At 38.3% G+C, this 144,179-nt stretch overlaps 1 long non-coding RNA gene and 1 pseudogene across 2 annotated transcripts; one reads left to right on the forward strand and one right to left on the reverse strand.

Moving 5' to 3' along the window:
• Positions 1-2,915: 2,915 nt before the first annotated feature.
• Positions 2,916-14,602, reverse strand: LOC126950800 (60S ribosomal protein L29-like; annotated as a pseudogene).
• Positions 14,603-14,787: 185 nt separating this feature from the next.
• Positions 14,788-104,731, forward strand: LOC126950821 (uncharacterized). Of its 2 annotated transcripts, XR_007724298.1 has the most exons (5): positions 14,788-14,965; positions 32,240-32,288; positions 38,033-38,152; positions 95,733-96,287; positions 100,438-104,731. It is a non-coding gene; the product is annotated as an uncharacterized LOC126950821 (long non-coding RNA). The 2 variants fall into 2 exon arrangements; XR_007724297.1 differs by lacking the exons at positions 14,788-14,965; positions 32,240-32,288; positions 38,033-38,152 and adding an exon at positions 38,222-41,552.
• The last annotated feature ends 39,448 nt before the right edge of the window (positions 104,732-144,179 follow it).

The raw sequence follows: 144,179 nt of genomic DNA on the forward strand, positions 1-144,179 counted from the left end.
GTACACCATCTTTAAGAGCATAGCATGGAGCACTGTGGGAAGTGGGAGTCACTGTCTTTGTTCCAGGTCACCATTCATTCACCCTGGATTCCTTGAGGAGAAGACAGGCTGAGGTCAGCCTAGGTCCTTCTGATTCCTTCTGTTCCCATTAGTTGAACAAGCTCTTTACCTCGGTAAGTGATTGTTTTTACTGCTATCAACTCTCCTTTACTTTGCCTTTTTGCAGACGTAAAGAGATGGAAACAGGAAAAACATGCACTGTAGATCAGGGAGAGGGCAACCAAGGCAAAATTACTAAAAGAAAGAGACAAACTTCAGTGTAGACAGACCTAGGTTCCAGTCCCAAATCTGCCACAGTCACTGTGGAATGCTAAGTAATTTACATAACTGCATCTAAGATCCAGTTTCCTAATCTGTAGAACTGCAATAATAATAGCTACCTCATGTGGTAGGTGCTAATTTATGTAAAACACCTAGTTCATAGTAGGTGCTCAAAAACTTGCTCTTATTACATGGTGCTTTGGAGAAACTGGCCAAAAGAAAAGGAAAATGTTTAAAAAAAGGGCAATGTGGACTGTGAATATACTGATGGAAAACATTCCATAGATGATTAACTAAATTACTTTAAAAAATTACTAAATTAAAGTTTTTAATTGTGAAAAAACACATTTAAGTGGGAGCGGAAAGTTACCCAATCCAGAGCATGGATGAAGAAGTACTCAGAGAACTAGAGAAACACAACTTAATTGGAGAGGCAGTGAGGCAACAAGAAGGGGGATTGACAAATGCATGTGAGGTTGTAGAGGGGATGGCAAAGCATTGAGGGCATTTCCACTTCATGGCTTCAATTTTCTCGATTAAGTAAAAGGCATTCTATTTTCTCCATTAAGAATAAGGAGGGACCAAGGTGAGGAAGATTATTTGATAGGCCAGAGAAGTTAAATAATAATTGATACAGGTTAATTCAGTGTTAGGCTATTTACCAAGTGAGAACATTGAAAAGACAGTGAGACAAGGTAGTAAAATTTTGGCAAGAAAATAATTCAAGTGTGGAGATACGGACTCTAAGTTGAACGAGGAAAGATATGAAGACAAGAATGGTCTCTGAAGGGAAAAAGGAACAGGAGGGCTTGTGGATCAGGAGCAGGTGAAGGAGTAACTGAATGAGACAGCAAGAAGGACAGGATCCTGGGATTGAATAGTAGTGTGTGGGAACTGAACATTTCAAGCGCAGAGTTGTAACAAGTGTCTAGGAGGTTCAGGATGCGGCTGTGGGAGTGGATGACCAAAGTTGGGGTACTGAAGGTTCCTAGAGATGGCAAAACCAAGAAACTGATCTGGAAGAGTTGACTATGGAAATGCAAAAGTCATTCTGAACAATGGAAGTGCTTAGCGTGATAAAAAGAAAGTTAACTAAGTATCAAATCTTAAATAAATATTGGGTGTGGTGAACACAAGAGATAGTAGCAGATGAAACAGTAAAGACTACTCACAAAGGTCAAGAGTCAGTGGGAGTCAGGCAGTATCTCAGGTCTATAATCTCAGCACTGTGGGAGACGAAAGTGGGGGAAATCTCTTGAGGCCAGGAGTTCGAGACCAGCCTGGCCAACAAGGCAAAACTCCATCTCTACTAAAAGTACAAAAATTAGCCGGGTATGGTGGCAGGTGACTGTAATCGCAGCTACTTGGGAGGCTGAGGCAGGAGAATTGTTTGAGCCTGTGAGGCAGAGGTTGCAGTGAGCCAAGATGGCACCACTGCACTCCAACTTGGGAGAGAGTTAGGCTCCATTAAAAAAAAAAAAAAAAGGTCAACTGAATTTTTTGTAAATTTTTAATTTTTTAAAACAAAATTATTATTAATTTTTTTTTGCCTTAGCAATGAGGACTCATTCTGTCCAGGATGGTCTCAAAGTCCTGGGCTCAAGTGATCCTTTGCCTCAGCCTCTCTAGTAGCTGGGACTACAAGCATCTGTCACTGTGCCCAGCTCAACAGGATTTTTAACAGAACAAAATCTGGGTGTTTTCAGTGACACTATTCCCTACCTGCCTCTGCAAACAATAAAGTCCTTACATTGTTAAATTGACTTTAGGATCTTGGTTACAGCCTGCCATCACTCTGTGTCTGGGTTCTGTTATGAGAATAGAAGTTTCTCCTCATCCCAGATTCTAGTTAGTAAATTGGTAAAATTTCCTTCCTGGCTATTGTCCCTCAATCTATAGCTTGTTGGTTTCTGATTTTTTTTTTTTTTGGTCCTTTATGTCTGATAACATATTTAACTCTATTGTCCACTTGTAGCTCAGGCTTGACTGATTTGTATTTGTGTAATTCTAGTAAACAAAATAGCCCCCAAAAACACTTTTGTGAAAAGTATGGTAGGTCACAGCCTTCAACAAATTTTCATCTTGCAGTGCCGAGGAAAGGCGCACCAATATTTACTGGAGTCAGAAAACACTCCCCAGCAGGTGCATAATTACTTTTATGAAGGATTCCTGTGACTCATTCCTGCCCTGCCTACACAGGACTGCCTCTCCTCATTAGCTTGTGATATTGTCTGTCTTTGTATGAAGGTCATTTTGAATCTAACAGTCAGGATAATCACATGGAAAAATTACTGGAAGAACCTCCACTCATGTAATTGCTAACATAATACAGTTTCAAATTAGATATCAAACAGCACTTCAGTGTTTTGTTTCTTAAAATCATATTATTTGCCTTGTGGGAATCTGCGTGTATATTTTCTTAAGGTGACATGGTCTCACCTTGAATATCTCTTTTTATAAGTGACTGACCTTAAAGATAGAAAGAAATGCTAGGGCTTTGGATAGAACACCTTCATGATGACTCAAATAATGTGTTAATGGTTTTGAGAGCACTCAGGAAACTTATGCCCATTGAGTGCTACAATAATAGACTAACTGATTTATGAGTAGTCTGTACACTCCTAAGAGCTGTACTTCTAGGAGTCTGTAGCCCACAAGAGAATTAACTTCACCCTAACTGTAGAGTCCCATGCATTGATCTGAAGTACTCATTCTTAGTCTCTTACCAGGGAGGCATATAAGTGTTTTGGAGGCAGCATGTAAAAATTTGAAAAAGTATAATCACTATTGAAACTTAAGTTTTTAATTGAGGAAAAAACATATTATTATTTTCCTGCCTCAGGTTTATTTGTACAAATTACACAGGAAGACACCAGCCCCATGCTGACAGCAGCCCAGGGTGGGTCACACCAGTCCTTCTGTCTTCATGTTGGCAGACAGAGATCTATACTCTGAAGTCTTTGTAGGGGCCTGGGCATCTTTGGGAGCCTGAGCTGGAACTGAAGCTGGAGCTGCAGCCTGGGCCTTGGTTTGATCCTTGGCTTTGGCCTTTGGCCCACACAACCTGAGCCCCTTGGCAATGAGGGCCCAAGCATGCTTCCCAAGCTTGGCGTGGGTAATGTAGGCAAGTTGATTGAGCTTGTGGCTGACACCCTTTGGCATCTTGGGCTTAAACTCCTTTGGCTTAATGAGGGCCTTGATAGGCTCAGCAAGTGCACTCATGGCCTTGGCATTGTTAGCCTGCATCTTCTTTAGGCCCTTCTTGTTGCATTTCTTGGAAAAGTCCATGTTCCTCAGGAACTTGGGGTCTACCCCCTTAAGAGATTCATATTTTTGCGATCAGGGTTTCTTGATGCCATTTCTGTGCCATTTTCAGGAATGTTTGTATGTGGTGTGGTTCTTGGACTTGGCCATGTCTGCACTTTAACACCCAGCTCCCAAAGCACCTGGAACACGAAGGGACCATATTATTTTTATAATGTAAGCTTCTGAGGGAAAAACCCAATGAAATCATTTTGGCTGGCAAGACTACACTAACACAAGACTGCATTATTTACGTGTCAGTGATTTTCATGGACAACCAGAAATAAGTGGCAACTTATCCATGATTTCTATTACTGACTATCTATTCCATTTTCCTTTGCATCTAGCCAGACCCACAGTTGGGTGGGGATTTTATCTGGTGAGGAGACCCTAACCTTTATTCCCTTGTGATACTGTCTTTATATGATTATTGTAATTTTCTATTAACATTCAGTGGGTCCACATTGGTGCTGGCAAAAGTTTGGTAGGCAGGGAAAACAAATCTAAATAGATAACAACTCTATGCTAGTGAGGATAAATTTTTTCCCTATCCATGCAGAATGGTATTAAATGTAATCAACTTGCTACCAGCTAGCGGAGTGGTCCTTGTTGTGTGAGACCATATTGGGTATTGGGGTTAAACATAGTAATTGGCAAAAACTTCATGACCAAGAACCCAAAAGCAAATGCAACAAAAACAAAGATAAATAGGTAGGACTTAATTAAGCTAAGTAACTTCTGCATGGCAAAAGGAACAGTCAGCAGAGTAAACAGACAACCCACAGAGTGGGAGAAAATCTTCACAATGTATACATCTGACAAAGGACTAATATCCAGAATCTACAAGGAACTCAAGCAAATTAGCAAGAAAAAACAAACAATCCCATCAAAAAGTGGGCTAAGGAACATGAATAGGCAATTCTCAAAAGAAGACATACTAATGGCCAACAAACATGAAAAATGCTCAACATCAATAATGATCAGAGAAATGCAAATCAAAACCACAATGCAATACTACCTTACTCTTGCAAGAATGGCCATAATAAAACAATAAAAAATGATGGATGTTGGCATGGATGTGGTGAAAAGGGAACACTTCTACCCTGCTGGTGGGGGTGTAAGCTAGTACAATCACTGTAGAAAACAGTGTGAAGATTCCTTAAGGAACTAAAAGTAGAACTACTAATTGAAACAGCAATCCCACTACTGGGTATCTACCTAGAGGAAAATAAGTCATTATACAAAAAAGACACTTGCACACATATGCTTATAGCAGCACAATTCACAATTGCAAAGATATGGAACCAGCATACATCAATCAATGAGTGGATAAAGAAACTGTGGTTTATATACATACCATGGAATACTACTCAGCCACAAAAATGAATGAATTAATGGCATTCACACCAACCTGGATGGAATTGCATACTATTATTCTAAGTGAAATAACTCAGGAATGGAAAATCAAACTTCGTTATGTTCTCACTCTTAAGTGGGAGCTAAGCAATGAAGATGCAAAGGCATAAGAATGAAACAATGGACTTTGGGGAAGCATGGGAAAGGGTGGGAGGTGGGTGAGGGATAAAAGACTACAAATTGCATTCAGTGTATACTGCTCTGATAATGAATGCACCAAAATCCCACAAATCACCACTAAAGAACTTACTCATGAAACCAAATACCACCAGTTCCTGCAAAACCTATGGAAATTTAAAAGTTAAAAAAAAAAAAAAAAGACTTGAACCAGGCACAATGGCACACATTAGCCTCTACTATGGTGCTTTGCAACACTGCAAAGTGAAAAAATGTTCATTCCAGCCCAATCTTGTATGTGAGGAAACTTTAAAACTTTAAAACAAAATTGAATGCTATCTTATGGGCATTGTTATGAGGGAGAAATGAGTACATTGGGTAAATTAACTGTATTATGATGTTTGTGGTCTGCATGCAGGTGCAATTTGATTGTGTGAGGAGACAAAAGAGGGTTCCTCAGGATGACTAATACATCTTTTTAAACATACATTAAAGAGAAGTGCACAGAGTGCGCATATCACATTTGAAATGTTCTATTGTTCTGTCCATTTTTCATTACTCTGAAATGATTACTGCGAAAATTCCTAAATTGGATGCTTTTCAGAGAGAAGATTAAAGACCGTAAGCACAGTCTTCCAGCTATGAAAAAAGAGTGTGCTTCTGCAGATGAATGGAGAGCCTTAGCAACTTCACTGTGGGCTCTGCACAGCATGTGGAGAAACCCGAGGCCCATTGGGAAGTGTCAGCCTTGCTCCATCCATGAGCTTGGAGGGACCTCAGTTGGCTTTTTGTAGCATATCTGCCTTGAGCTGATCACCATCCGCTTGGCATTATTTAATTATTTAAAACCTCTTAAATGCACTTCGTTAGGGCCTGAGTCTCCATAATGCCAGGACAAGGAGGCAGAGATCTTCTGAAGAAACCCAGACAGAAACCTTGCACAGTTGCAAAGGAGGAAGAAAAGTCAAATACAGGCGTTACCAAATACTGAGCCGTCTTACTTCCAAGACTACCTGGGAATTTATAGTTCTTTGATTAAAGGTCAGTACTAATTTGAAACAAAACAACAACAACAACAACAACAAATGGATCATCTTACTTGATTTTGAAGAATATTCTCCATGGAGGAGAATTTTGTTTGAGTACTTACATCACATGAGACACAAATATACTCTGCGACCATTGCCAGAAGTTCATATACATAGCTCTTCTCTAAGACCCTTTGTCATCAATTTTCCTGTTTTGCTTCTTTAAGAACCTGCTAGTAGATGTAGATGTTTACCTAAGAACATTTCTCCTTTCATCCTGATCACAAATTAAAGCATTTCACATTTGTCCCATTGGAAGAATTTTAGTTTTCACTGTCTTTCAGAGCCACCACTGTTGCATTGTAAAAGTGCTTTTCTATCTATGTCATGATAAGCCTCCTGTAAATAAGACTCAAAATATGGTCCTAGACAACTTTTTATAAGGCTATGGATGTGGGAGAAGGTAGAATGTCACTATGTGGCTGGAGTAGACATGTTAGGAGTGTGAGCTACTTGCTTGTCCACCCTGGGAACTGCAACAGCCAGATCTTGAATATGTTTACTTCCACTAGATGATGGAGTGCCTGTGGGTATGCTCAACTTAATGATAGGTGGGTTAGAAACATCCAGTTCATTATGAATATATCAATTTCTGTAGCCACTTGGTCTACTGCAGTCATGCATTAAGCATCTTATAACCTCTTCCAACCCTAGTAATTTTACAGTTATGCATTCAGTTTCTTGTCTTTTTGTGTTTCTCTTAAAATTCTAATATGCAAACTTTCTTTAACAAAGTGTATAATTAATCACTCTCTCTTCCCTCCATTGGAAAAATACAGGAGCCCTGAAACACTGGAACTCTAATCACCATCATTCTGTCTTAAATGTCAACCTTACATATTTTAGTTTGAACTTGTTTTTGTACTTCTTAAGTTAATAGCTATTGTGATTATATTATAACATTTGGCAGTTTGCTTGGAATTACTGATTTTTTTTTCAGTCCCTTTGCTCACACTTCCTTCTTTATAGATTGAGATTCTTTCTTACTAAGGCAGATACTTCCAAGTTCTCTAGTAAGTGTCTGTTAATGGTAAACTCATACAATATGGATCTGAAAACATTTAATTCATTATCATTCTTAAATGGTAGTTTAACTGGACATGGAATTCTCTCAACAGCAAATTGAGAGTTACTTTAGCTCTGCACTGAGTATATTGTTCCATTATTTTTTTATTTCTATTGTTACCATTGAATATATTGAGACCAGACCCAGACTATACATTATTTCTTTGTAGATAATGTGCTGCTTCTCTCCAGATGTCTTTAATATTTTCTTTATATCTCTACTGTTCTACCATTTTACTATGTTGTCTAGGTGTGAGCTTATTTTTTTATCCTACTTAGGACTGTTTGGTTTTGAAATTTCACAATTCTTTTATCAAGGCTAAAAATTTCAGATATTATCTCTTCCAATAACTTATCTCCTTCAGAAAACCTTTTCAGATATGTGTTAAGTCTTCTCATTTTATCCTCCATGTCTCTTTATTTCTCATTCGTATTTTCCATCTATTTACCTGTCAATATAGCATTCTCGGTAATTTTTTAAAGATATGTATTCCAGTTAATTAATTTTCCTTATGCTTTTATCTACATTCCAACTTAACACATCTACTGTTGTAATTTCAATGGATGTAGTTTTCATTTCAGGTATTTCCCCTCCAAAACTTCCTGCTCTATATTTATACATACACATATGTATGTATATATATACACATATATATATTTAGTTTTTCTTTCTGTAGTCATTTTAAACATTTTTATTTGGTAGCCTCTGTCTTATTGTTCAATTATAAACTGGTGGGGGGTATAATCCTAATATTTTTATGTCCGCTTTCTCTGGCTCATGGTGAAATTCCCCATCTGTTTTGTAACTTTGGATTGTAAGCTCCTATTCAGTGGGGCTTCAGTTGTGAGAATTTTGTAGATCCTGATTTGAAGGTATGTCTCCTTGGAGAATTTTTGAGTTTGCTTTTGTCAGGTACTTTTGGAGTATTGTCAGTCTTGACCAAGGCTGAAGTTAATTATGCCTAAAAGATTCCTGGACAAGACCTAGTTACAGAACAAATGATGTTTTTAAAAGCAAAATAATTACCTGTTTTAGAAAGTGAAGAGGGATCAGCTTTACTTCAAAACTCTAGATATCTTTAGTGTGATTCTCCTATTATGATTTCCCTCAGGATACATACAATATTCCAATCTACTGCAGGTGTTGTGATTCCCATAAGGTTTTTTTCGTTTTTTTTTTTTTTTTTTTTTTTGTCATATAAGGGCAGAGTGATAGATCTATTTATACAATATCCTAGACCAGCCAAAGAGTTGTCTCTTGACCTGTGTCTCATTTAACACTGGGTCGCAGACACAAGTGTAAATGTGGTATATATTGCCTCCAAAATTCAAGGGCTCAACAAGTACCAAGTCTAGCCCCTATTTACTAGACCTAGAAGTTTCTTTTAATGTAATAAAATCAAGTTGTTTTGAGAAGTGTCTGTTTATGTCCTTTGCCCGTGTTTTAATGTTTTTTTTTTTTTTTTTTTCTTGTGAATTTGTTTAAGTTCCCTGTAGATTCTGGATATTAGACTTTTGTCAGATGGATAGATTGCAAAATTTTTCTCCCATTCTGTAGGTTGTCTGTTTACTCTGATGACCATTTCTTTTGCTGTGCAGAAGCTCTTTAGTTTAATTAGATTCCTTTGGTCAATTTTTGCTTTTGCTCTCATTGCTTTTGACATTTTCATCATGAAATATTTGTCCATGCCTATGTCCTGAATGATATTGCCTAGATTTTCTTCTAGGATTTTTATAGTTTTGGCTTTTACATTTAAGTCTTTAATACATCTTGAGTTAATTTTTGTGTAAGGTATAAGGAAGAGGTCCAGTTTCTACTTTCTTCGTATGGCTAACCAGTTCTCCCAGCACCATTTATTAAATAGGAAATCCTTTCCCCATTGCTTTTGTCAGGTTTGTCAAAGATCAGATGTTTGTTGCGGATGTGTGGTCTTATTGCTGAGACCTCTATTCTGTTCCATTGGTCTATGCGTCTGTTTTTGTACCATTACTATGCTGTTTTGGTTACTGTAGCCTTGTAGTATAGTTTGAAGTGGGGTATTCTGATGCCTCCAGCTTTGTTATTTTTGCTTAGGAGTGTCTTGGCTCTGTGGACTCTTTTTTGGTTCCACTTGCATTTTAAAGTAGATTTTTCTAGTTCTGTGAAGAATGTCAATGGTAGTTTAATGGGAATAGCATTGAATCTGCTGGGCAATAGGGCAATTTCACAATATTGATTCTTCCTACCCATGAGGTTGAAATGTTTTTCCATTTGTTTGTGTCCTCTCTGATTTCCTTGAGCAGTGGTTTGTAGTTCTCCTTGAAGAGGTCCTTCCCTTTCCTTGTTAGCTTTATTCCTAGGTATTTTATTCTCTTTGTAGCAATAGTGAATGGGAGTTCATTCATGATTTGGCTCTCTGTTTATCTGTTGTTGGTGTATAGAAATGATTGTGATTTCTGCATATTGATTTTGTATCCTGAGACTTTGCTGAAGTTGCTTAGCAGTTTAAGAAGCTTTTGGGCTGAGTCAATGGGGTTTTCTAGATATAGGATCATGTCATCTGCAAACAGAGACAGTTTGACTTCCTCTGTTCCTATTTGAATATCCTTTATTTCTTTCTCTTGCCTTATTTCCCTGGCCAGAACTTCCAAAACTATGTTGAAATGGAGTCGTGAGAAAGGGCATCCTTGTCTTGTGTCTGTTTTCAAGGGGAATGCTTCCAGCTTTTGCCCATTCAGTATGATATTGGCTATGGGCCTGTCATAAGTGGCTCTTATTATTTTGAGGTATGCTCCATCAATACTTAGTTTACAGAGAGTTTCTTTTTAACATGAAGGGATGTTAAATTTTATCAAAGGCCTTTTCTTCATCTATTGAGATGATCATGTGATTTTTGTCTTTAGTTCTGTTTATGTGATGAATCACATTTATTGATTTGCATATGTTGGACCAACCTTGCATCCAGGGGATGAAGCCAACTTGACCGTGGTGGATAAGCTTTTTGATGCACTGCTGGATTTGGTTTGCCAGTATTTTATTGAGAACTTTTGCATCAGTGTTCATCAGGGATATTGGTCTGAAGTTTTATTTTTTGTTGTTGTATTTCTGCCAGGTTTTGATATCAAGATGATGCTGGCCTCATAAAATGAGTTAGGAAGGAATCTTTCCTTTTCAATTATTTGGAATAGTTTCAGAAGAAATGATATCAGCTCTTCTTTGTACCTCTTGTAGAATACAGCTGTAAATCTGTCTATTCCTGGGCTTTTTTTTTGGTTTCAGAATCTGTTATTTGTCTATCCAGGGATTCAACTTCTTCCTGGTTCAATCTTGGAAGAGTATATGTGTCCAGAATTTATGTGTTCATTTCTTCTAGATTTTCTAGTTTATTTGCTTAGAGGTGTTTATTGCGTCCTCTAATGGTTGTTTGTACTTCTGTGGGGTCAGTGGTGATATTCCCTTTATTGTTTTTTATTGTGTCTACTATGTAGCCAACAAACATATGAAAAAAAGCTCAACATCACTGATCGTTAGAGAAATGAGCATCAAAACTACATTGAGATACCATCTCACTCCAGTCAGTATGGTGATTATTAAAAAGTCAAGACACAAAAGATGCTGGTGAAGCTATGGAGAAACAGGAACACTTTTACACTGTTTGTGGGAATGTAAATTAGTTCAACCATTGTGGAAGACAGTGTGGCAATTTATCAAAGACCCAGATCCAGAAATACCATTTGACCCAGGAGTCCCATTACTGGGTATATACCCAAAGGAATGTAAATCATTCTATTATAAAGATACAGGTACATGTATGTTCATTGCAACACTATTTAAAATAGCAAAGACATGGAATCAACCCAAATCCCCATCAATGATAGACTGAATAAAGAAAATGTAGCACATATACACCATGGAATACTATACAACCATAAAAAGGAAAGAAATCGTGTCCTTTGCAGGGACATGAATAGAACTGGAAGCCATTATCCTCAGCAAACTAACACAGGAACAGAAAACCAAACACCACATGTTTTCACTTATAAGTGGGAGCTGAAAAATGAGAACACATAGACCCAGAAAGGGGAGCAACACACACTGGGGTCTGTTGGAGAGGGGAGGGGTGGGTAAAGGTAGGGAGAGTATCAGAATAAATATCTAATGTGTGCAGAGCTTAATGTGTGCAGGTGTTGTGTTGATCTGTGCAGCAAACCACCATGGCACATGTTTACCTATGTAACAGACTTGCAAGTCCTGAACATGTATTCCAGAACTTAAAATAAAATAAAATAAAAAAGAAAATAAAGTTGTTTGGTCTTAGTAACAGTAATGAAGAGCTCTGTAGACAGAGATTTCTAAACTTTCTCAGTCTTAGTGTCCATAGTGTCTCAGTAATTTTTTTGGTGCCTCTGGGTCAAATTAAGTAACTAAAAGTTCCATTTATTAAGTAGTTGGGCTAAAACAACTTCATACATATTTATGTCCTAATAACTTGTTGATTATATAAAAGAAATATGCATAAAATGGACAAAAAATATTTTCGTTTTATTCTTAAATAACTTCAACTACTTATCAATGGGATGTGTACATGAAGAACATAGAACACACAAATTGAAGGAAAAGAGTACATTTTTGTTTTATCTTTAAATAATTTTAATTTCTTACTTGTGGAATATATATACCTGTTAGGCACTACTTAACTTTTTAAATCTGGGAATCACATTAAAAACTACCACCCTCATTTTCTATTCAACATTAATTTTCATGTCAGTATCTGCTTTTTACCACAGCAGCCACCAAAACCCTGTTTTTCAAAGATATGATGTTACTGAAAGGAATGCAGCATGGTCTAAAGTGGAAATTGTAAACTATCTTGAGCTAGTGGTACATGTAGTATATTTCACTGTGTTTTCCTTGAACATTTACAAGATATTGGGCCACTTCTGTGACTTTGCTGCAGAGCTTTGGGCATCTTAGTTTATGGTTTGCGAACTGCAGCTTTTGAGTGAGATCATTCTAATTACCATACTGACCCAAGCAACCTATTTTGGTAATAATGTACACCTTATACTTGGTGGTGAAGTTCCACCTTGAGTCTTTCAATCCATGTTGAAATCACCAAGCTCATTTCAACCTCAGCATCTCTCACCTACAGAGAACAACTTGGACACTTTATAAAGATGCTGGGATTCCCTTCACCAATATATTTTTGAAGGCTTTAGTAATGGGAGTATTTTGAGGACCCTTTCAGAGGTCATAGTTGGGTATGAGGGTCAGTGGATGATAAAATTCACTTCAACAGTCTTTCAATGTCTCTGGATAACTTTCTTAATAACATTCCAAGAAATTTATGAAATGTCAACTTTATTTCCTGTGGCCAATGTTGAATGTAGAAGTAAGTCAGTTAGGAAAGAAACCAACCCAAATGTCCATCAATGATAGACTGGATAAAGAAAATGTGGCACATGTACACCATGGAACACTATGCAGCCATCAAAAAGAATGAGGTCATGTCCTTTGTAGGGACATGGATGAAGCTAGAAGCCATCATTCTCAGCAAACTAACACAAGAACAGAAAACCAAACACTGCATGTTCTCACTCATAAGTGGGAGTTGAACAATGAGAACACATGGAGGGGAACATCACACACTGAGGCCTGTTGGGGGGTGGAGGGCAAGGGTAGGGAGAGCATTAGGACAAATACCTAATGTATATGGGTCTTAAAACCTAGATGATGGGTTGATAGGTGCAGTAAACCACCATTGCACATATATATCCATGTAACAAACCTGCACATTTTGCACATGTATCCCAGAACTTAAAGAAAATAATAATAATAATAAAAGGAAACAATAAGATCCAGCAGCTTGAACTAGTGTATTAACTTTTAAAAAATGTGTTCATTGTACCTATATTAATAAATTCAGTTGATTAAATTGCAGTGCCTTTCTTAGTTGAACACTCTCAGAATCCAGAAATTAGCACATATATAAACCATGTCTTTCCTAATATAACTTATACAATTTTTGCAATTATTGTAACATAGATTTTATCTTCTCGGATTTGGGGCACACTGGAAATCTGATTCTAGTTAGGATTCTGGAGAAAGTGAAGGGTGGGGTAACGGGGCATGAAGAGAAATGGATTCCAATTGTAAATTACCTTCTACAGATTAGAGAGTTGCAGGGTCCTCAGGAAAGGCAGGAATAATTATTTGAGACAAGGGAGAAGCTACTTCCATTGAGAGAGGAAACTAAATGGAAGCTGTAGGTTCTTGATTTTCCAAGTCCTCCAAAACCCTCAGTTAGTGCTCCATTCCAATTTTGGGCATTCCATGTGTTCTCTGTCAGTGTCCACATTTTCAGAAAAAGGTCTGGGAAATCTGTGAACTCAATGGATGTAATTCAACAATGCGCATGATAGAACTTAGTGCTTATTATTCATTTATTTTAGCTAAGTAGCTATAAGAGATTAGAGGCAATTTTACAAAATTATATTAATCCCTATAATTAAATTCATAATTTTAACTAATAATTTAGGGTTATAATATTGTCATTGGACCTCATCCTTCAATTTTTTAGACACTTTTTATTGTTCTATGGCAATGGATACTTGTTTCCCCTCCTTCCAAGTGGTTTGTGATCTTCTCAGGTAATTGCAAGTAATAATTTTTAGAATCTTTATTTTAAGCATTTTCAGCCACATAAAAACTAGAGAAAATAGCATAAATAAAATACATATATACATCATGTTTAATGTTTACAAATATATTGCCAAGTTTACTTATAGACAAAATGGCTTTTCATTGCAAATATGGAAATATGCATATTTAAAGAAATAATATTTTCTTCCATAAACACAATACCATGACTATACCTAACACATTGAACACAAATTCCCTAATATCATCACATCATAGGTCACAATTTCGTTAGTCATGCCATCAATCTGTGCCAAGAGCATCTGTGTTCCCCATCCTTTAACACTAGCTATATTTTTACTGCCTTTGTCAGCAAATAAGCTACATAATAAATTCCATGTATTGTTTTATCCATTCCTCTTTCATTATCCTATAGCTCTGTAAATTGCAATAACTTCTACTAGGATTTTTGTGCTAGTCAAGATTCTATTAGTGAATAAAACAGAAATTAATCTGGTTAACTTAAGTAGAATATAAATTTATAGGAATAATATCCCATACCTCCATTTGTAGGATAATAGACCAGGCGTAGATGGAAACCAGAGGAAGTGAAGCATAGTCAAAGATATGCCATGGGAGTTACCCTCTCTGATCACTGCTGGTTGGCATTGTCACCATGCGTCCTTTGTGGCCACACGACTGGGGTCTCAACTCTGTAAATCTGACCCTGAACCTGTAGGTCATTCCTTCAAATATCAGAGGCATGAGCTCACACTCTAGCTGACAGGAAGTAAAGGGTGATAATGTCTATTCTTGGAAGTAAAGTCTTATCTCTCACTCATGTTGGAATTCCCCCAATTATGAAAAAATATCTGGATGTTCATTTCAGGTCAGATTCTCCACATAGCAGGTTTTGAGATAAAGATTTGCTTAACTGGATTTTAATGCACACGGACCAAACATTGCGGGAGGAAACGTTCAAATTTGAAGTGTCTTTCAGCACACCCAGATGTCTAGAATTACTTAGAAATATCTGGTATGTTTCTTATCTGGTTTCGTTTGTTTGTTTGTTTGTTTGTTTGTTGTTTTGGATATTTCTTATTTGTAACCATAATAACAAATGAACTATGACTTGTACCAAGAAAAAAGCCAGAATGCCTCTACATATTTTCCTAGAAACTAAAAAATAAGTATAAATGTGGGAAATATATTATCTAGCATGAAAACTGTTAACTAGGTGAACAAAGTTAGGCAACAGACTGAGCAGCTGTTTGACTTGACTTTTAGTTGCCATGGCGACTTTTAGTCAGGACACAATCCTGAACCATTTAAGCTGGGTGACCAATTGAGGTCACTGTATTCTAATTAAGCATTCCTCTTTGAAACAGATGACAGATGCTTTATGAATATTTTTCCTACATATCCTTAATACGCAAAGTTGATGTGCTTTCTTAATTTTGCAATTCAGTTATTTAAATCATATGCTTTCTTTTGTTGATTAATAGCCCTTGTTTGTGCATTGGAAATGCCATTATCCAAATGTTAACAATGTGAGTTATATCTAATATTTTTAAAGTTTGAAATATGTAACTAAAAAGTACGATGATTGACAAAAGATGACATAGCAGGTTATGTGTATGTGTATCTCTGTATGTGTATACTTGAAATTCAGTGCTTTAAAATAGTTGCTATTTTTGAAATAGATAAACTATAAAGAATCATGAACTTATTGATCACCATCAAGATTGTTATAATATCCTTGCAGTTGTACCTTAAATTCTGTGTCATCCAGTCTCTGTTAAGCAAGTTGGTCTTTATGGAATCATTGACAGGTCATTCTTAGCTTAGCAGATTCTGTTTTCCCTATGCATTGTACTTTAGCAAATCATACTGTACTCATTATATTAGTATAAATTTGGAATTAAGTAATCATAAAAATAATCCAGTTAGGACCATTGTTTTTGTTGGATTCTTTTGGTGCCTTCACTCTCAGATAAATAATGATCTACTGAGAACATTATTCAAATTCAAATGAGACTTCTTGTGTCTGTTTTTCCTTTATGTCGTTAATATGTCTGTGTTATCTGTCAATCATATGTAAGCTGCTTGATGGCAGGAGCCCGGATTTTTATACCTGCATAGCCCATGCAAGATCTAAGTCAAGTTCACATTTGGTCAGGTCTGTGGTGGCATGGGGCGATCAACCCTGCGGTGTGCAAACATTAACAAGAGACTGTCCTGGGCCCCCTGGCTCAAAGAAATGAAAAGGAAGAATGAGCTAGTCAGGAAACAAAACTAGAGGCAGGAAGAACAGTGGTCCTGAACTACATTGAGTCAGTGGTGGATTTAGGAAACCTACTGAGGAGAAGTGAAAAGGACAGACACTGGAAGCCAAAGTGGGCTCAATTGAGAAGGGACAGCGGAGGAAATGCTGGGCCTGGACAGAGCCAGAGAGTACATGAGAACCACTCTGGACTAGATAGAAGATGATGACAGGCATGAGGGTCAGGACCAAAGTTCATTAAAGTGGTTGTGGTGGAAGGCTGGGATTCTAAAGAAGGAGGACCAAATCTGGAGTGAAGGAGCGAGGAGAGAAAGAGAAGTGGGAATGAGGAGTGAAAGAGAAGTGGGAGTGAATGTGACGAGGGGCCAGAAGAAAGACATCTGGGTTCTGTTCCAGCTGCACTTATTCCTGGTCATCCCGTGAGTCTGGCCTGCTTCTGACAGATGCACATAATCAAATATGGTTTATGTAGCTGTCTCTGGACTTTGTTTGCCCTCACTTGCTCTCTTTTTTTCTCTCTAGCTCTCTCACTTTTGCTCTTGCTCTCTCTCGTACCATGAGACCACAAAATGCAATTAATAGGCAATTCAAGTTATTACTATCATAGATATTAAAACCAAGAAAATGACACTTCTAAGTTCAGCAAACTACATGAAAAACAGTAGCACGAATAAAGGATACCCGGCATGGTCCAGGATGGTAACCAAGAAAAATGGAGAAGTGGTGAGGGCAATTTGGAGATGGCCAGTGAAATGACAGCTGAACTTATTACAAGCCAGACAGCAGTCTGGAGTCTCTCTTCACGGTAGTTCTAATTTTGAAACAGTGATAGAAGGCAGATATTATTATTTTGCTTTTAAAATAAGGAAACTGAGGCTCAGAAAAGTGAAGTAACTTGCCCAACGTCACACAGCTCAGTGACAAAACCAGTATTCATATCTGGGTCCCTTTGACTCAAATCTGGGCCTCTTTCTGCTTCTTTCTGAGGAAATTCTCTATTTTGAGAAGATCTAGTGGCTTCTGGATTCCTCAGAGCCATGTCTTTCCTGGTGACCTTTTTCCTGATATTGATGAAAGGAACAGTTATCAGTGGAGTCTTACAGATTTACTCATGGGCATTCTGTGCTATCCCCCAGAGCCTTTGTTTCTTGACACATTCCCATCTCCCACTTACCTTGATGTTACAAATGGAATAGCACAAATGAATAAAACAGTTTTGATAGAAAATAATGTGATTCAAACCACTTATGTAACTGGTCTTGAATGCATGGTCTGCTGCTTCCTCACTGGAGCTAGATTTAATTCTTAATTCAGCCACAGAAGGCAAACTTGAGTACATCACTATTCTCTGTGCCTCTGGCCACTGCTTTCTGCAGGAAGGACATTTATAGAAACTAGAGGGATGAGGAAACTGCATCTAAACTCCCTGTGTTGGCGGGATCAGCAGTTGTAAGCCGCTAGGAAATTGCCAAGTACTGTTGAAATTTCCGTGCCTGATCCAAGATGTTGTTTACGCACGAGGCCCAAAACTTTCCGGTCTCAGGAAATACCAATGATCCTTGGCTGAAGTCAATATACCAAAAAACCTTAAGAAGTTATTCAGAAATTAATTCTGAAAGCCTCCCCTGGTCATACAAGGCAAGTCAAATACTGACATTGTATGTGGAAGATAAGAGTGCAATTAAACATTCATGATGGATCCAAATTTTATCTGGTCTACTTCCGGATGGTGCTGTCTGGGAGTGTGTGCTTCCCTATGAAAGGAGCTCAGTCAGAAGTTGCTTGGGATTCTGTGACTTTCTGCTGGCCTTTGAAGGCTTGGTATCATTAGTCATCATGGGATGATTTGTTTACCTTTTAGTCATATCTGATTAGGATACATTCATTCATTCATTGAACAAATATTAGCTGAGCCTCTACTATGTGCCAGATTCAGTGTAGGAACTGAGGACACAATGCTAAGCAGAAACAAGCACACTTCTTATATTCAAGGAGCTTATAGTCTAATAAAGGAGAAAGATAAATAAAATCACAGAAATACATAACTTCTAACTGTGAGTAATTTGGAGAAAATGATAGCCAGGTTTTGAGAATGCATAGCATGGATTGAATCTAGTCTGCAGTGTTAGGGTAAATGTCCTTGAGAATTGATGTTTGAACTGAGATTTGGAAAGCATGGACCACGGCTTGAACCTTGGGGACTGACGATGAATTAAGACTAGGATTTGACAAGTCCCTGGAAGTGTGCAGACACTAACATCTGAGTAGTCAGCAGAAAGCTTGCTTGGTTTTAGCTCTTAAGATGGTGCCATATTTCAGCAAAGGAGGAGCCCATGCTTGTGCAGACACAGCCTCATCCAAGTGTGATCCATATCCTCTCTCCAGATCATCCTTGATACCTGGTTTGGTTTGCCTTAGCCGTAACCCATTTCTCCTATATGTTTTACAACATCAGAGTCAATTGATCAGCTCCCTCTTGAAAGTCTTGTGGTCCATTACTAACTACTGAGCTGATTCTACCATTTGCTTTCTTCCTTTCCTGCTTTCTTACCCTCTATCCACCATTCTGTCCCCATTCATTACTGCATTTCTTCCAATTTTCTCTCTTTCTTTGATTGTTATATATACATTATAACTTCTGTTATAACTTATACATAAGTTGTATATACATTATAAATTATACACAAGTTCCAAGACTTCTAGACTGTAACTGTGACCACTGGAAATAGAGACAAATGCAATTCCTGTGTCATGCGCTCCTAGGTACAGTGAACAATGCACACAGGCATCTTTCTATGTGATCTTCCCCCACCATATAGCGAAACCTAGGTGGAGTTGAATCACCTTTATGATGAAATTTGCCCAAATCTATCCTCCTGTGGATTATCTTTACCTGGGAAATGCGTGCGCTAAGAGCTTTTAATAAAGGAACTGTAGTTCTCTTCCTTTATTGTGTTTCACCGAGGCTGCAAGAGGTGTGACACATAAGCTGAAAGTAAATTTAATAGGAAACTGAGGTTTTGTTTCCCTAGCAACGTTAATTCAGCCTTCTTACAAATGGAAACAACACTGGAGGCCTTTGTTTCTGCATTCCCAGCTCTACAGGGCAATGTGACATGCTGAGCACTCTGGAAACAGTGTGGTATAATAGAATTCTGCAGCATTTACTTTAGAATTTTCTCCCACTGAATTTCATACAACCTTGTGGGCATTCTGCTGGAGCTGATATTCATCCTGTTTGCTGAAAAAAAAATGAGGACAGAGGAATATTCAGTGTTGTGACTTAGTACATCAGGACATGCATTGTCAGCAGGGCAGGGCACATTATGCAAGGGCAGGAGGAGGAGTTTGGGGATTCAGGACCAATCATGGCTAGAAGGATCTCCCTGCTGTTCAAGGTCAAAGTGGACAATGATCCAGTAGCTCAGATATTCAGAGCTGGAGCACTGGTGTGTAGGAAGAGTAAACATACCACACATATGGCCACTTGTTCTTACCTTTCATATGTATCTTGAATATTTTATACACAGTAGAACAAGTTTTAATAAAAGTCTTAAAGATAGAGTAATCCACATTTATCCAATTGAATAATTTGCATTAAAAAGGCGTTGGTGAAATTTGGTCCATTTTCAGCATCTAGGAGATTTCATGGGCATATTTCTGGGAGTCTGGGAGGCTTTATATTATCATGGTAGATGTCCAGGGTTCTAGTGACAGACTGCCAAGATTTAAATGTTGGCTCCACCACTTACTAGCTGTGAGCTCTGGGGAAGCCCCTAACTTTTCTGGACCTCCGTTTTCTCATCCATAAAATGGTCACAATAGTACTGTAGGGTTGTAGAGCTGGTTAAATGGAGACATCTATTTAAAGCACTAACAATGCCTAGAGCCTTGTAGTAAGTGCTTAGTATGAGGTAGACATGGAACTGCCACACACTCCCACCTATTTGCGGCAGGAAGGGAGCACTTGCCAGATCTTCTTGAGCCCTTTGGGGAAAATTTCCCTAGAACAGACAAATGTAAAGTTTTTCCCTCACTAATTTCATGATAATTTGTCCCTATTTTGTAGCTGCTTCTCTAACCATGTGGTGGGGCAGGGGCTTGGGTTCATGGAGGATAAGCAAGGGCAGGAAGAGGTGGAGGAGGAAGAAGAAGAGGAGGAGCTGAGAAATCCAGTGGCTTCAGAGCTGCAAACTGGTTGCAACCCGCATGCCTTCTTCCTCTTTTTCAGTGAGGTTTGCCCATTCCCAGTAACTGGAGACGCTGTGAGGGACTATGAGTTGCTTTTATCCCAGATCCCTAAGAGCCAGCTCTGAAACCTAACTCCTCAATGTGAAGTTACTCCCCAGCTATTATGTAGCTCTGCATCCTGCAATAAGAAAACGTGATTAATACAGCAGCCCTGCTCATCCTATGAATCCAGAGATCTGCGTGGGTGTGATGTGAAGGCAGACTCTTTTTCACTCTTAAGGTTAAGCTCAGAAAAAAATAAAAAAAGGACTAACTCTCTGTTTTTCATCTTTCTTAAACATTTACCTTGCAGTTTCAGAAAATTAGAGGGCGTAGTATTCACTTAAGACAATGTTAAGACTTCAGACCAAAATCAACTGAAAGAGCAAATGCCACATTTTCTCTTCTTGTTTGTAACTGAGGGTACATGTCACTTTATTGAAGCCCTAATTGTGGGGCATTCCTCCTCCTCCTCCTCCTCCTCCTCTTTCTCCTCCCCACTCATATTCTCATGTTCCTGAGAGGTATTAGAGCACATGAGACATTCTGGCCAAATGCATTCTTGGGGAGAAATTGTGTCCTAGATACAGACACTAGGAAGGGCACCCTTTGTTACTTGTGATCTGGCCTGCAGACATCTCCCTGCATTTCCCCTCCACATATCTTTCCCACCTCACTCTTCAAGGGTACTAACCCTTGCAGGATTGCCTCTTATCTCCAGCCCTGGGCTTATGCTGGTGCTTCCACCTGGAGGACTTGTCCTCTTCCTGTACTCTCACCTCAACTTGTATTTTTGCAAACTCATGCTCCTTTAGACCAAAATATGATCTTCCTTGAGACACCTTCCTGACAACCCCCAATACCCTTAAGGCATTCTTTCCTCTGGAATCACTTAGACATTGTTCACATCTCACATTTAGCACTTGTCACATGAAACTCCATTGTATAAAAGTGGTGTGTGTGTGTGTTACTGGTTTCCCCTATACATAATGTTAACCTTAAGGATGGGGGCCAGGTCTTGTTCATCTTTACTTCCCCAATTTCTGGAATAGTTTTTACACAGAGATAGTTAATAAAAGTCCCTTTTATGTATGAAAGAATGAGCAGTGTCCAGCCTCCTCTGCCACCTTCCTGCCAGCTACTGGGCACCCTGGGAGGACACCTCCCTCAAAGCTCTCCTTGTTTCTCCTTTGACCTTCCAATCTTCCCTACTTTCTCACTTTTGGCTCTGCCCCGGTTCTCACAGGGGCTTCCTGAGACTCAAAGCAGATTTCCAAACCCAAAAGAGAGCAGCAGACAGTGCAGGAAGCCCATAGGCCAAGCTAACCATCATCAGCCCTATCATCGACAAAGGTAACTGACTAAAAGATTGGAGGGTCCAAGCATTTTCTTTTTTTAATCCTACCTTCAGTGGAGTCTGGTAGGAGCTGAAGAGAGGAGTGATTCTACAGTGCCAGCTCAGTCCAGTATCAGGTATTATTTTACCTCCTTTAAATCTTTTCTGTGCTGGTTTCATATTTTGTGGGAAGGTCCTGTCAATATTTTCTCATGTATCCTCTTCCACTGCATGTCATTAGTATCCCACAGTCTTGATCAAGCTTGACTTCTTCACATCAAAGGTCAGTTATGTGAAATTCAAATGCCAATATGAATATTTATGGTCAGTAGTAGCTCGTGATTAGGTCCCAGGCTATTAGGTAGGAAGATAGTGGTATTATTTGACTGGTGCCTAACTGAAGCTAACTAATTAATTCCCTTGCTCTCTGTTTTTCTCTGGTACTTGTGACATCTTTGTGGAATGAATGTGCTACAGGAAACATGGTTTCTTGATTTCTGGGTTTATAGAAATCTGTGAACTTCAAGGAAATTGTCAATCAACATGTATTTTTTATTATCTGTTTTGACTTTTATGGACACTTTAGATGTCATGAGAGAAGGAAAAGATGGTCATGTAGCTTTTCCCCTTCTTTTTCTCACTTTTCTCTAAGTAGATAGTGTTATATGACTGGGTCTGAAAGCTACACTCCTCAATGGGCTTGATATGGGCTATAAATATTGGAGGCTGTGTGAAGAGCAAAAGGGTTACATGGATTAAGTGCTAATGTGAGGAGATCTCTCGGTGTCTATTGGCCAAGATGAGGATGATGGCAACAGCTAACACTGACACTTATTATTCTCAGGGTTTCCCAGGTATAGTCTCATCGAATCTAAATTATAAACTATTAGGTCTAGATGATTATTATACCCATTTTACAGATGAAAAAGATGTTGCCGAAGTCAGTTATCCAATTTTATGCAGCTTGTGCATGTCAGAGACAGGACTCAACCCTGAGTCTGTAAGATCCCGAGAGCCAGACTCTTCCCAAAGATACTATCCTGAGTTCTGGCTCACGTTGATTCCCTCTCCATTCTCAGGGTTCCTGAGTTCCTCAGGGATAGTTGTGAGCAGTTAGGAGCAGATGTGATTCTAGAAGACCCATATTTACATGAAAGATAAAATAAGGGATAATCATTTCCACAAAAAGGTTCACCATAGTGTCACTTTAAGGAAGAAACTCCCCAGCAACAGACAAAATACCAGTTGTTGTATGTAGATGCACACCACACATCTTTTCTTCAAGCATATAAAACAAAGCAGGATTGGATTTTAGTATTGGCCTGAGACACAGTTTTTTGGTGTTTGGACCCTGAAGTCATGTTGAAATGACTGCTGGGTATATTAGATGTTTTGATTTTCTGAGATAACTCAGTTAAATCATTCTGGAATTCTTACAGGTTTTCCTTTTATACTCTATATACAAGGGAAGCTTGGACTTTCCAGAACATTTACCTGGGTCTTATTATATTATATATGTAGAGAGAGAGTATTGTATGTATTATTTCTCTTTTTAAAACCAATATATGCCTTGTGATCTTTTCAATAGTGGGACATCAAGTTTTACCTAGTCAAGGAGTTTATTTTTTCTGCATGTCACATTGTGACTTAGTGGCCTAGATTTCGTCTCTTTTATCCCTGTAAGTGGGCGACCAGATTCAGGTTCAAAAGATGATTGTGGAGCCCTACTATGTGCTGGGCACGTCTCCTTATGTTTTCTTATGTTATCCTCACAACAACATCATCTTACGGCTGGGATTCTCAGATGGGAACTCTGAGGCTCAGAGGGTTTTTCGCTACTAACACGAAGTGAGATCAGCAGCTGGGATTTTGACTCAAGTTTCAAACCTTACAATAAGAATGGGGCTTGTATGATATCGAAGCTCTGTTCTCTATTTTCTGATGAATTATGTCTCTCCTCCCTAATAAGTCAGTGAATGGTTTATGGTGTCATTTAAAACACAAGTACATGAATAAAAATCAGATTTTACCTTTTTATGCTATTGATGTCTTCAGCATTTATACCTAATGTGATTGACATTGGGTTTCTCATGCCCATTAGTTGAGTTTGGCAATTATGAGCCAGTTGCTTAGTTTCCAGCAGAGACAGAATTTGGAGGTGGAAGGCTGAGCTCCTCAATGCCTTCTATCCCTGTCATTATCCCTCTGAGTGATTGCTTTGTGTCCTTTGGAGGTAGAAAACAATAACCAAATTGCTGCAAGCTATTTGTGAAAAAGATGGTGGGAGTTTTTAAAGGTTCATTTTTAACATTTATGTTTTGAAAAGAGCACATGTAATAAGATCATCTAAAACTGGGGTCCATGTTAAACTGAAATGAAAATCTGTCCAACCGGATCATAGTGTTTTTAGAATCATGTCAAAACTCTTCCTATCTCTCTTCTTTTGAGAGCCCCCAGGATTTACAGTGCTGTTGGCAACTGCCCCAGCAGTGGGTGCTGAGGGAGGGGCCAGGATCAGGAATGTCAGAGCAGGCTCCTTCCAGGGCTGCCTCCTGGGCCACCAGCATTCCAGGCAAGGCCTCCTTTCAACATCAGGGGCAATCTGATATGATGTTTGGAAAACAATATAATAAAATGAGCAAATGAACAGCACTTCTCTTTTGTAAGAGTTGCAGGGTGACTTTGCCTTTCGCCCATAAACTCGATTTGCCCATAAACTTGAATGCAGTTTTGATGAGTTTGTTTGATTAATTAATGAGGCATATTAATGAAGCCAGATTCATGCATTTGATTCCTATATGGACCACTTAGCTTTTTTTCCCCCACTATGTTGACTGATTGCACTTTTAAATCTTGCTAATCCACGGTCTTGATCACAGGCTGGCCAGTTGCCAGGCTCCTGGAAGGTACTTGCTGTTCCCTCTCTCTCACTGGTAAAGTGACACAGTGGGGGTGGGACTCTCTCTGAATATGAAGAGTGTGTATCTTCAGAAGCAGTTTCAATGGTACTCTAAATCCCTGTAAAATAGACTGAAATTGTCATCCTAGCTGAAACGTAGGAAGTGTGTGATGTTCTATGCCTATACCCCCATCAGTAATTGCACACATAATCTTGAGATTGCATGGACTGCACAGACTGCCTCTATTTTTTATGGAACCCTACCGCTTGTGGGGGGAGTCTTGAGGTAGGGGGGCATTGGACTTTAAGAGCACAGGCACTGTTTGGCAATGAAGTGTCTTGGTTTGAATTTTGGCTGCACCTCTTCGTTAGCTATTAAAACTTGAGCATCTCTTAACTCGTTTAATACCTCATATTCTTCATCTAGAAGATGGGCACAGGCCAGGTGTGGTGGCTCACACCTGTAATCCCAGCACTTTGGGAGGCCGAGGTGGGTGGATCACCTGAGGTCAGGAGTTTGAGACCAGCCTGGCCAACATAGTGAAAATATAAAATTTAGCAGGGCATGGTGGCGGGTGCCTGTAATACCAGCTACTCGGGAGGCTGAGGCACGAGAATTGCTTGAACCCAGGAGACGGAGGTTGTGGTGAACCGAGATCATGCTATTGCACTCCAGCCTGGGCAGCAGAGTGAGACTCTGTCTAAAAAAAAGAAGATGGGCATAATAAATTTTCAGCCTCATGAGGTTGTTTTAAGGACAAAATAGGATAATCCATGTAAAAGCACTTAGTACAGTGCTTTTAAATAATAAATCCTCAAAAAATGTTAGCAGTGATTAGTATGCTAATTTCCATCTTGTGGAAGGAAAATAAGGATGTAGTAGATGAAATAATTTATAAAATCATCTTCTGGTGCTAGGTCTGGCTTGATAAAATATTAAAATACATTCTGTATAAAGGTTAACTTTCTGCAGTTGAGAGGCAATTGAGATAATTGGTTAAATATCATATTTAATGTATGAGGAACAAACGGAAAAGTCAGATGTGTTAAATTTTCATTTTTATTTTAAATTTTTTGGCAAGAACCTTCACACCAACCGATCTTCGTAGTTTTCTTTGGTAACAGAGCAAATCCAAAGAGGCTTTGGTTCGTAAAGGTCCATTGACCAATGAGAGGCATGTGGTGAGTCACTTATTCTGAACCAAAGATTTCCCATTGTACAAAAGGGATAAGAAATCTTAGTTCACTGGGTTCTCATGAGGCTTGAGTAGGATAGTTCATATAAAAGGACTTCCTAATCCACAAAATGCTTCAGAAAGTAAAGTATATTATGATTATTAATATATTAGGTGGTTGAAGAGTTAAGGGACAAAGAAGCTCCTTAATTCCTTGAAAACAGTGCAAGGAGGTAATGCTGAAGGCCAATGTAGACCCAGCTCTCCTCTTTTAGATCTGTGTTATTGAGCAACCACTGGACAGATGGCATTGTATTAAGTGAGCTTGCTCTGAATCTTACTGATGACACTTTTCTATTTTGCTCTTTGCCCTCGCTGGTCACATAAGACAGAACTACTCAACTTTTGTCATCCCTTTGGACATCTTGGTCTTTTTATAGGAAAGAAGACTTTCTACTTAAGGAACTGGAATGCATTTATTGATATAGAAATTATGTATCTTGTTGGAAAAAAATCTGTTCTCAGAGAATGTCTCACAAAGAAAACACTGAATCAGATGGTACTATTCCTGCAGATTCATTCATGAAAAACAGTTACCCCTCTAATAGGCAGTGAGGATGAGGGTCCTCAGGGTATTCATTTGTGGTTGTAGGGAAGTTAATGTCACTTAACTTAAGCTGGAAGGTATTTTATGTCCACAGTTAACATCTTTCTTGTTTTTTTTTTTTTTTTTTTTTTTTTTTTTTTTTTTTTTGAGATGGAGTCTCACTCTGCCGCCCAGGCTAGAGTGCAGTGGCACAATCGTGGCTCACTGCAACCTCTACCTCACAGGTTCAAGAAATTCTCTTGCCTCAGCATCCCAGGTAACTAGGATTACAGGCACACACCACCACACCTGGCTAATTTTTGTATTTTTAATAGAGATGGAGTTTCAACATGTTGGCCAGGCTAGTCTCAAACTCCTGACCAAGTGATCCACCTGCCTTGACCTCCCAACTTTTCTTGTTTTGAAAATGAGAAAACTGAGGCCTGAAGCATGTTAAATCTCCCACCATAAAAACATATCCAGTTTTATCTCTTGCCATATTTCAGGTTTTATTTCATGTTTAGCCATACAACATTGTTTTCCTTTTAGTCTTTGTAGTGTTCTTTGTACATTTTTATGTCTGATCCTTTGCGCATGTTATCCCCTATTTTAAACAGTCTATCTCCCCTACCATTCATGTGACTGCACCCTGCTCTATACTGATTGATATTAATAGTACTTCAAATTTTTCCATCTCTCTGTGTCTCATTCACCAGATTGTAAATCTAAAGGGAAGAACAATTTTTACCATTGTATATTATTGCATTCCTTATGCCCTGCCAAGCACCTGGCTCATTTGACATGTTGAATAAGTATTTATAGAATGAAAAAATAAATAAAACTATGCCACTATTTTTATCTTTAAGATTTTAATTTCCTAGTGACATTTTTATAGTCTGCAAGGGCCTAAGATCCATAAGCCTTTGGTGTCAAGATAAAACAATGAAGATTCCCTATTTCAATCTAAGCAAAGACCCAGTCATGGGTAAAACTGCTTTTCTTGTTCAGCTAAGTAACACCTCAAAGATATAATAAAAAATGGAAGAGATTATGGAAAAATGTTGGATTCCTATGGAGAGCCGGTTGTTTATGAGAAGACTTGTCTTTGGGAATAGATCTAGCTACATGAAGGAAATTGAAACCCTCACAGTGGAATATTTATTGGTAAGAATGACTCTCTATGTGTGGAGTAATTATCAGTTGAGGAAGAGGAACTGAAGAAGAAAATTCTTACCTTGAGGGTTTTGGGCACAGGGCTGGGCATTGGTTCAGTTCACCTTGGAAGCCTTCTTTTTATTTGAGGGCACAGCCCTAGGTAGCAGGCAGCCACATATAATTGTTTTTAATACTTCTGTTCCCCTGACTTGAATTGGAATACTCCCAAGGGCAAGGACTTGTCTCAGTCATCTCTTGACCCTTCAGAACTTGCACAGAGCCTGGCATAGAACAGACTTTCAGTAACTGCTTTTGAATGAATTATTGAATAAATGAGAGGTAGACACACTAAATAGTTCAGATGTTTTGGTGTTTGCATGTCCACATGTATACTCTGATGACTCAACACTATAGACAGAATGGCTGGCTACTTGCAAATGGCAGCCTGGGGAGTGAGTCCTTTGTCTAGTGTTCAACAGTGGGGAGGCAATCCACGGTGTCTAGTAAGGTGCTCTAATAAGGCCTGAGCCCCAGTGTTACTTATTAACTGTGTGACCTAAGGCAAGTTGTCTAGCAAACTTGGCCGCTAGTATCTCCATCATTTGAAAGAGCCTATAATATTATTTACGTCTTCGAGTGGTTGTAAGAAATAACTGAATTTACACATGTAAAATGCTTAGCACTGTACTAGTGCATAGTAAGAACACAGGAAATGTTGGTGCAAAAGTAATTACTGTTTTGGACCATGAATTTTAAATCATTATAACGAGGCTCAAGCACATCTTTATTAATCAAAATAGGAACCATTACAATCAACACATTTTTGCCTACAAGAAATAAGTTTGTTTATTCCTGTAGCCTAAAAATTCAAGCCTACAGATTCGGCAAACTCTTGGAAAGCATTTTCTGTATCCTGCTGGTTGTGGAAGTGTTTTTGCTGCAAAAAGTTGTCAAGATGCTTGAAGAAGTGGTAGTTGGTTGGCGAGAGGTCAGGTGAATATGGGAGGTGAGGCAAAACCGCATAGCCCAATTTGTTCAACTTTTGAGGCATTGGTTGTGTAACATGTAGTTGGGCATTGTTGAGGAAAAGAATTGGCCCCTTTTGGTTGAACAATGCTGGTTGCAGGCATTGAAGTTTTTAATGTATCTCATCGATTTGCTGAGCATACTTCTCAGATGTAATGGTTTTGCTGGGATTCAGAAAGCTGTAGTGTATCAGACTGGCAGCAGACCACGAAACAGCGACCAAGACCATTTTTTTGGTGTGAGTTTGGCTTTGGGAAGTGCTTTGGAACTTCCTCTCAGTCCAACAAATGAGCTGGTTGTCACCATTGTCATATAAAATTCACTTTTCATCGCACATCACAATCTGATTGAGAATGGTCCATTGTTGTTACATAGAATAAGAAAAGATGACACTTCAAAGCGATTTTTTTTTTATTTTCACTCAGCTCATGAGTCACCCACTTATCAAGCTCTTTCATCTTTCCAATTTGCTTCAAATGCCGAATGACTATAGAATGGTCGGCATTGTGTTCTTCAGCAACTTCTCCTGTAGTTTTAAGAGGACCAACTTCAATAAATACTCTCAATTGGTCATTGTCAACTTTTGATGGTTGGCCACTCCGCTCCTTATCCTCAAAGCTCTCCTCTCCTTTGCAAAACTTCTTGAACTATCACTCCACTGTACATTCCTTAGCAATTCCTGGGGCAAATGCGTTGTTGATATTGCAAATTGTTTCCACTGCTTTACGACTCATTTTGAACTCAAATAAGAAAATCACTCAAATTTGCTTTTGGTCTAACATCATTTTGATAGTCTAAAATAAATATAAAATAAACAGCAAGTAATATGTCATTAGCAAAAAAAAAAAAAAACCATAAAGCAAGAAATGTGCATTAAAATGATGTATAACACAACCATATTTATTTAAGAATGTATTCCAATATCAAATGGCAAATTCCAACAATGTAGAAAGCACAATTATGTTTGCACCAACCTGATAGCAACAAATGTTAACAACATCCAACAATTTTTGAGCACTACTATATCTGCGTGTTAATGTATGTAAGTATGGATGTATATGTATGTATGTATGTATGCATGTGTGTGTTCTCATATCCTCAAAGCAGCCCTGAAAGAAAGGTATTACTAATATTCATGTTTATAGATGAAGAAAGTAACACAGAAATGTTCAATTACCTGTCCAAGTTCATACAAACCGTAAGTGACAGAGCAAAGATCTGAACCTCTGAGTTAGCCATTGTGATCTCTTTGCTTTCTATTGCTTGTTTGCTAGTGTTACTGTTTTAAAAAGGAGTGGAAAGTCTATGGTCAGAAGTACTAATTGCATTAGGTTCTGTATAAGGCAGTTTAGTAACCTAGCCATATCGCCACACAACAGTTTTCCCACTCTAGTGTGACATTTAGCATCTATCTTTATATAATCTAGATAGCCGAGAAGTTTTCTGTTTAATTATTACAGCTATTTCAGCAAGCCACTGAGTTGAAAGTGAATAAAGCCACTAAAAGATATAAAGCTGTCTTTGGCTCAGATTTACCTCACTGGTTACAATCTCAGGGTGACCATAGGTGATGTCATGCTGCTATGTTTATGCTGCTCACTTTGGGTAAATTTTATCAAAATGTACTTCTTTTAGTGGAAACCAATCTATATGCAGGAATACCTTTTGAATCAGGAAAAGTTTGCATTAATGAAATATTGAGAAAGAGAAAGGAAAAAAGAAATGGTTGGGGAAGTTGTATTTCACTGAGGGAAAACACATGTTTATTTTTAACACACCCAATATTAGCATTGATTAGTGCTGTGGGATCCATCTATTTCTGTTTCTTCTGAAAGTGACCTCCCATTGGAGTCAGTCACTTTATCCCTAGACACAAAGCTTCTCACTTGGAAGCAAGAGTTATCAGCAGAGAAATGGAAGCAAGAGTTATCAGCAGAGAACTCAAATGGAAGCAAGAGTTATCAGCAGAGAACATTTACCATGTGTGTGAAGTGGGTAAACAGCTGGTCAGTCTCCATCTAGGGCTTTTATTTCTCTTTTGGAGCTGAAATCATTGGAAGAGGCCAATATGGACTTCTCTACTACTTTATTTCCCCCGAGCCTGGTCAGCTTCTTCCAAGGATATTACTGGGAGGAAGCTTCTAGGATTTCTGGGTATGTGAAGTTGGGGACTGAATGGGGAGGGAGGAAAGGAACAAAGGGCAGAGAAGTTCAAAAGGTGACAATGCGAGTACCTTTGAGGATAGCTATTCTTAACGCAAGTGTCCACATCAGGCAGTATAGATTCAAGGACCGTGGCTGGGCAGAAACCGTGGGCTTGGTAAAGGATGCACAGGAGGAGTGTGAGGCTAATACTGACTACAGTATTGATCAGATTGAACTTAAAGAATTTAGCTAGTTATACATCAACACATCTGCCAGATGCAGCCTCACAGCCCCTGCAAGTGGGGTCCTTATACATCAAAGCTCTTAACAGAGATATAGATGATTACTTCCTCTAAGACAACTCTGAGAAAACTGTGACAAGGGAAGGAGGCAATAGCAGAGAAAATGCTAAATATCTTTCTGCAGGCAACCAGTAGGAACTCTGGAGCTCTTGAGCTGTTCAATGAAAGCTCTAATGTGGCACTTCTGCCCAGAGGCCTCAGCACTCGTGGGTCATCACAGCCTTGAGAATAGATGTAACCGTGCCACAGGAGAATAAAAAAAGCTAAATTCAAAAGCACGTCATCAAACCAGTTTGATGAATAATGTTTGCCTACTGCTTGTATGCTTTTGAAAGAAACATAAAATCAAAGGCCAAATTGTTAGGACAGTACACAAAGCAGGTAGCTGGTTAGCGTGGCTTTACAAATTCCAAATCTAAGCTCCTATGTAAAAAGAGCAAGCCGGCTATTGAAAGGACTTTCGCAATTTATTTAGAAAGGATCTCATGTTCTAAGGCAACGACCACATTTTCCTTATTAGAGGTGAGCAAATACCTAAGTTCATGGCCATGAGATCAAATGTAATTAATAGAATGTTAACCCATTTCTGACATTAAATCCCCCAGATACTGAGTGTGAGAAGGAAGTAAAAAAGCCACTTCAGTGAGAGGCTGTGGCTTATAAAACCAAGAAGAAAAACCACCAGCATTGTTGCTTTTTGCTTTACATTTCTATAACAATGAATAGTATAATATAATTTTTATGGAAGCTGACAGTTTTGAGTATCACAAAGTTAAAAAGAATGGGTATTAGTATGTTCATTTGTAGGTGAAAAAATTGGGACTCAGGCTCAAATTCTCAGAATGAGTGCTACATCTCCTTTTATCCCCTCATATCAAGGCACATCCTATCATGTTATGATTGCTTCAAATTCTGCTTAATGTGGGAAGAAGCAGACAGGATCTGCCTAAGTTACATCCAAGCTGTCTCCTGGTAGGCTCCCAGATCGTTTGGGGTTATCCTAAAAAGGAGAGGCATGGGTAGTCATAATTCTGGTTTGATGACATGCAGAGGATTGATGATTATACAATAACTAAGAAATGAGCAATGAATGGCACCGTGTTAAGAACTTTCTGTGTATTACCTTCATAATAATCCATGAAATCAGCATTATCATAACACCTATTTTATAGATGGGGGCACTGAGGCACAGATGTGAAGTAACTTGCTGAAGGTCACACGGTAAGTTCAAACCCATCCAGGTCCATACTGGTGGGCCTTAATAGTTAATACTTTGTCATTAACTTTGTTGTCAATGCCATTCCTATGCATTTGAATGCATTTAGAGGAACAATTCATATAGTAGATTGGAGCACCGACTCGGAACCAGGAGGCCTGGGTTTTAGGCCCAATTCTGCTACTGATTAGTATGGTATCCAGATCTCATGCTCCTCATCTGCAAAAATAAGCCTTTATGCTACATAATTTCTATACTTTCTTGAAAATCTAATGGGGTATGTTAGATTAAAGTTTCTGCCTAGTTAGGTACTCAAGGGTCTTCATTTTCTAACTAAGGTTTAAAGATATTCTTCTGGCTTCTGCAATTCTGCAAGACTGTTTTAGTTGCCTTTGAAAAACTAAATTTCTAAGAATGATTTTGTAGAGTGCTTGAGCTTTTCAGAGCTCCTAAAAAGGTTCATAACTCATCTTCTCACATTGCTGCTTGTGTTGACCTTGGTATCCACCATCCACAAGCTCTTCAAGGCCATCCTGAAAGGTGGGTAGGAGGCAGCAGATCATTGTAGCAGGCACTGAGAGAGCGACTACCAAACATCTTCCCTTGGATTGCTTTCAGCAGCTTAAAAATCACTTTCACAGATTGTAGGGATTCATTTATTCCTCACAACACCATTTGAGGTAGGCACTAGCATTCTCATTTTGTAGATAAAGAAATTAAAGCCCAGACAACCATATATTTTGTCTAAACTCTAAACATTTATAAATAAAGACCTGAGTTCTAGCCTACATCTCCTGACTCTAAAGCTAAATATATTACCATTGCCTCTTTTAAGGAAGGCTGCGTAGGTAATTGGTAGGGCCCTATAGTGGCAGGTTTGACGACTCCGCTCTTTATCATCCGTGTGATTTGGGTAAGCCAACTATTTTCTGTGTCTCTTCTCTGAAATAGATTAATAATACTTACCTTGAAAAATTATTGCAAGGCTCAATGACACATCCAGAATTACCTAGCCGAGTACCAAGCACAAAATAGATGCTCAAAGTCATCATTATTTTCACTTCTCTATGTTTTAAACACTTTCACTTCTAAGGAGTTTATGGTTTTATTGTTGTAGTCTAATTACTACACAAATGAAGAATCTTAAAGATCTCCTATAGAAATAATTTTCTTATCAGTAAAGAGTAAAGAAGAGGACACATTAGAAAAGTGAAAAATTTGTCAGTCAATACATCAGAATAATCTGGGGCCGCAGAGTTTAGGCTTTCTTGCTATTTTTATGCCTCTTTATTCTTTTAGTTTCTATACTTATTTCCCTTTGTTAAACTCAGATTTAAAAAGTTAACTCACAAATGATATGATGTATTAGTCAGGCTGTTCCATTAGGCATGATGCACAGAAAACTAAACTCGAATGGAAAGTCAAGCAATGCAAAATCTCTATTCAGCATATACAACTGTGTCCATGGTGAAACATTCTCCACTTACACTGTAATAACAAAAAGACTGGTATGCTAAAAGAATAAATAAGTCTCCAAGCTAGAATTTTCAATTTTTCATGTTTTTACTAATCTGCATTTATTTTAAAACAGAAAATTTTATTTTGACCACCATCATCATTTTTCAGTTCCAGATGTTGGATGCCCTGCTGGTTTCCCCATCTGATTATTGAAATTGATTTTTGGAGTTGAGGAAAAGAAGGCAAATTATCACATATCAACCTATTATGCATGTTACGCTGTTTGCATTATCACATCTAGTCCATTTGACACTGCAAAGGAGCAGGTAGTGTTATCTGACTCAAGTCTGTCCTCCAATTCATCTCACCACCTCCAGGATTCCTTTATGCTCTTTGTCAAGAACTCTGGTAGAGCAAAGAAAATGGTGATGTTTGTCATGTTCAAAATCTTATTGACCAAGACAGTCCTCTCTCTGTCTCTCTCTCTCTCTCTCTCTTTTTTCTTTTTTCTTTTTTTTTTTTTGAGACAGAATCTCACTCTGTCACCAGGCTGGAGTGCAGTGGTGTAATCTCAGCTCACTGCAACCTCCACCTCCTGGGTTCAAGTGATTCTCCTGCCTCAGCCTTCCAAGTAGCTGGGATTATAGGTGCATGCCACCATGCCCAGCTAATTTTTGTGTTTTTAGTAGAGACAGGGTTTTACCATGTTGGCCAGGATGGTCTTGATCTCTTGATCTCGTGATCTGCCCGCCTCGGCCTCCCAAAATGCTGGGATTACAGGCATGAGCCACCATGCCCAGACGACAATCCTCTCTTAAGGAGAAGAAGGGGTATATATTTACCTAGGGGATTCCCTAGAGGAGGAGAGGCAGAAAGGCATAAGAGGAGTATAGTAAACTGAAATCTTGACATCTAAATCTAAGACCTGGCTCTGTCACTGTACCCCTTTGGAACTTTAGGTAAATTCTTAACTCTTTCTGGGTCTCAATTTTCTCTTTTAATAAGACAAAGATTTGGAATAATAAAACTCTAAATTCATTTCCAGCCCTAGGACCTTATGGTCTAAAATGAGACTTCTTACATGATTCTAGTTAGGGTAAAACAATTCAGGATTAATAATAGTTATGTTAAGTACACTAGGTTTTTAAGAGCTCAATTTTGCTTATGTATAATAATGAGTTTGACAAAAAAAGTGGATTAAAGATGAATGGTTGAAACCCTCATTTAGCTTCTCCCTAGACAGGGGGATGGATAGTTTGCAAGGGAAAGTTTATTTTCTAGCATTGTGCCAGAAGAAAACAGGATAGGTCTAATAATAGCCTAAAAGATGCAAGCACTTTGAGATTCTTGCTTCCATACCATAGTCAGATTCTCAGGGTCTCAGTGGACATAGTCTTGGAGCTGGGCAGGGCATCTTAAAGCAGTGATCATCACCTAGGTTTACGTTGAGATTCTTACTTTACAACGTGCCTTCTGCCCAGTGACTCATGAGTGACACAGACAGTTATGGGTATTGGGAGGAGGGAGTAATCACTTAAAGGTGACAATGTTGGAGAAAAGTATAAGGAGGTGACTGGAAGACTGGATCTTCTTTGAAGGTTGGGTATGATCTAGAGAAATAGAGAATAGTTGGGGTCTAAGAGCACAGAAAGAGATGGAATATATAGTGTAGTTGAGGAAAAATAAGTGGGCCAGCTTAACATAAGCAACTCTGACATAGATTCAGTCTTCTGAATCAAAACCAGAATTTTGAGGCACTCAAGAAAGAGGGGTATTAACTACATCGGTTATAAACTTTTTAAAAAAGTGACTTTACAGAGACTAGTCTGGAGTGGGTAGTTTCGATATCTTCATAAGGATGACCTTGCCTTGACTCATTCTTTAGCATTATTATAAAATAAGTAATGCTATTAAAAATTTCATGTGTACATTGAGTCTTGAATTTCTTTTGGCACCTCCTGTGTCCATTGATTCAAAGCAAGGAAGCTGTATTCTCTTTCTTGAACTTTATGAGTTTGAAGTACAGTCCATACTATTGAGTGAGTTCTATGGGGCCATTGTCAAATCTAAAAGTGCTTTACAATGCTCCTGAGTAGATGGCATCCCACTGGGGTCATATCATTCACTAATTGTAGGTAATGTTCTTGGATGATAGCAAAAACCATATATAGCTCTAATAGCTGTTCTACAGATAGGTCCAAGTGCTATACCAACCCAACCCCAGTCTGGTTTATGTAAACCAACTATAAAATAATTTGCATGCAAAATATTATTTTACAAACTCCAATATCACAGGAGTAAACTATCTATTGAGAAGGCTTTGAATACTTGCATAAATGTTATATAAATGTTACATAAACATGATGGGCTTTAGTTTGGAGTCTTTGTTAATATAAACATTTTTAGAATTATCATAACCTAATTTATTTTTAGCTCTAGACTAATTAATATTTATTCATAACCTATGTCTTTGCTAACTTGCCTAACTAAAAAGAGCCTCTGATGTTTCTTTCCCCTGGTATAATTAAAAATTAAAATTTGCCATCAGTAACTTATAGAAAACGTTTTTTCATGCTTATTTTTATCTCTTATACATTAGTATCTTTGAAGTCAAAATTGCTCTTTGGAGTAAAAACTCTCTGTCTAGTTGTTTAAAGAATCTATAAAATCTTTCCTTCCTTCCTCCCTCCCTCCCTTCCTCCTCCCCCCTTCTTTCTTTCTCTTTCTTTCTTTCTTTCTTTCTTTCTTTCTTTCTTTCTTTCTTTCTTTCTTTCTTTCTTTCTTTCTTTCTTTCTTTCTTTCTTTCTTTCTTTCTTTCTTTCTTTCTTTCTTTCTTTCTTTCTTTCTTTCCTTCCTTCCTTCCTTCCTTCCTTCCCTTCCTCCCTTCCTTCCTTCCCTTCCTCCCTTCCTTCCTTCCCTTCCTCCCTCCCTCCCTCCCTTCCTTTTTTCTTCCTTTTTTCCTTCCTTCCTTCCTTCCTTCCTTCCTTCCTTCCTTCCTTCCTTCCTTCCTTCCTTCTAGCAACGACGATAACATTTAGCACATATATACATTTTAGGAAGCAAAGCATGGGGAATCAGAGGCAAATTATCCCCAAATCTCTGCCTTCTAGGAATACACAACCTAAGAGAATTAGATCTAAATAAAAACTGTAAGCTACATGTAGACTGAGTTGTCCTGCTTATTGAGATTAAAATGAGATTTATTTCAACCCTAACGTGTAAGCTGTAGTAGCCTTGAATCCCTCCCAATCTTTCCAAAAGTACTTTTGAGAGGGAGGTTGGAGGGAGGGAATAAGTGGTGATTGGTATGATAGTCACATGCCCCTTAACATTTCTTGCTGCATATGCTGTTCTTCAAATGCTGTTTCTGCACTATATTGCCCAAGATGTGAAACACAGTCTCATTACCCCTGACAATTTCACTCACACAAGACATTTGCTTGTGTGGTAGACTTTGCTGAAAGCTTGAGATGATGGAGGGGTTTCACACAGCCCATTATTTGCCCCCCTCCCTTGATACACATCCTTTTCTCCATCATCCAGGTCTCCACCCTATTAACACAGAAGAGAGAACCTTAAGAGGATTTTTGGAAAGTAAGGAATGGGATAAAGCATGAAAGATGACCAGGTGCTAGCCAAGTTGTCGGACACTTTGCTGAAGAGAGGGAGCCCTGCCCTCGTGTGATAGGCAGAATCTTCATCTTTCTTCTTCTTGCTTTCCTGTCCATGGACTCTTTCGTGTCTGCTTAGTATAAGCCACCAACTCCCATCTCACATTTCAGTGACACCAAAGAATAGCAGAGACTTTGAAATTTTCTTTCTCTTCTTTTGCTTCTCTGGCATAAAGGAAAGTAAGCACTATACAGATTCATTGATATTGAATTAGGCCCTTTATATTAGAAGAAAAGAGTGACTTTTAAATGTTATTTTTTCTCTCTTTACAATTACAACACATTTCTATCTAGTCCCATCCTACAGTTGAGTGTTAATATCTCATTCAGTGGATGATGGATTCTTTATTTTTCATCTTAAAATTAAATAGCTATGTTCTATACCAGAGAAGTGCTCACTGGCTACTAGAGAATTCACTCCCAAATGAAAAATAAATGACATTAAATACATAATTCTGTCACTGCTAGAGCACTGTATTGTTTTCTTGTCATGGTCAATAGATACTTGTTCACCTTTTGGCAGCAGTGAAGGTAATTTTAAATTTTAGAAAGGAAAAACTTCCAGTTATACAGGAATTACTATTCTAAAAGAAATGTGTTTTCTGAATTTAATCTTTTAGATCAAAATGATAGAATTGTAAAGTCAAAAGGAGAAAAATTGAGGATTGCCTGGTTTGTATTATCATGAGTTCTCAAATGTTTATAAAGGCCATCTAAGAGTGAAAAGACAATGGAAACACGTAAGTCATTTCCTAATCTTATTTTAACCTTCAGGTTCAAACTTTTTATAGAATAGATGAAATGATAGGTACTTCATTGATTATCTTTTCACATAATCCTGTTTATCCCATAAGTGGAAATACTTCTCAAGAGTGAAATAGCCAAATGGAGGAAAAGGTCTTGGATAATAGCACACATTAGTCTTATTTAAAATTGTCATTCCAAATTATGATAATTTGTTTCCAAAGATGGCCGCCATAAATTTCTTCTTTCTCTGCACCTATGCACAATTCCCACATCAAGAGGTGAAGTCTAATTTCCCTCCCCTGTTATCTGGACTGACCTTCAGTTTTTGTTTCACCAATACAATCAGGTAGAAATGATATTGTAGCACTCCCAAGGCTAGGTCGTAAGAAACTTTGCACCTTTCCCCTGGGCCACATGGAACATTCCTCTTGGGATGCTCTTGAAACGCATCAGTCATACTGTGAGAAATTCAAGTCACATCCAAAAACCACATATAGAAGCTTCAGTAGACAGTCTCAGCAGAACTGCCAATCAACAACTGGCCATATGGTACAGCTATCTTGACCATAAAACCCAATTGGGCCTTCAAATGATTCCAACCCAGCCACCATCTGTTAGCACCTACTTGGGAGACTCTGAGCAAGAACCATTCAGCTCAGTCCAGTTAACCTAACAGAACTTTAAGAGATCATAATAAATTGCTATTTTGAGCCACTAAATTTTAGGATGGTTTATAGCAGAGCAATAAATAACTGAAACAAATACAAATATTTTGAATAATCCACCTGTTTCTTCTTTTTTCAACTCTTTGCATAGTCTTTTTTAACCAGGTACTATGCTAGGTGCTGGTGATAGATTCAAAGATGAAAGAGATATAAGATGTAAAGCCTGATGTATTTTCATAAGGAACATTTACTTGGTGAGACAGACAAATGTGTAGAAGAATATTATGCCATATGATAAGTGATACAAAAATGCATATGATTCCTGAGAGATCACATAGCTTTGGGAAAATGAATTGACTTTTTTTGGGAAGGTTATTAATAAATAAAACTGAAAACTAAGCAGAAGACACAGAGAATCACCTGAGCACTAGCATGGGGCAAAGATGGCATGTGGAACTTTCTTGGAATTGCAAATAGTTCAGTCTGGCTGGGGCATAGAATATGAAGACTAAGTGGAGAGATATAATTGGGAAAGTTGACAGAGAGCTCAAAAACGTCCTTGTATACTGTCAAACGAGTTTGGATTTTATTATGCAATGTTAAATTCTAGTCATTTTCATCCATTCATCTTTTATTTTACCTTACTATCCTTCAACAACTAAAAAATATTCATACTCCTCCAATGGCTAAGTTAAAGGATCTTGAGGACAGGAAGAGAGTCACATTGTCTGATTTATGATTCAGGATGATGGAATCTTTTGACCAGATTTCTTTTTTTTAGATCTTAAAATGCATTCTCTTCAGTGAAGCCATCTTTGGGGTTAGTCATTACTCTCACCTTATCTGTCATCTTGACTCCAATATGCTATTCCTCTTCTTTTGGTCTAGACTCTCCAATTTTAAAGCTATTTTCAAGTTAAGGAAAGGTCATTTTTCCACAGTTCAGTTCTCTGAAAAACTTACATCCCCCAGTGAAAGTCACAGTCCAGGAGTGAAGCAATCACGTGCTAGAACTTTAAGGCCAATTGGAAAGTCTTTACAAACACTTGCCTTGGTCAATCTTATTTCTTGCTACAAGCCTGAAAATGCACAGTCCTAAAAAATATGTTGTCTCTGTGCACACATGTAATTTTTAAAAAGGAGAGGGCAATACGAAGGGAACTGAGGCTTGATCACCAAAAATCAGCACAATGAAAACAAATGATAATGAATAATGAGCACTAGAATTCAAATTACCAGATGTTTTAAAGAGATGGAGTGCCAGTTTTCAATTCCATTTTGAGTACCACATTACAAAAGAACTATTTTAAAAATAAAAAACTGATTGAGGGAAAAGAAAAACAAATAAAAGAATACCTAAACTACTGAATGATCTCATTTGCTCCTGATAAACTTCAATCACATCTTCTTACTCCATTCCCAGTTCTTTTATAGTATGAGTAGCAGCAGTTCTCTGATCTTCAAAGACAAATCTGAGTGAATTCATTGGAACTCCCTGTCTTTGACAGTATGATTCTTTGAGTTTCTTCAGATGTGTTGTCATTTTCACTTTGAAGTGAATCTCACCACTATCCTGTCCTGTGACTTTGAGTTTAACATATTCTCATTCCTTCTTATTCCCCAAGTCATTGGTTGAAGGTTTTGCCTCTTGCATAGCAGTGACCTCAGGTAGGCAAAACTTCATCTGGGGGTTTATAAATTGGTCTCCCTTCCGCACAGTACAATACTGTGGCTGCAGGGACTCTGTTCTTGTCTTTTAAAAGGTGGTATAGGTATGCGCTTGCTTCTATACAAAGGAAGAAAATGCATTAGAGAAGAAGAGACAGAATACATGGATGAAAGGAACGAAGAAGGGGAACTCAGAGCACAGGCAGAGAAAAGGCATTGGAGGACACTTTTCCCCACTGAGGAAGGTGGGAATAAGTTAAAGATGCATAAGTTTCTAAAGGCGTGACGGAAGGGGGCAGGGCGCAGTCAAGAAGCCTCTATGCAGTAGGTGAGAGCTGTGGCATCCAAGAATAATGGAGAGGATGGTAGGTAGGTGGCTTCTAAAAAAATGGCAAGGATCTGTAAAAGCTACTGTAGAGTAGTAAGATTGGACTGACTTGAGTCTCAGAGAAGGACTGCTGCATAGCTACACGGCCAAGCTAAGGTTTAAAAGAATGACTTTATATTGTCAGTAATCTGCATGGGTATGTTATCTTTTTTTCCTAGCACTCAGCAATTCAAGTATGACAGTGAGAAGGTGAGTGGCTGGATTGATCCAAGGTTATAACTTTTCTGGGCAGATGCAGTGAACTCAAAAACTGGATGACAGTTAAGAATACTGACAAAAGGGTAGTGAGAAAGATAGGACACAGGGTCTAAGCAAGGACTTGGACAGCTCATTCAGGTGAAAAAATGGGTTTAAAAGTAAGAAAGCTGAAATGATCAGGGGCTGTGGTTAGAGAGGTGTTGTGCAGATTGGAGACTGAGTGGGCTTTCCTTATGGGCACGAGAGACACAGGGTGATGTAACACTTCTAGAGAAGGGATTGTGAGCTATCCATGATGGTGATGACATCACTGGTCATCACCATCAATTCAGTAGGAGGTCAGTAAACTCCATCTATGTCAAGAGTGAAGAATGCTAGAGCTATAGTACAAGAGCCAACAGGAGCCTCAAAATAAGAGAGAAATACAGAAAGGATGATAAGGAACAGGCTGATTAACTCTGAAGCATTGAGCAGGTAATGTCTGAGTTTAGCTTTTAAGGATCAATAGGAGTTCTTCAAGCAGATGAAAAAGGTGATAGAGGAGATTTCAGATAAAGTCAGTATCACCTGCCAAAGTTTAGAGGCATTTAAATTATTTTCTAGCACAACATCCTCAGGAGGTATAAACCATAAATACATGTCCCCATGACCATTCTTGAAATGAACTTTCCCATAGAATTAAAATAATCCCATTTCTGGATACTTGAGTAAGTTTGACTTAACTCTTTTCTCAGTTTGCCAGTTGTATAGTCTGAACAATCCTGCTACCTGTGGATCTTAAGGAAGAGAGGTCATAGGTAAAGTTGGTGCAAAAGTCATTGCGGTTTTTACCATTACTTTCAATGTACAAAAATTGATATCCTAGAATCCATGATTTCTTCATGGTCCATTTTCTTTCTGTATCCTTTTTTGGAAGCAGGGTGATTTTAGAAAGCGTATGTATGGCATTCAAGGCTAAACAGAGCTGGTGTTGAATTGTGCTAACAACACCTACAAGCTGTGTAACATTTGGCAATTCACTTGGCCTTTCTGAATTTCCATTTTTGTGAAATACAGATAACATGTCTATCTCCTAGAATTATGAGAATGAAATGCAATCATGTCAATAAGGGATGGTACATAATAGATGCTCAATGTTTCCTCTTTGTGGTTCTCTCTGAATCTCCCTTGCTTCTCCCAACTCTGTTTTCCTAAGCTAATTTCTTTCAAGCTTATGGCTGCTGACCTTTTATTATTCTTAATCCATTGATCCCTCTATATTGTGTATCTACCCCCTGCCACAGCCTCACATAAATACATCACAATTCCCTGAAAGTGTCCTGCTTTCTTAGAACTTGACTTCCAGCAGACTAACTCAGAAAGATCCAAGACAAAAAGATGAGGAAAAGGGAATCTCTTTTATACTAGATAGTTTTAATAATGGAATCCTAGAGACAAAGTCAGAAAGTGATCATGGGAACAGAAAACAAAGAGAAAAAATACAAGAACATTGAGGAGACACCCTAACAATAAGATTAAGAGCAGGAGAGTGTCCTCCCATGCTTTGCTGAAGTTGAGTGATATCTGGTTAGTTTCCCTGGGCTCTTACTACCTTTCTGAAACTAAATGTTGTTTGAATAGGAGGAGCTAAATTTTTCATAAATAAATCTCTCTGATGGTTTGTTACATGTCCTTTATTTTGTTCTGCATTAAAGTGTAATCCATATTTTACAGTTTTCCCACTTGCCGACTTATTTTACATTTTATCTCATATAGAGGTCTGCAACCAAGGAAAACTGAGATTCTCCAACTGATTCTCTATGTATACTTTCAGAATAGAGTAGCACACTGTATTTAGGTGAATGACAATCCCTGGGGTTGTGCAACTATGCTTGCCCCGAGAATGACAGAGCCTGGGTTTTCAGGGACCCAGGACACTGAAATCCCTGGAACTGCCAAGCCTCAGTAGTTTCTTCACCTTTTCCTGTTAATGATCACACCACTTTATTCAAGTTTCTATGAAACTATACAGCAATGATAGAAAGATAAGTTTGCAATATAGACAAGACCATCAAAAAAAGTAATTTACAAAAAAAGAAGTATAAATGGTCAATGAGCATGTGAGAGGATGCTCTGCCTCTCTAGTAGTGAGAGCAATGCCACTTAAAACAGCAGGGATAAGCCATTTAGAGTGATTTGACATTGATAGCATAAAATAATAACCATTGTTGGTGTGAATGTGAGAGAAGCCTGGAAGAGATTATTCCTATTTTCATTTTCCAAATTTAATATATGATTATGATGTGAGTATGTCTATTGCAGTAAGGGGCTAATAGAAAGTTGTCCAGAGAAGTATAAAGAAGAAAGAAATCATCCATAGTCACCTTGCTCAGTGATAACCACCACTGCCATTTACAATTGATTTATTTGAATCAGGATCCAGTTGAGATCTAATCATTGCATTTGGGATGTCTTTTAAGTCTCTTTTAATTTAGAACAGATCTCCCCCCTGCACTCTGCCTTTTTTTTTCTGGTGCTTGACTTCTGGAAGAAACTGGGTTAGCTGTCCTACAAATTGGTTCAAAATCTGGATTTGTCTATTTGTCCTCTAACTGCTCTGCAAACTAAAAGTTAGACCTAGGTCTTGATTCAACTCAAGTTTAACGTTTTTTGGCAAGAAAAGTTTGCAAGTGATGCTGTGTATTTTTAATTGCATTACATCATGCAGCACATAATGTCTGGTTGTCTCATTTTGCAACTGCTTACATTGATCAATGGCTTCAGATGGGACAGGCTGATTCTTCCGTTGTAAAGGTCCCTATCATCTCTTCTCTTAATGGTTTTAGCATCTGTTAATGTTCGTTGCCTGAATCAATCATTTCATTAGTGTTGTTAAATGGGAATTTTCTAATTTCACTAGTTCTTCTACATTTGATAACTATAATTCTTCTCTAAGGAAAAAAATGTTCCTCATCAACCAGAGATTTTTTTATTTTGAAATGTATTAAAACAGTGCAACCAAAATGAGTATTCCCTAATTTTGTCCACTCAAATTCCTAGAAATAATGACAAACCAGTGGCAAGAAATATCCATACATGTTCAGATTATGGTTTCTAAGTAACATTAACGACCAGAGATTCGTGCAGAAGGGCTGAGTCCAAGTCCAGGGTGAAATAAGTAAGATGAACCTGATAAACAATGTGGTGGCAATAAAGAATCTCTCAAAGATAACGGCTGTGTCAAAAAGATCTCCCAGGAACTAGTTTGAAAGAACTTCTGCCAGTGCAAGATGGGGCAATCTTAACATCAAAAACAATAGTGACTGAAATTGATTATCTCATATTAAATATATTTTTAAGCCTATTAGTTCATAATAACACAGACAAAAAATGAAAACTGATAGAGAACCACAAAAGCACCAGCCCAAACAAAAACACAACAAATATCATTTCAGAAAAGTAGGGCACCAACCCCTTACTCTGAAAACTGGTAAATTACAGGGAAAAGATGATTTTTGTTTCTAAATGGTCATCATGGCTGCTGTGTGAGGAGTATGTTGTAGGAAAACAAGAGTAGAAACAGGGAGGCTTCGACCAGACTCCAGGGACTGTGTAAGTTGCCAGGGATACATAGATGATGAGCTAGCCCCTGACCTCCTGGAGCTCCCATCTCCAGTGGGGAAGGCTACCTTGTCACCAGGCAGTTGGAATCAAGCGGCAAGTATATAATAACAGTGGCAAGCAGACGGTGCCACTGCAGCACACGAGAATGGCATCAAGCCATCCTGGGAGCTCTAATACAGAGGAGTACATACCCAAGCTGAGGCTTATAGGTTGAGTCAGAAATAAAAGACTATCATATCCAAGACCAACTCCAGAACCAGTTAGAGCCTGCTGGAACTAAGACAGCTGTAGTCAGTACTGACTCAGGACCTGGATAGGATTAAGCTGGCAGGAGGAAGGGAACATTAAGTCCAGCAGAGAAGGGACTGGGGAAGATGGGCTGAAAATTGATCCAACTTAGCTACGGAGAGGATAGGGCTCAGATTTCTTTTGTACTACCATCATCTCTCTGTTTATCTGATCATTGCTTGTAACGGTGAAACACGCTAATTGGTGGTGATGAGAGGAGAGCTATGAGGAAAAGTGGGGAGGCAGACATCAACGAAGCACAAATCACAGCAGTTTTACATGGAAGGTGAATTATGCTATGTTGCTGAGCTGCATCATAGGAAAAGAGGTGCTGTGTCTATGCTGTGTTAAAATTTTAATCACTAGGGATGTTATAAACACTGAGGATTCAAAAACACACTGAGAGATCACTGGCCAGACAGAAGTAACACATGGAGACAGACTCAGGCTGTGGAATAACATAAGATGATGTCAGAGTAGACCCTCACATGACCCAGTGGATCTGCAAATATCCCAGATCCTTGGGATATTTGGATGGATGAAGTGGACGCTACCCAAAGGAGGGTGAGTAATATGGACTGCCTATGCACAGAAATACAGAGAAGAGTTACAAACCGATGCTGAGCTGAAGTGTAAAGTTTCAGAAGAGGGTTTAAACAAATATTTAAAACAATTAATGATAACATTCAGTTGTGGCAGGAGTGCAGTAAAACTGCTGTTTTGATGTACTACTAGTGAGAGCTGAATCAGTACAATCTTCCTGGAAAACAAATAACGGTATGTTTAAATATCCCAAAATGTTCTTATACTTTTTCCTAATGATTTTACCTTTGAAAATATAAGGAAAAAATCCCCAAAATATACAAGAATATATGTATATACACAAAGTATATCAGAGTATTAGTTTAGAGGAAAATAGAAAACAATCTAAATTCCTACCAGTAAGGAATGATTTATTAGGGGTGGCATATGTATAATTGGAATATTATGCAGGAATTAAATGGTTACTTTTAATTAAATTATTTGAGATTAAGTTAGAAAGTAGAAAATAAAGTGTATAAATTTTTTAGTTTTTAAAACCTTAGAAAAACTATATCTAAAGTAGAAGCACAGCAAAATTATCTGTAATCAAATTATGTTATTTTTAGAAGATTTATTGGGAGATAATTGACATACAACAAAATTCACTAATTTAAATGTCTAATTTGATGACTTTTGATAACTATTTATACCTGTGTAACTGCCACCACAATTAAAGAATATTTTGATAACCCCCAAAATTTCTGTGTTTTTTTTATATTCCCTTCTATCAGGACTCCCTGACACCTGATAACCACTCTCTGCTTTCTGGTGCTATAGTTTTGCCTTTTCTAACATTTCATGTAAACAGATTCTTATAGTGTGTAGGTTTCTATGCTAGTGTCTAGCATAATGGTTTTGAGATTCGTCCATGTTGTTGGATGTATCAATAGTTTGTTCCTCTGTGTTGCTGAATAGTATTCTATTGTATAGGTATACTACAATTTGCTTTTCCATTCACTAGTTGTTGGGCATTTGGGTTGTTTCAATTTGCTTACTATGATAAATAAAGCTTCTATGATCATTAGTGTACAAGTCTTTGTGTGCTCATATTTTCATTTATCTTGGGTAAATACGTAGGAATGGAATTATTAGATTATTTGGTAAGGGTTAACTTTATAAGAAACTGCCAAAATTTTTTTCAAAGTAAAATAGATGTACCTGTTATAATGTGTGAGACAGTTGCAGTTATTCCACATTATAATTTTGAGGATTCCTTTGAGATTTGATTTCTAGTCTTATTCTGCTGTGGTCTGAGAAGATACTTGATATGATTTCAATTTTTTAAAATGTGTTGAGACTTGCTTTGTGGCCTATTATATGTTTTATCTTGGAGAATGTTCCATGTGCTTATGAGTAGAGTGTATATTCTGCAGTTCTTGGGTAGAATGTTCTGTAAATATCTGTTAAGTCCAATTGTTCTAGAATGCCATTTAAGTCCATAGTCTCTTTCTTGACTTTCTTTTTCAAAGATCTGTCTAGTACTGTCAGCGGTGTATTGAAGTCTCCCACTACTATTGTGTTGCTGTCTGTCTCATTTCTGAGGTCTAGTCGTAATTGTTTTATGAATCTGGGATCTACAGCATTAGGAATATATAAATTTAGGAATGTAATATCTTCTGTTGGATTGATCCTTTTATCATTATATAGTGACCATCTTTGTCTTTTTTTTTTTCTGTTAACCTTTTGAAGTCTGTTTTTTTCTCCTAATATAAGAATAGCTATTCCTGCTCACTTTTGGTTTCCATTTGCATGGAATATCTTTTTACACCCTTTTACCTAGAGTTTGTATGAATCCTTACATGATAGGTGAGCCTGTTGAAGACAGAAAATACTTGGTTTGTGATTTTTAAAAATCCATTCTGCCATTCTGTGTCTTTTAAGTGTAGCATTTAGGCCATTTACATTCAATGATAATATTGAGATGTGAGATACTGTTCTCTTTATCATGTTGTTACCTAAGTTTGATTTTTTTCATTGTGTTGTTATTTATAGCCCTTGTGAATTTTAAGCTTTCAAGAGGTTCTATTTTGGTGCATATTTGGCTTTTATTTCAAGGTTTAAAACTCCTTCTAGCGTTTATTGTAGGACTGGTCTGGTGGTGGCAAATTCCCTCAGCATTTGTTTGTCTGAAAATGGCTTTTTTTAACCTTCATTTATGAAACAGTTTTGCTGGATACAAAGTTCTTGGCTAACAGTTGTTCTGTTTAAAGGGGTTGAAGATAGAACCCCAATCCTCTCTGGCCTATAAGGTTTCTGCTGAGAAGTCTGCTGTTAGTCTGAAAGGTTTTCCTTTGTAGGTTACCTGATACTTTTGTTTTAGTGCGCTTAAAATTCTTTTTCTCATGTTGACTTTAGATAGCCTGATGACTACATGCCTTGCTGACGATCTTTTTGCAATGAGTTTCCCAGGAGTTCTTTGATCTTCTTGGATTTGGATATCTAGATCTCTAGCCAGACCAGGGAATTTTTCTTCAATTATTCCCTTAAATAAGTTTCCCAGACTTATTGTGCTCTCTTCTTCCTTAGGAACAACAATTATTCTTAGGTTTGACCATTTTACATAATCCCATATTTCTTGAAGACTTTGTTCCTTTCTTTTGATTCTCTTTTCTTTATTTTTGTCTGATTAGATTAATTCAAAAGCCTTGTCTTTGAGCTCTGAAATTCTTTCTTCTACTTGTTGTAGTCTATTGTTAAAACTTTCCACAGTATTGTGTAATTTCCTAAGTGTGTCTTTCATTTCCAGAAGTTCTGATTGGTTTTTCTTTATAAGATCTGTCTTTCTAGAAAATTTTTCATTCATATCCTGAAATGCTTTCAAATTTCTTTATGATGGTTTTCACCTTTCCCTGATATCCCCTTGAGTAGCTTAATAATTGACTGTCTGAATTCCTTATCTCGTATTTCAAAGATTTCATCTTGGTTTGGATCTATTGCCAAAGAGCTAGTGTAATCTTTTGAGAGTGTTCTAGAACCCTGTTTTGTCATATTACCAGAGTTACTTTTCTGGGTCCTTCTCATTGGGGTAGACTATTTCTTCTAATTATTCTTGAATTTATGTTTTATTTAACTGTGTTTCTTCATTTATTTGTTAATTTCTTTTTTCCCCTTAAGGATGTGACTTTAATGCTTATAGTTGATTATAGCCTAATTAGGTTCTTGATGCTTTCAGGGGTGGAGACTTGGTAAGAGTTCCTTGGTAATACAGAGTCTTTGTACAGTGGCTTTCTCATATGCTGGTTGTAGTAGCAATGTGCTCAGTGTGTGAGCAAGTTCACTGTCTCCTATGGGGTTGGAATGGTAGAGGTCTCTTGAAGCTTATCATATAACCATGTGGTGTGTACATTTTTATTTATTTATTTATTTATTTTTCCCCAGTATTTTGCTTACTGGTTTGATGGTTCAGGCTTCAGGCCAGTAGGGGAGGTGTCTCTGGGTAGGAACCAGTTGTGGCTAAAGCAGGTAGGTAAATGCAATACCCAATGGTAGGCAGAGGTCCCAGCCTTGACAGAGGGGTCTGGAGGAGCTCTCAGTGTGTCACACTGAGGTCTTAACAGGGGGAAGGGTTGGAGCCACCTCAGGTCCCCTGCCAGGTTAGCAGGAGAGTTATCCAACTCTTAGACACATCCCCGTCCCAGTGCTATTGCTATTCAGATCACACACGTGCCTCTTTTCATCCGTAGGAGTGTTGATGTTCCAACTAGAGAGGAATTGTGACTCTCGTAATCCTGAACCTGGAGGGTGTTCCTTCTGCAGGAATACAGTCGCCCTGACGTGTTCCAGAAAGGCTGTCTATAGTTGCACCCATGTCAAGCTCCCATGGCAGAAGCCCCAACTGTGTCTGCAGTAGTGGACAAGGCGGGAAAGATGTCCCCTTCTCCGGTACCCTTCACGCACACCAGGGCTGTCTGACTGTTGGGTTAGAACTGAAGTTGCTCCCTGCTGAGCCTAGCACTGCAACTCTGCCTCTGCTGAAAGAAACTTCCCACCAATGGAAAGATCTGGTGCTCAAGGCCTGCCATCCAGATTACTTTGTCTCACAGGGTATTCCCTTGCTGTGGTACACTACCACTTCCCCTAGGAGTGGGAGTCCCTGGGAGACAGACTGCTTTGAGTGTTGTTGCTCCTCTGGGTCTAGCCACCCAGTGAAGTTGCCATACTCCAGGCAGGAGCTGGAAAGCATATGCAAGGGATCTGTCCTCAAGTCTTCCAGCAGTGGATAGCAGCACCAGCTCTAATGGGGGTTGCAGGGGAGTGATGTATATTCTGTGAGATTCCTTGGTTATCGTTAACATTAGTGCATTGGCTTTCTTGAATGCCAGTTAAAGTAGTAATGAAATAGTCACCTGGACAGACTCAGGACCTCCTGGTTAGCCAGAGTGGTGCAGGCAGAGGTGATAGCTGAGATCATGAAGCTGTTTCCTCCTTCCTGGGTGCAGTGTTATTCTATCAGGAGATGCTGTAATGGACTGCGTTGGTTGGTCTCCAACTAGGAAGTGGTGCTTGCAAAAGAGCATCAGTTGCAGTGGTAGCAGTGGGATTTTTGTTTGCCTTATTTTGCCTGGGGAGAAGGGGATACTCCGGTTTCTCAGGCAATGAGAGGAGCCATATAGCTCCCAAAAGATTCTGTCTTTTGCGTTAAGCTACCAGGGCAGGTGGTGGGGCAAAGCTAAGTTGGGGCTGAGACAGGCAGGTTTGTACAGTGAGTCTCATGCAGGGTAAGCAGCAGCCCCTGTGGGTATCAGAAGACAGGAGCAGTTCTCAGGCCACTGGGTTGATATTCCAGAGTGTAGTATTGCTGCCTCTGTTGCACAGAAGAGTTAGCACAGGGAGTGGGGAGTAATGGTAAGCCCCACACAGATCCCACACACTTGGCAAGGCATATCCACTCCTGCAGTGTTCCACTGGCAGCAGTGAGCTCAGTTCCAGGTGGCCTGCATTCAGAACTCACAACTGCTCCAAAGCGTATGCTTTCCCTCTGGAGATGGCAACTGTGGCTTTCAGGCCATGCCCCTTCCTATCCACTGCGAAGCTGGGCACCCAACTTCTGCACTTGTGGTTCCTGCACTAGCAGCTGGAGTACACTTTTCACTCACCCGCCCCAGCCCTGGCTAAGGGAGTTCATCCTTACCCAAGATTATATCATGAAACCCAGTTAGGGACTTCTTTCAACCTGAGACACTGCCTGAACTATTTAGCTGTGCTCTGCAGGGTCCCCTGTGAGGAACAGTGAAAAGTGCCTTCCCTCTATCTGCACTGGAAACTGGGAGTGCATGCAAGGGTCTTCCTGCTGCTGCTACAAGTTTTTATATTCCATGTACCTCACCAGGTTGGTTCCTGTACTGGGTAGGGTTAAAGCCTTCCCCTGGGGCCTAGACTTCCAGGGTCCCTGGAGGGGCTGTATGTCCCAGGGGTAGTCTCTCCCCTCACTCTAGGGACTCATAGCCCTTCACCTGACTCACTGTGTGGGCTGCAGCCTCTTGTTTCCTTCAAAGGGTCTGTACATCCCTTTGGTTTCCCTGTTTAGTTTCTGTATCGCTTCTTGAAAAAAGTTCACAGTGTGAATCTCTACACACTATTTTGTCCTTCCAAGTGGGAGAGGTATGCTAGCAATGCCTCTAATCCACCATCTTGGACAAAATAAAAAAAAAAAAAGAATTGACATTATTTTTTCAATAAACATTTGAAAGAATTCAACTGTGAAATCACCTGGGCCTGGGGTTTTGTGTGGAGAAGAATTTGTTTTAATTATAAGTTCAATTTCCTTCAAACATAGACAAAAAACTATTCAGGTTATCGTTTAGTTTTTGAACTACTTGGGTAGTTTGCTTCTTTCAAAAATTTTTTTTCATTTTACCTAAATTATTGAATTTATTGGCAAAAAGCTGTTGATTACATTTCCTTATTTTCCTTTTAATGTCCCTAGGAACTCTAGTGATGTTTCCTCTTTCGTTGTTGATATTGTCAAGTTGTGTCTTTTCTCTTTTGCCTGATCAGCTTGGTTAGAGGTTTATTAGTTTTATTGATTTTATTGTTTTCTTAAAACATTTTTTTTCTATTTTATTGTTTTCTAATGTTTGTTATTCCATTCCTTCTATTTACTTTGGATTCCATTTGCATTATTGTAATCAGAAAACAGTCAATAAATAAAATCAAATATGACAGCCTAGATACACTAAAATTATCTTTTCTTGAGTTATTAAAGTAAAACATTTCAGTTTGAATAGAAGACTAGAGACTCACCCAATCTTCAAGGACTACAAGCAGTTCAGCAAAATCAAATAAGATATTACTTGCTTTTCTGTAGAAACAAATGCTAGAGAAGGATTTTCATTGGCACAGGGGGGCTAAGAAAGAATTATACTTTTTTAATGTCAGTTTTTATCCTGAATCTTCTCAATATATTTCATAAAATCACCGTACTATGCTTTTCTAAATTTAGAACAAAAGAATGTCAGGGAATGATCTTCATCATTCACCTCCTGAGCATATCTTGACAAAATCTGATGAATAATTGTGAAGTGCCCTATAAAAACAGCTGTGGAGTATAATTGCCAAAAAGCTAATTAAAATTTATAAAGTGTCAACATATTGACATTGAGAGTCTCCAATTTACCTAAAAATTATTAGAATTCATAATTGAAATGATGTCACTGCCATCCAAAGCAAGAAATGTTTGTAGAATGTCAGCTTGTATATGGTACTGGGCTAGCAAAGAGGACCCTGCTCTCAAAGAGTTAATATTTTCATTGTGGATCCAAGACGTACATAAAGAGATAAGTGCTACAGGTTGTCCAAAGCTAAGTGCCAAATGAGTAGTGCAGAACTCTAGAAATTCAGAAGCTTATGACATATGAGGGCTATAATCATGGATCAGGGATGTAGAAGAACATTTTATAGGGAAGTTGAAATGTATCTGGATCTTAAAAGAAAAAATCCGACTGAAACAAGAAGGAAAGACACAAATCCACTCAGAGGAATCAGGGTAAGTAAATGTGCAAAGAAAATAATGCTTATAATGTGCTTTTGAAACAAGCCAAATGGTTGTACTTAAGTGGGTTTGTGAAATGCAGTAGAAGTAAATAGTTGGGAGAAACCAACAACCCCCTAAAGTGTGTTTTATGTGAAATGGTTTGGATGTGCTTTGTACTTTATTGTTGGACCCATGATGTCTTTGTTGGAGTGCAGGGATTATAATTCTAATTTTACGGCAGAGGAAGCTGAGGCTCAGTGAGCTAAAATGACTTGCCCAAATTCAGTCAGGAAAATCTGGCAGACATGGGCTGATTGGGGAGGGAAAATAACGTTTAAATTTGGGTAAGTTGAGTTCGAGGAGTAGTGTGGCATCCAGATAGAGATAACTAGCAGGGTATAGGAACCCAATATAGTGCTGAAATTTACAAATAACCATTAAGGGAATGTACAAGTAGGGATCAAGGTTAAGAATCTTCTTAGAACGCTTTTCTATAGCTGGTCCTTTCTGGAAGATTGATTCTGTCTTTAAATTCTCCATAATTAAAGAGAAATCAAGTATGATGCTTTGAAAAAGTGATGAAAAGCTTTGGCAAATCAGTCTCATGAAGAAAGATTTTATAATAGCTGTGCCAGCAGCCAAGATGGATGAAATATTTTACTAAGAAGAATTCACATTTGTGGACTGCTTACTATTACTGGATGCCTTTCAGAGTCAACCTCATCTAACACTGACAAAACAGATAAAATGGAGGAATCTCATAGCAGAATCATAAAGCTTAGAAGAATCTTGGAGTGCTGTTCAGAGATGAGGAAATGTGGACCCAAGAAGGTTAACTGACTTACTTTCTGAGGAGTTTTAAAAAGAAAAGTGTATTCTTGTTATTTTTATGTAATCATACTCCTGTTTAAAGCCATAAAAAAGGACCATGGAGCCTTATAAAATCTTTTCTGGGTGTGTGAGTACATTTTGGAATTGCGTTTAGTAAGGATGACCGCTCCATCAGGGTTCAACCTTTGGCCCTGTTTCTACTCTTGGAGTGACTAGGAAACCAGCAAGTATACGGCCTCTACTCATACCTTGCAATGCAACCAGTGATTGAACATTTCTGCTATTCTAAACAATTAGCATTTTTCCTTGGAGTCCCCCATAGGTCAGTCCTTGTAGCCTATTTTAAGCCATTTATGCTACTTAAGCTTCTTTTTCCTTCTAGATTAACATTTCCCACACTTGATTTCAGCTCTGAAGAAAATCTTATTTTTGGAAAGTTCTAAAGAAAATCTGTGCAGCTATTTTTGAGTTTTCAGAGTGAGAAAAGTACTTTGATGCTTTGGATACCCAGATAATTAAAATCTGTCTTCTCATAGAAAGTTCTAACTCAGCATACTTATCGTTCTCAGAAAAAAAAAAAAAAAAAAAAAAAAGAAAAGAAAATCAGCTGCTATGCAGAGTTTGACAATATTGGCCCTGTTTTAGTTTTCTATTGCTGTGTAACAAATTACCACAAACTTTGCAGCTGAAGCAACACACATTTACTATTTCACAGCTTCCATGGCTGAGGAGTGGCACAGCCTAACTGGGTCCTCTGCTTAGCCTTCACAGGGCGGTGATCAAGGTGTCAGCTGAGGATGAGCTCCCATCTGGGAGGTCTTCTTCCAAGTTAGTTCAGGGTGCTGTGATTATATGATGAGGTCCACATTTCCTTGCCAGCTGTCAGGCAGGGACCACCCTCAGCTCCTGGAGACCACCCTTATCTGTAAGCAGCTCACAGCATGGTTGCTTGCTTCCTCCAAAGCCAGCTAGAGAAAACTGCATTTAAGGGCTTACCTGACTAGGTCAGCTTCTCCCAGGGTAAGATCAACTTATTTGTGGTCTTAATTGCATCTGTGAGATCCCTTTGCTATATCATGTAATATGATCAGGAGAGTGATATTTCATCTGATTCACAGGTTCTCACCACACACAAGAGAAGGAAATTATACGAGGATGAGAGACACTGGGCATGATGTTATCATAGAATTCTGCTTACCACCGGTCCTGAAATAAACTTGTTTCAAATGAGTAGAAGCTGTCATAATATATAGTAGTCTATCAAGTCCTCTATCAAGATTTTAGAGTCAGGGCTGGTTGCATAACTGAAACAAACCACAAGCTCTTCAGGCCTTTGTGTTTCTCCTCTTTGTACTGCTATAAAGAATGAGAAAGCTAAATGGAGGTTAAATCTGTCTCAGGCACTGATGAGAAGAGTAGTGGACACCCATTCATTCATTCATTAAATAAGTGTGTGTGTATATATATATGTATATGTGTATATGTATATATACATATATGTATATGTGTGTGTATATGTATATATGTATATATGTGTGTATGTGTGTATATGTATATATGTATATGTGTATATGTATATATACATATGTGTATATATATGTGTGTGTATGTGTGTGTGTATGTGTGTGTGTGTATAGGAGACCTATATAGAGGTATTGGGTAAGTTGAGTTTGAGGAGTAGTGTGGCATCCAGATAGAGATAACTAGTAGGGTGTAGGAACCCAATATAGTGCTGAAATTTACAAATAACTGTTAAGGGAATGTACATAGGGATCAAGGTTAAGAATCTTCTTAGAACGCTTTTCTATAGCTGGTCCTTAGAGAGGCCAGGCACTATCCTAAGCAGTGGAGATGAATGATAAAACAGATAGGTGCTCTGCCCTTGAGAAGATTTACAGACTGGTAGGAGTAACAGGAAAAAAATTTAAGGTGGAAGGAATAATTGTTCCAAAGACCTTGTAGCATGAGAAAACATGGTACATATGAAGAATTCAAAAGAAGTTGCCATGGCTGGGTCACAGTGAGCAAGGGACATTGTGGTTTCAGATACATCTGGAAAATTACTTAAACGAATAGAGAATACAGAACCTTTCAGACCATGGTTAGGATTTTGCTCTTAATATTGTGAGCAAGGCAATAACACACAGGGTTTAAGCAGAATAGTGTGATCAGGATTGCATTTTGAAATGATCCCTCTGACAAGAGGGTAGATACTGTATTTTAAACTGGCAAAAGTAAATGTTAAAAACCAACTGGAAGACCGTGATAGAGACCCAGTTAAGACAGAAGACAGCATGAAGTAGGGTGCCGGTAGACTGGATGGAGAAAAGTAGAGTTTGAAGAACTTTAAGAGATAAAATAAACATGGCTTGGCAATAGACTTAGTAATAGGGTGAGGAGAAGACAAAGGAAGGGTCCAGGAGGATGGCCAGGGCCCTGGATTATGCAGTGGTGTCACCATTTCCTGAGGTTAGGATCACTGTAAAAGGACCAGGTGTGTTATGTTGGAAGAGAGGGAGATGGCAGATGGAGATCATAAATTTGTTTTTGGACAAATTAAGTATAAGATGGTTTGATATATTTAGGTGGAGATATCAAGAAAGTATTTGTATAAGGAGTCTGGATCTAAGAACAGAAGTCTGGACTAGAGCTATATAGTGAATCCAATGGTTTTTTTTTTTTTTTTAGACAGGGTCTCACTCTGTCACCCAAGTTGGAGTGCAGTGGGGAGATCTCAGCTCACTGCAACTTCTGCTTCCTGGGTTCAAGCGATTCTCATGCCTCAGCCTCCCGAGTAGCTGGGACTAGAGGCATGCGCCCCCGCGTCTGGCTAATTTTTGTATTTTCAGTAGAGACAGGGTTTTGCCATGTTGGCCAGGCTCGTCTCGAACTCTTGACCTCAAATGATCTGCCCACCTCAGCCTCCCAGAGTGTTGGGGTTACAGGCATGAGCCACCGTGCCCAGCCAAATCCAGCTGTATTTGTTGCTCCTGTAACAAAGTACCACACCTGTAGTGTCTTAAAACAACACAGATTATTCTCTCACAGTTCTGGAGGTCAGAAGTCTGTAATGAATCACACAGGACTAAAATAAAAGTGTTGGCAGAGCTGGTTCCTTCTGGAGGCTCTAGGAAAGAATCTGTTCCTTGCCTTTTCCAGCTTCTAGAAGCTGCTCCTGTTCTCTTCCCTCCTATTCAAAGTGAGTTGTGCAGTATCTTCGGAACTCTCTCTGCTTCTGTCTTCGTATAGCCTTCTCTCTTATAAGGACCCTTGTGATTACATTGGGCCTATCTGGAAAATTCGGAATAACCTCCTTCTTATCTAAAAATCCTTAATTTAATCATATCTGCAAAGTCTCTATTACCATGTAAGTTATGTTCACAGGCTCTTAGAATTAGGACATGGAGATCTTTGGGAGTGGGGACATTATTATTATTATTATTATTAACTTTTATTTTAAGTTCAGGGGTACATGTGCACGTTTGTTACACAGGTAAACTTGTGTCATGGGGGGTTGTTGTACAGATTATTTCATTACCCAGGTATTAAGCCTAGTACCCATTCATTGTTTTTCCTGACCTCTCCCACCTCCCAACCGCCACCCTCTCACAGGCCCCAGTGTGTGTTGTTCCCCTCTATGTGTTCATGTGTTCTCATCATTTAGCTCCCATTTATAAATGAGAACGTGTAGTATTTGGTTTTCTGTTCCCGGATTAGTTTGCTTGGGATAATGGCTTCCAGCTCCATCCATGACCCTGCAATAGTCCGTGGTATGTACGTACTACACTTTCTTTATCCAATCTGTCACTGATGGGGTTTTGAGTTGAGTCAATGTCTTTGCTATTGTGAATAGTGCTGCAGTGAACATACACATGCATATGTCTTTATGACAGAATGATTTACATTCCTTTGGGTGTATACCTGGTAATGGGATTGCTGAGTCAAATGGTATTTCTGTTTTTTGGTCTTTGAGGAATCACACACTGTCTTCCACAATAGTTGAACCAATTCACAATAATGTAAAAACATTCCTTTTTCTCTGCAACCTCACCAGCACCTATTATTTTTTGACTTCTTGTAATAGCCATTCTGACTGGTGTGAGATGGTATCTCATTGTGGTTTAGTTTGCATTTCTCTAATGATCAGTGATGTTGAGCTTTTTTTCATATGATTGTTAGCGTTGCGGGGTGGGGACATTATGAAACCTATTATATCAACTCTGCCAAAGCAGATGGAAAGGGATTATGAGTACAACTACCATATTATTATATGCTAGGAAGATTTTCATACATTGATATATCATCTAGGCACTTTAATATACATTGATGCAGATCCTTAAAGATCTCCTCAGGGTAGATATTGTTATTACCATTTTACAGATGCAGAAATAGAGACAAGGAGAGGTTAGGTGACTTATAGCTTGCGCAGCTAATTAGAGGGAGAAGAAAGATTTTATCCAAGTCTGTCTAGTTCCAAGGTTCTCACAGTTCCCTCTATGCTGAAGAGCTCGCTTTTGTGGCAATCTGGCCATCTTTTGAGAGCTTCTTCTCTCTTAGGCCTGTTATCCTTCACTCACTTTGGGTACCTACTTAACTCCTGCTGAACCAACCTTTTCTTGTAGTGAGAGATGCAACTAAGAAGCAAATCCACAAAGGGTTATATGACGTGTACTGTTGCCATGGGTATTTGCTTTTGAAAGAGGAGTACATAGCCATAGTCATGTTACACTCAAAGTATTTCTCGATGATAGAATTTTAGGCTCACTATACCAGGAAGAGAAAGGGCAAGAGGAAGAAGTCCTTCCTGAATATCCTATGACGCCCGCCTGGTTCTTGGCTGAGTTAGTAGAAATACTGAGCTGTGATAACTATAGGTGTCTGTCTAAATGGGAGGGAGAACTTAAAGCCTGTGACCTCATACCATTTTCTTCATAGGTTCAAGGACATGGATTGGCTAAGGAGACAATTGGGCTACATTCACAGGCAGTGGGAGTGGGACTTTTGATAGTTGTACAGATTGGCCTTTCCTGAAGTAAATTTTTCTTTGTTGCTCTTAAAACATGTCAAAAATGCTGTTCTTTGGGTTCACCTTTCCATGCCTCTACTTGCGCAAGTCATGATAAGATTCTGGAGGGTCACACTTGGAGAGTGGTTCTAGTGTTTTTTCAGGTGGAAGAGTCAAATAATCTTCTTATCTTTGTAAGGTCCAGCCTGGCTCACCTGGGCTCCATGTAAAGACTTTGGCACATACATCCTTATAGAAGTAGACTTCTGGAATCCGCCTGGAGTACATTTTCTGCGTATCTTCCTGTCAAGACTAAATCGGTGGTACCTGATTGAAAACCCAACATTCTGGGAACTAAATATCTTCCTATGTCCCTTTTCACCAGGGACATAATTAAGACTGGCCTGTTTTTTAAAACCATATTTCGGGGAACAACATCAATACATGTTCTGACTGAGATTTACTTGGAACTTGTATTGTTTTGAAAAATATCAAGATATGTGGCCATATAATTAACCACTATGCATCCTCAAGTAGGATTGGAGTTCCATTTACAGAACCATGACACCCAGATGAATTTGTCTCAGAAAAATCAGTGGATAAGGTTACTGACCACTTTTCTGTTGCTTTGTGTGGCACACTGAGGTATTATTCTGTTAGGCATCAATCTCCCTAAAGGCCCTCCTTTGAGATGCCGATATTTTTTCTCTGTCCCTGACACTGAATTACGAGAAGAGGATTTCTGCTTACCACTTTCTATTTTTACTAACTCTCCACCTTTATGTCAGGAGTTGCGCTTTTTTTGGTGGAGTGCAAATGAAAGCTTGCATTCCTGCTGCCTCTGGCAGATCTGTTGTTTGGCAGAAATTCTTGCAACACAGCGTATTCTACTTGCTTAAGTTAAACTCAATAAACAAGTTTGAACATCCATCATATGTTGGTGTTATCGGGGTTGCAGAGATAAGTAAGCGTCACATCTCTGTCCTCCAGCAACTTCGCAGCGGATATTCTCCTTCTATAGCTCAGAGTAACTCCTGCTGTAGTCTCCTAGAGAAGAGAAAATTCTTCTGCTCCTCAGGCCACATCTCCTTTAATTCTCTAGTTAACTCCAAGATACTGCCCAAGATAGCTTAGAATTCTAATCCCCATTTCATAGATAAAGCCACTAAGGCATGAGAATTCAGCAGCACTTTGTCTGTAAGTCAACAGTGACACTTACTATTGAGTTAAACTTTCTTTGTCTCTCTATCCCACGGCTATGGGCTTTTTGTTAAAAGTGGTACATTACGGCTGGGCATGGTGGCTCATGCCGGTAATCCCAGGACTTTGGGAGGCTGAGGAGGACGGATCACCTGAACCTCGGGGTTTGAGACCAGCCTGGCCAACATGGCAAAACCTCGTCTTTACTAAAACTACAAAAATTAGCTGGGCATGGTGGCAGATGCCTGTAATCCCAGCTACTCAAGAGGCTGAGGCAGGAGAATTGCTTGAACCGTGGAGGTGGAGGTTGCAGTGAGCTGAGATCGTGCCACTGCACTCCAGCCTAGGCAAAAGAACAAGACTCCATCTCAAATAATAATAATGATGATAATAATAATAACAGTGCATTTTTCATTTCAGTGTTCCCCTCAGCTGGCATGCTGTCACATAGTGGGAGTTAATGTTAACTTTTATTACAATTGTTATTATAGGTTATATATTCCTTATATAAAATGCTTGGGACCAGAAGTGTTTTGGATTTTGTGTATTTTTTTTGTGTGTCAGATTTTGGAAAAATTTGCATTATACATACTGGTTGAGGATCTGTAATCAGGAAATTGGAAATCTGAAATGCTCTAATGTGCATTTCCTTTGAGTGTCATGTCAGCACTCAGAAAGTTTCAGATTTTGGAGCATTTTGGATTTCGGATTTTTGAATTAGGAATGCTTAACTTATACTTCTGAACATCAGTTCTAAACTTACTGTGTATGTGAATCTCAGTGCTGTGTTCTTTGGTTGGTTCTTTTAAGGGAAGGACAGTAACACGTTTGAACAAGGGGAGACTCCATTTATGCTGAGGGTCTTCTTAATCTCGCACTCTAGTCTCAATCATCATATCCTTAGCTCTGCAGGATACATGGCAGAACCTGGGAAGATGCTGACTTCCATTCCTCCCTCTTGCCTAACATCTCCCTTTCCTCTTATTTCCCTCTGTTGAACACATTTCCATGGAAGGCCCACAGGCGTTCAATGCAGCCATTTTCACTTTTTTAAGGTTAAATTGCAAAAATCCCTATTATGCCACCTACTTTACTTACATTTTTTTCTTCCCAACCCTCCATCTAATATAAAATAAGCCTTTAGGGTACTCATTGCATTTCAGCATTCTTTTTTCTTTTTTTTTTACACAGAAAAATAAAAGAGATCCATCTTAATGTTTTCTTAACAAAATAGGTTCATTTGTAATTTGAGGGAATTGCCTCATTCCACCTCTTCACTGTACATTCACCATCTGAAGGATTCTGGAGGATTTGTCCCAGAGTTTCCATGCACATTCGATTCGATTCAGCAAACATTCATTAAGTGCCCACTAAATGCCAGACTCAGGGTTAGGCTCTCGGTATGCAAAGATGAATTAAACGTTGTTTCTGCCTTTGAGATGCTCATGGTCTAGATAGGGGAAGCAGAGCAGCATATGCAAAGCTGTTGTGAAAAGACATTTCAAAGAAGAGTTATGAGAGAAACGTGGCTAGAGTATAGAAGAGTTGCGGGAAGTGGTGGAGATTGGGGCAGGATATAAGTTTAGGACAAGTTGTGAAGGGACTTGAATGCCAAAATAAGTTTTTGGGATTTTGTCCTGATGTTTATGGGGTGACCTCTAAATGAAAAAATTAGATTTTTGTTATGTTTTGAGTCTGATGCAAAAACGGAGCTGAAATTCAAATAACATTCAATTAACTTTTAAAGTAGATAATTCAGGGGCATTCGGTGCATTCACAATGCTGTATAATGGCCGTTTTTCTCTAGTTTTAAAACTTTTTCATCACACCACAAAATACCTTACATTCATTAAGCAATGATTCTCTGTTCCCCCTCCATGAATCTGCTTTCTGTGTCTATGGATTTGCCTATTCTGAGTATTCCAAATACAAGGAATCATACAATATGTGGCCTTTTGTCTGGCTTCTTTTGCTTAGCATAATGTTTTTGAGATTCATGTATCAGGACTCATATCACATATGTAGCATGTATCAGGACTTTATTCCTTTTCAGGGCTGAATCATATCACATTGTATGTATTTAGTATAAGCTGTTTACCCTTTCATCCATTGATGGGCATTTGGGTTTTTTTTGACATCTTTTGGCTATTGTGAATAGTGCTGCTATAAATGTCCATGTACAAGTCTCTGTGTGGACATATGTTTTCATTTATCTTATCTTTCTAGGACTGGAATTATTGGGTCAAATGAGAATTCTGTATTTAATTTTTTGAGGAGTTGCCAAACTATTTTCCACGATGGCTGCACCATTTTATATTCCCACCAGAAATGTACAAACTTCCCTATTGCTCCACATTTTTGCCAAATTTGTTACTTTCCATTTTTAAAATCATAGGCCTCCTATGGAGCTTGCAGTGAGCTGAGATCGCATCACTGCACTCCAGCCTGGGTGACAGAGCAAGATGCCGTCTCAAAAAAAAAAAAAAAAAAAAAAAAAAAAAAAAAAAAAAATCATAGCCCTCCTAGTGGGTGTGAAGTGACATCTCCTTGTGGCTCTCTCCCTTCCTTCCTTCCTCCCTCCCTCCCTCCTTTCCTTCTTTCCTTCTTTCTCTCTTTTCTTTTTCTTTTATTTTCCTTCCTTCCTTCCTCTTCTTTCTTTCTTTCTTTCTTTCTTTCTTTCTTTCTTTCTTTCTTTCTTTCTTTCTTTCTTTCTTTCTTTCTTTCTTTCTTTCTTTCTTCCTTTCTCTCTCCCTCTCTCTCTCTCTTTCTCTTTTTCAATGGAGTTTTGCTCTTTTTGCCTAGGCTGGAGTGCAATGACACTATCTCAGCTCACAGCAACCTCCACCTCCCAAGTTCAAGCGATTCTCCTGCCTCAGCCTCTCAAGCAGCTGGGATTACAGGTGCCCACCACCACACCTGGCTAATTTTGTATTTTTAGTAGAGATGGGATTTCAACACGTTGGCCAGGCTCGTCTCGAACTCCTGACCTCAAGTGATCCACCCGCCTCTGCCTCCCAAATTGTGGGATTACAGGCATCAGCCACCACACCAGGCCTGATTTGCATTTCTTTAGTAAACAGTGTTTAAACTCTTTATATGTGCTTGTTGGCATTTTTGCATACCTTCTTTGAGAAAAATCCCTATTCAAGTACTTTGTCTATGCTGTGTTTCACTAGACAGCTTTATTGAGGCAAAATTCACATACTATACAACTCATCCATTTAAAGTATATAACAATTCAATGATATTAATATATTGACAAGATTGTGTGACCACCCCCAGAATCTAATTAATTTTAGAATATCTTCATCAGTCCAACAAGAAATGAACTATCCACCAGCAGTCACTACTAATCCCTCCACATCCCTCAAGCCCTTGGCAACCACTAATCCACTTTCCATCTCTATAGCTTTGCCTATTCTGAATGTTTCATATAAATGGAATAATATAATGTGTGGTCTTTTGTGACTTGTTTCTTTCACTAAGTGTAATGTTTTCAAGGTTCATTCATATTGTAATGTGATCAATACTTCATTCCTTTTTATTGTCAAACAACAGGCCATTGGAGGAATACACTACATTTTGTTTATCGGTTCATCAATGGATGGAAATTTGTGTTATTTATACCTTTTAGATATTGTGAATAGTGCTGCTATGAATGTGATTGTATATGTATTTGTTTGAGTACCTGTTTTCAATTCTTCTGAGTACGTACATAGGAGTGGGATTGCCAGATCATAAGGTAACTCCATGTTCAACTTTTGAGGAACCACCAATCTGTCTTCCAAAGTGGCTCCAACATTTTACATTCCCAGTGGCAATGCATGAGAGTTTCAATTTCTCCACATCCTCTACAATGCTTGTTATTAGCCACTCTATAGTGGCTTTGTGAAGTGGTATCTAGTGGTTTTAGTTAGCATTTCCTTAGTGAATGATCATTGTAAGCATCTTCTCATGAGCTTATTGGTTATTCATATGTCTTTCTTAGAGAAATGTCTACTTTGATTCTTTGTCCATTTAAATATTGGATTAATCATCCTTTATTATTGAATTATAGAAATTGTCTATATATTCTGGATACACATCTCTTGTCACATGTATTATATGATTTCCAAATATTTTCTCCCATTCTCTGTGCGATCATTTCATTGTCTTAATAGTATTACTTGTATTATAAACCTTTTACATTTTGATGAAGTCAAATTTATCTATTTTCTTTTGTTGCTTATGCTTTTAATGTCATTTCTAAAAAGGCTTTGCCTGACTCAAGGGCACAAAGATTTACCCCTATGTTTCCTTGTAAGAGTTTTATAGTTTTGACTCTCACATTCAGGTATATAATCCATTTTGAGTTTTTTTTTGTGTGTAATGTAAGGAAGGGGACTGGCATCATTATTTTGTATGAGTTTGATGTGTTTGGATTCTCTACTTTAAGGAAAAACTAATGATAACTTTAGTACAGGTTAGATGGAGGTGCGGAGAAGAGATGAAAATTTGAAGAGGACAGTCAAGATGATAGGTTTGAGCTTTGTACTACCAGGGCCATAGTTCAGGAATGTAGATATGACTGAAGCCAGCTCAATGAGATGCAATCTCAAGACTTGTTGGAACTATTGGAATAAAAACTCTTTTTTTTTTTTTTAAGGATTATTATCTGTTTTGATAACTTAAGTCTCAAGCTACCAGTCTCTCTAAGTAGACAGCTTACTGGAAAATGGGTCAATAAAACGAAAAGCAAAGCCAGTAGGTGGGGTGAGACACTGAGTTTGTTAACATTGTTTGAACTTTTGAAGCAATACTTGAAAATCTACTCTTGAATTTTCAGTTTTAGATTTTTTTCACTTAATTACCAAGTAAGTGCAGAATGGCACACACCTGTGTCTTGCTCCAAATACCCATCAACAATATACACTAGAGAAAGAATACATTTATTATAGTTTCCTGATCATTCTTTGAAGCCTTGATATGGCTGTTTCTCCTACTAGGAATGTCTTTTCTCCAATTTACTTGATTAACATTGCCTTTCCTTCAAAAATCATGAAAAGGCCTCAACTCCTCTCCTAGAAGCCTTTGCTAATATAGCGAGGCAGGGTTGAAGGCCCTCCCCTCAACCCTGCCATGATCCCCAGTGGTGTCTGTCTCATTTCATTTTAGTTTTCTGGTCCCTCAACTTTTGAGAAAGTAAGGGGCAGTGAACACATTTATCTGTGTATTCCTTGTGCCTAGACCAGGGCCTAGTACATAACGGGCAATCAGTAATGTTTGTTGAATGAAAGGTAAATGCAATAGAGCGCCCATACCATGAAATTTTATTAAGATCTCACAGTCCTCTAAATATATAATTATTTTCTCTGTATCTAGCTTGTTCCCTCTCCCCTTGTGTTGAATTTTAAAACATTCCTACCAGAAGACACCTAAGATTAAGAGGAGCACAACCCGATGTATTAGTTTTGGCCAGTGTGGAATGCAGCTGCCTTCTTGCTTTCTGAACAAAGTCATGGAAACCAAGTATAACAGTCCTATATTCTCTCTGCTTATCAGTAGGTTTATATATATAGATTATATATAAAAATATAAATATTTTATATAAATATTTATATAAATATTTTTTTATAAATAGTAAATATTATATTTATATTCTCTCTGCTTATCAGTAGGTATATATATATTTAGGTTGGCTTTCTTGAGTCAGAAGGCCAATGACAAATAATCCCCTTTGCCTTCAGACACATTTAGCATTCTTGAGCTTACCTTCCCACTCAACCACACCCACCGTGTTTCTGGAGTTGCTGTATGGTTTAAGTCAAAGCAGTGAGCAGCTAGTGTTACTTTATTTCCTTGTGAAAACTTCTCTGTTCCAGCCAATATCCACGCAACCTCTATTCTTTTAATATTTCCAATATTAATTGAGTTTGCTTATTCTACACACGATAGATGGCTGACCTGTAAAGATTTTCAGGCAAAGGAAAGAGCACTGGAGCCAGGCAAATAGCCTCAGTTCCTCCATTAGCTTATTATATTTGATGTCTTCAGTCCTCAATTTCTTCTCCTGAATCATGATAAGCTTGGATGGAAGAGCACCTAGGGCCCATTGCAGTTCTCAGATCCACAGGACACTCGATGTTCCTATGGTTCTCATTGAAGTTACTTGTGATGCTGGATAGAGCCTAAGGGAATTTGGCCTTCTGACTTTTGGTAGCATGTTCCCAGGACGTAGGCACTGTAAATTGTACTGTTAATTAAAGAGAAAACATTGGCATTAAAAAAAGAGTTCCTTTTTACTTAAGAAAATCTGTCTTTACTTTCCCCCTTTTTGTTTTTATCTCTTTAACTCCCATGTTGTGACCATTTTATGGAACCGCCCAAATAATCTAAGTGGGCCCTGTAATCTGCCTTATTTCTTAAAGGAAGGCAATATGCTGCCTAGTCTCTAAGACTTTACATAGCTGGGTTGTATAGTCAGAATAGGCCAAATACTATACTAAGTAATCTCCAAATTTCAGAGTTTTAACACAATAAAGGTGCATTTCTTACTGATATCATAATCTAGTGAGAAGTGGCAGGGGCAAAGTGTGGGGATGGATTGGGACGTGAAGGTGTCAGAGAGACCGTTTCCACCATGTTCCAGGACCTCAAAGTCTTTCACTGGGTCTTTTGCTTCCACCAGCAGATACAGAAAGAGAGGGGAAGGGTAAATCGTTTTGTCGCCACATGACCAGAATTCAGTCACATGAAGAAAGTTTAACTGTACACCAAAGACAAAGAGGAAATTAGTTTAGTAATCTCTGCTGGGTCATCTAGGTATGGCAGAAATATACACAGGGAGATGTTTATATAATAAGGTAATGATACAGACAGACATATAGACTGAAAAGACTCATGAGACTGGAGGGCCACAAAGAGGGGCCAGGTGGTGATTCTGAGCTCAGACAGGGGACTTAATGTAACCCCTCTTGTTTTATAGCCAAGGAAATTATGACCCAGGTAAGTAAACTGGCTGCTCAAAGTCACCACAAATTAACTGCTTATCTGAAACGAGTACCCTTGGGTCAGCGTCCTTCCTGGCATTCATGCAGTAGAATCACAAGTGCCAGCATTATTTGGAGAAAAGCCTACTTGGCTCTGGTTTAAGACCAAAGTGAAATATCAATCTTAATTTTTTTTTTTAAATGGAACTGGTCTAAAAACCATGTAGGATTTTAAAATTCTGAAGAACTATTGAAAGTCACCAAATGTGTAAGAGCACAGAGTAGGCATTTAATTAGAGATAGGAGACAGAGAGAGAGAGAGAAAGAGAGAGAGAGAGAGAGCCACTAAGAAAGAGTCAAAGATCTATTAAAGAAATATTCTTTTGATACTACACCTGGCCTATTGGTTTTGCTAGCTATAGGGGTCTATAAGTTTTACTTCCTGTCTTGTAGTTCTAAGGAGAAGGAGTCCCTAAACAAATATTGACAAAGATAAAGGCTGCCTTTGGGCCATTTGCCCCTTTGATGGTATTCCTCTTCTAACATTCAAGTTGTACCAGTGTCTCCCATCCCCCTCACCAGATAGCAATGCCTTCATTCCATTCCCTGGTCAATCTGATCACTCCATTTTCCATCCCCAAACAGACTATTATAGTTATGTGCAAAGTGCTGATTACATGCATTCATTGTCTCTTTTAGAACTCACATAAATTTTAGGAGCTAAGTTTTAGTATACCAATTTTATAGATGAGAAAAAGAACAATAGATAGAGCTACCAATTATTGAATACATGCTATGTTCCAGATGCTTTATATGCTCTATCACAATTTACAAGGCAATCTTGCAACATATTATTATATCACTTCCCTTTAAAATATGAGGTATCAATATCAGAGGGGTTAAATAATTTTGCCAAGATCACCAAGTTGGCAAGATAAAGAGACAGATTTTAAACTTGGGTTTATTTGATTTTAAAACCTATGTTTTCCATGGTGCCTAATAATAGCAATGATGATTTTATTATTTTTTTAAATCATTTTTACTGTTATTAATTTTTTTATTTCATAGTCTTTCCAGAGAAAATTCACATTCTCTGATGGGATTCTTAGAGGTGCAATGTTTTAAACATTATGAATAAATGTGGTAGTTCAATTTATCAGTTAGGGTGCTTTTAGCTGGATGTTAAAAAAAAAATGAACAAAGATAAATGGTATAAAAAGCAAGTAAACAAGGCTATTTATTTTGCCCCTTAAGGAGAAATCCAGAGCTAAAGGAATTTTAAAGCTGGGTAATTCAGTGTCTCAGTGATGCTACCGAGAACCCAGTATCCATCCTTTCTGTTCTGTCATCTACAGTAATTTGCTTTATCCTCTTAGGCTGGTTCCCCTGATGGTACCAGATGGCTCTCTCATTCCAGGTATCTTAAGCAGGTGACAACATCCAGAGGCAGAAAATAAAACTGCTAGACTTGTGTTCATTTTTAGGAGTGAGAAAGCCTTCCCAGAGCCTCACCGACAGACTTTCCTTGACATCACTTCAGCCAAAATTAGATCACATGCCCATGCCTAAACGAATCACTTTCCAAGGGGAATGGAGTTGCCATGTTTTACTAAATCACTTAAGGCTTTAATGTCCTTTGAAATAATTGACTTATCAATATCTGAGCAAAATTCAGGTTCTGTTAGGAAGAAGGATCAAGGAAAATTCTAGTGGGTAAGAAGCAATAGTGATGATCGCATTCAGGCACCAGGACTTGGTGGGATAGGGATGGAGGTAGAAGCTTTCAAGTTCACACAGAGGTCTTGGCTTCCCATAAGCCCAGCTCCGCTGTGAGTCATCTTATAGAAGTAAATGTTATAAATGTTTGGGGAAGAATTTACACATTATCCCAAAGTGTTATTTTGAAATTACAAAGATTCTCAGTTGACTGACTAGAAACTATGTGGGGAAAAAAAGCCAAATTCTGACTCATTAAGGGCCACTTATGTTATTATACTGTGAACTCATGGGTCTCAAATAACTTTAGAGCCATTTAGTTCAATTCCCAGATCTTTCGTTATAATGCTTGGCTTCCTTCTACAATGTCTTTTCCTCTTGATTATGTTACCTCTGCTACACAGTTTGTGGCAAGAGGCTTACTACTTGTGAGGCCTCTGAGCCCAAACTAAGCCATCATAACCCCTGTGACTTGCAAGTATACATTCAGATGGCCTGAAACAACTGAAGAACCACAAAAGAAGTGAAATAACCAATTCCTGCCTTAACTGATGACATTCCACTATTGTGATTTGCTCCTGCCCCACCCTAACTGATCAATTGACCATGTGACATTCCTTCTCCCAGACAATGAGTCTCAGGAGCTCTGCACCAAGCACCATGTGACCCCCGCCCCTGCCTGCAAGAGATAACCACCTTTAACTGTAATTTTCCACTACCTACCCCAATCCTATAAAACTGCTCCACCCCTATCTCCCTTTGCTGACTCCTTTTTCGGACTTAATACGCCTGCACCCAGGTGATTAAAAAGCTTTATTGCTCACACAAATCCTGTTTGGTGGTCTCTTCACACAGACACACGTAACACTACTTACACTCTTTTATCTTTGAGGGCAATTATTTTTGTTAAAAAGTTATTTCTCATTTTAAACTGAAGTTGCTGTTATAAAATAAGTATATCTTTTACATAGACACAAATGTGCTGTGTAGAAAAAGCAGGTTTTGGAGTCAGACAGAGTAAGGTTAATATCTCGGGTTTGCCAATAACTGGTTAGAGAGTTGGGAGCCCGACAATTGGCCTTAAATCTCAAATATGCTGTTTATCAGTATGTAACCTTTGGAAAGCACTTAAGTCATCCCTTTATCCCTCCATGACCCAGTTTTTGTAGCTGCAAAATAAATCCTATAGTGGTATCTCCTTAATAAGGTTAAGTCAGTCAATACATGTAAAATCCTAGTGCTGGAGACAAAAAATATTTCTTATTATTACCAAAACTAACTGCGAGGACATATGAAAATGGTTTGAACCCTTTGGTACTCAAGAAAATTGATATAATCATAACATACTTTTGAGGTTCCGTATAATGATTAAGTGCACAATAAGCATTAGCTTTTGATATCATTATTATTTCACAAACTCAATTGTTGGGCAGCTAATGGGATGGGGGATAGTGGAGAATACAATTATTTCAGAGCTTTACAGTACCTATTTTCTTTCTTTCCTAGCCAGAAATTCAAATGTTTACTTTTCATCTCCCAAGATGTAAGTCATATTCACAAAGACCAGCCCGCGCAGTGGGCAGGGAGTTCTAAATGTCTTGTGGACCTATTTTCTGCGTATCTTTGCTTTGGCTGGTGTCAGTTTGCAGTTTGAAGTCATGCAAATTGTGTTTTCAGTGAATTAACCTAAGTAAAAGTTTGATGACTTCTGCCCCTAAACATGCTTTGCCTAAATCACTTATTTTTGCCCTTCAAATGATAAACTGAATTGCTTATGAAATATGGCATATGTCACATTAAATCAAAACACTGATCCATTCAGTCCAACCTTTTCTTCCTGCTGCCATCTCAAGGTATGGATTGCATAAGAATTTTGTGGCATAAATTTGAAAACAAAACCAAAAACAGTTCTTCATTATCTTTTATGGGTTCTCCATTATGGATTAGTCTTAATGTTTCTTGAATTTCTGTTAGGGAACACCAAGGTCCCTATTTTCTCCCCCATTTTCTTAGGCTTGTGCATTTAATCACATGCCCTTGGGATCAAGCTTGTGTTTTCACTAAGGTCTTGTAACTGCTGACCTTTTTCCCAGCCTCCTCCTTAGCTGACCTAAGAGGCCTGCTCTATACAATGGCTGCCCTCAGCTTTGTGGGATCTCTTCTTTTAATCTTTGGTATGCTTGAACACTAAATAACTTATTCAGATCCTGCCTGCCCAGGAAAGATGTCCGCACTTTTTTCTCTTAATACATAACTTCCTGATACCAAAGAAATCTATTTATCTAAGGAGTCAGAATTTCAGAAGCTACACTGAACTATTCTTACTTTGGGAACTAAGTGTGAAATCTGATGAATTGACTCCTACTTTTATTTTAGCTGGGCTGGGATGTCTGTATAAACAGCGTTTCTTATGACAATTTGGCAGTGCAACTTTTGGTCAGGAAGAGAATCAACAAATGCTTTATTTCTCAGTCTCCATCCTTACCCACCCTCCCCTTTACTGACCTTTCTTTGAACCAAAACTACAGTTTTATTGGGGCTTTGTTTTGTGTCTTGGGCAAGAGTTTTGGATCAGCTGAGGTCAGATCTTATTTTATCTAAATCAGTTTGCCCTCCCCTAATCGCAATGGAAAAACTTCAACAAAAATACATTTACACATAAGTCTTAGTTTTCATTGAGTTCTGTCTTGGCAAAGGAGGCCAGATTCTTATCCCTAGAGGCACTTAGCCTCTTAAACAATGTTTTATTAATTTTTTTCAAAGAACCTCTACTCAGTCATAAATAAATTGGCTCCCCTGCTTCTGTTTCTGACTCCAGAGGCTTGTGGACTTTTGATGTTTTCTGTAATTTTTAATCTAGACATTGTCTCCCACGTATAGCAAGAGGCAACATTACAGAACAGAGAATAGAGGATTGGTGGTTAAGAAACCTGGGTTCTAGTTCTAACTGTGCCACGATGCATAACCTTAGGCAAATTTTTAAATCCTAGGCTTCTCATCTCAATAATAGAAGATTGGATAATATTTACAGTTTCTGTGGACTATACGATTTTATGATTGGATTGAGAGGAACTAAGTAGAAATCCAGGACCTCAAAGTAAATCAAAAGGCATTGGACTTATGTCAGAATTCAGAATTGTATTAATTTTTAAAAAAGATTTACTATTATTATTTAGAGATGGGATCTCACTATGTGGCTCAGGCTGGAGTGTAGTGGCAATTCAACAGGTGTGATCATAGCTCACTGCAATATTCAACTCTCAGCCTCAAGTGATCCTCCCATCTCAGCCTCCCAAGTCAGGTGCACCACCGAGCCCAGCTGGAGCACACAATTATCTGCGTAGTTAATTAAGACAGAGGTACTCCTTGAGTTCCCAGATTAGGGTAATGTGAGGAGCAATAGAGAAATGTTGGCATGTCAGAGCTGGAAGGGCCAACAGAGGCTGTCATATCTACCCCATTTCTTTAATAGATGAGGAAACCGAGGCGTGAAGAGGAGCAGAGGCTTTCCTAAATTTGGCCAAAAAAAGCTTCCTTGGATTTTCTCTTCATTGCTTTCACTTCATGCTGCTTTGCCTCTTTATACTACTATTCAGAGGTATTCTTTATAATAAATGTTGTTATTATTGTGTTTTGAATAATTCTAGTTTTGGAAAACTCTGTTAAAGGCAAACCTGTTAGGCCACTCTCTCTTCCGCATTAAGACTGTAACCATAAGCCAAGGGGCAGTGTGTTGGTTGACACATTGTACATACATCCTGGTAGTTTCAACACATAAGAGAGGAATTTAAAGCACCACCTATGTGAGGCCACGTGGATTTTCTCTTTCATCCCTTTTTTTTTTTGGTTCCACATATACCGATTATCCAGTATATTCAAGCCTGAAAAATACTTTCTTGTCACAATTTTCCAAAGACTACCTTTATCTAAGGTATCTGGGTAGCTGAAGTCCAAGTTTATTTTGGAAAATTGAACAATCAGGATTACTAGCTGTGGGAAGTTTATATACTACATTAAAGAGGATAGATTTGGTTTTGTACACATCTCCTCTCACCCCCAAACTTTATGTGTTTCCAGTATTCCTCAGACAATGAGAACAACACATTCCATTTTAGCAGGAGTCATATTTGAGTTCAGAGTTTGCCAGCAAATATTTTCTACCCTTCATGATCTTATCTTGCTTATTCCACATTTGAGGGGATGAAAAGGATCAAATAAATGAGTTTTTTCAGACAATTAGTATCTTTATTTTAAAAAGCACAACCCTAGCTTTAAATTGATAATATTTGACAAGATACTTGTTATATATATATTTGTTATATATATATTAACTTGAGTAATTTATAGATGTTTTCACATCATTTGAATGATCAAGCTTCATTATGAACATCGATTATTGTACAGTTCCTGATAATACAGTGATTATCCTAGGGGCTACTGAAGTGCATGGGGCCATCACATGACCCCAGCCAGTACACATCTGTATTTTGGGGGCAGTGGTGGTATAAATGATATGTCACCTATGAGGTCCTATCATGAATAGTGTGATAATTTTTGGTAGCCTCTCATGCACCTGAGAACATACTGCTTTAGGCTTTAAACCACATAAGCAAATTTGTTATAACTTTGGGAAGAATGAGAGATAAGAATCTGAGAGAGGCTTGTTGGACTTTGGTGCATGGAATTTTACTGCTCAAAGATCTCTGCTATTTACTCTAGCAATCACTAGCTTCTAGGAGGAATTTTCTCTAGGGTTTACAACCATGTATTAGTTTCCTAATTGGAATTTTGGATCAGTTTGTTTACATTCTTCTAAATAAAAACTTGAGTCATTCTTGGAACTAGACAAGTTATAAATTATGAATGATTGAGTAAATAAGTAAACAGAATTTAGATATACACAGTAGATTCTCTTACAGTTCGTTCTATTTCTAAGAGACAGCATAGTATGCTTGTTAAGGAGAACAAGCTTTGGAGCCAAAGCAACTTAGGTTTGAATCCAAGTTTGAATCCATAAACTTAGGTTTAACTCCTATTTTCTTCATCTATAAAATGCATATGATAATAATGCCTACCTCTTATTTTTTTGTGAATGTTAAATGTGATAATGCATGTAAAACCCTTAGTACAGGGCACATGGTACTGGCACATGGCAAACGATCAATAAATATTAAACTGTATTTTAAGGCACACCTTCCTCTTTATCTTCCAAATGTCTCTAATCTTTTTGTCAGTCAGGATTGGCTGACTGCTATAATGAACACCATTTAAATTTCAGGGGCTTAGCATAACTGAAGTTTAGTTCTAACCTATCTGAAGTCCAGTCAATAGTGAGTAGGTTATAAGCTCTGTTCCACACAATGATTCAGAGACCCAGGCTCCTCCCAGCATGGTTCTCCATGACTGCCTTGGGGAGGAAGCAGCAAATGATGACCCATGGGCCAAACTGGCCTGTTGCATGTTTTTTTTTTTTACAGCCCATCAGCCAAAAATGTTTTTTTATCTGTTTAAATGACTGTTTTAAATGGTTATAAAATAACACATAATATCCTTGATTTTGCTTCTTAGTCTACAAAGTCTAAAATATTTACCATCTTGCCCTTAAGAAAAAGTTTGCCAAGTCCTTTCCTAGGGCCCTACAGCAGTATTGTCTGCTAGGTTCTTGGCTTTGGGCCATAAAATGTAGGAAGGGAAGAAGTGGAGGATCATACGGGAGATTTTTGTAGGTCCATTCTGGAAATGGCATGCATTATTCTCACCACATTGCTTTGGCCAGAAAGCAGCCAAATGGCCATACCTAACTGCTAGGAAGGCAAGGAGATTTGATCTAGTGTATGCTCAGGAGAAAACGTAGTGGATTTTAGTGATGACAAGGCAGTACTACCATACCATTGTAAAAATAAACAGAAACTTAGCAATTCTTCCATTTATCTCCAATCAACAACCTGTTGCATACCTAAAATTTATAATGTCCTTGTATCTGTATTTTGCCTTAACCAACCACTGTCTCCTTATTCACTATAGATGACTATAAATTAGTAATTTATGTGTGTTTTGCTCATTAATTCAATACATATCTATTGAGAAACTATTATGCACTCTATTATACTTTTATCTATTTTTTTTCAGGCCATCCAATATAAGGATGTCAATTTACTCTTGATTTCAAAGTGTCTGTATCTACTTACCTCTCTCTCTGCTCCTTTCCACTATCTTAGAGGATGAAGAATCTCTCCCATTTTCTTAGGCTTGTGCTTTTAATCACATGCCCTTTTATCTCTGTTAGACCTAGTCCTATCAATTATTCATTTTCTTTTCTTCATGTTCCACTCTGAATGACTCTACTTAAAATTATGACTTAGTATCCTCCATTCTAGGAAACCAAACTCTTCTCCTGATCCTACTTCCCCTTACAAAAATATCCTGTCTTTCTTTTTCCTTTGTCACCATATTTTTTCAGAAAAGCTGCTTTGTGTATTTTACTGCATATTAATATTTTAATCTCCAGTAATCTAATTACCCCTTTCCCCTCCTGAACATGGTTCTTTTAATATTTTATTTTATTTTAAGTTTGGGGGTATATGTGCAGGACATGCAGGTTTGTTACATAGGTAAATGTGTGCCATGGTGGTTTGCTGCACCTATCAACCCATCACTTACGTATTAAGCCCAGCATCCATTAGCTATTTTTCCTGGTGCTCTCCCTCCTGCTGAATCCCCTTCCTTGACAGGCCCCAGTGTGTATTGTTCCCTCTCTGTGTCCATGTGTTCTCAATCCCATTGTTCAGTTCCCACTTAAGTATGAGAACATGTGGTGTTTGGGTATCTGTTCCTGTGTTAGTTTGCTGATGGTAATGACTTCCAGCTCCATTCATGTCCCTGCAAGGACATTACCTCATTCCTTTTTATGGCTGCATAATATTCCTATAATATGCCTATGCCCTGAATGGTATTGCTTCAATTTTCTTCTAGGGTTTTCTTTATCCAGTCTATCATTGATAGGCATTGAGTTGATTCCATGTCTTTGCTATTGTGAATAGTACTGCAATGAACATACATGTGCATGTGTCTTTACAATAGAATGATTTATAATCCTTTGGGTATATACCTAGTAATGGGATTGCTGGGTCAGATGGTATTTCTGCTTCTAGATCTTTGAGGAATTACCACATTGTCTTTCACAATGGTTGAACTAATTTACATTCCCACAACCAGTGTAAAAGCATTCCTATCTCTCCACAGCTTCACCAGCATCTGTTTTTCTTGACTTTTTAATAAGCATTGTCTGACTAGAGTGGGATGGTATCTCATTGTGGTTTTGATTTGCATTTCTCTAATGGTCAATGATGTTGAGGTTTTTGAAATATGTTTTTTGGCCACATAAATGTCTTCTTTTGAGAAATGTCTGTTCATCTCCTTTGCCTACTTTTTAATGGGGTTGTTCCTTTTTTTTTTTTTTTTTTTTTGGAAATTTGTTTAAGTTCCTTGTAGACTCTGGATATTAGACCCTTTTCAGATGGATAGATTGGAAAAATTTTCTCTCATTCTGTAGGTTGTCTGCTTGCTCTGATGATAGTTTCTTTTGCAGTGCAGAAGTTCTTTAGTTTAATTAGATCCCATTTGTCGATTTTTGCTTTTGTTGCAATTGCTTTTGACATTTTTGTCAAGAAATCTTTGCCTGTGCCTATGCCCTGAATGGTATTGCCTAGATTTTCTTCTAGGGTTTTTATAGTTTTGGGTTTTACATTGAAGTCTTTAACCCATCTTGAGTTAATTTTTGTATAAGGTGTAAGGGAGGGGTCCAGTTTCAATTTTCTGAATATGGCTAGAACATGGTTCTTTTTAAACATTTTTTTTCTTCTTTTCTTATGTAAAAAAAAAAAAAACCAGGATACATGTGCAGAACATGCAGGTTTCTTACATAGGTATACATGTGCCATGGTGGTTTGCTGTACCAATTGACCTGTCCTTTAAGTTTCCTCCCCTCGTACCCCACTCACCAATAGGCCCTGAGGTGTGTGTTGTTCCCCTCTCTGTGTCCATGTGTTCTCATTGTTCAACTCCCGCTATGAGTGAGAACATGTGGTGTTTGGTTTTCTGTTCCTTTCTTAGTTTGCCTAGGATGATGGCTTCCTGCTTCACCCATGTCCCTGCAAAGGACGTGACCTCATTCCTTTGTATGGCTGCATAGTATTCCAGAACATGGTTTTTCTTTAATGGTAATCCTTGACTTAATAATTACTAAAGCAAGTACTTTTTCTTATTGTTTATTCCTTCTGATCTCTACCTTCAATTTTTTTAAATTAATATAATAAAATAAACCAAATAATTTCTAAGTATCTTTATAATATATCCCAATTTCTGGTGGTATAAGTGTTCAACTTTGTTCATCTTTAAGATTATTTTGGCTATTGTTGAATCTCCACATAGATTTTAAAATCAGCTTGTCAATTTACACACACATACACACAAACTGCTTGAGATTTTTATTTTAATTGAGATTGTACTAAATATGCAGATCAGTTTAGAAAAAATACACATCTTTACAATACTAAATTTCCTAATCTATGACTATGGTATATCTTTTTTTTTTTTTTTTTTTTTTTTTTTTTGAGACGGAGTCTCGCTCTGTCGCCCAGGCTGGAGTGCAGTGGCGCAATCTCAGCTCACTGCAACCTCTGCCTCCCGGGTTCAAGCGATCGATTCTCCTGCCTCAGCCTCCTGAGGAGCTGGGACTATATTTTTCTTTATGTAAAATTTCTGTCATTGATCTTAGCAATATAGACTTATTCTTAGGTAATTGCTGTTTCACTGTTATTTTGTAAATCTTTGGTTTCTAATTTTTTGTTGTTGATATAAAGAAATTAAATGTATGTTTATATGTTGATCTTATATCCCATAGACTTGATACATTAATATTTAATTCTAACCTTTTATCTGAGATTCTTTTGGATTTTCTATACGCATGATTATAACATCTTTGAAAAATAAGAGTTTTCTTTCTTTTTTTCTTTCTTTCTTCGTCTTTTTTCTTGTCTTATTGTACTAATGAAGGCATTCAACACAATGTCGAAATGGTGATGATAAGCTCTTTGAAGTTTTTTTAAAATCATGAATGGTGTTGAATTTTGTTAAGTAACATTTCTGTATCTATTGTGATAATTATAATATTTTCTCCCTTTTCTCTATTATTATTGGGAAACAAATTGGTCTGTTTGTATATATATTTGTATATATATTTATACAAATGCATATATATATTTATATTTTACATAAAATATATAATATATAAATATATATTTTATTATATATAAATATATATTAATAATATATAATATGTTATATAATATATAATAATATATAAATATATATTTATATATTTCTATATTATATATTTATATATTTATGTATATAAATTATATATAATTTCATATTAAGCCCAGCATCCATTAGCTGTTTTTCCTGGTGCTCTCCCTCCTGCTGAATCCCCTTCCTCAACAGGCCCCAGCGTGTATTGTTCCCTCTCTGTGTCCATGTGTTCTCGATCCCGTTGTTAAGTTCCCACTTAAGTGTGAGAACATGTGGTATTTGAGTTTCTGTTCCTCTGTTTAATATATATATATACACACACATATATAATATAATATATATGTGTATATATAATATACGTGTATATATATAAATCAACCAATTTGTTTCCCAGGATAAAACATAAGTTGGATATAAAAATCTTATTTTTATATAATATTTAATAGTATTTTATTTAGAACTTTTGTATCTAAATTTGTAATTGACTGATATGTTTCTTTTCTTGCAATATCTTTGCCAGGTTATAGTATCAATATCATACTGGGAATATAAAAAATTGGGACATAGTCACTCTTTTTCTATTTTCCTGAAGAGTTTATGTAACATTAGTATTATTTCTTTTTTTAATTGATAAATTTTATTCTTAGAGTACTTTCATGTTCACAGCAAAACTGAGTGGAAAGTACAAACAGTGCTCATGTGCCTTACATGCACAACCTTCCCCACTATTGAAATCCCACCCTAGAGTGGTATATTTGCTGTAACTGATGAACCTACATTGACACATCATTCTTACCCAAAGTCTATGGTTCACTTTTGATGTTGTACATTCTATGGGCTTTGACAAATGTATAATGACATGTATCTGCCGTTGTAGGATCATACAGAATAGTTTTACTGTCCTAAAAACCTCTATGCTTTGTCTATTCATTCCTTTCTTCCTCCTAACCCCTGGCAACCACTATCTTTTAATTGTTTTTACAATTTGCTCAAATTTATATGGCTAGAAAATAGCAAAGCTAAGTTTCAAACCCAAGCCAGAACACAAAGGTTTACCCACAAAATTGTGCACTGATTTACCGCCCTAAAATGCTGATTTCTGACAGTAGCACCCTCTTCGCAGCCCTCACTACCCTCACCAACCATTCCCTAGATTTGAACAGTGAATCCTGTGTTATCACTAATACAAAGCTATTTTTGGAATATGGGAGCCCTCAATAAATGCTTATCAAATTAAAACAAAACAAGAAAATAAATATTTTACTATGTCTGAATTTAGCTGACTTATTTCTGAACCGTTCAATATCCCAGGGGCACTCTGAAATTAGAATGGGTTAGATAACATAAAATCAAGAAACATAATTCAAATTCTCCTTAAGGTCTAGGTGTAAATTAGACTCTTGGAGACAGAAACTACACTATTTTAGGCCTCTTGTGTAGGAAGTTTTACGTGAATTCTTTGAAACTGCTGATTAAACATACTTATGCATATTCTACAGGTATAAGAAAGAGTCAAGTGTGCTAAGCATAGTGGTCTTCCTTGGCTGAAAGGATAATATGGACAAAAGCCTCTCTATGTAAGTCCACTGTGGCCCGAAAAAGTTAGAGTCTTCCCAAGGAGCCTGATTTGCAATGGGAGTGCCAAGTAGCCCCAAGAAGCTACTGAATCTCAGGGCGGCACTTCCTTCTTCCCAGCACGGTATTTTGTATTGTGGACCATCTCTCAGGTTTTGTCCACAGTAAGTGGGAATTCTCGTCACTGGAGAACATGTACATGATATGCATGATGTGCATCTGTGACACAGCAGGGGCACTTTGTTCTTGGGTAGCCTTTTGTAGGCAGCTTCATCCTGCATCCTGGGAACAATGTTCTTTGACTTCAGTTGCAAAGCAGGGGAAAGGGATGAAAGTGGGAGTGGTGGTTGGATGAGAGTCCCTGTCTTCATAGGACAATCCTTCCATATTTAATTCCTTCCAGCTCCAGCCTCCTTACAGTGTTACTCCTCTCAAAAAAAAAAAGGCAGGAGATGGTGGTACAAGTGGGAGTTTCTACCTCACTGGGTGTGAATGTGAATGTGCTTTATATACTGGGAGTTTCTATGCAAATATAAAACATGATTATATTATATATTACACTCTGTTTTGAGGGGCAAATGTTGACTTGCAAAGAAATACCCATGGCTGCCTAGAACAAAACCTGTGACAAATTTAACCATGTAAATTAGCCCTGATAATTTAACAAGAATTAAGATAATTTGGAAATTTAGACTGAGCCTAAAGGACATGAGAATAAAAATAGGTTTAGGAGATTAGGAGGAGTGCATTTTGGTTTTCCTCTGTTGGAAAGAGTTAACTCACTGTGACACCTACAATTTGCACGAAAGGCTGCATTTTTCAAAGCTCTTTAACATATCACCTCTCATGTAATTTGATCCTCAGAGTAACTGTATGAAGAGGATAGCATTATAACCCTTTTGTAGAAAGGAGGAAATAGTTATCCAGGCATTTGTTCATTTCTATTACTTATTGTCTATGGGAAGACAGGGTGGGACTGGAAAATAAAACTTGCCCTTCTGCTTCCAGATCTTTAATCTTTCTACTACAGTGTAGACTGTAATATAATGTTATTATTAAATCAGCTTTCTTCCTATGTCACACCTTAGACAAAAGCAGAAGGGTGGCAGTAACGTTTGTGTAGGCTTGAAGAGCTTTTGTCATTGACTCAGAGTTACTGTGCAGAGGGAGACTTGTAGAGCAATCCCTGGCATATATTTAATCAAGAAATTGTGATCGCAAGTGCATTCCAATGTTCCCTCTAATTCAGCCTTGCCCTTCTTCTCCTACAGTGGTGGAGCAGATTTTGTCAACAAGTGTGCTTTGGGCACTGTGCTGGGCACCATAGGGAATAAAGTTGTAGTTTATTGCAAGATCCTTGCTCCCAGGAGCCTGAAATCTAGACTAAATAAATTCACACACACACTAATCTATAGTACCAGCTCTGTTTGAAATTCATTTAAGAGAAAAGAGAGACCAGTGAGGGCAAGACTAGCTTCAGGAAGCTGCAGGAAGAAGGCATCCTTTACAGCTAGTCAGACATAGATAAAGAACTAAATATACTGAAGGGTGAAGGCACATATTTCCAAGGGAAAACATGAGCCAAAGCTTAGAGGCAGGAACATCCAGGGTATGTGTGTGAGACAGTGAGGAAGCCATCTTGCCTGGGGCAGGAGGGTAAACCACAGTTACCTATTAGGAGGAGAAACTGTCAGCCAGGCCCAACCAGTGGCAGAAGCAATAAGAGAGAGCTTTGATGATGCTGTGGCAGGGACTCTACCCCGCCCCAGGTGTATCTGTATTGTTGACCAGAATGATCCTCAGAGGGATGTACTCAGTATGGATGTAATTTTTTTCCAGGAGTGTGAGAAGGAGGAAGTGTAGGGAAGTAGGAGAGAGGAGAAGAAATGCACTGGGGTGGGGAGGTTGTAGGTTTCTACCAGCTCACATTGTCCCACAGGAAAAGGCTTTCCACGAGGCACATCTCCTTCCTCGTCTTTGCAGGCTGATTCCTGCCAATGATCTTCCTTTGGGAGATTTCCCATTTTCTCTTCCCGTTCCTGCTTGGTACATACTTTTTCTTCTTATGGCAAATTTTGTATTTTTAGCCCAGGCAGTTGCTGTGGAAACCACTAGAGCTGAACATTTTGTTTCCTAAGAACAAATGCATGCTTAAATATTCAAGCAATTTTCTGTTGTTCAAGGAACTCAGATTTCTAGCGTATTGTTCAGACCACGTGAGAGAAATTGAAGTTTTTCTTCATTACTTTTAAGGGTCCCCACAGTAGTCACACTTTTCTAGGGTTGAGAGGAGGTCAGATTTGATGTTTACATCAAACATGGTAATCCCTTTCAAAAATAAGCATAAGGAATAATTTTATAATGTTTCCCTTCTTCTTCCAACTTTTTAAAAAGATCTTAACAATGAGTCCTCTAGACAATGAAGATGGGAGTTCATTTTTTCCCTCTTTGGGAGGGGGAGATGCATTAAGAGGCGTGCCTGTTCAGCCTTTCAGTAAAGAGGTGCCATCTCTTTCAAGTCTAACTTACCTCAAACAACATTGGCATTGAAAAATAGCTTTTCGCTCAGTATTTCAACCTGTCCCTACTTCGGAGAAATTGTAGAAATTGTATTTGCTGTATCTGAGTAGTCTTTTTCCCCCAAGAATATTTCATATACACATTACAGCCTATGAATTACAAGCATGTCTGTACTTTGGTATCTGAGGTTCTGAAGCCTACCCCAGCCTCCAGATTTCGTTCAAGTACATTAGAGAATAAGAATGGATTTCCCACACATCTAGCTAAAGAGTTCTTAACCTTGGGTTCACAAACTTGGATGGAAAAAAACCTACACCATTATTTTTGCTAACTTCTAACTCAGATTTATAATTTCTTTCACTTATGAATGTAGGCAACAAATCAAAAGTCTAATGATGACTTTGTCATCACTGGAACTTATTATAGTTGCTGAAGAGTTATATCAAAATTTTGTGCTTTCTTCACACTCCTTTGAAATTAGCCATTAGATATGCTGTGCAGTCCAATCTAATTTCTTGAGTTAATAAAGAATATATATATATTCCTATGGAAATTTGATTTATAGTATTTTGAGAGCTGTATTTAAATATAATTGCTATTCTTTGTAATAAATTATATTTTATTTTATGCATTTAAAAATGTTATTTTGAGAAGGGGTCTGTAGATTTTCCAGACTGCCAAAGGGGTCCATGGCACACAAATATTTAACAACTCTAGTGTTACCATCTCAACAAGCTGTCACCATCTATTCACCATTACTTCCGACATTTTCTGCACTCTGTTTATTACCTTTGAAAGCCACATGTAAAATTTATAATGTAAAAACAATTCTGTGGAAGGAAGTGGTATCAGTTACGGTAGTGTCAGGACTGGGAAACCATTCTGGATATTTTAACCAGGAAGAGATGTAATATAAGGAGTTATAGACTGGAGCTGAGGGATCAAAGGTCAAGGAATACTACCACTGACATTCTAGAAATCAGGAAGTTTAAGGAACTTTAGGAAGCTTTCACTAACATTCTTAGCTACTACAACACCAAGGGGTATGATTGGTGGCAGAAGGATACCTGAAAGCTTCTGGACAGTGTCACATCTACAGTGTATGCAAGCCCACACAAGGCATACAACTGCCTGTTGCTGCTGCAGAAAACTTAATAGTTTCTATTTTTTTTTTCTGTTCTCCAGTTCTTGCGGTTGCTTTATATTGTTGAAATGTAACTCGGGCTGGGATTCTGAGAAATGTAGATTTCAGGCTTCCAGCCTCTGGAACACAGAGACAGCATAAGGCGGGAAGCAGGGAGCATGCAAAGAGGAGTGCTGAGCCAACAGCATACCCAGCACACAAGCCTGGTGCAGCGGTGGTGTCATGGAGAACATCAGGTTTGGATGTTGGGATATCTGAGTTCTAATAGCCTTGCCTGTGTGCCTTTGGGTAACTCACACTTGTCTTTTCTGAGACGCAGCTTCTACATTTACAAAGGTTTAACTTTTAAACTAGACTAACATTTTGACTCAAGTCCCTTTTAGCTCTGAATTCTGATGGTTCTGGGAATGTAGTTCCTTGGAATTCAGTCCCTTGAAATAAAATTTACTTTTCCATTCACAAGAACTGATGAATGAGTGGGTCTAGGAAAAGTAGAGCTTGTTAGGCAATGGGTTAAGGAAAAGTAGAGCTTGTTAGGCAATGGGCTAAGGAATTTTGAAATAATTATTTAGATTTCTTTTGCTCTGAAGAGAGGATACCCGTCCTTCCCAGTACCACATAATTATAGGCTGACATCTTTCTCTACAGTGTTGCTTGGGCAACCTACGTAGAAAGCAGTAAGACTAATTCCACAAGCCACACAGGAGGGTTTGATTGCTTTATCTGAGAGTTTCATCACTTACATGTATTTACATGAAGTGTTTGAAGATAATTTCTTACTAACACAGAGGCATCTCTGTGTGATATATTCAACCACTTTGAAGAATCTCCCTCTAATCTGGCTCATATTCACCTTCACCATTTCCTCCACTCACTCCACTTCCCCATCATTTTGCCAAGTGAGGAAAAAAACAGACTAGGAATACAAATATTTCAAATACCTACAATAGGTCAAAGCAATACAGATTGGATCTAGAGGCATTTTGTTGCTGTTCCATCACATTCATGTTAGCTCCCCAGAGGGACTCTGGCTCAAGCCTTCCAGGGAAAGTTCCCTTCTCTCTGGCAGGCAGGTGCATCCTGGAGGGCAGGAGCACTTTGGTCAGAAGGCTGAGCTCCTTAACCAAAAAGCCTCAGGGGTGCCATGCTGTCACCCATCAAGTGAAAGCTTGAGGAAAGAGGCTTCGAATGGCCAACATTGATTCTCTGAGCTTATTCTCTTGAAAGAGAAAGGATTATATGCAGCTGGGAGATCTAGTTTAGCAGGAATTTCCTTTCAATAAGGAAACGACTTCATATTTGATTTTATACATTACAAGGGCAGGTCTTGGTTTACAGAACATATCAACAATTCTATTCCTGTCCTGAGAGTGGGGAGGCCTCTGGGCAGAGGTGGGACAAAGTCAGAAGGCCAGGCTTCCTGGAATTCTTGGCTCTGTAGAGAGGCGATAAGCTGGTTGTATAGTCAAGTGGGTTGCAGTTTTGAAGATCTCTGCTTTATATTGCCTACTTTCTGCCCTGAAGTGACAAAGAGAAAATCAATTGAATTCACTTTTTAAAAGCAACTGTGGATTGCATATATGTAAAGACCCACGCTGAAGCTATTGCGGATTCAGAGATGAAAAATGCCTCATTTCTGTCTTCAAGATTTTATAAGCTGATTGGAATGAATTACTCATCCAAACAAATTTGATACAACTCTGTGATGACTGCTAAAAACCATATTTTATGAGAGAAAGAATTATTTCTGTCTCTGTGAATCTGAGGAGTCATCTAAGAAACCATGAGAGTTGTGTGGGCCTCGAAGGAAGCAGAGGAATTTAATAAATAAATGATGGGAAGATTAGTAAGGGAGAGTTTGCATTAGTAATGCAAAAGCCCAAATTTGTACTGAGGGCTAAAGTAGAAGGGTGAAGGACATTATTTGAGAAATAAGGAGTGGCCATAAGTTCAGTGTTAATGAATCAATACTACATATTAAATAAGGTGTCTTTAAAGAGAAACACACATAAAACAAGCTTATGTATTCACTGCTTGACAAAAATGTTATGACCAGATGCTCACAGGAACTTAACCTTGTATTTCTTCTAGGAACAATGGGTCAGTATTTGCTAATTCATTGCCTGCAGTAACTTTACAGAACACAACTACCATGAATAATGAGAATCAATTGTACTTGTCATCTCTGGGCTAGACAATAATCCAAATAATAGATACACTTAATTACTAAGTACTACTTGGCAGGCATTGCGGTAGTTGTAAGAGATACAGTGATGAAAGAGAGAGACACAGCCCCTTTTCTCAAGTTTATAGATCATAGTGAATTTAGATGCTAATGTGCTCATTGCAAAAGTGATGGGTATGATGAAAAGGGAATTATGGCATGCTGTGGGAAGATATGCAGAAGGACCTAATCTACAGGTAGGCACTATTACTCTCCTATGCATAGGGGACTTGGAGGCACACAATTCCTAAGTAATTTGTCCCAGGTTCCCTTGTCCCACTTTGCACAACTACCTCTGGGGGTGGAAAATGTTGGGAGGTTGGAAGGCAGAAGTGATGAGTAATCTCACTATAAAAGGAATCTTGATTTTATTGGGATTCACTTTAAATACTATGGTGCACAAATGCAAAGTGTCAGGAACTACTGCAAATGAAGACAGAAACGATGAACCTGCAGTGCTTCAATTTCAATGGTTGTCAGTGAGATACAAGTCAGTTTTCTAAGCATTTCATTATGCACAACTTTTCAAGATAAATCTGCTACATAAGGCGAGGTAATTCTCATGCAAATGAATTCAAGTTTCTAAAATAGGGAATTTCATAGAGAAACCTTTTTTCCTTCTTCCTTTTTTCTCCCTTCTACAGCTCTGCTGCTTTTCTCTTGGGACCATGGTTTCTCAACTGAACTGTATTCAATTTTATAATTACGTTTAGTATTGATATTTTCTGGTTCCTGAGAGTAAGAGAATCAAGGAGAGAAAAGCAAGTAGTACATGGTTTCCTCTTACTTTGCTCTCACTTTCTAGAGATTTAATTTGTTCCTGGTAATGGGTAATGACTCCCAAAAGGCCTTGATGACACATGCACTACAAATGGAAAAGTCTCTAGGGAAGCTCCTGTTTTCCTTGTTTATGTGAATACAACAGCATCCCTCTGTCCTTGGGCTTAAAGGAAGAAGCACTTGCCAGTGACAAGGTACAGGCACAAGAGAAGGCAGGAAATGAAGAGTTCTCCTTAGGGGAGAAGGCGTGGGATGGGGGATAAATGGGGGAAGCATTTGTTGGGTGGAGACCTTAATGAACAGCATGACAAAGAAGCCCCATTTCCACACGAAGGACGACCACTTCAGGATCCTTCAAGAGGGCACAGATTCTATTCACCTCATCTGGTGGCACATGTCCCAGTTCTGCTTTTTGTGTTTTGGAAACCTTTGTTGTTTCAACTGTGGTCATGTAGAACCACTTATTGTATGTACAGTGTTGTTCTACTTCCCTATACTCCTTCACAGTACAACAGTTCCTGAAGTGGGTGGAAATGATTACCCGTAGGTTTCTGATGGGAAGCAAACCCTTGAGAGAGAAAATGTTTGTCCAGGGCTCTCTAGCCAGTGAGTAACACAGCTGTGATTTAAGGTAACCATTACAGGCAACAGAGCAAACAGAAAAATATAGACAAGAAAATGTCTTTCTCTGGAAGACCAGCTTGCCAACTGAACATGTGCTGAGAGCTCCATCACTTGCTTTTAAAATCAGCTGACTTAAACAAATGTCTGAAAATCTTATACTCTACCAATGTCTATTTAAACATGGCTGATTAAATCCAAAAGAAGGGCAGATCAAACAAAAATAATGTTTGGACTTCAATTGCCAGATCGAGCCATTTGATTAAAAATATGCCTGTGCCTTGAATAGAGATTCTATATAAAAATATAGCTGAGCTTAGCTTTCTTGTTTAAAATAGGACACTTGTAAAAATGGAACACATGTGGGAGATTCTTCACAAATGGCCATTATTGTTCAAATTGGAAGAGGTGGATACATGTAGGGTTGCCAGATAAAATGCAGGATGCTTAGTTAAATTTGAATTTCAGATAAACAATGAATGATGTTTTAGTATAAGGATGTGCCAAATACTGCGTGGACCATGCTTATTCATTGCTTATCTGAAACCCTAATATGACCGAGTGTCTTATATTTCTACTTGCTAAATCTGACAAGTTTAGTCATGTGCTTTAAAATCAACGTCTGGTTGTGGATATCAGAAGTGCAAATAATATCATAAATGCAATGCCTTTCCAAAGCATTCTCTAGTCCCTACTGCAAAGTTGATACATCTTGAAAATGCATATATCCTGAAAATGGAAATCCAATCAAAGGAACTTCCTCATGCTCCAAACACAGAAAATGTGGATAAACTATGCCAACAAAAGTTACATATGCTGCTAAGCTCGACAAAAAAGGAACTCCATAGGTAGTAGAAATAAAGAAATTCTCAAAGTCAAAAATGGTGATAGCCTAAAGCCACAGTGGCTCATGGGACAACAGGTCCTTGATATATATTTTAATGTATGAATATTGGGTTTTTCATGCCCACAGAGGACAGGTTATGAGATCTAAAGCCATTTGAGATGAGTAACTATAATGGAGTCTCTTACATATTGCTGCAATTCTTGAAAGCAGATTCTATCTGTGGAAAAATGATTTTAAAACACCTCCACCTATTAATGAACCAAGGAACTAGCTATCCATAACACACGTAAGAATTCAGAATCTTGAAATTACATAATGATTGTGTGTAGAGTCTAAATATACCCCACCCACGAGGTGTAGGAACCCCAGATTTAGAAAGCAGCATAAAACTGGACTGGCTTTGGTCAAATGCTGAGGCCCTGGCAGAGGCAAATATGAAAATACTGTGTAAGTGCACTTCCATCAATCAGTGCAACAGAATTCCCAATGAAACCCACCTGCAGTAAAGATGAACTTTTAAAAGTTACAAGAGACAACACAAGAAAATTCTGAGGAAAACCAACAACAATGTGAAAAAGAAAATGACCACTTCAGTAAAAAAAAATAAGAAAATGAGTATGTTTAAAATATTCATGTTAGAACATTAAAAAAGGCAAAGAAATCAGAAGACAAGAACAAAAATAGTATAAGAAAAGAAAAAAGAGAAATGGCATTTCTAGAAATGAAAAAATATATAGTTCAATTAAAATAGCAAATGATGAGTTAAACTAAAGCACATGTAGCTGAAGAAAGTTTAGTAGAAGGTAGAGCTGAATAAAATGTCTATAATACAGGAAAGAGTGACAGAAATGGGGTGTTTTATAAAGAGATTAAAATATATGAAAGTTAGAATAAGAAGATCTAATATATATCTGTTAGAAAAAATAAGAAGACACAATATTCAAAAAGATACTGGCTTAGAATTTTTCAGAACTACAGAAAGATGTAAGTCATCATATTAAAATTATGCAAGTAATCCCAATCAGAATTAATTTCATAGTGAAAATGCAGGATAACAAAGATCAGAAAAAATAAATTGTACAGGTTCCAAGAAAAAAGACAGATTACCCACAAAAATAACTGCTAAGACTAATAGCATACTTTAGCAACAATAGAAGCCAGAATGAAATGGAATATTTGCAAAATGTTCAGCTGAAGTGTCATTGAAAGGTATGATGAAATACAATCATTTTTCTGTAAAGGAAGATTGAGTTTATAAATCACAGATTTTCACTGAAAAAACTGCTAAAAGTAACTGCTGATTGTATAAACAACAAAAAAGGCTGTTTTGAGAAGCTTGAAAACAAGGTGAAACTAATGTTAAATAACATGAAAATGAAAGGGAATTGGATTTAAAGCATACCAAGTTTCCTCTATTGGTCAATAAGAGATCTTTATTAGAATTGGACTTTGTTAGGTATCCATGTTAAAGAATAGAAATAAAACACATATGTTCAAAAGAGTAGATGAAGAAAAGGAAAGAAAGAAAATGGATCTGTTATTCAAGTACCTTAAAAAGTAAGAGCAGAGAACATTTTAAAGTAAAAATGTTTTAAAAAGGTAAAGTAGGAAAACAGAAAGCTGTTATTGCAATATTAATATCAGACAAATCTAGTTTTTAAGGCACGATAGCTGTGAAAAGGGTTATTTCTTAATGATTAAAACAGTTCAGGACCAGGCTTGGTGGTTCATGCCTATAATCCCAGCACTTTGGGAGGCCGGGGCGGGCAGATCACCTGAGGTCAGGAGTTTTAGACCAGCCTGCCCAACATAGCAAAACCCCATCTCTACTAAAAATACAAAACATTAGTCAGGTGTGGTGGCAGGCACCTGTAATCCCAGCTACTCAGGAGGCTGAGACAGGAGAATCGCTTGAACCCAGGAGGCAGAGGTTGCAGTGAGCTAAAATCATGCCACTGTACTCCAGCCTGGGCAACAAGAGTGAAACTCTGTCTTAAAAAAAATGAGGAAAAACAAAAACAAAAACAAACAACAACAACAAAAAAGGTTCATCAGGAAAATATAATAATCATTACATACTACAAACAGAAACTGACAAATAGAAAATCATAATGGGAGACTTTTTTTTTTTACCTCCCATCAAAAACTGATAGATGAAGCTAATAAAAACTGGTGAAGATATACATATTTGCATATTCATGTTTATAAGCTTGATTAACTAGACATGCTTAGAACACTTTACCTATCAATAGAGAATTTAATACATACTTTCATCTTATAAGCATTTTTTCCAGAGGAAAGGAAGCAAGCAAAAACTCCCCAAGTCAATTCATAAAGCTATTCTAACTTCGACAGCCAAACAAGACAAGAATAGTAGAAGAAAAGAGACCTGAGGACAAACTCTTCATTTATAAACATAAATGCAAATTTCATAAAATATAAGGAAACTGAACCTGTCCATTTATTATTTTTAAAAAGTTCATCATGGTGAAGGAGGGTTTATTTTAGAAACGCAGGGATATATTAACATTAGGAAATCTATAAAGTAACTCACCACATTAACAGATTCAAGAAGAAAGTCAGATAAGCAACTCAATAGATGCAGAGGATGCATTTGATAAAAATTCAACATTCCTTGTGGTTTGAAACAACGCTTAACAAACTAAAAGAAGTTTCTTAGATTAAGAGAATCTAATAAATGTGTACAGTGAATACTAACAGCCTTGGAATCTATTCTTTTAAAGTCAGAGATATGGCAGAGATGCCCATTATTATTTCTAATCATCATTGTACTGAAGGTCTTAGGCAATACAAAGAGGCAAGGAAGCAGGAAGAATAAGGATCAGATTGGGAGAAACAAAACTTTCTATCTACAGACAAGCTATTACAAGTTATAAGAGAAAGAAGCAGTGTTCAGGGTGTGAATTTCATTCTGTAGGAGTATAATGACTTAAACACACACCTACTACAGTCATTCCTGCTTCAGTCCTGGGTTTAGTTTGGTTACTCTCTGCAGTCTGTCATTTTTTTTTTTTTTTTGTGATAGATTCTTCCTTTGGTCATATTCCCTACATTGACCACTGGATTATATCCTTCCATAAAACATTTTCTCCCTCTTCTTTTACTTACAGATCTATAGTATAAATGCAGCATGGGCTATCAAATATATTTTTGTGTTTTTTTTTTAATTTAACTTTTATTTTAAGCTCAGGAGTACATGTGCAGGTTTGTTACATAGATAAACTTGTGTCATGCATATTTATTGTATAGGTTATTTCGTCACCCAGGCATTAAGCATAGTACCCATTGGTTATTTTTCCAGATCCTCTCCCTTCTCCCACCCTCCTTCCTCCAACAGACCACAGTGTGTGTTATTCCCCTCTATGTGTCCATGTGTTCTCATCATTTAGCTCTGACTTATGAGAACATGTGATGTTTGGTTTTCTGTTCCTGTATTAGTTTGCTAAGGATAATGACCTCCAGCTCCATCCATCCTATGGAGAGAACATAATCTCATTCTTTTTTATGGCTGAATAGTATTCCATAGGGTATATGTACCACATTTTCTTTATCCAGTCTACCATGGATGGGCATTGGATTGCTGGGTGAAATGGTAGTTCTGTTTGTAGGTCTTTGATGAAAGACACTGTTTTCCACAATGGTTGAACTAATTTACATTCCCACCAAAAGTGTATTAGCGTTCCTTTTTCTCTGCAACCTCACCAGCATTTGTTATTTTTTGACTTTTTTAATAGCCATTATCAGAAAGATTTTGAAGCACCATCAAATACATAGCGGGATTCCATGTTCTAGCTAATCCACACTTTCAGTCAACACTGTGATGACAGATTGTAGGTCCCTATATTCATTAATAAAAAGAAATGTTATCAAACTTAATAGGAAGGTGAATATTTTGATGCTTCCCTTTCAGTAACTGAGGATAGAGGCATTTACAATACTTTTTATCCTATTGTGGAACTTCAGTCAAAGGACCCAGAGAGTGAAATTTATTTGCTCTGATAATTTCACTGATGGAGTGACTGTCACAGCTGGAATAATATGCAGAGAAGAGAACAGCAAGGAAAAAGTAAATAGACATTACAGAACACTGGGGTTCTATCATTGCAAGTTGAGGAGGCTCATATAGTAGGAATAGTTCTTTCCTCCTTTTAAGAGTGATTTTATCTTTTTCCTCCTAGATTTCCTTTCCTTGGTGGCTGTGGAAATCTGTGCCTTTGCACAGTAGCCTCCAGAAGCATGTAAGCAAATAAGATATCTGACATTTACAAAATGTCTTACAGTTTACAGTGCAGTTTCACATACATTATCTCCTTAGATGCTCACAACATCCCTGAGCCTGCCATGTGGTGTCGTTCCCACTTAATAAGGAAGGATACTGACTTTTCAGAAAGGTTAAGTGACTATTCAAAGTCATGCAGCTCATTTAGTAGCAGGGTCCAGATTCAAGCCAGTAGGTTGTCAATGTTTTTTCAGCAATGCATTGAAACTCAGTGACTGATACAATGGGTGGCAGTAAATAAGATATCAGAAGCCATCTGTCTGTAGGTAACAGCTTTTCTAGGATCCCGGGTCTCTGCCAAGGACAGAGGGCACAGAAAATGTCTTTGGAGACTATTGCACATATCCTTAGGGCTCCAAAAGTTTCACCCACTGCAGATGGCTCTAACCAGGTCTCTTGAATTCTAGTTTTGACTTGTCCACTGTGTTTGGAATCTTGGGCAACTTATGAAGTTTCTGTGGTCTTACTTTTTCTTTTCATTAAATAGAGTTAATGATAATTCCCCTAATAACATCAGGATTGTTGCAAGAATAGAGCAAATAATAAACATCATCTCAGAAGGCTTAAAGTGCAATATAAAAGCTAGAAAGGTATTGTTATTCTTGTCAATAATAATGTAATAAATAGTACAGTGAGACTTTGGTTTCAGTTAACATTTGACAGATGTCCATGGACCCCATGCCAGGTAAATACTGCAGTAGCTTCCTAGAATTGTGTGCATTTATTTTTCCAATTTGAAAAAATACCAAGACATATCAATATAAAAATTATCCACATTTCTAATATTGAAAATTAATACAAATTAAGAATATGACATCTCTTGTCCTCGTCTCCCCTTCCCTCCCCTCCCCTCTTCTTCACCTTCCCTATTACCTCCCAGTCCCACCCCTAGAGTTAATCACTGTTGACTGCTTCTTGTTTTCTTCCCTTTAGTTCCTGGATTTTTATGAAATGTGCTACACTGAGAAATAATATTGCTATGCAAATAATGACCACACCTTACAATCACACGGAGCCCTATAGTTTATGAAATACTTGCTTAAGTACTATCACCTTTGAGCCTCCTAAGAGCCCCTAAGAAGTGCTTATTATGACTTTTGTATTGTGGTTCAGTCAGAGTAATGCCATGGAATCAAAGCCATGAATCTTGTAGCAATCACAGTTGAGTGAGGGAGATGAAAAAAAATATACAATATGCTTATATATTTTTAAAAATTTATATTAAAATACATTTTACTTATACACATAAGTTTTTATATTATAAAATGTATATATTTATAAATTTTTAAATATATGTAAATGTATATATTTTTATTATAAAGTATATATTTAATGTATTTTAAATATATAAATGTGTACTTTAAACATGTAAATAAAACATATATATCTGTTATATACATATATATACATACATATATATACACATACATATATATATAAAATTAATTCAGCCTAGGGCCTGGTAGAAAAGAGAGGCCAGGAAATATTTTATATAGGAGATTACAGTAGAGCACAATTATGAATGATATTAAAATCTAGAGAGCAGTAATTACTCAAGGTCAGACCACTAGAAAGGACTCAAACTCATATCTCGTGGCTCCAAGTCCAACTTTCTTTCTCCCACACTTTATTGTACAGTTTGTGGTTTGCCCATTCAAAGCAAGCATGTTTTGTGTAATATTTAACCAGAGTCAAAGGAATTTCCCAGCTTCAAAGACATTTAGTACAGCTGACAGAGACATGTGATTGCCTGAATGGATTCTAAAGTTCATAGAATTGCCAGTTACTGTGAGAATACCCTTGATGTGTCAGAATGTGTATGGTGTGAAATAGATGAAGTAAGGAAAGTTTCCTTTTGGATCGTTTCTCCTCAAACCCTTTAGACTTCCTGGCTCTCTTGCTGTCTCAGGCTTCTCAGGCCCCATTGTGATAACACAACCAAGGCTACCTGGTCCTTAACACGGGCCTATCCCTGCATTATCCAACACTGACCTGCCAGTGTGTCATAATGATGCTTAACAGGCTGCAGTGGAATCTGGTGTGAGTACATTACCATGATGTGATCAATTACTAATCATGGTGTGAGAGTGGTTTATGTAGTGAATATTTAGCTCATTTAGGCAGGAGATATATAGAAACTACAGTCCCTTGACTCAAAGATATGGCTTTCTAAAGCTACATTTTGAGATGTGCTGCCTGAGGAGGGAAATATGATTTGTGTTGGGCAGTGGGAGATTAGAAACCACCAACTCTGTTTACATGTGACGCTGGATCTCACAACAGCAGAAATAACTGTGACCTTGCTTAGCTTATTTATTTGTTTTCCATGCTGGTGGTGACTGGCTACTTTGGTAGGGGAGGAAGAGTGAAGGTTTTTCTAAGACAAAGGACAACACATGGAGTGTTCAGCCCAGAGGGGCTCCCCCCCTTGGCCTTGTGTCTTATCACCCCTGTGGCAGGAAGGAAGATGCCTGCTGGGATTGACAGCTCTGGCAGGGCCACCTCCGGTTTCCTGTTCTTTGGGTTGCCATGGTGGCAGGGGGCAGGTAGCAGGGGGGAGCACTGGCTACCAGAGGAGGGGTAGCTTAATGAAGCCAATAATGCTTCAGGAATTGGGGGAGAAAAAGCCAGGCTTAAAGAGATCCCAACCAAGAAATACTATTATTTGGACTACGAGAGCTCAAAGGCCTTTCCAGTGCCAGCACTCAGTGACTTCATAACTATGAAGGGAAAGGGCAGAGTGGTATTGGGGAGTATCTGCTAAGGGAGCCAAAAGTTTTACCAGCCTTTGCCTGTCCCCATGACACCTCTTTTATTTCCTGTCCTTCCCATTGCTACGGTAATTTGCATGGGTAGTCACTATGCCTATTGTGTTTATTGCTTTATCGCAACACTTAGCACTGTGTCTGACACATAATAGAAAATTAATACATATTGCTGAATGACCTTTATGACTGTCTATATCTATTTGAAGTAAAATCCCATTGAACTATTTCCTTCTGTATAGTCTATTCAGACTTAACACCTTGGTTAACAAATAAACAAATTAAACTTGTGCATAGGACAAAAGACTACAAGGAAATTATCAAAATATTAATAACTTCCTTTGGGAAATATAAATATGTTTATTTCTCTCTGTTCTATTTTGGTTTAACTTTCTTTTTCTACCTTTCTATAATTAAAAAAGTGTGTTAACTTTTGTAATAAAAAAATCTTCAGCAAACTTTATTAAAAAATGTAAAATCTTTTTTTGGGGAAACTATGTTCTGAAGAAATAACAACTACTGTCTAATGTTTGGGGTGCAGCCATGGGTGGGCTTCTGTGCACATATGTACATATGTAATACCTGTACATTCCTCCAATGGAGATGTTAATTCCTTCTTTTAAAGTTTAGTGTAACCAAATAAGAAAGACAAGCATTGTACTTGGTAAGCTCTTCCAGGACAGTAGCATTACACAATTCCTCCATGAACATCTGCGGAAGTGCTTCCCAGCTGATTAATTCTACAACCTCATCTCTTTCTGGGCCCATCTCCTCACTGCCAGCAGTGCCCAGCAGTGCCCAGCATCCTCCACTGCTGCCATACTGAATTGCTTGAAATTCCCTGAGGAAGCTAAGTCTTGTCTATTTCTGCTTTTGCACCTTTCCACCTAGGAAACACCTCTCCTTCAGAATGCAGCTCACTAAAGTGTCACACACTCCATAAAGCCCTTTCTGGCTCTTTTCCAAACTCTACTCTTCACCTTTATGGACAACTGATTCCCCATCCTCTGGGCATTCATTGCACCCCATGAGGATCCCCATCGCAGGCTTGCAACCCTGGACCGTGCTTATCTGCACAAGTTTGTTCCTCCACTACCCTTTGGCTCTCTGCAGGTGAGCAGCAGGTCTGAGTGCCAGAACCTAGCCCAATTCTTTGCACCTAGAAGGACCTTGAGGGTTGTTCGATAAAGGAGCAAAACTGACCTCAGCCTGCCAGTCCCAGTGACAGGTTAACGGCAGGTGGTGACATAGTGGGAAGAAATGCGTGGGGGGTGAGGACGTGTTTAAAATTATAATGAAAGTCAGAAAAAATGAGAATTTACTGCAGCCAACTTTTAGAGATGTAAACTGACTTGCCATTTGTTTTGGATCTCCCAATGCATTACTTTGTTGTTTTTGTCTAGAAATGTCACCTGAGATGATGCTGTTTATATCTTGTCTGTCACAAGTTCTACAGTTTGGTGGTAAGAACACAGAAACTGGCTTCTGTGCTGCTATGGTAATCATTACCTGTAAAAAACGAAATGAAGCAAATAACTTTTATCCTTGAGCCCATAAAAAATAAAAAAACAGCTCTGAGATACTGCCTAATTAAGATGTAAATGTTCACCCCATATACTCCAAGACAACTATGATAATTATAATAGCACAATTCACAAACATTTGCAAAGCACCTACCATGTGCCAGACACTGTTTGCAAGTGCTGGCACGGCTCTTGCCAAAGGACTGGGGACAATAGGTCCTTTCTACCACGGTGTGGCTTCATTCTTCCCTTCCCCCAATATCCATGGGGTACCATGCTCTGACCTCAGCCTGAAAAGCAAAAGGTATTTAACCCCTACCTGAACATGTGAAGGAGGGAAGCCTCTTCTCTTTTCCCACAGCTCCTTGATGAGAGATGCACCAACCATGGGGCTTCAGAGAATGAGGGAGACCATTGTTACAGGGAGATGCAAAGGTAAGGAGAGAGAGAAGAGGCTTTCATGTGCTGACGATGGGGTGGAAGGGCAGTAAGACAGGAGACTTGAGAAATGGGAATTGCAGTAAGGAGCTATCAAGACAAGAAATGTGTAAAGAGAATGAACTAGAAGATAGGAGAGAAAAATGGATAGATGGACGCTGGGGAAGAGACCAGATGTGGGAGAGCTAGAACTAGAGAAAGAGTGGTGAATGACAAAGCAGTTGTGTTACTTCACTGTGTCCCGGTTGTGCGCTTCTCTTGGAGAACCTGGGGCCTCTCATTGTTTAGTGACTTTAGCCCAGCTTGAGATCCTGGGTCAGCTGCCCAGGCTCATTTATTTACTTATAAAATGCAACCTATCAAACTTAGAATCTAATGAAGATTCTTCTCTTGGCATAATAGGGCCAGTCTGGGCATAGGGCATGATCTGGTTCCTAACCCACTCTCCAACCTCATTACCTCCTACTCACCCTTTTGCTCAATCCACACTGGGTTTCTTACTGTACATCAAACATTCTTCTCCTGCATTTGGCCTTAACATATAGGCCTTTAAGCCTATAACGCTCTTTGGGCAAATATTTACATGTCTGTATTTCTCAGTTTATTCAGATCTCTGCTCAACTGTTACCTGATCCTAAAAGTCTTCCCTGACAAACCTATTGAAAACAGCTTTCCTTATCAATCTTCATGCCCAAACTATGATTTTTTTCATATCCCTAATTACTATCTAACTTCACACATTTATCCCTTGATTCATTCAACATATTTATCTTTGCCATTTAGAAGATAAGAGCCATGTGTTGGGAGAGATTTCTCCATGAGTCTCACATTTCTGCCTTTCTTGTGAACAGAGACATGGACTTTGTTGCAAATGATCTCTTCTAGTTCATTTGTATAGTAAACACCCTGGAAAGTGGAGAGAGTGTCTCACTCCAGAGCAAAGACCAGGAAAGCTTAGTGACCAATTAGAAAAGATTCAGGTTCCCTAAACTCAGTGTTCTTCTCCTGCAATACAACCCACTGCGTGTTCCCGTCACCTGGTTCCGCGGATCCCAATTCTCACAGGGTGATGCCAGTGCAAGAAGAGGCTGTTATTCTGCATCCACTGAAAATGTTGCAGGCTAACTTTTAGCTTACAACTAGGGTAAAATGCTTTAAGAGTGGATAGTCAGCTATTTAATTACATTTAGTTACATCTTGGTAAAGTTCCTTCCCACCCTTCCCACACTGCTACCTATGCCCAGATTCCCTGTTCCTCTATTAGCCACTATTGGTGTCTAGAGCACAATAAATTGCAACCACCCTCAGTGGGGCATCCCAAGACCTAATCAGGACTCATATGAAATAGCTTAGGGAAATTCCTAACCAGTGGGCCTGATCTCAAATCTCCTATCTCCGCCAGATTTGCACCCAGGAAGTCAATTTAGATAATCCCCTGACTTTTCCCCAAGGCTTGCAGAGTTTGAATTTTATCTGTGGGAGTTATTTATAGAGAGTTTTCTTCGTGCACAAGCAAGGCTGAAAATTTACAAGGTTGTTTTCATAGCTCCCTGATCCTCAGCTGTCTTAAGAACATTTGATTCAAAGGGCAGTTTTGTAGCTAATGCTAGTGGATCAGTTGGTGAGACTGAATTGCTGTTTTGCCTGACTTAACCTAAGTATGGTTTTAAAGAGGTGTAATTATTTATTTGCATTGGTAATAGAAGCACATGCAACAAACTTTATCCCCAAAGGTCTATGTAATTGAGTTATGATAGATCAATTTGTATTTTCTCATTCAATTGCATTACAATTTTAGAGGTAAAAGTACTTATTCTCATTTCTTAATGGTCTACAAATGGAAGTGATTACTGCCTCAATTGTCATTCTCCAAATGTTTATTGAACACCTATAATATCCAAAGGATAGTGTTAGGCTTGCAATAAAGCTGGCAAACAAGTGCACCCTAATCAGGTTAGAGTATGATACGTGTCTTAAATATAAACAAAAGGTTAAGTATCAGTATAAGCAAAATGCCATGAAGGTTTCAGGAAATGGAGTGATGGGGAGTAAATAAGGTTCTTATATAACATCAAACACAGGGCTTGATTTAGACTAAGTTTTCAATAAGTGCTTGTATAATTGAATGCAGGAAAGAGAGCATATCTTTTGGGGAAGATCAATGATTTTATGGAATAAATGTTATTTCATATAGATCTTGAGAAATAGGCTAATGTAAAATCTCTGGGAAAGAGTCCAACATTTTAGTAAATGTATATGAAAGTGAGAAGATGGAATTCTCTGCCTTTGAACTCCTTTTACTAATGTTTCATGACTTTGTTCTCTCCTCTGCTTCTAATACTAAGTAGTATTAGTAATTATATTATTATTAATTACTACATCTTATACTATATAGTTATTAATATAATTACTGCAGGTATTTGTATTATATTAGTAATAATATAATTGTATATTAATGATTACAGTAATAATATAACTACTAGTAGTAATAATGACTAGTGAAGTGTCTTTATCATATTAATCCTTGTTTTCTTTTCTAATGCAAATAAATAATTTTGATATTGACTAATGCATTTTATTATATTTCCAAAGTCAGTTTAGAACCAGGACCACTCTAGACAAAATTGTAGTAAAGCAAGGGGAATTTGTCATCACTGTTCCTTTCCCAGGCAACACATATTCTGAAACATTATACTCACACCAGTATAGGCCATTCTTGGTTCCTAAATCTTAAAGAGTTCCCTGTCTGCTAATCCGTAGCTAAGTTGCTTGATAAACAAATGACCAAAAAAATAAGAATTATATTGTAATGGCTTGCTTTTATCTGGTGCTACATATTTAAAGATGGCAGCATGGAGCCAATCTGAAACTCATAGTCTTAAAGCGATGATTCAGATAGTGGGGGTTTTGTTCACTATGACGAGCTGGTGGTTGAAATACACTACACGCTGCTACATTTATACTATCTTCTTTGGAATCATAGAATTTTAAAGCTACAAAAGACCTTGGATATCAACTTTTAAAATAAGGAAATTGAGGCCTAGAGAGATGGAAGAAAACAAGTAAGCAAGAAAATAAGCAAACACAGATTATCCAGTCATGATTCACGCTAGCAGCATCAAACTAGATGAAATGAAAATTCAGTGCTTTTAATGTATAAGCTAGAGTTCTTAGCAATTTTAGGAGCCACTACTTATCATTGTTCTGAAATAACTTAATTTCTAATTAAGACCAGGTATCAAACTGACAGTTAATGGGTCTCATTATATGAAAAAAAATTCTGAATATTATGATTCAATTATATATTACAGGTTTGTTTTTTCTGGTTACATCAAAGACAAAGCAATTTTCATTATAGAAAATTTAAAAGCTAGTAATTTCTAAGTGACTGCTCTAAGATCATACAAAGTGTCAGTGGTTCAGCAGGGATTGCAACTGAAATTATTGGCCTGCTCTTTAAGGTTTTTAAGTCCCAGAACTTCTGCCGTGGACCCTTATTTCCCACAATATTTCCAGCTGTGTGTAAGTTTTAAACACATAAATGTATGCTTAAGTATTTGTGAATGTATTTAGGCAACTGCTGTCTGAAATCCAAAGAAGAATAATCTCTGATGTCAAGGAGTTTCTATCTGGCTGGGAATTCTCAAGAAGTATATTCTATCCAGGAACAAGAAGGTTAGATAATCATATGGCTTGTAAGCTTCCACAGATGGTTTATACCTTGAAGTAAGTAATAGTAACAGTAACATAAACTAGAGCAAAGTTTTTGACGAAAGGCCCTAGAAGCTCATAGATTTTCTGTCTGACATTTTCACTCCTTTCAAGCCACATATTAATGATGCTGACCTTTTTAGTAATTTGATTCTGACAGTGACACAGCAGCAACAGTACTCAAAGGCTGACAGCCTGATGTGGGCAAGCCAGGGAAGTAATTACTGCTTTAAATCAAAGAAGAACTATTTGTGCTTCTGTAGCAGGAAAATTCCGTGTTAAGCAGGAACACTTCCATGCTCTGAACCATGTTGTATCCATCATCTTTCTGTGGGTTTACTTCCCAGGGTTCAGAAAAACTGGCTGCCTATTTGTGCCTCCAGACATAATAAGCATGTTTTTTTGTTTGTTTGTTTGTTTGTTTGTTTGTTTTAAGACAGAGTCTTGCTCTGTTGCCCAGGTTGGAGTGCAGTGGCATGATTACGGCTCACTGCAGCCTCGACCTCCTGGATTCAGGTGATGTTCCCACCTCAGCCTCCTAGGTACCTCAGACTACAGGTATACACCATCACACCTGGCTAATTCTTTTGTAATTTGGTAGAGATTGGGTTTTGCTATATTGCCCAGGCTGATCTCGAATTCCTGGACTCAAGTGAAGACAGACCCTGGAAATGTTGGACTAAGATCTCAGTATCCTATAGATAAATTTACGGTGAAATGAAGGTGCTTATGAAAATGCATTTTCGTCACATAACCTTCAGGCCATAGTTTTGGATAAGAAGGAAAAGGGCAAGTTAAAGAATATTTTTAACTTAAAAAGTGTAAGCAAACTCAGTTTGCAAAAGACTAATTGGATTTTCTGCCTAGCCATTCCTTATTTCCCCATTGCATTGCACTTTTCCTGGAAGAATTAGATCAGGCTGGGCAATTTAGCTTTTGGTTTGTAACCAGATTCATTTCCTATCCCTCCTGGGTTTTAGCAGAGTTAGCTTTTAAACTATAGGAGGGAAAAACCACATTCTCACACTCAGAGCCAAGATTTCAAAACGATTTTTCAAACACCATTGACTTCTCTAATTATCAAATTCAATTCTTCAGCACTGTACTTGGACCATTCTAAACTATCTAGTTTCTCATATCTACTGATGATATAGCCAAAGGGCAGAGACTAAATGTGGACTTCTTGCTCCTACTTACTGAATTTCCTCATTCATGAGGAATAACTCATGCTTTGTCCCCATGAGTATAGGGCCATCGTTTACCTACACAGCACCTTTGGAAAATGGCAAAATATCCCATCTTTGGGTAGATGTACAAATTACCTAGCAGAGGGTGATTTTGTGAGAAACAAAAGGGCCTCCTGCCTCTGAATAAATGCTGCCCTGATCTAGTGCTTTAGCTTTGCATCATAAATATAGCAGAGGGAGTTGAGCTAATACTAGCTGCTATAACAAACTAGCTCAAAATGACCAGTGGATTAAAACAACAGAAGTTCACCTCTAGTTCACGATAGTTACTTATCAACCTCCAATAGGCAGATGGAAGAAGGCAGAGAATGGAGAGGTCAACCTGCTTCTTGATCTCTTTGGCCTAGAAATAACATGCTTTACTTCTGCTCGTGTTCCACTGACAAGAACCAGTCACATGGAGCTTTCTAGAGGATGGGGGGAGTTAGGAGGTATAGTTCATATCTAGGTAGTCACTTTTCAGATACAAGGGAATTTCTGTGCCTTATGATTTAATAACATGCATTTTGAGCAAGTCAAAATGTTCTTGTGGAGCCCTACATTCACCAGGACACCGCAGAGCTGCTAGTGTTCAATTTAGGAGGCTGAGTTCCAAATGCTTTTCATATGCTAACGGCTTCAGACTATAAATTCATGTGAGCATGGACTTGGGAGTCAGCCAGAATTATATTTAAAATCTCACAAATTGCTTAGCCACTCATGGTCTCAGTTCTCTCATCTATACAATACAAAATAGAGATAATAAGAACCCCAGTTCAACATAATGAATCGAATGGCTTGTCTCTGTTCCTTTCTGAAGTCCCAGTAAAATAAATATGAAATGTAACAATGTTATAATCTTTAAACCCAATTGGACAGTGACAGCAGATAGAAATGTCAATACATTTTAGCTGATGGGTGGTGGACTCATGAAAGAGAACTGATTTGATGTAATGAAGCAAATAAAACTTTATAATATAGTGAGGGGGTGAAGAAAGCCAGCAACAAGCAAACTGATTTATACCACAGAACACTATAAAGGCTCAGAAATTGGAGAAAGGAGGTACATCTGAAGAAAAGACTGTAAGATCGAACTGAAAACAAGATTAACTGCCACCATCCTGGGAGCTGGAGAGAGATGCAGTGCCACGTGAAACATGGGCTTACAGACAAGTCTGTGAGTAGTATGGTAAAACCCTTATCTTTTTCTCCTGCTTGGTTCCCAGATTTTGAGAAGCCAGGATTACATGTGCCCTCTTCTGGAGAAACTTCTGGGCAAAAGAAAAGGCCTATACACATCCTCATTGGGGGTGTATTAGTTGCTTGTTGCTGCTGCAACAAATTCCCACAAACTTGGCAGCTTAGACCAACACAAATTATCTTACACTTATGCAGGTCAAATATCCAAAATGGATCTCTTTAGACTAAAAGCAAGGTGTTGGCATTCTGGGGGATCTGAGGAAGCATGTTCACTTGTGTTTTCCAGCTTCTACAGGCTTCCCACATTCCATGGTTTGTGGCTCTCTTCTTTCATCTTCATCTTCAACGTCAGCAACATCAGACCAACTCTCTTCCACACTGCCATCTGTCTGATTCTTTCTTCTAATTACCTCTTCCACTTTTAGGTGCCCTTGTGATAATACTGGGCATCCCAGATAATCCAGGAAAATCTCCCTATTTTAAGGTCAACTGATTAGCAACCTTAATTCCATCTACAACCTTAATTTCTTATTGCCATGTAACCTGATACAGTCACAGGTTCTGGAGATGAGGACATAGCTATCTTTGGGGAACATTTGATCTCATCTCACAAAAATGCATTTGTGTCCTAGACTAATCACCTTGTGAGGTCCACTGGCTGCCAAGCTGTGCCCATGCAGACAGAGCTCCCAACTGGCTTTTTAGAGCCTCTCCCTTATACATGAACAGTCAAGGACCATCAGACATTAGGATACCTCTCAGAGGTAAGAGAAACGCATACAAGCACACTCGAACACATATCCATGCACTGCACTACACCACACACACCCACACTTATACTCAGATCCCTCTCACCTCTCACCCACCAGGCCCACAAGGGTGAGAGGAATGTGAGTATAAGGGTGGTTGGGTTTGGTTATAGTGCAATGCATGGATAAAGGCTCACCCCCTGACCTTTTGTAGGGTTCTGTGGTATAGATCAGTTTGCTTGTTGTCGTGAACTAGCTTTTAGCTTAACAACCTCTGCTGTATTTATGATTATGGCATCCCTGACTACAGATAGAGCAAGGATCTTCATCAGGCACATGGAGCCATTCCAGAATGAATAGGGCTTGCTGTATATTCTCCTGCTTTTCCCCTAGAGTTAGAACAGAAGGAAGGCTGGAACTACTTATCAAAAAGCAGATGAAGCTGGGGCCTATTGCCCTCAGCATCTGGGGCCTATGGTCCCAGGCCAAGTAAAAGAAGAACTATGAAAGAATTGTTCTGGCCGTGTGTGAAAAGATTAGAGTGTGAGGTAAAGTTGGAATACCCTGGTCTACTAGGCTGCAGACAAATGGGCCAGGTCAGAGAGAGCTGTTGAGATGTCGGGTAACATGAGAGGCTGGGGACATGGCCACATAGGCTACATGGTTTCACCCTGTATCTCTCCCATTCTTCCCCTTCTCTTTTCCTTCCTTAATCCTGCTATTTCTTTCTTCCTTCTCTATAACCTTCCCTACTTTGGATTTTGTCCAAATCTCATATGAAATTATAATCCCAAGTGTTGGAGGTAGGGTCTAGTGGGAGGTGATTAGATTGTGGGGGCGGATTTCTCCCTTTGGTGCTGTTCTTGTGATGGAGTTCTCATGAAATCTGATTGTTTAAAAGTGTGTGGCACCTTCCTCTACTCCAGTCTAATGTCCCCTTTGCCTTCCACCATGGTTGTAAAGTTTCCTGAGGCCTCCGCAGAAGCTGAGCAGATGCCAGCATCATGTTTCCTGTACAGCCTGTGGAACGTGAGCCAATTAAACCTCTTTTCTTTATGAATCAGATATTTCTTTATAGCAGTGAGACAATAGACTAATACACTTCTCCTCTTTTTTTTTCCGTCAATGTCCCTGCATATCTTTCTGTCTCTGTACCTATTTGTCACTTAAACTCTCCATATTATGACAATATCCTCTTAGTTTACACATAAATACGTACCAGAGTCAATGTACCTTTCTCCTCATTTTCCTGAAAATGAGTTTGATAGATTATTGCCATTTCTGGCATATTATATCACCTGCCTCCCCAAGATTTCTAGGAATATATGAAACAGGAAATGTAATAAATTGCTTTTCTTTCATAATAGGCTTTCATCAGGTATACTCTGAGGAAGTGTGTTAATGGAAGAGGTAGAAGTTTTATTGTCTCTAATCAATAAACCTAACTAAAACATTCCAAGTGCTCCGCAGTTTTTCCTTGAGTTAGTGGCATCTCATGGTTACATGAGATGGAGTGATGATTTCTGGAGTGATGATGGCATCAATGAATGCTAAATGCTGGGGGAGAGCTTGGGGTTAGCTCAGAACATTCTGGCCCTATTCTGGTGATTATCCTCCTAATGCCTGCCAAGAGGAAAGCTTTGAAGTTCTAGTTCCCAAACTGAGCATTCACTAGAACCATCAGAAACATCCCAACAGGCAAGGGATAAAGGATCATGAGTTATGATGACTCTTAAAAGTGAAAGGAAGAAAATTGGATTATTCTCAAATATGTCATTAGATTTAGGTTTCTATATGATCATGTCCAAATTGATATAAAAGAAAAAAAAACTTGCTTCAAAACATCTTAAAACCCTCTAACATTAAGTTCTTATATACTTAACTTGTTTCATAAGGTGTAACTAATGTTTAAATTTGTATTGAAATAATACATATATGCAGCCTAAAAATTAAAACAGTACTACAAGGTTTATAATGAAAAACAGCAACTCCACATTTCCCCAATTCTGATTTCTACTCCTATAGGTAAACATTCCATTCTTTTAGCTGTTTCTTCTGTTATTTATCTTCATCTTGCTAGATAAATACTTACACTGCCATTTCTTGATCTTCCAATTTTAAACACTTGATTTCCTACAATATAAAATAGGGATTTAGACCTCTTGCTCCATGTCCCCTTTGCACACTTGCAGATTTATTCCAAATATATTGACATCATAAATTTTGGTTATATCAATATTCAGGACTCAACGTTGTTATGTTTACATTAATAGCCATCACAGCTGGGCCACTGGCAATGGTGTCATTGCATTATATTTCTCATCTAGCTTTTCTATTTCAATGAGAGTAATCATTGCTTTTATGATGATTTGCTTAGATTTTGATGTCCTTTCATTTCCAAATTCTCTACCAGATCTGTAAGATTCCTCTCATTATAGTCAGGTTTATCACAAATTCTATGCATTATTTTTAGTTTTTCTTAAAGACATCCCCTCTGGAGGCTTCCATTCTCTTACTCCTAGCTGCACTGGTCTTGTTGAACAGACTGTGAAACAACTGGGTATTTTGGGGTCTTCTCTTTTTTTCCATGTAAATCTTGCCTGTTTGATTCTAAATCCCTGTCCCTCCTTATTTTTTGCATATTTCCCTTTTTAAAGAAATGGAAAACATCCTTTAGCAACTTTCTAAGAAGGGAATAATAGGGATAAATATTTTGAGACTGTCTATAAATGAAAATCTTTTGATATTCCCATAATTGAGTGGTCATTTATATGGGCCCTGAAGGGTTAGAATTTAAATTTTACTCGATATTTAAAAGGCATTTCTCCATTATCTTCTGTAGTCTAGCTTTGCTGTTGATAAATTCAGTACCATTCTGATTTCAAGTCTTTTGTATGTGACCTGGTTTTGATTTGTTTTCCTATCTCAAGAAGCAGTGAGAATGTCTTGACAGTGTTCTGAAATTCTCTAATGATATGCTTTGATGTGAGTCATTTTTCATTTGTAATAAGGGGCTCTTAGTAGACCTTTCTGTTTCAGGCTTATGTCTTCAGTTTTAAAAGTTTTCTTATAACATTTCTTTGATAATCTTCATACTTCCACCATGCCCCTCCACTTTCCTGGTCTTCAATTCCTGGATCTTCTGATGAATCTTTAATCTAATCTTATTTTAGAGATATTTCCTTAACTTTATCTTCCAACCCATATATTGACTTTTTTGTAAACTTCTACTATGTTTAATTCTCCAAGATATTTCTCTTTCTCTCAATGTTTCTTTATTATGGCACTCTGTTTTTGTTTTATGACAATAAAATCTTGGTTACTTAAATAAATTAATTTTAGGTTTTCAAAGTTGTCATTTTCTGCCAGCCAGCAATATCTCTATTTCTTATGAGTTTCCCTTCCTTCCTTGCCCTTTTCTTTCTTTTTCTTCCTTTCTCTTCTTTCTTCCTTCCTTCTTTTTATTGTTGTAAGAATAATTAACATGAGGTTTGCCCTCTTAATGACTTTTTAAAAGTGGATAATAAAGTATTATTATCTATAGGCACACTGTTGTACAGCAAGTCACTACAACTTATTCATCTTGTATAACTGAAAGTTTATACCCCTTGAATATCAACTCTCCTTTCCCACTCCCCTCAGCCTCTGGCAGCCACCATTCTACTCACTGCTTCTATGAATTTGACTATTTTAGATACCTCATATGAGTAGAATCATGCAGTATTTGTCTCTCTCTAACTGGCTTGCTTCGTTTAACATAATGTCCTCAGGTTCATCTACATGGTCACTTATGACAGAATTTTTTATTTTTTTTTAGACAAAGTTTCCTTCTTGTTGCCCAGGCTGGAGTGCAATGGCGTGATCCCAGCTCACCGCAACCTCTGCCTCCTGGGTTCAAGCGATTATCCTGCCTCAGCCTCCAGAGTAGCTAGGATTACAGGCATGTGCCATCATGCCCAGCTAATTTTGTGTTTTTTTTAGAGGAGACAGGATTTCTTCATGTTGGTCAGGCTGGTCTCAAACTGCCAACCTCAGGTGATCCACCCACCTCGGCCTCCCAGAGTGCTGGGATTACAGGCATAAGCCACTGCACCTGGTCAGAATTTTCCATTTTTATGACAGAATAATATTCACAGATATATGGATATGGTATAAATATTTATTATGCCTTTTTTATCCTTTTATCCAATGATGGACATTTAGTTTGCTTCCACAGCTAAGCTATTGTAAATAATGCTGCACAGAACATGGGAGTGCAAATACCTCTTTGAGATTCTAATTTCAATTCTTTTGGATAAATAACCAGAAGTGGGATGCTGGATTATATAGTAGTCCTATATTTAATTTTAATTTTTGAATTTTTAGAGAAACTTTCATACTGCTTTCCATAGTGGCAGCATCATTTTACATTTACACTAGCAGTACATAAAGCTTCTAATTTCTCTACATCCTTGCCAACTCTTTCTTTCCTTCTTCCTTCCTTCCTTCCTTTCTTTTCTTTCTTTCTTTTTTTCTTTCTCTTTCTTTCTTTCTTTCTCTTTCTCTCTCTCCCTTTCTTTTTCTTTCTTTCTCTCCTTCTCTCTTTCTTTCTTTCTTTCCTTCTTTCTTTCTTTCTTTCCTTCTTTCTTTCTTTGTTTCTTTCTCTTTCTCTCTCTCCCTTTCTTTTTCTTTCTTTCTTTCTCTCTTTCTTTCTTTCTCTTTCTTTCTTTCTTTCTTTCTTTCTTTCTTTCTTTCTTTCTTTCTTTCTTTCTTTCTTTCTTTCTTTCTTTCTTTCTTTCTTTTCCTTCCTTCCTTCCTTCCTTCCTTCCTTCCTTCCTTCCTTCTCTCTCTCCTTCCTTCCTTCCTTCCTTCCTTCCTTCCTTCCTTCCTTCCTTCCTTCCTTCCTTCCTTCCTTCTTTCTGTAATAGCCATCCTAACAAATGTAACATGGTTTCTCATTGTAATTTTCATTTATATTTCCCTGATGATTACTGATGCTAAGTATGTATTCATACACTTGGCCATTTGTATATCTTCTGTGGAGAAATTCAAATCCTACTCAAGTCTTTTGCCCATTTTTAAATCAGGTTATTTGGTGTTTGGTTTTGTGTTTGCTATTTAGCTATAGAAGTTCCTTATATATTTTAGATATTGACCCCTTATCACATATATGGTTTGCCAAAAATTTCTCCCATGAGTTATTTTTTCTTTTTATCTCTTATTTTTCTTCTCATTCCTGAAATGCTGTTTATCTGTCAACTCATAATTAAATTTGAGCCACATAACTAAATTCAACTTAGGTTGAATGGGGGTGTAATTGTGACTGTCTGCACTCTGGGTATCGGGTTTGCAGTGGTTGTACTGTTCAACTTGTGGGCTTTTACTTCATTTTTTTTATGATTCAGTATGAGCTTTGCTCTTGCCTTGAGGTAGGCGGGGTACCCCCAAATCCTGAGTTCCTCTACTCTAACCTCTCTTTAGAGGAAATCTCTATCATTTTCCAGAGTGGGAGAATGAGTAGATGAGGATGAGTCGATGAGTAGACAATCTGCAATTCTAAGCTCCTTATACAAATTTATAATCACTCTTCTTTTTTTCAGCCTTCCAGACCATCCCCACCCTTTACATCCCCTCAAATAAAAAACAAAAAACAAAAAAACAAAACAAAACAAAAAAAACCCCTAGAATTTCTAAGTCTTTCTAAGAATCTGACCTGTGACTTAACTTGGTTTCCCTTTTTCTTGGTTTTCCCCCTACATGCTTAGGGCTCAGCTTTCTATTTGGTCAGTTACTACTGGTGCTGGTGCTGTTGTTTTTCATTTTCCAAAATTTTGGCATTGCTTGTTGACTATTGTCTCTCTTTACCTTCCTTTTTCCTTATACATTTATAAAATCCTTTACTATAACTTTAGTATGCTTCCAAAAGGAAGTGTTCAAGTGTTCCGCCCACCACACTTAATACAGTCATCTTATTTAAAGTTATGATGTAATAGAAATAAACTGAACTTACAATGAGAGCATAAGATTGGATTCTATTGCATCTTAGCTTACATGACTATGGTCAAATAAATTAATCTGCTGAGGCATCTCAATTTTTTATCCTTAAACGAGGAAGCTTCATTACACCTGTACACCTGTGAAGTATAAAATCCCAAACACAGCAGGTTTCTGTAAGCCTTTGTGAGGATAGGTATTGGTAGTCCTATTCAACAGTGTGTCCAGTGCCCAGCACAGTGACTGATGCATACTAAGCATCCATTGTTGTTATTAAATGTGAAATCACTTTGTGAAGTATAAAATACTGAACATTTATAAGGCATTACCAATGGGTATTATGGGAAGGCAATACTGAAAAGACTTAATCAAGAATTTACTATACACTAGGCACTGTTCTAAATGTGTTATAACATTCATGCTCTCATTTATTTCGTATACAAACATTCTGAGATAAGAACTAGTGTTATTCCCATTTTATATATGAAAAAAATGAGGCACTAGTGGTTAAGTAACTTGCCAAGGGCCGTGTAAAGAAGTAGCACAGGTTATGATGCCTGGTAGACTGACTTTAGCGGTCAGGTTGGTATTTACTACATTGCAGGCTCCATGACACGGGACCAAAAAATTATAAGGAAAATTCCAGAGACTTACTTTATAGTTAGGTAAGACCAAAAATATAACTGGAAGATAATCAGCAAGCAGCATATTAAAAAGTGCATTGTAACAGTTATTTAAATAATCGTTGTGGGAACAAAAACACAAAAGGAAATAGACAGTTAATCCAAAAAGGCTTCCTGGGATCAGTAAATTTTTAAGCCAAAAAAAAAAAAATGCTTGTAGAAACTCCAACAAAGATTCAACTATAGTAATTATAGGGACATTTAAAATGTTAATACAAGTTTTTCACACCCCACCCAGTCCCCACTTTTCATGCCTTAGTCAAACCAAGTTATGGATGATAATGCAAGAGTCTCCAAAAAGGTCCAGAATTTGGCCCTGCAATCTTTCCTTCCTTCCTTCCATACATCCATACATCCATATGTCCATCCATCCATCCATCCATCCATCCATCCATCCATCCATCCATCCAATCATCTGTTTATCACCCTAGGCTCTCAGGCACAAAGTTGAATACATCATAGTCCCTTTCCATAGAGACTTTGTAGACTAATGGGAGAAGCAGACACCTAACTTATGCCATAGGTATAATAATATAAGGTAGACATCAGGAATTATAGAAGGAAGAAGAAGGGGCTCTTGAGAGTCAGGAACGGCTTCATTGAAGGAAGTGATGTTCAAATTAAGTCTTAAAGGATGAACTGAGCTTAGACAAGCAGAAGAGAGGGAAAGAGAAGGGAGTAGTAAAGAAATTATAGATCTGCGTTGCTGAAGCAAAAGGTTTAATCCCTGAGAACTGAGGCTGGAGAAGTCAGCCAGTATCCATTAAGGAAGGACATTTATGGCTGGTTGTGGAGCTCAAATGACATGCAGTGTTGGAAGGAAGCCACTGAAGGTTTTTCATTAATGAAAGATACTCCCAAACCTCATACTGCCAGGACTAGTACCTCACATCTCACCCTTGTATGACAGTGGGAGCTATCCTTCAGGCAGCCAAGAATTGGATGCCCTTTCTTTAATGGCATTTTTCATTCAAATTGCTAGTTCATGGGCCTTCAACTCGCCCAAGACAGACAAAGGCAGTTGACATCCTAAACCTAGCCCTTTAACGTTGCTTCATGGAACTTCTTGTTTCAACCCAGTGAATCAATGGACAATGAAGCATATCTCCAAGCTCACTGCAATACATGCATGAATGCCATTGTTCTTACAAAAATAGAAGAACAATCTATCACATCTTATATTCCATGTTTACCTTCAAGCTTTTCTATTTATTCATGCAAATTTTAACAGTTGACTGAGTAACAACATAAAAAACTAATTTGTTCTAAGGAACTGATACTTAATAATGTCTTAAAATATTAATTTCACCAAAAAATGTCTGCATATTTTCTGGGGTCTTCAATCTCCAACCCACAGAAATCCTTAAGGTGAGAATATCAACAAATTGTCAGACCAATGGATAAGGTATCTGTGGTTAGACTTGCCATCACACATTCCTCCAGTCTTACTCTCTGTGTAGACAGTCCCATATTCATTCTTTTTCTTTCTTTCTTTCTTTCTTTCTTTCTTTCTTTCTTTCTTTCTTTCTTTCTTTCTTTCTTTCTTTCTTTCTTTCTTTCTTTCTTTCTTTTCTTTCTTCTTTTTCTGAGACAGGCTCTTGCTCTGTCACTCAGGCTAGAGTACAGTGGTACAATCATGGCTCACTGCAGCCTCTACCTCCTAGGCTCAAGTGACCCTCCCACCTGAGCCTTCTGAGCAGCTGGGACCACAGGCATGCACAGCCATGCCTGGATAATTTTTTTTTTTTGTAGAGGTGGGGTCTCACTGTGTTGCTCAGGCTGGTCTTAAACTCCTGACTTCAAGTGATCCTCTCATCTAAGCCTCCCAAAGTGTTACGATTACAGGGGTGAGCCACTGACCCTGGCCACATCTTATTTTCAGAGTCAGAGCAGCTGAATCTATTCCATTAGGATACCTGGACCAGTTCTGTGTAGGCTCAGAGCAGGGATCTTCCATGGAGAAGATACTGACTTTCTGAAGAGGGCTGCTTTCAACCCAGATCCTGGCTCCACTAAATTAACTGTATCCATGAAAGTGTTTCCACAACCATAGATTGCCTTGCAAACATATGCTGCCATTGAGATACCAGGATATGAGATTACATTCATGGCTACGTTCATACTCTGATCTTCTGATGTGATCCTTCATTGTTCAAAGAGACCATGAATGATTTCAGAGGATGTGTGCTTATTCTTGATGGAAGTGGGACTGAAGTTCCGGTAGAAAGATAAGGTATTAAGTAAATCTGAAGAGGAGGAAAAATGAAAGGAGTTCAGGTCTCTGATGATTAAAGAGTTAGGGTTAGGAAAGTAAAAGTACTTCCTAGTTAATTGGTGCACACACTAACATCAATTTACAGAATAATTTTTGTCAATCTGATAAATATTTCCATCCAAAGCTTCTTAATTTTTTAAATCTAAAAATCACTTGGCAGCCAAAGTGAATATATCCTAAGTCAGTGTGGTGAATATGATTTTCATTTCACATCAGATCTAAAAGAAGTAATTTAAAATAGACTTAAATAGCTTACATTGAGGCGTTACATTGAGACATTCTCTCCACATATTTATGTATGGCACGCCTATAGAAATTTTTTTCTTTCAACTTTTATTTTAATTTCCAGGGTACATATGCAGGGTGTGCAGGTTTGTTACATAGGTCAATGTGTGCCATGGTGGTTTGCTACACAGATCAACCCATCACCTAGGTATTAAACCCAGCATCCATTAGCTATTTTTCCTGATACTCTCCCGCCCCCTTCATCCCTCTCCTCAACAGGACCCAGTGTGTTTTGTTCCTCTCCATGTGTCCATGTGTTCTCATCCTTCAGCTCCTACTTATAAGTGAGAACATATGTTGTTTCATTTTTTATTCCTGTGTTAGTTTGCTGAGGACAACGGCTTCCAGCTCCATCCATGTCCCTGCAAAGGACAGGATCTTGTTCTTTTTTATGGCTTTGTAGTATTCCATGGTACATATGTACCATGTTTTCTTTATCCAGTCTATCATTGATGGGCATTTAGGTTGATTCCTTGTCTTTGTTATTGTGAAGAGTGCTGCAGTAAACATAGGCATGCATGTGTCTTTATGATAGAACGATTTATATTCCTTTGGGTAATATACCCAGTAATGGGATTGCTGGGTCAAATGGTGTTTCTGCTTCTAAATCTTTGAGGAATCTCCACACTGTCTTCCACAATGGTTGAACTATTTTACATTCCCACCAACAGTGTAAAAGCATTCCTATCCCTCTATATCCTTGCCAACATCTATTGTTTCTTGACTTTTTAATAATCACCATTCTGACTGGCATGAGATGGTATCTCATTGTGATTTTGATCTGCATTTCTCCAGTGATAAGTGATGTTGAGCTTTTAAAAATTTGTTTGTTGGCCACATAAATGTCTTCTTTTGAGAAGTGTCTGTTCATGTCTTTGACCACTTTTTAATGGAGTTGTTAATTTTTTTCTTGTAAATTTGTTTAAGCTCCTTGTAGATTCTGGATATTAGACTTTTGTCAGATGGATAGATTGCAAAAATTTTCTCCCATTCTGTAGGTTGTCTGTTTGCTCTGATTATAATTTCTTTTGCAGTGCAGAAGCTCTTTAGTTTACTTAGATCCCATTTGTCAATTTTTGCTTTTGTTGCAATTGCTTTTGATGTTTTTGTCAAGAAATCTTTGCCCGTGCCTATATCCTGAATGGTATTACCTAGATTTTCTTCTAGGATTTTTATAGTTTTGGGTTTTATATTTAATTCTTTAATCCATCTTGAGTTAATTTTTATATAAGGTGTAAGGATGGGGTCCAGTTTCAATTTTCTGTATATGGCTAGCCAGTTCTCCCAGCACCATTTATTAAATAGGAATTCCTTTCCCTATTGCTTGTTTTTGTCAGATGTGTTGAAGATCAGATGGTTGTAGGTGTGTGGTCTTATTTCTGAGTTCTCTATTCTGTTTCATTGGTCTATGTGTCTGTTTTTGTACCAGCATCATGCTGTTTTGGTTACTGTACTCTTGTAGTATAGTTTGAAGTCAGGTAGCCTGATGCCTCCAGCTTTGTTCTTTGGCTTAGGATTGTCTTGCCTATTGAGCTCTTTTGTGGTTCCATCTAAATTTTGAAGTAGTTTTTTTCTAATTCTGTGAAGAATGTCAGTGGTAGTTTGATGAGAATAGCACTGAATCTATAAATTACTTTGGGCAGTATGGTCATTTTTACAATATTAATTTTTTATCCATGAGCATGGAATGTTTTTCCATTTGTTTGTAGCACTACAAACCACTGCTCCAAGAAATCAGAGAGGACCTTTGCTTCTCTTGTTAGCTGTATTCCTAGGTATTTTATTCTCTTTGTAGCAATTGTGAATGGGAGTTCATTTATGATTTGCTTGCCTATAGAATTTTTTTTTTTTTTTTTGACAGAGTCTCTCACTGTCACCCAGGCTGGAGTGCAATGGCTCAATTTTGGTTCACGGCAACCGCCGCCTCCCGGGTTCAAGTGATTCTCCTGCCTCAGCTTCCCAAGTAGCCAGGAGTACAGGCACCTACCAGCCATGCCTGGCTAATTTTTTGTATTTTTAGTAGAGATGGGGTTTCATTATGTTGGCCAGGCTGGTCTTGAACTCCTGACCTCAGGATTCGCCCACCTCAGCCTCCCAAAGTGATAGGATTACAGGCGTGAGCCACGGTGCCCAGCCGAGATCTGATGGTTTTTTTTTTTTTTTTTTTTTTTTTTTTTGAGACGGAGTCTCGCTCTGTCACCCGGGCTGGAGTGCAGTGGCCGGATCTCAGCTCACTGCAAGCTCCGCCTCCCAGGTTTACACCATTCTTCTGCCTCAGCCACCCGAGTAGCTGGCACTACATGCGCCCGCCACCTCGCCCGGCTAGTTTTTTGTATTTTTTAGTAGAGACGGGGTTTCACGGTATTCGCCAGGATGGTCTCGATCTCCTGACCTCGTGATCTGCCTGTCTCGGCCTCCCAAAGTGCTGGGATTACAGGCTTGAGCCACCGCGCCCGGCCAAGATCTGATGTTTTTTATAAGGAGCTTTTCCCCCTTTTGCTCAGCACTTCTCCTTGGTGCCGCCATGTGAAGAAGGATGTGTTTGCTTCCCTTTCTGCCAAGTTTCCTGAGGCCTTCCCAGCCATGCTGAACTGTGAGTCAATTAAAACGCCTTCTTTTATAAATTATCCAGGCTCAGGTATGTCTTTATTAGCAGCATGAGGAATAATATAGTGTTTTAAATTATATAATGCATAATCATTACTGTAGATACTAAAGGCATGTATTTTAATTTGCATTGAACACACGAGGAAAGCAAGGCTCTGAGAAGTTAAGTAACTTGCCCAACACCACATAGCTTGTAAGTGGCAGAACTAGGGGTACAGGTGGTGTGGGTGGATTAATCAAAACTAGGGCTGTTTGACTCCGTGGCCCAGGCTCTTATAAACTCACATGTTGATGTCCTCTCTTCTGCAAGCCCACTAAAGTGCAATTTTATATTTTAAAGGCTGTGACAGAAGACAATTCCACCATACATTTGTTTATCCATTTCTTTAATATTGTTGTTTTGTTTTGTTTTGTTTGCCATTTACATCCTCCACTTGTCCTGCCACATGGCTGCTCAAACCTATCAGTTTGAGGCCCACCCTCTCTCCTGCATATTCAAGGCCATCTTGAGTCTTGGAGATTTTTCTGGAAAGATCTGCTTACTGGTCTTCCTTCACAGTATTATAGAACAAGGAAATATATCAGTGTTCTTGATCCCAGTCCTACCTCATCATCCTCTAGTTGTCATCAACTCTTCAGGTAAAAATTAAGCCATCTGGCCTTCCTCTGGCTTTCCTCTGGCTTCTTGAAGCCCCGTGTTCTTTTATTTTGTGTAAGGATAGAAGGGATGATAGCTCACCATTCAGTAAAAATGGTGGAGGGAAACATAAGAAAAATATTTCAAAATGTTGTTTAGCAGGTGTCATGGGTTGAATTGTGCTTGTTGAAAAAAGACATGATTGGAATTGTAACCTCTGTTGCCTCAGCATGTGACCTTATTTGGAGACACAATCTTTACAGAGATAATCATATTGAAATAAGGTCACTATGTTAAGCCTTAATCCAATATAACTCATGTCCTTATAAAAGGGAGAAACTTGGAAACAGAGACAGACACACATAGAAGGAAGACAATGTGACAAGACAGGGAGAAGACGGCCATCTGCAAGTGAAGAACATTGGCCTAGAATAGATCCTTCCCTCATGGGTCTCAGAAGGAAGCCTGCCAACGCCTTGATTTTGGACTTCCAACCTCCAGGATTGAAATGATAAATTTCTGTGTTTAAGCCCCCCAGCCTGTGGTACTTTGCTATGGTAAGCCTAGGTAGCTGGCAAGCAGGTGAATATAAGGGAAGACGTGCTCCAGGAGAGCAGCCCAATGGTACTCTGCATAGGAAACATAAAGACAGGAAGTGAGTCTCCAGGGAGCCACCCACAGAGCCCTGTGAGTGACGGAGCTCTCTCAGGATCACTGAAGGAAAAGGATCCTTGTTTGAGCTGCCAGCATCTCACTCTACATCCAGGCTCCGGGGTGCTATTCTCTCTATTGCCATGCCAGATGAGAAGTCAAAAATTCAAGACCATCTTTTAGGTTCTCGATCCAGCACTTACCATGAGCACACTTGCCTCCTTAGAGCTTCCATTTTAAGGTGGATAAGTCATAGCATTCTTTCTTTTCACTGATTTCAAGGTTACGGTCTATTTCTATCAATAGAAACACCTCTGTATAGTATGTGGAAACATTCACCACAGTGTGTTGGGGCAAATTCAGCAAGTAATGTTTTGGATCATTGTTATGCACAAAAAGATGATACCCCTCAGGGTCTGAAGCAGTAAATGCACTTCTTTCATCACTCATGATTGCTTGCATGCGTGCATACACCCACCCACACCCACCCACACCCCCCAACCCCCCCCCCCACACAAACTTACATAGTACTTTCTTTTATTCTTCCCAGTGCATTTCCATTCTCCCCATCACCTGCTGTACCACTGCATGTATTCCTGTGGGAGCTCAGGTGTCAGACTTCAGACCGTCTATTTCATCATAGGTGATTTCATTAGTGATGAAGTCATCACTTATTCACCTCTGCTGTCTGAACAAAGGGAATAGACAAAATAGCTTCTCTGTCCTTGTATCTACAAAGCCCAGAAACAAGCAAGGATATAGGGCATCTTCACAGGGATCACGACTGAGGCTTTCTAGGAGCCCCTTAGCAGCTGGGTACCTTGCTTCAAGGAGATGGAGAATTATTTATGGTCTGATGACATTCACACACACACTGACTCCGAACAGTGTTTCATAGCTGTGTTTAGAAGTTCTCAAGGGAAGATATATTTGGAATATTTTTTGACTGAAAAAAAAGCAGTGGAAGGCAGGCAGGCAGGTGAAGGCCAGCAAGTGTCACCACAGCAACTGGAACCTAGAAGAGGACAGTGGTGGCTTATTTTCTACTTCCTCTCTGTCCCCATAAATACTCACAGAAATCATGACCACTGGGACCTCGACTGAGTGGAGAGCAAAAGTAACAAGTACAACTTTTCCAAGCTAATTTGGCCTTTATGCTTATCTAGAGAGAGATTTTTTTTTCCAATTCTTCTTTGTGCTCAGTTACTGTTGGAGGAAGGCATAAAATTACAAGGACACTCCCGGGAAGACAGCATGGTATAGACAAAGTAAAAAAAAAAAAAAAAAAAAAGGAGGGGGGCATATCGTAGAACTGGAGTATGAATAGTGACTGTCTCTCACCTTAGATTCTATGAACTTGGGCAACTTCTATAACTCATGTTTTGGGGAGAGGATCAAATAAGAGACTCTATATTGATAGATTGCTAAGTTGTAGAAATGTATCTTTCATTCCTCTTCCCAGGTCTCCCCTGCATCCTGCCACCGAGCACACTAGCATGATAAGTCTGAGCATCTGAGTGAAAGGAAAGTGTTCTTTAAAAAAAGATATCAAATTTGTCTTAAGAAGACAATTTAGGAAAGTTCTAAATTTCTTTCTGGCTGACTGAAACGCAGTACCCAACAGCATTCCTGTTCTTCCATACTTTCTTTTCCTCTGTAATACTTCTGCCCTTATAATATATGACATAGGACTTCTTTATTTTCATTATTTGTCTTTACAAAACTATATTAAATCTCATGGGAACAGGTTTTTGTTTTTGTTTGTTTCTTTGTTTTTCCAGATGCCCCTCTGCAAGGCCTGAGGTTCTCAGACTCGTCATCTGCTTCTAACTGCATCAGCTAGGCCCAAGTTTCCTCCATTTTGGTATCTCTCTACCTTTATCTCTCTCCAAAAAATGAAACAAAACAAAATAAAACAAAAATCTGATAAAAATAAACACACACCATGATCCAAATACCTCATAAAACATTATCTCTGAGCTTTGCTAGGTAATTAACTTATCAATATAATCAACATACTATTCATATAATTTTGTATAGTAATAATATAATACAGCAGTAATTATAGAAATAAGTAAATTGATTTATTTGATTCCTTATTTGTATATGTTTGATGTACTATTGTATTATGTTCATGTTCATTGGTATTACTGAACTTTTTGTACCAACACATTTCCATTTTTAGTAATTATTGTCAATGGCCCTAAGCCAATTTGTGGAAACTTCAAGCTCTGAGACAGGTGGATGTTTTCTGAGCAATGGAAGTGAGTGAGTGTTACACATGTGAATGGAAGTGAATGAGTTATACTTTTTGAGGAGGAGATGTGGTATCCAGTGAAGCAGGGCTTATGGTAAGAGCTATCCCCATTGGACACAGGTGGCTCCTGAGGCTGCAGACTCATACAGTGATCTGTATCAATTTTGCTCTGACAACAGGCATGCAGGGATGCCTGTCTGAGGGGCTTTGAAGGGCATCGAAAGCCTCCCTGCATTGGTGGTTTTCAAGTGAGAATATGACAGGATACCCAGGAACTTTGGACTTAGAGTTGGAGGGTCTATGTTTGAGTCCTGATTCTGCCATGTATGGTTGGATGAGTATCTGTGTCTTCACGGGTATAAAGTTGCTAATACCACCTCCCAGGATTTTTATGAGGATTAAACTCTAGTGAGAATGTGAAAATGCCTAACATTGAAACTAGTTCTATGGCAGCTGATCAATACACATTAGTCCTATCTGGATCTCGTTTCTTTAATTGCCTTACTTTTCAAAGCTGTGAAGCCACATAATGCACTGGTTTTGAAACTGGGAAACCTTCACCCTCCTCTTCATACACATGCACAGGAATGACAGCTCTCAGTTCATCAGAGTCAACACTTAAAATTGGGCTCTCAAACTCTCATATGTCCAGTGTTCAGGTGGATAAAGAGAAGAAATCAACTTGCTTCTCTTGACAAAGACAAATATGAACAGTGAGTTCTATGTCTATAAACAAATATGCAGAGAAATACACACAAAAAAATGATGTGTCTCAAGTTGAAGGAAAAATAAAATGGGTCTTAAGTTGACACATTGATGTTATTAAGAAGAAAAAGGATATGGACACATGAGGAAGACTATGAAAAGGGATTTCTAGGTAGACGGTGATAAGCCAGCAAGACCAAAGGGGAAAATCAGTGAGATGATCTTGATTCTGTAGAGTTCTAGTCAGTCACCATGTTCCTGAACATATAGGGTATAACTTGAATCAATGGCATGAAGAAAATTCTTTGTTTTTAAATGAATAGCTTTAGGAAAGTTCGATTATAAGGCAAATATTTTTCTTTCAGCTGGGTTATTTGTTTGGCACACAATGATTTTTCATATTAAATGTCTTTTAAAAGCAAGGTAACCCTATAAGCACTATTTCTGTATCTGTAAGCCCAAAAAAGGCATATACCAGAATGTTAAAACATGGCGCCGTAATATTTTACATGAGTTTATTTAAAGAAGAGTTTTCTAAATTATGACCACTTGGCAGAACTAGCTATTATTTTTAAAATGCGGTAAATTGGCTACTACGAATTATTTTAAAGTTAAGTTTTGTAAAAGCTAATTCACCCTGCAGTTATAATAATTTAAGAAACAAAAGTCAGAGTATGTCAAAGAAGATTAAAAGACTCCAGATATCTGTTCAGAGAGAAGATGGAGGGTGATTTAATCATCCTTCCTTGCATATATATACAGGGTTGCAAGGAATCTTCATTCATTCTGAATCTTCTCAGAACAAGATGACAACTAGGTATAAACTATGTTCTGAGGACTTGCTTAGACATAAGCAAGCTCTTCCTCCCTGTTTGTGTGTTTGAGCATTGATACACATCTGCAAGACAGGTACCAAGGAGCACTTCTGGGGAACCCAGCTGAATAAGGCAGGCACCCAAATGGAGCCTACTTATTCTTGGAATTCTAGAAGCTCCTTCTGAATCCAGCAATCTCTGACTATGCCTCATGTAATGGAAGACCCTATGCAGCATGAAAAAGCACTAGGGCGTGAAGATGCTTGGTCTATAACTGGGTCGGGAGAGCTGAATGCAAAAATGTGAGTAATACCTTTCTTGTAACTCTTTCTTAGTGCCTCCTCCCGTGCAGTCTGCCCACCATTCCCCTGGAGCAGATACATCTCCAACTGTGTAGTCATAGCACCTTGGATTGCAGCATTCACTGCAAAGTATGGATATTACTTGCTTTTGGCTCTTCCTAAAGTCTGTGCATTCCTTATATTTCTCAAGAAGTAAGCAATAAGCAAGCCTGCAGGAGGTGTTTGAATGAATAAGTGAATGTGTGAATGAATGACTGTGACATCTAAAGGAGGCTTGTGTTCTCTGAGTAGTGTCTCTAAGTTCTGGATCCATCTTTCTACCCCATCCCTCTTTTTAAAAATCAAAACATACTATTCTTACTCTCTCTCCTCACCTTCAAAGGTGCAAATTCCTCCCTGTGAAGGAATTTGCACCTCCCTGGTGGTGGAAAGCAATAAAAGGAACAATTGTACCTAAGTATGTTACCACTCGAATGCCATTTTCATTTTAACTAGAGGCTTCTAAGGTTATAAAAGAGTAAGTCAGAAAAGCAAATTCCTAGTAACTGAAGAGAAAACATTTAGGGATCCCCCAAGTAAAACATTTAGGGAAAAAGATTGTTTAGTCAGTGCACTGGGGTAGCTCTTTCTATAACATTGGATGTTGGAAAACATCTCTAAGAATTAGAATCATGAAGACAAGTCAGGCTGATAGAAGTATTGAATATTTTCTATTTAAACTCCCACTTTTATAGGATAAGGGGTTTAAATGAAGCCTTTGGTTATAGGTTTCATTATTCGCTCATCCAGCAAATATGATAACCTGTTATGTGGCAGGCACTGCTCTAGGCTCTTAGGATACGTGAGGGAACAACACAGACAATGACCTTTGCCCTCATGGGGCTTACATTATAGCTAGGGAACCAGACATTAGCCAACACATACAAATAAATAAATATATTCTACTGTACATAAGAGAAATAATGGAATGAGACAAAAGAACTTGAAAGTACAGAGGGGCAGTGGGAGTGTAGCTGGGAGGTTATAGTAGTAATCAGGTGGCCAAATCAGATTTTATTGAGAAGGTGAGATAAAGGAGTAAGCCACACAGGTATTCAGGAAGGAAGTTTCCAGCAGAGAGAAAAACTAGCACAAAGTCCCTAAAAAGAGAGCATGCATGCCTGGCATTTTTGAGGAAAGCAAGGTCAGAGTTGTTGGAACAGAGCAGCACAGGGAGAGTAACAAGAGAAAAGAGACCCACTGGTGTGGCAGCGCGGAGAGGGCCTTATGCCGTGGCAACGACTTGGACTCTCACTCTGAGTGTAAGTGGGGGCCGGTGCAGGTTTTGATAAAGGGAGTGACATAATCTGATTTACATTTTTAAAGCATTATTGCTACTGCTCTGTAGGGACTGTACAGAGGCAAAGACAGAAGTATCAAGAACTGTTAGGAGGCAATTACAATCAATATTCCAGGCAATTGATGATGGTAGCTTGAGTGGGCAGTAGCCCTGGTGAGGGCAGGAAATGGTCAGGGTCTGGATGTGTGTTGATGGCTGAGTCTACAGGGCTACCTGATAAATTCTTTAACTGAGGAGTCAAGGATGACTCCCTGATTTGGGTCCTCTCAACAGAAGGACGGAGTTGCCAAAACTGAGATGAGGAATGCTGTGGGTACAGTAGGTTTCGGGTGAGGGAGTGAGGAAGGTTGGAAGTTTCTCTTTGGACCTGTTGAGGCTGAGATATCTATTGACATCCGAGATGTTGAGTCAACAGCTCCAAGAGAGCCTTCAGAGTCCCCAAGGTATATTTCTGTGTCTCAGATATAGTGGGTCAACTCTTTGTCAGCAGGCTGGTGCCCAGCCCAGTTATTCCAAATAAAAGAAAATCACTCTCCTTACTTCTAAAATCAGCTAGTTTCTGATTTCTTTCTCAAAAGAAATATCAGTAAACAGAAAAAAAATAAGGGACTTGGATATTCTCCAAAAGGCATACATATCCCTTATGATAACTTTAGATAGCAGTTTATACAGAATATGTGCAAAGACCTAGTTACTGTTAGGAATGTCTTCCCTCTGCTGGGATTACATTCATATGTAGGTATTGACTGATCATCAGAACACCAAGATTTAGGCTGGGCCCTATGGCTCGTGCCTGTAATCCCAGCACTTTGGGAGGCTGAGGCAGGAAGATTGCTCGAGACCAGGAGTTTGAGACCAGTCTGGGCAACATAGAGAGACCCCATCTCTACAAAAAATTTAAAAATTATCCAGACATGGTCTCAGCTAACATAGCAGGCTGAGGTGAGACGATTATTTAAGTTTGGGAAGTTGAGGCTACAGTGAGCCATGATCATACCACTGCAGCCTGGGAAACAGGGAGACTCTGTCTCAAAAAAAAAAAAAAAAAAAAAAAAAAAAAAAAAAAGAATACCACAGTTTATACATCAAAGTCTCAATTTTACTTGCTTTTGGTTAGATTATTATGATAGCACATTAAAAGAAAAAAAATCAAAAGAAAAATATGTGTAATATTGTCACCCTACTGCAATGACATCTTTTTTGTTTATTTTCATGTCACTTTCCAGTTATTTCCAATTTTATATAAAGGCTTGATTAAGAGACTTTTCAACTGTAGGATTCAGAGAGGCCTTTGGGGGAAAGTTAGCATATCCAAGATGTGAGGATAGAGGTATTTGCAGCTAATAGGGTGAATAAATAGAACTGAATTTCACTGAAACATTATTCTGTTTTACTAATTTTCAAAAAAGATGGAAGACCTATTTTCCTGAGTGTTATCTCTGCCAGTAATAGCACCTATTAATTACACTTTTGTGTTCATGTACTTTGGGTGTTTTTGTTTTGTTTTGTTTTTACTATTTGCTCTGTTTACTTTTTTAATTCTAATTAGTTTTTTACCATATACTTTACACATACTCACACATTCCAATTTCACTCTTGATTTTGTATTTACAACACATATAGATAAAATAAAGCCCGCCCCTTAAAATAACCCAGGAAATACTGCATCTTGCAATATCAAATCATTATCCACTTTCCGTACAAATTCTTAATGTCATGAAAATCAATAAAGAACCTCAGATAAATTTTACCTCCCTCTGTGATTTTTTAAATTAAACCTTTCTTTGAAGAAAGTACTAGAACAATAGCAGCAGATTACAGACTACCTGTAGATACAGGTGGCCTTCTTGCAAAGAGATAATTAACAACAAAAAGAAAGAGTGACAAAAAAACAGAACTCTGGAATCTGAAGAGCTCTTTCAGAGGCAAAAATAAGACCCTCTTCAAGAAATGCGTATATTAAGCCGAGCAAAAACACCAGTAACCTGAAAACTTACCTGATGATACATCTCTATTAATAAAAATGTTTTAGTTTGTTCCTCCAGGAAATAAACGTATTTATTTATAACACATGAACAATTGTACTAATATATTGTATATTTTATAAAATACATGCAAAACAGAAATTAAATGTAAATTAATGTAAATAGCATCCTAATCATTTCATCCTGCACCTCAATGGATCATTTTCCCCCATGGACCACATTTACCCTATTTAAGAGAACACTGAACATTGCAAGTGAGTGCTGTAAAAAAACTTTTCAGCTAATGCAGCCTCTCTGTCTCAGTCTCCATTGTTTTCAGCTCTGGATTGCTGCCCTGTCACACCAAACACAAAACCACAGCGGTTAGCTCTTGTCACAGTGGTCTGAAAGCAACTACCCCAAGTGGTCAGCCTGAGACTGGAGACAGGAAGGCGTCATGTCACTTTAAAGGATTGGAAGGAGATAAATGCCACAGTCTCAACCAGCTCCCGCCAAGTTCAGAATATGTCAGGCCTTTTGTAGGGCCCTGAATGATTTGCATTAGTATCTATGTCTGCCAACAGCAATATAAAAATTACCCCTCTTAAAAGCAGCGCTTTGATGTTTGCACAAGGCGTGCTCTTCTCTCTGAAGCAGGCATTCCCTTTCATCTTCTGCTGGCCACTGGCAATCTTATGACTGCCTATGTAGACATCCAGGTGCATTTCACTTGGCTGTTTCCCATCATGGATTCCTTATATAGAACTTGCTCTCTTTTCTCATGGAGAATGTGTGTGTCTGTTTCCGTCCATATGTACCCATGTGCATTCATGCTGTTTAAAGAAAATTGCTCTAAAAGCTGGGTTGACATCCAAAGAAGGAAATATATGAATGTGTGTTTATTTTAGACAGATTGAAAACCTGGATACTTGGTGATGGGATTATTGGTTTCCCCTTTATGAGACAAACAGCCAAGTCATTGCCAAGACATCGTGTCCCTGGTCATAAGACAGTGTCTTAGTGAATCATTTATTTTGTCCATTTTAATGATTTGGGTGGTTAAATGGTAGAACTGACCTGCTGAACAGAAAATCAGCAAATAGCATCTTCAAAGACTATAAAAGTGAACTGTCATAGATGGTTTGGCTCACTGGTAAAGCAACTAAAGCCCTTTTATGAATGTTCTTAAAGAGAAAGAACCAACCAGGTTATAAACCAGGGTCTTCTTGAATGTGAAGGATAATAATTGTTGCTTTAAGCAAGTCCGTGCATTATTACCAGGTTTTAACAAAGCAAAGCGTATCCTACCTCTTACTACCTGCCATGAGATTTGTAATTATACAAATGAGATACAGGCCTGAAACACATTGCCATTTTAGCAATGACCACTTGTTTTTCTGTTTGTTTGTTTGTTTTTTGAGATGGAGTCTCGCTCTGTCGCCCAGGCTGGAGTGCACTAGCACGATCTTGGCTCACTGCCAGCTCCACCTCCCAGGTTCACACCATTCTCCTGCCTCAGTCTCCCAAGTAGCTGGGACCACAGGCTCCCACCACCACGCCCGGCTAATTTTTTTTTTTTTTTTTTTTAGTAGAGACGGGGTTTCACCATGGTAGCCAGGATGGTCTCGAACTCCTGACCTCGTGATTCGACCGCCTCGGCCTCCCAAAGTCCTGGGATTACAGGCGTGAGCCACCGCGCCTGGCCAACCACTTGTTTTTTATCCCAATAGAATATTTCAAGAAGTTATTGATAATTTAAATGTTAATAGAATTTTAGTTCAATATAATTGACTTAATTTTTTTTTTAAGTTTCACTTATTTATTCAATAAGTATTTACTGAAGGCCTTCTAGGTATTTCACAGGGGACAAAACCCAGTCTCTACTCTTAAACAGCACTGTTGTTGTTAAATGCAGGGTGATAAGCACTGCCGTTCAGGAGGTCCTGGGTGCTAAGGGAGCATACAGGAGGACAAAAGGGACACCTAACCCAGTGTAGTCATTGAGAGAAAGAATTTAGAGGGAAGTGAAGTTTAAGCTAAGAAAATAGACTAAGTGGGAATTAGCTATAAGAGGGTATGTAGAAGACAGTCTGAACAGGGTAACACAACTTGGAAAGGCCCAGAGACTCAATCTGAGTCCAGAAAGTAAGCAGGTAAGGTTAGATTGTAAAATGAAAATGAACCAGTTAGAGTGGAGAAAGATGAAACTACTGTGATAAAAAGACTGGGTGATGGAGGGTCTTAGAAACAATGTTAGAGTTTGAACTTTATCCTTAGAGTAATGAAGGCATTGAAAGATTTTAAGGAAAAATAATTGTATTTTGGAAAGAGCATTCCAGTGGCCAGGTAGAAAAATATCTTCTTAAACTACAGATCACAATCTATTGGTCAGTTATGAAACCATTGCAATAAATCACAAATAGCTGGGTTTTTACAAAATTAAATACATAGAATAGAAAATATCAGCATATACTGCAAAAGAGTATGGGAAGTATTGTTTCATGAAACTTTTGTTTCAGAAGTGTGTGTGCCCTAGATCTTGATGTGAAATGTATTTCTTCCTGTGGGTCTCAACAAAAAATAAATAAAATAAAATTTGAATGTACAGAGAATAGACTAGAGTTGAATACAAAACTCCAGCAGTTCAAAATTGTAACCTGAAAAGAGCAGTAACAGGGAAATACAACGGAATGGAGGAGTTACTCTAGAGGTAGAAAGAATGAACAGGAATTTGTGATGAAGTAAATGTGGTGAAGAGGTAGAGATCAAGGATAACTCCCAGTAGGATCAATAGGTATATGGTGATGATGCCAGCCCCTAGAAACAGGAGCACAGAGAGGGAAGCATATTTGCTTAAGAAGATGGAGGTTCACTTGCCCAAATTGGCTATGGGAAGTATGTTAGTTTCTTATCGCTGCTGTTAAAAATTACTGCAAACTTTGTGGCTTAAAACAATACAAGTTTATTATCTTATAGTTCTGGAGGTTCTAAGTCCAAAATATGTCAACTAGGAATTGACTTTTTTTCTTGACTAAAACCTTTAGCCAGTTCTTAGTTTTTTCCAAATTACAGATTCAATCAAAGGATCATTCAAAAGTAAAGAGGAATTAAAAAAAATGTTTTAAGTTGTAAAAATTAAATTCTCACTATTTTGGCACATAAGTTTATTCTGGATAGTTGGATATCCTGGCATATGCAAAAATGCATTATCTCCTATTTAGTATGAGCACTGTATGTGTATTTAATTCTACACTGTTCATGTTGCAGATCCGTGAAGTTTAATTATCACATATATTCACACTACTTATCCTATTTAGAAACACAGAGAGATAAAATATATAAAGGTACTTACATATCTGCCTTCAATTCCCTTTGAAGACTAAGAAAATGTTAAATATAATAAAAATTGCTTCATAGAACTTTGATGTTTAAACAGAACTTAAGCATCATTTATTCTAATCTCTTTATCTTATGGTCAAGAAACCTGAGACTTGCTCCAATGACTCACAGCTAATCAATGGCTGTGACATGAGTAGAAGAGAGAAGGTCTAACTTTTTTTTTCAGTTCCCTTTAGTTGTTAACCAGAAATGGGCCTAACCATGGCTCCCTTCAAGTAAATAACAAAAAAAAAAAAAAAAAAAAAAAAAAAAGAAAGAAAGAAAAAGAAAAAGAAAAAAGAAAAAATTTAAGTTTAATGAAAAATTTTTTAAAGTTAAGATTTTCTCAGTATAGTTGATTTATTATTTAATGCATATTCAAGTACACTACAGAAAGCTATATGATATGGTTTGGCTCTGTGTCCCCACTCATATCTCATATTGAATTGTAATCCCCAGGTGTCCAGGGAGGGACCTGGTGGCGGGTGATTGGATTGTGGAGGCGGTTTACCCCATGCTGGTCTTGTGATACTGAGGGAGTTCTCAGGAGATGTGATGGTTTAAAAATGACAGTTTTAAGTCGGGCGCGGTGGCTCAAGCCTGTAATCCCAGTACTTTGGGAGGCCGAGACGGGTGGATCACAAGGTCAGGAGATCGAGACCATCCTGGCTAACACAGTGAAACCCCGTCTCTACAAAAAAATAAAATACAAAAAACTAGCCAGGCGAGGTGACGGGCATCTGTAGTCCCAGCTACTCAGGAGGTTGAGGCAGGAGAATGGCGTAAACCCGGGAGGCGAAGCTTGCAGTGAGCTGAGATCCGGCCACTGCACTCCAGCCTGGGCAACAGAGCGAGACTCTGTCTCAAAAAAAAAAAAAGACAGTTTCCCCTGCTCTCTCTCCCTCTCCTGCTACTTTGTGAAGAAGGTGCTTGCTTCCCCTTCACCTTCCACCATAATTCTCAGTGTCCTGAGGTCCCCCTAGCCATGCAGAACTGTGAGCCAATTAAACCTCTTTTCTGTATAAATTACCTAGTCTCAAGCAGTTCTTTATAGCAGTGTGAGAATTGACTAATACACTGTAAAATAGTTTACTACATTAATAATATGAATATCTGTTATGCTGAAGTTCACAATTCTTAGTACAAATGTCCTAACTGATTGTACATTTCCAGTCATGCACCTCCCTCCATTGCCACCAGACTATCTAAACTATATGAAACATATAAAATACAAATCTGACCACCTATCCCCTAATTAAAATTCTTCAGTGGGCTTCCATTGTCTACACAAGTCAAAGACTAAGCTCCTTTACTTAACCCTGTCCACAGTTTCAGCCTTCTGTCTTGCACTGCCTGTCTCAATCCTTATGCTCCAGCAACAAGGAGCTGGTCATGACTTTCATAGATCTTGTATTTATTGCTTCTGTGTATTTGTTCCCATTCTCCTTTCTGCTTGAGATGTCCTGCCCCCCCAACCCCCCGCCACCCACCCTGCCCCATCACAGCCTCACTCCACTCTATGGGCTCTCACTTGAGACTCAGCACTCAGATGGCACCTTCAGGAAGCTCTTCCTAACATGTTCCCTGTTTCCTGTCTCCTAGATTAGGTATCTTTCCTCCCTGATTCTGTATTTTTCTCTGCATAATTAATCATTACTTTTAAAGAAGTAATTATAAGACATTGTGTTACGTGTCTACCTCACCTAACTTACTGTGGATTCCTTGATAGAAGGGCTATTTTACAGCAAGCGTTAGTCCTAATATATTGTAAGAGCCTGGTATGAGCTCAATAAATGTTATTGGAATGATTAAATGATTAATGATTAAGTGAGTTAGTTAATCATACAAAGTGTGTAGAAAAGAAGTTGGCATACAGAACAGGAAGAATGCCAAGGAGTAAATGAATAACTCTAAGATCTTCCCCAATTAGTTCTTCTGACTAATGAACGTTGTACTTCAATAGGAGTCAGGTGGTAAGTGGATGATCACTAGAATGTGCCAGAGGAATTGGGAAAAATTCTGATTCGGAAAACACTTAGGAAGAATCTTCAAGTGTGGGCATACCTTACCTTGGCTTTGCAAAGAGTTATAAGAGTGAACTGCAGAAAAATTTAAAAGTCTCACAAAATAGTTTTACGAAAATTTTTTCAGTATGCAAAGTACATGACATAGTGTTACGGCTTCAAGGAAGCTCTCCTTCCTAAGTTCTTGGCATTCATCAAATCTTTCTTTAGTCTGTAATGGTTTTGTGCCTGGTATATCAACTAGAGGTCAAACTTCTAAATACAGTATATGTCTTTTCAATAGCATGGAGGGCCTAGAGAAACAATTTTATTTCCTTCTTGGCTGTAGTAAAAATTGCTGTTCTCTGTAGGTGGATGGCATAGCAAATCAATCTCCTATAATAACTTGGGGAGTAGAACTAAAAATTAAACTTTTTAAAGAGAATGCTTTTCTCCTGTCTTATGTCATGCCTCTACCAGAAATGGGTGACGATAGCACTGGCAATTCAAAGACTATATCTAGTTGCAGAATGACTTACGTAGGTTGCCATAGGCAAGCAGCAACTAAACCCAAATCTTTGTAGTACTGATAGAATTTTTTCTGTTTTATTGTTATATAGGCATACCTTGGTGATAATTGTAAGTTTGGTTTCAGACCACCTCAGTAAAATGAGTAGTGAGAGAAATTTTTTGACAAAATTTAATATTATTTTCTTATAAAATTCTCAGCACTGTAGTAAGAGAAAAAAACCTCCTAAACCTAGTAACTGGCATCTATAATAACCCTACAATGAATTCAGTAACAGTAAAACACTGAATGCTTTAACTCTAGGATGAGCCACAAGATACGGATAACTGCCATCAACCACTTGTATTCTATCTTATACTAGAAGTTCTCGTCAGTGTTTGATAAGGAAAGAAAAAAATAAAAAAAGGCGTTCAGTTTGGGAAGAAAGAAGTAAACTGTTTTTATTTACAGATAACATGATAGTCTATGTAGAACTCTAAAGAAATCTACAAAAATATACTAGAACTAATAACTGAGTTTAAAAAGTTTGCAGGATACAAAAGTAATATACAGAAATCAATTGTAGTTCTATATACTAGCAATGAGCAAATGAAAATTGAAATTAAAAGTGACATTTACAATAGCAACAAAAACGTAGCATGCCTAGGAATTAAATTAACAAAAGATATTCAATATCTGCACACTGAAAACTACAAAAACATTCCTGAGAGAAATTAAAGAAGACCTAATTAATATATACTGTATTGATGGGTTGGAAGACTCAATATTGTTAAAATGTCAGTTCTCCTACATACCTATCAGAATAGCTAACATTAAAAACAAAAACAAAAACAAAAACAGTAACAATGACCAGTTCTGGTACAGAGGTAAAGAAACTGGACCTCTCATACGTTGCTAAGAATGTAAAAATGTCACAGCCTCTCTGAAAAAGAATTTAGTAGAAGTCATTCAAAACTAAACCTGCACATACCATACAACTCAGAAATTACAATCCTGCGACTGAGTGTGATGGCTTATGTCTGTAATTCCAGCACTTCGAGAGGCTGAGGTGGGCAAATCACTTGAGGCCAGGAGTTTGAGACTAGCCTGGCCAACATGGTGAAACCCCATCTCTGTTAGAAATACAAAAATTAGCCAGGCACGGTGGCATGCACCTGTAGTCCCAGCTACTCGGGAGGCTGAGGCAGGAAAATTGCTTTAACCCGGGAGGCGGAGGTTGCAGTCAGTTGAGATTGTGCCCCTGTACTCAGCCTGGACAACAGAGCAAGACTCTGTCTCAACAACAACAACAAAAAAAAAAGTAAAAGAAAGAAAGAAATTACAGTCCTGGGCATTTACTTCAGAGAAATAAATATGTACTTATGCATAAAAACCTGTATGTACACAATTGCTCACAGCAGTTTTATCTGTAATGACCAAAAACTATAAACAACCAAAATAACCCTCAATAGATGGATGGTTAAACAAACTGTGGTATATCCATACCATGGAATGCTACTCAGCAATGAAGAAGAATGAACAATTGATGCATGCAACAACTTGGATGGATCTCAAAAGCATTATGCTGAGTGTAAAAAGCCAGTCTCAAAGGTTATATATAAATGTTATATATATATCCTTATATAACATAAATCCATACAAATCCATATATAACATAAGTGTTATATATAATCCATATATAACACTCTTAAAATAAAAATATTATAGAGATGGAAAACAGATGAGTGGTTGCCAGAGGCCAGGGATGATGGGAGAGGTAGGTGGGTATCAGCATAAAGGAATAGCACAAGGGAGATCTTTGTGGTGATGAGCAGTCTTGTATTTTGTCTGTGATAGTGGTTACACAAATGTACGTTTGATAAAAAGACATAGAACTGCACACACACATTGAACAAATAAATACCTTGGAGTAAACAGACTGAAGGGCATCTGTATTTCTTTGTACCATCTTTGCAACTTCCTGTAAACCGATAATTATTTCAAACTAAAATTTTAAAAAGGTGTCAATTTTCCCCAAAGTGGTGTATAGATTCTATAGGATACCACTCAAGTCCCAGCAGACATTTTTGCAGAAATTGTCAAGATGATTCCAACATTTATATGAAAATTCAAAGGATCTAGGATAGCCAATACAACTATGAAAAAGATAAAGTTGGAGGACTTATCGTACTACCTGACTTTAAAAATTATTTTAAAGCTATGATAATGAAGACGAAGTAGTGTTGTTGAAATGGTAGGCAAACAGATCAATGAAACAACATCCAGAAGTAAAACCACATATACATAGTAAATTGATTGTGGGTTTATTGTTGTTATTGTTGTTGTTGTTGTTGTTTTGAGACGGAGTCTTGCTCTGTCACCCAAGCTGGAGTGCAGTCCAAAATCTCGGCTCACTGCCACCTCCACTTCCTGGGTTCAAGCGATTCTCCTGTCTCAGCCTTCTGAGTAGCTGGGATTACAGATGACCGGCACCATGCCGACCTAATTTTTGCATTTTTTAGAAGAAACGAGTTTCACCATGCTGGTCAGGCTGGTCTCGGACTCCTGACTTCAAGTAATCCACCTGCCTTGGCCTCCCAAAGTACTGGGATTACAGGTCTGAGCCACCATGCCCAGCCGTCAGTTGATTTTTGACAAAAGTGAAAAGGTAATTCAATGGAGAAAGAATAGTTTTTCCTATAAATTCTGCTGGAATAGCTGGTTATTCATATGCAAAAAAGTGAACTTAGATTCACATCTTATGGCATATACAAAAATTAACTCAAAGTGGATTATATACTTACATGTAAAACTAAAACTATAAATTCCCTATAAGAAGAAAAAGAGAAAAATTATTGTGCCCTTGGGTAAGGCAAATATTTCTTAGATATTACAGCAAAGGCACAAATCATAAAAATTTGATGATTTGAACTTGATAAAAATGAAAAACTATTACTATGTGACAAACACTATTAAAAGAATGAAGACAAGGCATAGTCGGAGAGAAAATATTTACAAGTAAAATATCTGTTAATGGTCTTGTATTCAGAATATGTAAAGAACTCTCAAAACTCAATTTTTAAAAAAAGGATGTAAAAAAGACTTGAGCAAAATTTTACCACAAAAGATACATGGATGGTAAATAAGCACATGAAATATATTCGATATCATTCATTAGTGGGGAATTACAAATTAAAACCACAGTGAGATAAGATTGCACATCTATCAGAATGGCTACAATATTAAAAACTGTTCATATCATGTGTTTGCAAGGATGTGGAAGAGCTAGAATGTGGTTGGTGGAAGCATGAAAGGGTACAGCCACTTTGGAAGAAAACTGGCAGTTTTACTCCAAGTTAAACATATACCTACCATATGTTCCAGTCATTTCACTCTCAGGTACTTAGCCAAGAGAAATGAAAACATGTATCTGGACAAAAATTTGTACATGAATATGTCCATAGCAGCTTCATTTAACAAACTGAAAATGATCCAGGCGTTTTTCAACAGGTGAGTGAATAAACAAATTGTGGCTTATCCATACATTGGAATACTTTTTAGCAATCCAAAAAGAACTAACGATTGATGCACGCACAACATGGAGGAATCTCAAAAGAATTATGCTAAGCACAAGGAGCCAGACAAAATATAGTATATGTGGTATGATTCCATTTATAGAAAAGTCTAGAAAATGCAAATGAATCTATAGTGACAGAGAGTAGATCAGTGTTAGCCTGGGAGGGGTGGGGCTGGGGAAGGCTTGGAAGATGGTATTACAAAGGGACATGAGAAAACTCAGGTGGTTGATGGTTATGTTCATGCTCTCAATGGTTGCAATGGTTTCAGGGGTGTATGTGTAAGTAAAAAATTATCAAATTGTACATTTTAAATATGTAAAGTATATTTTATGTTAAGTATGCCTCAATAAAGCTGTAAAAAAAAAAAAAAAAAAAAAAGTGTGTGATGGCAAATGGACCAAAAAGACCATATAACAACAACAGACCTTGTTTTATAAAGGCAGACATTGCAAGTGCCACAAAAGGCACCTGCATCTCTCCTATTGCCTCCTGCTTCTCTCCCCTGTGGTGGAGGAAGAGTCTCTCCTTCCCTCCTGTGTTCTGGGTCCCATCCCTTTGACCTTTGAAACTTTGACCTTTAGTCTTCACCCTCCTCCTGTCACCATTCTTTTACTCACCTTTCCTTATTCCCATGGGGACACAAATGTGCTCTTGGTATCTTTCTTTTTCTTTTTTCTTTTCTTTCTTTCTTTCTTTTTTTTTTTTTTTTTTTTTTTTTTTTTTTGACAGAGTCTTTTTCTGTCACCCAGGCTGGAATGCAGTGGCGTGGATTATGGCTTACTGCAGCCTTGACCTCCTGGGCTCAAGCAATCCTCCCACTCCAGCACCTGACCCCAAGGAGCTGGGGCAATATGTGCATGCGACCACACCGTGCTAATTTTTGTATTTTTTGTAGTGACAAGGTTACACCATGTTGCCAAGGCTGGTCTTGAACTCCTGGGCTCAAGTGATCTACCCACGTCAGCTTGCCAAAGTGCTGGGACTACAGGCATGAGCCACCACACCTGGCCTGTTATCTTTCATTTTAAAACCAAAATAAAACTCTTCTTTATCTAAACATACTCCCCTAGGTCCTGCTCTCTATACACACCCCTCAACAAATATACACACACACATCCACATACTGAGTTCCCCAAATCTGATTACAACACTTTTTGTAATTTCTCCCAACTTTGTGAATTTGGACATAGCATGTCTGCCACACTGTTTATTAAACTAATGAGTCGTGATAAAAGTGAATATAAAGTAGATATTCTGTTAACACACTGTTGATATGTATTAACAAATAGATCAAATAGATCTAGTTTTGAATTCTGGTTCTGGCAGAATTCAACAGTCACGGTATTAAGTGTGACTGAGTAGGTTATTTAACTCCTTTAAGAGTGTTTGCTACTTGTAGATGCATTTATGATACCCATTAAAAGTATTTCAAGACTTGGTGCGAGAATTAAGTGAAATCATGTTGTTCTGTGTGCCAGCATCCTGCCAGGAAGTCATTAGACTCGGTGGGTAGCCAACTGCTGCACTTCTGCCTGCCTGGGCACCAGAAGCTCAATCTTCCTCCACTTTCTCTCTTCCCCTTTCTTCCAATGGGGTTGCTTCTTTTGGCGTGGGATGAGTCAGCGCGGCTCAGCACCTCACACAGAGAGCTTACCTCATCTTCCTTAAACCCGCCAATCCCTCTTCAAGCCCAATAAGCATTGCTAGGCAGCATCATTAGTCCACACCCACAGTGAGAACACTCATTGGCCATGGAGCTTGGGAGCCCGGACTCACTCAGAGCTTTTCAACATTTTCTCATTCTCAGCCCCAGCTCGATGTCTGTCTCCCTACAACATTGATTTCTTTAGAGCAATTTAATATTTCCACACTTACAATAAAACTACCTTCCCTGTAGTCAATCAATATAATGGTAACATGAAATGTAAATAAACAAAAATAAAATCCTACTCCTATGGCATTTATCTGTACTTTGCAATAGGGCTACTACCTAGATATTCTCTCATATTAGGCTCATTTGTTTTGTGTGTACATTTTTCCCCTGGCTGAGTAATCCTCGAGAATTAAAACAGTTTTCTAAAATTAAATCAAGTACATAATATAGTGCTCAATTTATATCTGTTCCATGGATTTTGATGATATCAACTGACAAGTCATAGACACCCAAACTACTTAGTATTCTTCTCCCGCCTCCACATCAATAAGATTTCTTTACTCATATATTTATTCTCTCTTTGGAATTACTTTCCTTTTCACTTTGATTCCAGAAGGAAGAGGCCCAACCCAGACCCTACCTCCTCCATAAGACTTTCTCTTATTGCTTCTGCTGAAGTTATTCTCTCCCTACTATGACCTTCCATGGTACTGGAATGGGATTCAAAAGATCTATATGCCAATTACTATCTGTGAGAATGTAGGCAAGATATTTACTCTCTCTGAATCTTGGTTTTCCATAACTCTAAAATGAAGATAATAACACCTATCTCACAGGGCCATTGTGAGGATCAAATGAGGTAATGTGTATGGAAGTTCTTTGTAAACTAAACTGAGATAAGTAAATGAAAGGGATGATTATCTCTATTATAGCTTTTATCTAGTCTGCCTTGCATTGTAGTTACTTGTCAGTGGATCTGTCTCCTGAATTGGCTTGAGAAATCCTGGGAGAGTAAGAATGTTTTAGTCATCTCTGTAACTTCCATCGTGCCTTGCACACGTAGGTGCACGTTAGAACCTGTTGAATTGAATATGTAGCTGAATGCACTGGAACCAAGTCCTTCCTCCAGAGAAGTAAATGTCTATCACAGCATTGGTAATTCTATGGACAGCTAAAGAAATCCAAACACATTTGCTTTCTTTTTTTAATGCACCAGAAGATGATTTTCAAAGAAGAAAGGGGAAATCATTTCCTCTGATATGTGCCACATGCTCAAAGCCTGCAGAGCCAGTAACCAACACAATTCATCAAATGAGATTACAGGAATTCAGGAAACAGCAAGTCCTAATTAAGCCAAAACAACAATCCACACCAGATGCACACTCTATTTTCAAGCTATGATCTTGTATCTTATTATCCCACAGAGTTCTGGAGTCAGGACTTGTAGCAGAGGGACTGAGCTGGAAGCCAAAATAGGATGACAGTCTAGTTCTTGTGGAGGAGTCTAAGCTGGAATATCAGATGTTTGTATTCAAAGTCAGGAACATCTTCAAACCAGGGAGGGGGTAGTGCTCTTGAGTGACCAACTGCTGACTTCCTGGATTCAAACAGGGAAAAATGATGTTGAGAATTCTAAGCATTCTCTTTCTGTATAATTTCTTCAGGAGTTTTTATTTACCCCTCCTGGTAGAGTTGGGCCCTTTCTCTCTGCGTTCCCATCATTCTGTGCCCATCTCTTCTTAGCCCATAACACACTGGGAACAAAAATGGTCACTTGATCCATGTCGGGTCAACCACTCATTCTTTCTTATCAGGCTTTGAACACAGAGACTGAATTAGTCACATGGTGTTAAGATTGAAATCTCTACAGTCCCTCCAAGAGGAAATGTTGACTAGACCACAGGGTGTGACTTGAGAGGCCTGAAAGAGAGCTGTGGGCTGAAAATACACATTTGTAAGTCATCACCATATCGATGGCTAGCCATGTGGATGACATCTCCTAGGGTAAAACAGTATTAGGAGAAGAGAAGAGAGGAGACAGACAGTACAGGAGGAGGGGAGAGGGCTCAGGTTTCAGATGTACCACTTATTTATTTGGTGATGGAAAGACCTTTGATCATCCTGAGTGACTGTTTTAGTTTTTGTAAAAAATGTATTTATTTGTTCATTCATTTAGTTGACAATTTTTAAAATGCTGATTATAAGCCAGATACTGTGCAAGATGTTGGTGATACAGTGGTAAATATAACATACAGTGGTAAATATAACATAGGCTTTCTCTCTCTCTCTGTGTGTATATATATAGCACATCTTTATGATACATAAATATATTTACAAGTATATAAATTTATATATCAAATATATATTTACATAAATGTATATTAAATATATGTTTATATATTACATATATAATAAAGATGTGCACAATATTGGGAACACAGTGGTAAATTGTGGGCACTGCATTTTAGCAATATAATTCTTGTTGCAGTCTGATTGACAACATAGAGCAGGTGACCATTCTTGTTCCCAGTGTGTTATGGGCTAAGAAGAGATGAGCAGAGAAGGATGGGAACACAATATATTGACATATCTCTTTATCTCTCGTTCTCTCCAGGGAGAGGTTTGTGTGTGTGTGTGTGTGTGTGTGTGTGTGTGTGTGTGTTATGGGCTAAGCAGGGATGAGCACAGAACGGTGGGAACACAATATATCGACCTCTCTCTCTCTCTTCAGGCAGAGAGAGAGAGAGAGAGAGACAGAGAAAGAGAAAGTGTGAGTGTGTGTGTGTGTGTGTGATAAAGATAGAGGAATGCTATGATAGGGTGTGGCCAGGAGGATTTTGGTGCCCTTTTGAGAGGCAGCCATTGCAGTCCTGGGGCATCAGGAGAAGTTTCTGGAAGAATAACATTTAAGAAGAGAACTGAGGAAGACATTAAGCAGTCATTCAAGTGAAGGTTAGGAAGTGGGAGGATATAAACTGGGCGGAGGGAGCAACAAACACAAAAGCCCACAAACAAGAGAGCGCATAGCGAAATGTAAGGAATGATGAACTATTTCAGTCTGATTTAGAGAGAGGATCTGCAATGAGGAACGATGAGAGAGTCAGGTTGGGTCCAGATTATAAAGTGTCTTGTGGGTTGGTTTTAGAAGGCAACCTTTCATCTCAAAGAAAGTAAAAAGCCATGGAACAGTTTTAGTTATGGAAATTTCATTAATAGAATTGTGGTTTAGCAATAAAATTCTTGTTGCAGTGTGGAAACTGTATTGGAAATAGAAAGGCATATTAGAAAACTGTTGAAATAATCTAGATGAGGAATGAAGATGCCCTGCATCAGGATAGTGGTTTAGAGATGAAGAAAATGTTTGGATGCTAAAGACAAAAAAAAAAAGCAGGCTATAGAAGTCACTAGGGTTCCTGGGGTGGATGGAAGTCAAGGAAAACTGGACTTCAGTAGTTAGTTGGCATTTTGATGTCACTTTAGCAATAAGAAGCAAATTAACTAAGCCACCATGATGACCTCTGACGTCTACATAGTTTTCTTTTTCCGTTTTTTTTTTGTTGTTGTTGTTTGTTTGTTTCCCAGGCTGGAGTGCAGTGGCACAGTCTCAGCTCACTGCAACCTCTGCCTCCCAGGTTCAAGCAATTCTCGTGCCTCAGCCTCCCACGTAGCTGGGATTACAGGCATCCGCAACTACACCGGGCTGATTTTTTTTTTGTATTTTAGTAGAGACGATGTTTCACCATGTTGCCTAGGCTGGGCTCAAACTCCTGAGCTCAGGCAATCCACCCATCTCGGCCTCCCAAAATGCTAGGATTATAGGCATGAGTCACTGCGCCCAGCCGACTTCTACATAGTTGTATACATATACGTGCATGTGTATGTGCATGTATTTGCTTTAAGAAACCATCAATAATACCCTCAATTTTCAACCATAAAGACTGCAGACTTACCTACATCAGAATTTAATCTTGCTCCTTTGCACTGTTGAGAAAGAAGTTTTCCATCCTGTCTGCCATTGGTCTCTCTCTCTGTGCTTTGGACCCTTCTGCTTTATCTTCTTGTGAACAATTTCCCCTTCTCTCTCTTACATATTTAGACACTACATCTCAATTGAATCCTTTCTATTAGTGTCAAAAATGCCTAAGCCTTGCCCAGAAGAGCATACACCTCAACCCACATCCCTCTTCCAGCCTTTCTCCTTCCTCTTTCTTTGAAAAGATGGTCCAAACTCACCTCCCCCTTTCCTCCCTTCTACTCCTCACTCCTCAGCACACTTTAGTCTCATGCCCACTCCAGTCATTTTCCAGATCCAGCTCCTATTCAGCTCTCCAAAGACCTCTATATTTCTAAATTCCTCAGACATGTTTCAGTTTTCCCCTTACATGAATGTCACAAAAACCCTTTTATTTACAAGCTATTTTTAATTGAAAAATGCAAAAGAGAAAAAAGAATAATATAAAAAGCACCCATGTAATCAACAACCAAAATGTAAAAATGCTAGCATTTTTCACATTTGCTTAGGCTATTTTTTCAAAAAATAAAACATTACCTTCTTAACATCGCAATTCCCATTTCTTCGTTCTCTCTTCAGGGGACAGGCATTTATCAGGAATTGAATATTTATCCTCCCTGTTTGTGGCCTCAGGGCCTAGCACAACGCCTGGCACATAGTAGGTACTCAACAAATATTGTTGGATACATCCATTAACGAAAAAATAGTTTATATTTCAGTGCTTTGGGGAAATAGGGAAGGTTATTAATTTTCTGAGAATCAGATGCGGGAAAAAAGCCTAGGGAGAATGCCTTATGATGAAAAGGCATGTAGGATGCCTATCTGTAGGCATTTTGCTGGTGTGGTTATAAAATATTACATAGTCCAAACTTTATGCTACACACTTCCAGTGACAGCTAATATACTGCTTTATAAAATAACCCATTTCATTTCCATACACCTTGGTTGAAGAAAATATTGATTTTCAATTTGGCATCTCTTTTCAGGTATTTCCTCTGAGTATTTCCATAGTAACCACTATGCATGGCACATGCTTAGCTGAAACAGAGGATTTTTCTCCTTTCAGGTAACAGTCAAGAGGGTGGAACTTGAAAACATTTCTATAATGGAGTGGATGCATAGGAGGTAGAAAGGAAGTGAGTTAGGGAGGGATGAAGGAAGAGAGGGAAAGAGAGAGAGAAATACAGAGTACGTGAGCAAGAGGTGCTAAGACCCTTCTCAGTGAAAATGAATAAAAGGAAAAGGTAAGTAAAGTTGGATTAGTTACAAAGCTTCCAAACTATATTGTTGTGTACATACCACTTACACATGCACACACATACATATACACACAGAGAGATGTATACAAGTAAGGCAAACATGCAACTGGTGGGGAAGAGTGAGATTTGAAGCTCTATACCTGCTTCTGAACCCCATGTTCTAGCAAAGCATTCTTCATGCCAGTTAGTTGCTGTGGAAATACTCAGAAATTCTTCACATGTCTGTGTTAGCCCTGCAAGAGAGAAATTCTGTAGTGCAAATACATATAGTCTCAAGGAGAGGTTAGAAAAGCAGAATGGCCCAGTATGATTTCATTCCATACACCCCCAAATTACTTAATGCAACACATCCAAGGAATCCCAAGAGCCACAGAAATACTTTTTTATTTTTTACTAGTTTGTAAGTAAACGGTTACCTGGCATTCTGCTAGTTTCTGCCCGGCTAGAAAATATCATCACTCTCTATACACATGTAGGAGGAAAAGTTTATGAGAAAAGAACAGACCGGAGTCAGGACACTTGTCTTCCTGTAGCAGATCTTTAACTATGTACTGTTTGACCTTGGGCAAGTAAGTTCCCTCTAGGGCCTCATTTTCTTACTTGTAAAATGAGAGGAAAGCACTAGATGATTCCAACAGATTGCATCACAGAGGAGGCTTTGGGCTGTAAATGACCAAAACACAAAATTCAAAATTTCAAATTAGCTTAAAAATACATACATGTTGGGTCATGAAATTAAAAATTCCAGAAGTGAGACTGGCTTCAGGTAAAGTTTCCTTTAGTACTTCAACAGCATCACCCAAGGACTCAGTTTTGATATCCATTTCATCTTGAGGCTGGTCCCAAAATGGCTGCCAGAATCTCAGGGCTACATGGCATCTCATGTAGCAGGAGTGTTGGCACTGGATTCCCAACAATCATTCTGAAAGTTAGTCCAATTGGACCAGCTTTGGTAAGAAACCCACCCCTTAACAATCATCATAACTGGAGGATAAAATGTGGTTATCGGCTTAACCTTGGCAATATGTGCTCTAAATAGGAAGCAGAGAGAGAATTCAGTTTTCCTGGAAATAAGGGTATCTTTAAGACAGCTAGAAAGAGGGTAAGGGGACTACTGAACAGATAACCAACAAATGTCTACTCTGGGGTTTCCTCAATTCTGGCATCTTCTACTTGCTTTTTCTGCTCCAAAGGAGAAGCAAGTTGGCTTTAAGCATGAAAGAGGACACCGTTTGAAGCTCTTTGTGCTTGAAAGTTCCTATTGCCTTTGAATTTTGCCCTAACCGTGAACCTCACAGAAAACTACATAATAAATTCAGTGTAAGGTTTTTTGGTCTTTTGAAGAGTTAATGAAAATAAAACATATGCAGAAATAGGGAACACGCATATGCACACGCACACATACACACACATATAGACACACACAGACACAGACACACACACACACACACACACACACACACACACACACACACGTCCTGAGCATATTTCCATTCTACTGCATAGCACTTGTCCTTTCCCTGTTCTTAATTTCTTATTTTTACAGTTAATCTGCAGTTTTCCTTTATACTTTTAAAATTTGCACTAAACTTTCTAAGGATGAATAGAGACACCTTTCTCCTTCCCTTATCCCTTAAGCACATACATGCACACACACATATACACATATATTATACCAGGAAAAAGAAACCCCTATCAACAAACATGAAATTGAAGACCCCTATCAGTCACCACATTTCAGGCAGGGTAATCAAAAATCAAATTTAAAATGATCTAAATATAAGGAAATATATTATCTTATAAAGAGAAATACTGAGTTAGGATAGTTCTAGGTTAATTCAGCAGCTCAGCAATGTCATCCAGGCCTTGGATTTTTTTCTCCGTCCCCACCCTGCTTTTCCTAGAATGCTGGCATATTCTCTTAGGGTGACTCTTCTCAACTTTTCCTAGAATTCTGGTGTATTCTCTTAGGTTGACTCTTCTCAGGGTACTAAGATGGCTGCCATAGCACTAGGTATCACATGATCGTGGTGAATCTAAAGACAAAAAAGAACACTTTCTCCTCCTGCTTCCTTTTTGTAAAGCAAAATAAAATCTTTTTCTGGACTACTACCTCCTTCCAAGAAGACTTCCCCTCATGTCTCTTTGACTGGAGTAGTCTTACATGCCCATTCTTAAATTAAATCCCTGGAAAGGTGATGCGCCAATCAGGTTCACTGCCTGGGAGAGGCGCTGTCTCTTCAAGCACAAAGCTGCCTGATACCTGAAGCTAATAGAATCTGCTACAAAAGATTTTCAGAAGAAAATGCTCTGGTGAAGGATGTGCAACATGAAGCCTTTCTCTAAAGCCCCACCCCTTCCCAGCAGTAGACTTTCCCTTCTGTGTCATTGGGCAGACAGGGTTACTGGTAAGCTGAAATACCAGCTTACTACAATTCCCAAAAAGAAGTACAGTAATCATTCCTGTATTAAATTTTGTTTCTCTTTTTATTACTGGCCATGGAAATGAGGGTGATTTTTATTTTTTTTATTTTTATTTTTTAATTTTGAGACAGATTCGTCCTCTGTCACCCAGGCTGGAATGCAGTGGTTGGTGCGATCTTGGCTCACTGTAGTCTCTAACTCTTAAGCGATCCTCCCGCCTCAGCCTCCCGGGTAGCTGGGACCACAGGCATGAGCCACCACAACCGGATAATTTTTTGCATTTTTATTTTATTTTATTTTTTATTTTTATTTATTTATTTATTTTTTATATACCTGAAGTTCTAGGGTACATGTGCACAACGTGAAGATTTGTTACATATGTATACATGTGCCATGTTGGTGTGCTGCACCTATTAACTCGTCATTTACATTAGGTATATCTCCTAATGCTATCCCTCCCCCACGACAGGCCCCGGTGTGTGATCCTTCCTGTGTCCAAGTGATCTCATTGTTCAGTTCCCACCTATGAGTGAGAACATGCAGTGTTTGGTTTTCTGTTCTTGCAATAGTTTGCTGAGAATGATGGTTTCCAGCTACATCCATGTCTCTACAAAGGACATGAACTCATCCTTTTTTATGGCTGCATAGTATTCCATGGTGTATATGTGCCACATTTTCTTAATCCATTCTATTGTTGATGGACATTTGGGTTGGTTCCAAGTCTTTGCTATTGTGAATAGTGCCACAATAAACATACATGTGCATGTGTCTTTATAGCAACATGATTTATAATCCTTTGGGTATATACCCAGTAATGGGATGGCTGGGTCAAATAGTATTTCTAGTTCTAGATCCTTTGAACTAGTTTACAGTTCCACCAACAGTGTAGAAGTGTTCCTATTTCTCCACATCCTCTCCAGCACCTGTTGTTTCCTGACTTTTTAATGATCGCCATTCTAACTGGTGTGAGATGGTATCTCATTGTGGTTTCGATTTGCATTTCTCTGATGGTGAGTAATGATGAGCATTTTTTCATGTGTCTGTTGGCTGCATAAATGTCTTCTTTTGAGAAGTATCTGTTCATATCCTTCACTCACTTTTTGATGGGGTTTTTTTTTCTTGTAAATTTGTTTGAGTTCCTTGTAGGTTCTGGATATTAGCACTTTGTCAGATGAGTAGATTGCAAAAACTTTCTCCCATTCTGTAGGTTGCCTGTTCACTCTGATGGTAGTTTCTTTTGCTGTGCAGAAGCTCTTTAGTTTAATTAGATCCCATTTGTCAGTTTTAGCTTTTGTTGCCATTGCTTTTGGTATTTTAGACATGAAGTCCTTGCCCATGCCTATGACCTGAATGGTATTGCCTAGGTTTTCTTCTAGGGTTTTCATGGTTTTAGGTCTAACATTTAAGTCTTTAATCAATCTTGAATTAATTTTTGTATAACGTGTAAGGAAGGGATCCAATTTCAACTTTCTACATATGGCTAGCCAGTTTTCCCAGCACCATTTATTAAATAGGGAATCCTTTCCCCATTTCTTGTTTTTGTCAGGTTTGTCAAAGATCAGACGGTTGTAGATGTGTAGTATTATTTCTGAGGACTCTGTTCTGTTCCATTGGTCTATATCTCTGTTTTGGTACCAGTACCATGCTAATTTTTTGTATTTTTTTTAAGTGATGGGGTTCTCCTTTTTGCCTAG

Source organism: Macaca thibetana, chromosome 1 (assembly GCF_024542745.1).
Source record: "Macaca thibetana thibetana isolate TM-01 chromosome 1, ASM2454274v1, whole genome shotgun sequence".
Taxonomy (NCBI): domain Eukaryota; kingdom Metazoa; phylum Chordata; class Mammalia; order Primates; family Cercopithecidae; genus Macaca; species Macaca thibetana.